General features: G+C 41.2%; 2 protein-coding genes across 2 annotated transcripts; one reads left to right on the forward strand and one right to left on the reverse strand.

Annotated features, from left to right (window-relative positions):
- Positions 1–11,093: 11,093 nt before the first annotated feature.
- On the forward strand, positions 11,094–11,786 carry CLDN2 (claudin 2). Its single transcript, XM_047081797.1, has one exon. It carries the CDS (start codon positions 11,094–11,096, stop codon positions 11,784–11,786), a length of 693 nt encoding a protein of 230 aa, XP_046937753.1.
- Positions 11,787–24,937: 13,151 nt separating this feature from the next.
- Positions 24,938–75,961, reverse strand: MORC4 (MORC family CW-type zinc finger 4). The gene is made up of 18 exons (XM_047082153.1): positions 75,806–75,961; positions 75,426–75,707; positions 74,344–74,485; positions 70,221–70,353; positions 64,556–64,773; positions 63,312–63,459; positions 60,688–60,820; positions 60,250–60,378; positions 58,034–58,153; positions 56,533–56,633; positions 46,741–46,839; positions 43,835–43,963; positions 41,609–41,677; positions 41,153–41,204; positions 39,611–39,786; positions 26,716–27,409; positions 26,136–26,419; positions 24,938–25,830 (listed from the first exon to the last, which is right to left on the reverse strand). Exons 1-18 carry the CDS (start codon positions 75,959–75,961, stop codon positions 25,677–25,679), a joined length of 3,219 nt encoding a protein of 1,072 aa, XP_046938109.1. The 3' UTR covers positions 24,938–25,676.
- Between the last annotated feature and the right edge of the window lie 68,218 nt (positions 75,962–144,179).

Genomic DNA, 144,179 nt, shown 5'->3' on the forward strand with positions numbered 1-144,179 from the left:
TGCTCAGTAGTAAACCATTGTACAGTTGTGCCACACTTTTTATCCACTCACTGGTTGAAGGACATTAGTTTTTTTCTTACATAATTTTAAGGGTGTAAAATCATCCTGAAACCACAGATTTTGAGAGATGATGGTAAGAAATGGTAATGGAGGTATCATTTTTACATGGGAAACCAGTACATGGATAAAAGAGCCATATAGTGGAAATAGAATTAAAAGGATTTACAGATCGGATGAGATGGGGGTGTGAAGGGTCAGAGAAAAAAAGGAGTGAAATCAAGTCTAACTCTGAGGTTGCTTGCTTAAACAACTGGCCTTCCCAAATGGAGAAGACTTGATGGAAGATTGGTTTTAGTTCAAAGGGAATCAAGGATATAATTTTGGAGGTGTTGAGTTTGAGATGATTTTCAGTTATCCAAATGGAGATGTCAGTATATAGGGGTCTGGATTTCAGAGGAAAATGACAATTTGGGAGTCATCTAAGTACATGAGAGATAAATGGGCCCTCCAAGAGTGGGAATGCAGAGTGAGAAGGGAGGAAGAAATAGGTCAGGCTCCTGAGAAATACTTCTATCTTGGGATCCAGCAGAGGAGGAGGACTCAATGAAGAAGTAGCCAGAGAGATAGGAGGAACATCATGAGGGAGTTGTATCGCAGAGGCCAAGAGAAGAAAGGGCAAAGTTATCTGGGAGCATTGAATGTCTCGTAGAGGTCAAGGAAGTTAAGGACTGAAAAGGGCCCATTAAATTTGGTGACTTTGGGGGGGGGAAGGTGTGGTCATTTGTGACCTTGATGTGAATCTCTTGGTTTGGTGGAATGATAGGGATGGAATGTCTCCAATTTTCTCTCTGCCTGAGGTTCTAACTTCTTCTCCCATAGACTTTTCATCCCTGCCCCTTTTGCCCCGAGAATCTCTCTCATTTCTCCTTCTAGGCTCCTCTTTCCATAGCACCATGTCCTCCCTCTTCCTCAAGACCTTGCTTTATATAGGACTCTCTTAGGTTTTGTTCCTCAAAGACCCCTCTCCTACCTCTTCTTCTTCCACTCTCCTAACCCACCTCTTCCCAGATCCTCACTTTCTTCCCTTTATTATCTCACTGCTTACTGCTTAAAGCAGATACTGCTTTTCTCAGACTGTTATTTTCCCCTCTGTTTTTTAGGTCCCTCTCCATCCGCCCCCCACCCAACCTATCTAAGCTCTCTGAATTTTAGCAGGGGTCTTAGCTGATTACTAAGGAGCTTCGCAGTCTCAACACTGAGGAGTCATAGTCTCTGGCATGAATCCACCAGGATGTGACAGTGCTGACCTGTAGGAAACACAGTGTTAAAACCTAGTCCTTGAATGATTGCCAATCTGGTAACCACATCCTGCCAACACGGCCTGCCCTCATCCGCCCTGGCACCTGCCACTGCGATTCTGCCTTTTCCTACCTTCAATTGCACAGAGTCACTATGAGCTGATAAGTTGCCCCTCTCCTACAAATTCTATCTTGCACGCAACTGACATTTTCTACTTGCCAGAATGCTTTCATATTCATGAGTCCAGCCTTGGAAAGTGAGCTGGGTGAAACCTGGAGAAAGAAGATGTGAAGACTTGCCCCAGGTCACACAGCCGGTTAGGGGATTAGCCTGCTATCCCTCCCACCCCCTCAGTCTTGCTTGCTTCATTCCCCCAACTCCATTTGGAGTTTTGGCTGCCCTTTTAGCCTGTTCCAGCCTGCCAAGGGGTAGCACCCTGGAGAGACCCTGCTCAGGAGCACTGCTGGCAGGGAGCGGGTAGTACCCCAGATGTACCTGCAATCCAGTTCCGGGCCACCTTGGGAAGGACGATGATTTCTGATTTGCTTCACTGAATTCACACTGGACAACAAATCTGTTTGCTTTGATATTACTTCAAAAATGGAGTACAGCATAATAATTAAGAGTCAAATGCCAGAGCTGGCTGGATTTGGTGCCCAGGCCTGCCTCAGCTCTGCAGTAGCTCAGTGAGACAACATGTATGAAAACCCTCAGCAGAAGGCCTGACACTTAGAAATTGTTCAATGAATAGTGACCACTAGCTTTATCATGTTTACATAGGAATCTTTGGGAGAGAGTCAGTGCAGTTTACTGAACAGACATCTAGGGACCTAGATTCCAGGTCTAATTATTACTGCTCAACTTGGGATGCTGGGTGATTCATTCATTCATTTCATCTCATTGGGCTTAGACTTTCTCATCTGCAAATAGTAATGGCTGCCCTGCTTTTGAAATATGTTGTATGAGCCTTTAAATCCTTCAGTAGCATGTGCAAAGATGTTAGGTTATAGTAAAAACCTGGAAATAACCAAAATGTCACTAGAGAATGGTTACATAAATTGTATTTCCATATAACAGAATAAGATGGGGCCATGATGAATGATGCAGGTCTGTTGTTTAACTGACATGGAAATAAGGCCAGGCCATATCATTACATTCATTAGAAATGATAGAAGGTTACAGAATTGTAGGGTATGACGTGATTCAACTTTGTATGAATGTTTCTATTCATCTCTTCTACAGTACATCAAAATGTTAAAGTGATTAACAGTATGTCCTTTGCCGGTGATATTATGAGGACCCCTATTTTCTTCTTTATACTTTATTTCTGAATTATTTGCAATAACATCTAGTATGTTTCTTATTTATTATTATTATTTTTGAGTGAGAGAGAGAGAGAGAGACAGTGTGAGAAGGGGAGGGTCAGAGAGAGAAGAAGACACAGAATCTGAAGCAGCCTCAAGGCTCTGAGCTGTCAGCACAGAGTCCGACACGGGGCTCGAACTCATAAACTGTGAGATCATGACCTGAGCTGAAGTCGGATGCTTAACTGACTGAGCCACCCAGGTGCTGCACATCTAGTATGTTTCCAATCAGAAAAACAAAGCAAAACAAAACATAAAAGCCTTTTTGTGAGTGTTTCATTTGGAGAGGAAACCCAATCACAGCACTTCACTCCACAGAACTTTTGAGATACTCAAATGGCATGGGGTTTGGTACTGCTGTGTATAGTACAAAGCGGAGGCCCATGGTAACTGCTTCAGTTCCACCTCGTGGGACACCACTCTTTTGAACGCACTAAAGCCTGAACCCACAGTCCATGTGTTTGTCTTTGCACACTGGGGTCAACCTCACGGATGGGGCAGGGCTAGGAGTTTGCTAGAGAATAAAGCTGGGTGGAAGAGTCCACAGGGCTGGACACAGAGCAGGGCTTCATGGGCACTAGCTCACCAGACCTGTGTTTATGACGCTTACTTCCTGCTGGGTCTCAGGGCCCATAGCCAGGGACACCTGATGGGCCTAGCAGAGCCCCCTCTTCTCCCCACCCCCAAAGCTGGAATGTTCCGAATTCCTCCTTAGGCCAAACCCCTCTCCCTGCAAGGCCTCTCCTGGGCTCCCAAGAGGTCACCACACAAAAGCCCAGCTGGAGTTTTTGACAGGAAAAACACAAAACTCACCAAACTTTTTTTTAAGCACCTCAATCTTCCACAGACTCCAGGGGTTTAATTCTAATCTGTAATAAGTCTCTGACCCAAAGCTGAGATTTGCAGATTGATTTTGCAAAGCTGTGGCTAACAATTAGAAATCCTTTATCACCTCAGCCTGGGGCCCCTTGCACCTTGCTCCCCTCCATCAGGACCCTTTCCTCCCTCTCCAGGATCATTACAGCTCCTTCGAGGCTCTGCAAAAGAACTGCTTTGTAAGTGTCTCAATTCTGATTTATTTGCTGCCTTTTAAATTCACCCATGGGCTCTTGCTACCTAGTTGCTACCATCTTGGACCATGGTATTGCCAGGCTGGGCCACCTTGGGTTTCCGAGGGAAGGGCACAGGAGGGATAAGTCAGGTGCACACCTGGGTTGGTAGTATTTCCTCAAAGTTTCCAGTGTTTGAAATTACAGGGCCAGAGGAAGCACTCTCCAAATCAGATACTAATTTCTGAATGGAGTGTTCAAGGGCACAAGGACTGAGATATCAATATGGGAGGAAAGGAGTTACAGCTTACCCTTGTGCCCAACCGTACAGGGCAGAGGAGGACTGGGAGGGGCACTGTCTCACATCCAGCTTCAGTGCCTTCTTCTGCCTGAAGCTTTGGGGAGTCAGCAGAAGGTGGATTTCTGAGTGAAGTCATAAAGTCTCCCCATTAATCTCTTAAATAACTCTCCCCCACTGGTCTGTAAAGTCTGTCAGAAACTCCTTTGGAGGAAATCCTGCCATTTGTAACAAAATGGATGGGCCATGAGAGCAGGATGCTAAATGAGATAAGTCAGAGACACCAAATACTGGATGAGCTCACCTATATGTGGAATCTGAAAAAACAAAACAAAACAAAACAAAACCCCGAGCTCATCGGTACAGAGAACAGACTGGTGGTTGTCAGAGGTGGGGTAGGCGAAATGGGTGAAGGGAGTCAAAAGGTGCAAACTTCCAGCTAGAAGATAGAGAAATCCTGGGGATGTAATGCACAGTGCGGTGACAGTAGCCAACAATACTGTATGGTATATTTGAAGGTTGCTAAGAGAGTGGATCCTAAAAGTTCTCATTGAAAGAAAATCAATTGGTAGCTATGTGTGGTGATGGATATTAACTAAACTTATTGTTGTGATCATTTTGCAATATATGCATATATTAAATCATTATGTTGTACACATGAAATCAACACAATACTATATGCCTGTTTGATCTCAATAAAAAAAGAAATTTCTTCTTTGGACTGAGGCATTATTCTCTCTTCCCCTTTGAAAATGGAAGTGGAAACAAAACACTAACTGCGTTCATAGCTAGAGAGATTGTAGATGATGTCGGTTTTCTAAGTCCTGCCTTTCTGTGTTTTCTAGCACTGCAGAGTGAGAGTGTTTTCCTTTGGTGGTCAGGACAAAAATGAACTTCTTTTTAAAGCAATTAGAAAATCTCTCAATCCAGTTGTAGTTCCCTGAGCTGTCATCCAAAACTGATGCAGAAGGAAAAGTGAACTGCTCCGAGGACACACTTTGCAGAAAGAAGGCTTCAGAATAATGGCTTTGCCTCTTACTAGAACCCTCAGCAGCTGGGGATGAGGTGCAGAGAGGAGAGCAAGGGTCTCAGATTCCTGAGAGGGGCTTTCAGATCAAGGGATGTAGAAAGGAGGCTGACTGGCAGAAGAGGGCTGTGGTGGCCTTCATCACCACCACCACCACCACCCCCAGGACACTACTTCAGCTTCTTCCTTGAGCCTGAGAACCCCACCTGTCTTATTTTGCTCAATCTTATGGGAGCCCAAAGAAGAGGTGCCATACACAAGGCTCTTGGGTCAAGGACTGTTGAAAGGCAGGGCAAATACCCAGGCAAGAAGGGGTTAATTCAGGAGCTGCTGTCAGTCTTGACCCTCCTAATCCTTTCCAGCAGTTCCAAACCCTCCCCTAAGCAAGATTAGGTAATGATCCTAAATGAAGCTTTCTTTCCCAGCCTTTGGGCCATGGAGTGTGTTGGCCTCATGCCCAGAAGACAAATTCACCTGGCAAGGCCTAGAGTTTTCTGTTTCTCCAAAGCAGCCAGGGCTTGACTTCGAGGAGGATTCCCTCAGAGAGAAGAGTTTCCTTTAAAGATGTCTGCTTCTAATAACAGCTGTTCAGTCTTCTATATTTGTCCAAGTGGTTTCCTGTCCCCATTACCTTAATTGAGACTCAAAACCTTGGAGATAAGCAAACTTGCGCCTGGAGAAGTTAGGGGACTTCTTCAACAGGTTCCAGGCAGAACTGAGACTAGAAGTTAGTCTTTTGATTCTCCGGTAAAGACTCTACCTCTAAATCATCGACTGCTCATCACATAAACACAGGTGATTGGCGCACTATCCAACCACCCGCTGTTTTGTCCATCCCTGCTTTCCTGACCCTGACTGAAAGCTGACCTCCTTTGGGCCATTTCTCCCAATTGAATAAGCCCCAACCACTGGTTCTTCCTCTTGCCCAGCCATGCCAAAACAGACTCTAGAGATTCCAAACCTCAGGGGTGGCATTTTTAAAAAAATCTGTCTCCCCCCCGCCAATATACTTCTACTTATGCTTACCAGGTCAGGACTGACTCTGGGGAGAAGCTCTCCTCTTGGGGACACTCCTGACTTTCATGGGAAATCAAAGCTTGTCTCCTCTGCCACCATCCCAGGAAGGCTAAAGCAGGAGAGCATCCCAGAACAGCAGAGGGCCTGCTCCCTAAAAACCTCAAGGTAGCTCACCAACACTCACTGAAAACCCGCATACAGCTAGGAGATACAAAGGAAAAGTATTTAAGCTAGCTTGGGTTGGAAGAGGGAGTGCAAGGAAGGTTTCAAAGAGAGGATGAGTACTGAAACATGACCAGAGATTAGCCAAGCAAATGTTGGATGGTGGAATAGCATACTTCAGGGCTTAGAAACAGAGAGAAAGGCAAATTCAGAGAAGTCACATGTTCAGGTATGGCTGGATTAGGTGCGTGTGTGTAAGCATAAAACATGAGGTTGGAGGTAACTGATGGGAAATGAGACTGAAAAAACCAGAAGCCAGAAAATGGAGAGCTTTCCTGGTTTCCTGTGCTAGAGAGTTTGAACTTAATCTTGAAAGCAATTAAGAGGCCCTGAAGTTTTAAAACATGGCAAAGGGGTGGAGTGGCACTTAGGATTAGATTTCCATTTTAGAAAGATCGTTGGCTACTGGATGGATAATTGATTGCAGAAGTGGAATTAGAGAAACCAGTTTGAGGTGCCTATGAGATTTCCAGATGGACAAGAGATAACAGCTGCATGGTTTGAACTAAAGTTTAGGTAGTGGAGATGGAGACAAGTGGATGCATTCAGAACATATTTTGAAGGTAAATCTTATAGGAGTTTATAACTGATTACATGTCAAGAAGAGGGGAGGAATCAAGGATGACTGGCTTGTGTTGCTGGACGAGGGATGCTCCTAGTGAGATAGGGAACACTGTGTGAGGAATAGTTTGAAGGTGGAGGGAGAAGAGAGCAGATGATTTTAGATTTGCAAATGTTGAGTTTGAGGTGCCATTAAAACATTCAGATGGGGTCAATCAAAATGCAGTTGATTATACAAATCTTGAGTTCAGGAGAGAGATCTGTGCCAGAGGTATGGATTCAGGAGTCACTGGCATAGAGACGGAATGATGAGACCACCCTTAGAGAATGTGAAGAATAAGAAAGAGAAGTCTAGAAGTCCAGATGAAACCCTGGAGGGAATAGTCAGATTTATACAGTGGGCACAAGAAAAAAAAAACTTATGAAGAAGACTTAGAAGAATCATTTTGAGGGACAAGGAAAACTGGGAGGGGTATTACAGAAGACAAGGGAGAGGACAGTTCTATGAAGGAGAGGGACAAAGTGAGATGACAGAAAGATGACTGCTGGGTCTGGGAACAATATGATTGTTGGTAACCTTAGTTTCAGCAGGGGGCTAATGGCAGAAGCCAGGCTGCAGAGGGTTGGGCATTTGGTGGGATGGGGAAGAAAAGAGACATCAACATTAAATGGCTTGTTTAGGAATCTTGATGGCAAGAAAATGATGAGGATAGGGTAAGAGATGCAGAGGGAGGAGGTCAGATAGGGAGCTCAAAGAAAGTGCTAAATATTTGAAGTAGTCACCAGGAGATGCTCACCAGGGAGAAGTAGAAGGACTTCCAGAGAACACTGAAAGCCCCACTGAGATGCAGTCATGATCAGGATAGGGTAGAGTTGTGCCAGCTTAGTAGTAACAATACCAATGCGTGGAAAGGACCTGTGCAGTTGGTAAGTGCCAGAGCTGAGATTCAAACTAGATTTCCCTCCCCATCCCATCAACTGTGTAGTGCCCCCTCCTCCACTCCACGCTGCTTTTCATCAACATTGACCTTGTCATACTCATCACTGATGAAGAGTATTGACTGTCATCTCTGCACCCAATGCTGCAGAGGCACAACAGACTTTAATATATGTTTAAAATATTCAATAATTAATAAGTATAATACATTTCCTCCCTCAGGTGGTTTAGAATTTGAAGAGACAAGATATTTGGCAAATTCATATACATAGAAAATGATGAAATTCTGTCTCTGTTTCTCTTTATCTGTCTCTCTCTCTCTCTCTCTGGCTCTCTTTCTCTATGTGTCTCTGTTTCTGTTTTTTTCTCTCTCTCCCTTTCTGGCTCTCTTCTGTGTTTCTCTCTCTGTCTCTCTGTCTCTCCATTTCCCTCCTTCCTCTGATTCCCTCTCTCAACATTTTTCCCAACAGCAGGCAGCTCTAGTCCCTTACACTGAAGTGTCATTGGCTCATTTAGAAAGTCCATATCTTATAGTCCCTCAAACCTCTTTATCACTTTCATCCACTCATTAAGAAGAGATTTGTTAACATCTGTTCTGAGTAATGTACTATGCAAGTCACCTGAGATATAGAGATGAATAAGATACAGTCCTTGCCCTCAAGTAGCTCACATAATAGTGGGGAAGAACACAGATTTAAGAAGGAAACTGAAATACAGTGTAATAACTACTATTTGTAGCTGTTTTCTCATCTATGCAATAGGATTATTAGTACCTACCACAAAAAGTTGTTGTGATGATTGAGTTAACTGTATAAAGTGCTTATAATGGTCACATCAGAAACACTATGTAAGTGTTGCTATCATTATTATTATTACTGTTACTACTACTACTACGTTGGAGGTAAGTAAACACAAAATGCTGCAAGAACATGGAGAAGTGGCACTTGTTCCAAGCTAGAGGAAGAGGTATATGAATTGAACCCTAAACAGAGAGAAGTCACTACACAGAGAGAGAAGAATGCCAGGCATCCTGCATAGAAGGAACAGCCTGCAGTCAGGTTTGGAAGCAAAAGACAACATGACATGATTGAGGAACTGAAAGTAATTTAGTTCAGCAAGAATATGAGGAGGGCAATGGCAAGAGATGAAACTTGAGAGGTCATAGAGTACAAACAAGTCTGGACTTTATCCTTTAGCCAATGGGGAGCCACTAGAATGCTTTATGTAGACACTTGATCAGATTAGACACTTGAAAGATCACCTTAGCAACGTGGAGAGTGAATTGTATGAGACAAGATTGGAAATAAGACAAGTTAGGAAGTCATTGCTATATTCTGGGGGAGAAAGGATGATGAAGCACTGATTTGAGCAAGCAGCAGTAGCGATAGGGAGAAGGGTACCATGGATTTGAGGTATTGCAAGAGGTAGAGTTAGTGACACATTGACCATGGAAGGTGATGAATAAGCATGAAAGGCATCAAGAATCACTCCCAAGATTTTAGTCTGGTGCAAGGGGATGAATAGATGTATCATTCAGTGATCACAGGGGACCCAGGGAAGAACTGTTTGGGGAAGAGTGTGATAGGAGAGGTGATGAGTTCTCTTTTGAACATGTGAAATTTGAGGTGTGTATAGCATTTCCAAGAGGACATTTAAATTTTTTTTAACATTTATTTATTTTTGAGACAAAGAGAGACAGAGCATGAATGGGGGAGGGTCAGAGAGAGAGGGAGACACAGAATCTGAAGCAGGCTCCAGGCTCCGAGCTGTCAGCACAGAGCCCGATGCGGGGCTTGAACTGACGGACTGCGAGATCATGACCTGAGCTGAAGTCGGACGCTTAACCGACTGAGCCACCCAGGCGCCCCCCAAGTGGACATTTAAATACGTGATTGCTCTGCCAGTCTTGAAGCCCAGGAGGAAGGTCTATGATGGAAATTCAGATTTGGAAGTGCCAATTGCTAGGTTGGAGATCAAGTCATGGGGTGGATTAAGTCCATTTAAGATGAAGTCATGGGACACTTGCTCAGGGATGGAGTGTTGATTGAGAAAGGAATGAACTTCTGAGGAATACTTGAATTTAAGAGATGATTAGGAAAAGAGAAATCTTGAAGAAGGTTAAAATGGAATAGCCAGATTAGGGGGGCTGAAAAGTGAGTGGGCTGGAAGGTCTTGTAGAGAATGGGGAAAAGGATGTGCCCTTGACCCTCAGGGTCTTGAACCTTGGCAAGAGTGTGGGGGCTTGCACCTTGAGCACTGAAAAATCCTAGACAGCTCTGAGATTCTAAAGGACTGGCTCAGATGCTTTCTTCCTTCAAAGCCCTCCATTGTAGAATAGTTCCCCTTTCCTCTGTTTATCCTAGTGCCCCTAGAAGATAGCCTAGGGAATTTTATGGCTCCCCTTAGGCCTTGGCACAACCTTTGCTAGAATCTTTCCACATTTTATGAGAGGCCAGACCTCGTAAGGGGATCTATTAAGAGAGCATGTAGGAAATGTCTGAGTGTGTTATGCATGCAGGAGGCCTTACTTAGGCTGGCTTGCAGAGGGAATTTGGGCAGGGTTGGGAGGACCTGAACTCTCAGAGTGTGGACAGAAGTGTTTTTTGCTTACCCCAACCTGCCCTGGAGTAGATTTTCCCCTTGGGAAGGATGACTCAGGGTTAGACCACTGCCCTCTAGGCCCCTGGATATCTAAGAGGCCTCTAATAACCTGAAGTCCAAAGCTATATCTTAGGACCTGTTCCTCCTGTTCCAGTCTCCTGGAATTTGGCCTCAGTCTGCAACTGAGGGGCCCTGTGGCACTGTTGCTGGGCAATGCATTAAACAGCGGCTTTGGATACAGAACTGTGCCAGCAAACAGCCTGACCTGGAGCTAACGCGTCCAGCACAACCGCCACTTCCACCACTACCTTCTCAGAAAAGAGTCACTCGTCTGGCTCTTGGCTTTGTCTGGCTGCCAACCTAAGGCATGTGCCTACGCAGGAGGTGATGACATTTTGGCTCCACTTTCAAAGTTTTTTTTTTTTTCTTTCTCATGTGTTATTTCTAAAGATAACAAAGGTCAAAAGGCATCCAGCATTTTCTGGTTTCTCATAAGCTTCTGGTCAATATTTAATCTGGTTTATGGATTTTTTTAGGTCTTCTAGATGCCTTCTTGAGCCTGCTTGTGGCCACCCACAGACACTTGTAAGGAGGAGAGAAATCAGCCTGGTAGAGACACTCTGAAATGAGGGATTAAAGGCCAAGATCCAAGGAGTGAGAACTGCAGCCAGAAGGCAAGGGAGCAGGTACTGAAGACGCTTCTGCTGAGAGGTCTGCCATGGCCTCTGTTGGTTTCCAGCTCGTAGGCTACATCCTGGGCCTCCTGGGGTTGCTGGGCACTCTGGTAGCCATGCTGCTCCCCAGCTGGCGAACCAGCTCCTACGTTGGCACCAGCATCGTGACAGCAGTCGGCTTCTCCAAGGGCCTCTGGATGGAGTGTGCCACACACAGCACAGGTATCACCCAGTGTGACATCTATAGCACGCTTCTAGGCTTGCCTGCTGACATCCAGGCTGCCCAGGCCATGATGGTAACATCCAGTGCAGTCTCTTCATTGGCCTGCATCGTCTCTGTGGTGGGCATGAGATGCACAATCTTCTGCCAGGACTCCAGAGTCAAAGACAGATTGGCGGTGGTGGGCGGAGTCTTTTTCATCCTTGGAGGCCTCCTGGGCTTCATCCCTGTTGCCTGGAATCTTCACGGGATCCTGCGGGACTTCTACTCCCCACTGGTACCTGACAGCATGAAATTTGAGATCGGAGAGGCTCTTTACCTGGGCATTATTTCCTCCCTGTTCTCCTTGGTAGCTGGAATCATCCTCTGCTTTTCCTGCCCACTCCAGGGAAATCGCTCCAACTACTATGATGCCTATCAGGCCCAGCCCCTCGCAACTCGGGGCTCTCCAAGACCTGGTCAACCACCCAAGGTCAAGAGTGAGTTTAACTCCTACAGCCTGACAGGGTATGTGTGAAGAACCAGGGGCCAGAGCTGGGGATAGGGGTGGCTGGGTCTGTGAAAAACAGTGGACAGCACCCCCCGCCCAAGGGCCATAAGTAAGGGACATTGCCACTGGACCATGTCAGAAGGTGCTGCTGAGGATAGACTGACTTTGGCCACTGGATCAGGCAAAGGCAAAAATGGGAACTGGTGTGACAGCATGCAGGTTGAATTGTCAAGATGCTTGCCAAGCCAGCCTTTCTGTTTTCTTCACCTTGCCCACCACCCACTCCCCACCTGGAGTCCTCAACCCTCAACTCCAAACTCCACCTTCTACCCTAGGCCATGCCACAGAAGCTCCCCTCTGCCCTTTGATTTACCTGGGAATCCATCCCCAAACCTACTAATTATATCCCACTGGCTAATCCTCTCTGTGATCAGAGACCCTCCCTGTGGCTCAGGTCGGCTGTTGGCTCTTAGCTCATTGCTGGGGGATGTGGGGGGAGGAAGAGTGGTGGCTTTTATGGGCATGGCTTTCACCAACTTTCCAAGCTTCTCTCCAAAGAAACTGGCCAGTGATGAGGTCTGGAGCCTCCATCCCACTGTTGTTATGACTCTGCAGTGTTCAGACTGGTTTGTGCATGAACTGAAATAAAACCATCCCATTGTACCGAGGGAACAAAGAATGACTGGGTGCAGGATGAGAGGGAGGGAAGGCAGCCAAAGACCAAAAAAATCACTGCCCAGGACATTTCCTGGAATTCTCTCCTGTGGTGGGTTGGGGATCTGGCTCCCCCACTAGAGGAAAGCACAAAGAAAGAAGATATGGTGGAAAGCTCAAGGCAGCATCAGACTCTGACTCCACTTGAGGAACTGCCCCAGAAGCTGCAGCCTCAGCTTTCACTGATGCCCCTGCCTCCCTCTGACCTGGCCTCCTGCTAAGAAACAAGGCTATAGGTCCTACACAGTGATCTCCTTAGGAAGGGGAAACTAGTTTTTCTGAAGATGGCTCTTGGCTGGGGGATGACAGCAGGGACTGAAGAAGAAACCACTCCTTGATGCTGCCCAAGAAAGAATAAGAACTTTGGTCTCAGAAGCTGGGTGGGGACATGTGGTGACTCCAGTGGGTGTTTCTATCGGGCCAGAGAGAGGCACCTTCCCTAATGGACAATCAGCTTGAAGTCTGCAATCAGTGCCCCGGGGTCTCCTCACAGAACAGTACAGAGCCTCTGAGTGACCACAGCATCAGGTGCCTGCCCCCCGCCCGCCACCCTTCAGGCTGGCCCCACCATCCTTCACCAGACATCTCAGAGTTGCTAGAAGGTGTCTGAGGGCTTCTGCGTGGAACAATAATGCTCAATGAGCTGTAGCCCTGATCTAAGCCATAGCTGAGCTGCCCCTTGGGATTTCAGTTGAGGCGGGACAGTAGAGGATGGTTCCCAGGCACGCAGTTTCAGCTCGGAGGTGTGAGAATGTTCCATTTCCCCTGGGGAGGGAGTGGGGGACAGGAGTCACAGCTAGACCAAAGGCATTTTCCCTCACCAGCCAAAGCATGCTCACCCAGCTTTTGACAAACTCCAGTCCACCTCCCCAAACCTCAGTGCCAGCAGAAGGGGCTCACTCGTCTCTAACATGCCTTTCACCTTTCTACCTTCTTGCCTGTGATTAAGCACTTCTCCGAAGCTGGAAGGCCCTCTCTACTTAGCCACATCTTCCTCATTTCTGGAGAACTTGCTCAGCACCACCTCCTACACTGAGTCTCCTCTGACCACTCCGTCCCTCTCCTACCCTCTCTCCTCCAACCCTCAACATATAAATATTGCTTCTTTGATGCTTATTATTCATATTTTTTGGACGGACAGTTATCTTTTCATATGTGTGTATCTGATTTCACAAATACATTGTAAACTCTTGGAGGGTAGGGGCCATATCTGAGACCTCTCTGTATCCTTCAGACTATCTGTAAAAGTGCTGGGCACATAGTAGGTGATCAATAAACACTGGTTGATTGAGTACTTTTGTTACTGTTTTATTAATTCAAAGGGGCCCAGACAGGGCAGATGTGACAGAGAGAACTGGGCCAAGGGGAGGAGGGATGGAAACTGGTTTTACTCTTGAGGTGCCTAGCTGGCTCAGTCAGTTAAGCATCTGACTCTTGATTTCGGCTCAGATCATGTTCTCACAGTTAGTGGGATCAAGCCCCACATCAGGCTCTTCGCTGTCAGTAGGGAGCCTGCTTGGGATTCTCTGTCTCCCTCTCTTTCTGCCCCTCCTTTGCTCATGCACTCTAAACAAACAAACAAACAAACATAGAAAAGAAAAGAAAAGAAAAGAAAAGAAAAGAAAAGAAAAGAAGAGAAAAGAAAAGAGACTGGCTTTTCTTCCCACTGGGTGGATAAAAAATTCTAGACCTTAATAGAGACATTAAGAAAGCAAGACAGGTGTGCCTTGGTGGCTCAGTCGGTTCTGCGTCCGACTTCGGCTCAGGTCATGGTCTCACAGTTTGTGAGTTCGAGCCCTGTGTCGGGCTCTGTGCTGATAGCCTGAAGCCTGCTTCGGATTCTGTGTCTCCTCTCTCTGCTCCTCACCTGCTCACACTCTGTCTCTCGAAAATAAACATTAAAAAAAATAAAGACACCCCCTAACCTTCCCAGAGAACCTTAACCTTTTTGTCTTGCCCAGGGCTCCTCCCTGTTCATAACTGTTTCATTGAAGTTATTTAGTAAATGACTATGTGTTTATTCCTTTCATCCTCTGAACCAGCATTGTGAAGAAGGCAAAACAGATCTGACAACCTCCATTCAGCAAATGGGGAAACAAAGGCCCACATGTAAAGAGATTTTCCCAGGGCCACATTGCTGGTGTTAGTGTCCTAGTCTCGAGACTCCCTAAATAGGACTCTGCTGATCCAATAATTGGAAGAGCCTGCCGGGGTCCCCAAGGTGCCAGAGGAAAACAACTTATGGCCAGCAAAGTCACACTGGGGACACATACATTCTCCTGGTCTCCTGTGAGGCGGATGTAGGAAAGCAGGACCAATTCACTGAGTGGGCCACCTGGAATTGCCCTTCCTGTCAAGCTGGCTGGCTGTCGTCTGGGGGGCAATGCCAAGCTTACCTTTGAGTAAGACACAACACCTCAGTTCTAATTTCCCTAACTCTGGAGGTGTAAGAGTTTGGGAGGCCAATGATTTGGCCTCATTGGGAGTTAACAAAGCCTAATTCATAAAGATGTTAACCATGGCAACAGTGACAATAATGGGGCCCTGCAAGATTCAGCTTACCCAGCTCCTGGACCTAGCAGGCCTTAGCACACAGGAGTCTGTTATAACCAGTACTACCTTGCACTCCTGAAGTAGGCCTTCTTTGGTGCAGTGGCTTGGACCCCAGCACCCAAACCCATTTATTTCTAAAAAATTTTTTTAACTGAAGTTTATTTATGTATTTTGAGAGAAACAGAGAGCATGAACAAAGGAGGGGGAGAGAGAGAGAGAGAGAGAGAGAGAGAGAGAGAGAGAGAGAGAGAATCCTAAGCAGGCTCTGCACTGAGCACGGAGCCCGATGCGGGGCTCTACCCCATGAACTGTAAGAACATAACCTGAGCGGAAACCAAGAGTCAGACCCTTAACTGACTGTGTCACCCAGGTGCATCCCCCCCACCCCAAGCCCATTTGGAGGGAATGGAGGCAGGCAGGAATAGTGTGGAGAGAAAGGGCTCTCTGAACAGAAGTTTAATAAGAGGTCATGTCTCTCATCTGGCACCAGGAACCCCAGAGTGCTTTAGTGGCCACTAGGGGCTGGAAGATGGGGTTGCTTTGCTGACTGTGTTGTGCTGAGTGGGCAGCAGTCTGGTATGGGCTCTGATGACCCACCACCTGGCAGCCAAAGCACTTTCAGATCCACATCATTGCATTCTCCGAATACCCGGAATAAAGCAGGTCTTTTACAGGAGACAAAATGGAGGCCCAGAGAGGTGAGTAAATTCTCTAAAGTCACCGAGTGTCAGAGTCTGACTATAAGCTTGGAAATTCTTCCCACAGCAACGTGGGTCTGGGATTCTGTCTTGGAAGGCTTAAGAGTGCCTTTTGCTCTTCAGATTCCTGCAGCCATCCTATCCCTGTCTGCTGCTGGGATATAAGGACCTTCGAGGGAAACAGGGCACAGAGCTTCCCTTCATCTTAGGATAAGGCTGCCCTGGGACATCCTCCTTCCTTTTCACCAGGGAAGATTCTACAGAGGAAGTTAGAATTTCATCCTCAACTAGAAAAATCAGGCAAACCCGATAAAGAGCAACTGTTCCCTTTGGCTGGTTGAACAAGAAAATCCTTGCTCTAAATAGTTTCCTGGAAATCTTCCTGTGTCTGAGTCCAAGTTGAACGGCTTTCAGCTCACCCCATTGCCTTCCATCATAAAGTAATTTAGATTAGCCACAACTGAGGGGATAGGGAAGGCCATTGTGTTTATGCCCCAAACTGATGGCTCTGACCCTTGCACAAGGAGAGATGTTTCTGCCCTCCCTCATTCCTCTGATAATAGTGTGACTCATGTTTTCTCCCCCTTGGGGCCCTAGTGACCTACTGCTATGGGATCATTAATGGGGGAGGGGGAGACTGAAACTGGCTTCTTGGGGGGGGGGAAAGCAAGTTCCAACTTTCTGAGAGACCTTCCTCCAGCTCTTCAAACATCCATTCAACCAGCTCTCTAGCCAGCCAGCCTGCCCATACCACCTGCACTCTTAATCTGTGTCAGACAATGTGCTGAGGTCTTTGAGTGCAACAAGGGTGAACAAGGTTAAGTCTGTGCCTTGCAGGAGTTGACAGATGATCTAGTGGAGATAAGACATGTACACCTGGGGCGCCTGGGTGGCTCAGTCGGTTAAGCATCTGATTCTTGGCTTCGGCTCAGGTCACAATCTCACAGTTCAGGAGTTCAAGTCCTGCATCGGGCTCTGCTCTGACGGTGTTCTCTCTCTTTCTCTCTCTCTTTCTCAAAAATAAATAAACTTAAAAAAAAATGAAAAAAAAATAGTGTTTAAAAAAAAAGACATGCACATTTAAGTGTGGTCAAGGCATGATACAGTCTGTCCTGTGAGAGGCGAGGGAAAAGTGCCATAAGATAGAGGTGTCAGGGGCTAGTTTAGAAAGGTTTGTAAGTCCCCTCAAATCCCAATCCATATGAAGTGGGGGGTCTGGCACCGCTTGAGCTTTCAGGGGAATGATGACCAAAAGAAACTGCTTCCTGTGGCTGAAGGACCATGGGAAATAGAGAAAAAGGGTGAAGAGTAATGCTAATGAGGAAACAGGGTTATACTGTGCAGCTAACCCAGAACCCCTCTGAGTTTGCCTCGCAGGGCTCCTAGGTGGCTGCAATGGAAAGAGTGACCATGGGGCTCGGCACCTTTGCTCTCATCTCCTTTCCTCCAGCAGGTAGCTGGAAATTGGTAGAGGCAGCAGAGGCAGTGTCCTGAGGCCTTTTGTCTCTGGACCAGAGGAGAAACACAGACTGACGTGGAAGGATGTAGGAGAGGGGAGAAAGGAGGGAGAGGGGCACAGCGCTAAAGGAAGGCAAATGAGGCCTTGAAGGGTCAACTGTTCCCTCCCACTCAGCCCCAGGCCCATGGACAGGAGATTTTTTTGTGTCTGTAGCTGCCCACTCTGGGACATAGAGGCCCCAGGCTAGGAAATGCATGTGCCCCTCCTGAAGCCTGGCCTTTGCCCAGCTTGGTCTCCCTGCCCAAGCAAGCGGCTCCTAGCTTTGATGTGAAATTCTGTTATCTCAACGGGAGAGAAAACCTCAAACAGGAAGTCCAGAGGGTTATCTCTCACTCTTGCCCTAAGTGGTGGCTCCTCCATGCTGCGATGTGATCACTGATAAAATATTAACAGGTTGTTATCGGGCACAGCAATACAGAAGCTGTAATCTCACCACCCCCTCTGCCTCACACAAGCTACCACTTTCCTGAATATTGCTGCTCAGGAATTCCCAGTTAACTCTTGCCTACAGGTCCCTGCTCTGGGCCTCATTTCTGCATGAGCCAGGTGGCAGTTGTCTTAGGTCTTAACAGAGCAGGAATTCACTCTACACGGGGAGATTATCAGGTTCTATTTCCCGTCATCCCTCAGGTCCCATTGCTCCAGAATGGTGCCCTTGCCACTTCACAAGTCACTTCCTTAGGAGGGCTCTGAAGAACTTTCTTTTTGCAAACATTACCTTGTGGAGATAACACAGAGAGAACACACCTGCTTGCAAAGAGACACGTATAATGTGATACAAAATAAGATGCCAAATGAGTATAAGCAGTGTGGCAGGCAACCCAGGGTTCAGTGGTGGCTTCTTTTCTCCAACACCACTTTTGGAAGTCTGTGACATTTGACAAAGTTCTATGCTGGTTGTTTGGGAGAAAGGCCAGTCACACCAAAATTACAAGCAGCCTCTTCATTTGCACTTATTTCGGGGATTTTACCCAATGGGACGCAATGAGGTGGATCAGCATTCTCCCACAAAGGCTATCTGCTCCCTTGATTTAAAGGCACTGAGTGTAGGGGCACCTGGGTGGCTTAGTCAGTTAAGCGTCCGACTTTGGCTCAGGTCATGATCTCACAGTTTGTGGGTTTGAGCCCCGCGCCCAGCTCTGTGCTGACAGCTCAGAGCCTGGTGCCTGCTTCAGATTCTGTGTCTCCCTCTCTCTCTGCCTCTCCACCGCTCATGCTTGCTCTCTCTCTCTCTCTCTCTCAAGAACAAATATTGAAAAAAATTTTAAAGGCACTGAGTGCTTTGATGAAAAAGCACATCTGTTTTTCTAGGAAGAGAAGCCCATTCAGTTCTAGATTAGCCCTTGACGTCACTATTTGCACTAGTTTCTCAGTTTAGCGCTTTTTTTTTTTTAATTTTTTTTTCTCAACGTGTTTATTTATTTTTGGGACAGAGAGAGACAGAGCATGAACGGGGGAGAGGCAGAGAGAGAGGGAGACACAGAATCGGAAACATGCTCCAGGCTCTGAGCCATCAGCCCAGAGCCTGACGCGGGGCTCGAACTCACAGACCGCGAGATCGTGACCTGGCTGAAGTCGGACGCTTAACCGACTGCGCCACCCAGGCGCCCCAGTTTAGCGCTTTTTAAAAAAGAGGCAGAATGAGATGAGTCCAATGGGTTTAAAAAAATGGAACTTGAGGGAGCAGGGGACTTCTCTGAGAAACACATGCACTCTTCAACTCAGTGACTCAATGGCCTCCAATGGAGACAGAGTGGAAATCAAGAAAAGGCAAATAAGATGAGGTGCCATCTTTTTCTCGACAATTCCAGAGGTACCTCGTGTGGTTAATTTTACTTCTCTGTATGTAATAATAAACCAGTATGTTCTCAAGTGTCACTTTCTCACTCCCCAAGAAACTTGTCCACCTCAGCACTGTCTGGGGTGGGGGTGGGGTGCAGAGTAGCCAGTGAGAACACTCACAGGCAGAGGCCAACAAGTCCAAGACCTCCTGGAGTGTAAGAATACGATCTTGATGGCTGTTTTGATATCAGGAAAGCTGCCAAGTGACAGCCCTGAGTGAAAAACCCAGTCAAGAGGAAATGAATTTCCACATTGTTTGGAGGGATATTCGTTACATAAGTGAACGATTTCCTGATCATGAGGGCAGTTAAATATTGTGTGGGATTGTGGAACTTTCTTCCTTGGAAATTCCTAGTAGCGTGGGCTAGCTTTAGCATTTTCTTATCAAAAGCAAGAAGATGAGATTAGTTGTTTTCAAGACCCAAAGTATGGTGTAGTGGGAAAAGAGCCTGGGCTTTGGAGTCAGACAAACCTGGGTTTGGTTTGGCCACTGCATGCTCTAGCTCTGTGGCCTTGGGAGAGACTCTTACAATACTTTACGCGTTAGTTTCTTCATATGTAAAATGGAAATGGTACCTGCCTCTTACTATGGTCACAGTATAATATATAGTAGGTCCTCAGCAAGTAATTAACTGTATTCTAAGCATATCGGTGACCCAAAGGGTAGTGTCAAAGTCACACCAAAATGTGTGTCTTTGGGGAGCAGGAACAGTTGACATCTGCAAAGGATATGCTTTCCCAGGTCAAAATTTCTCGATATTCCCCAAAAGTCTGAACACCTTGAAGACCTTGAATAGACTTCTGCTCAACAGATTCCATTAACAGAGGCCAGAGGAAAAGCAGACTTGAGAAGTTGGAGAAGAAAGGAGTGGTGATGGCTTTTAGACCTTCATCCAGATCTGTGAAAATCTGAGGTCAAGCAGAACCATGACCAATCAGGTTCTACTCCTAGAGAAAATCTTAGTCCAAGGGAACTGCAAACTTAATGTCCCCAACTCTGGGACAACTGGGGAGGTACAACAACCACTTTCCCCAATTCATAGCCTACAAAGGCTCCATTCTTAAGCAGATTTAGCATAGCCCCCCCAACCCCTTGCTGGTACTCCCAAGCCCTGGATGCATTCTGTTCCTTAGGCTCCAAGTTAAATAATTCAATATTTCTCAAACCCACTCGGGTGTTGCTTTATTCACACCTCTTCCCCCTACCTAGCCTTGTGACTTCACTTATACTCTTCCCTACAACCTGGAAAATTCCACACCTCTGCCTTTCCAATCTTTACAGGTTTCCATAGCCTTCTGGAATATCAGGTCTTTTGGCGACATCTTCCAGAGCCTCTGCCTAAAGTCATCTTACCTGCCTCTGAGGACTCAATGGTCAGATGTATGAAACGTGTTTGGCGCGCAGAAGGCACGCAAAACATTTGAACTATGCTTATCTACAAGTGGGTTGGGGGTTTCCGAGGATTCACATCAAAACTTTGGACTTGGGGATGGAGGCAAGTAACAAAACACATTTCTTCTGCAGATGCTACTTTACATGAGAAAAATGAATGCTATGTATGTCTCAATGACTAAAGCTTTCATATACCCAAGACTAAGTTAGTTCTCTCAAACTGTCTAGTTTATTATCCAACCATGTGCCCTGACTTTGGATTCAGAAAGTATGTTCTCTGAATTTTCTCTCTGCCTAAGAGAAGTCCTAAGTTAGGGATGTCCATGTCATCAAGACCAAGTTATTCTTTTGGGGAAATTACACTTGACTTAGCCTGAGCTCACCCCTAGGTTTCCTGAACATACCCTCATGCTTCACTCCTAACACAGTACTACAGAGAGAGGTTTTATTTTATTTTTTTTTTTAAGTTTAGAGACAGAGCAGAGAGAGAGGAGAGAGAATCTTAAGCTCTGTGCTGAGTGTAGAGCTTGAGCGGGGCTTGATTCCACGACCCTGGGATCATGACCTGAGCTGAAATCAAGAGTCAGATGCTTAACCGACTCATCCACCCAGGTGCCCCCCTGCTCCTCATCCCCCAGAAAGAGCTTTTGACTCATAGTACAGAACTCTGAAACATGTTCTATCTGGGGATTGCCTTTGGGAACTGAGCCTCTGCTTCGAAATGATTGCCCCAGATTATTTGCAATCACCGGACATAGACAAGCATATCTTTCTGCAGAATCTCTGACTTGGTCCCCTGCTAGGTGCCCATTTGTTCATCCAATAAGCAGGTACTGACTTCCTAACATGGGCCAGGAACTTATTTCGTTGAGGCTTGCTCTGTCTGACCTTTAAGGATAGCTCCTCTTTCTTCTCTTGAAAAGAAGCTATTGGTGCTCTTGGAAAAAGGGAACAGAAATGTTTTCTTATTCCCAAGATCTGGTCTCTATAGACTTCTCCTGATTGTATTCTGTAATCCTCCATATTTTAAAATTGCATGCTAGGGAGCTTCCTTTCAATAACATTCAGAGTCTGTGGGAAAGAACACCTGTATTCCCTTTCTCCTTTGGTAGCCCTTTCAATTATCCAAATGAAAACTCAACCAAAGAGAAAACAGTAGTTTGCTCTGGCTCACACCGACTGACCCCTGCAACCTGTTGCACTTACCATTTCAGTTTTGCGTCTGCAGGTTTTAAGGTTCAGGGCTGTGATCTACCTTGTTCATACCAATTTAGCCAACCCCTACAAATGAGGCACTGTTACAGGCTCTTGAGGTAGATGGAAATATCAAGTTCCCATGATTAACTCATTCATTAAGGATGAATTATTTACTGATTACCTACTATATACCAGGTACTATAATCAGCTCTTGGATAAAGTGATAGGCAAAAATGTGCAAGGCCCTTCCCCTCACAGAACTCATTAGGGAAAGAGGCAGACAGACATCATGTGTGTTGTGTTTACCACTGTGTATCACACGGCACATTGTAGGTAGCCAGTGAGTATTTGTTGAATGGGTGAGAGTCAACAGCCAAATATGTAACGGCACATTGTGAAAAGTGCCAGGAATTAAACAAAACAGGAAATAATGATAGAGTAGGGTAAAGAGAGGGGAAAAGAGGCTGCACAGAAGGCCTGAGAAAGTGGACACTTACACAGAGACCTGAAGGATGAGAAATGGGCAGCCATGCCCAAACTGGAGATGAGAGCATTTTAGAAGAGGGAACAGTATGGAGAAAGGCTTGGAGGGAAGTAAGAGCCTGACATTTTTCAGTGGGAAGACCAAAAGTGAGATCTGATGAAAAATAGCAGGAGACAAAGCAGATGAAGGAGGGGGTATGGGTTTTATTCTAAGTGCAATGGGAAGTCATAGAAGGGCTTTAAGCAGGGAGTTATATAATCTGATTTGTATTTTTTTTTAATCTGGCTGTTGTAATAAGACAATCGTGGAACAAGAGTGGAAGCAAGGACACCAGTTATGAGTTGCAATGATCTGTGGGAGATGATGGTTGTTTGGACTAATGTAGCTGTGGTAAAAAGTCAAAATACTTTGGCAATAGAAAGGACAGACTGACAGACTGAATGTAGGGGACTACAAAAGAGGAAAATTAAGGATGACTTCCAGGTTTCTACCTTATGTGACTGGGTTGGTGGAGGTGCCACCTTCTAAAACAAGGAAAACAGGGAGGGAACGGTCCCAGGGTGTGTGTGTCACTGTTTATTTTTAACACATTTTATTTGAAATGCCTGCGAGACATGTAAATGTGTCAGGTAGGTAGCTATATATTTGAATCTAGAGCTTTCTAATAGCAAGATAGGACAAGGAAGTTTGTGGTAAGGGCCTTAAAAACGACCCAAAGCCTACATGTTCAAAGAAAATGTTATGCCTGGCTGGGTTAATCAGAGGAATTGGGGGGGGGGGCAGGGAGTTGACATTTGAGCCAAAGGAAAGATGATGAGGGAGAACATTCCAGGCCAAGGGAATGGAAGAGCAAAGGTGGAGGAGAAATTCTCAAGGCAGGTTCAGACACTGAAAAACTAATTCAGCTTGGATGGAATGAGGGTTGTGTTTGGAATGTTAAAAAAGGACTCTAGAGCTCACAGTGACAGTGGAGAGGAATTTGTATTACAACTTGATTGGCAACGGGGAACACTAGCAAGTCTTTGAGCAGAGGCATAACCTGATGAGGTCATTAAAAGTAATTTCGTGATCGTGAATAGAGTGGATGGAAGGAGTGAGAACAGGAGGAAAGGGGGGGCAGTTAAGAACCTATTCCACTTTTTAAGGCACGAAATAATAAGAACTTAAGTGTTGATTGGGGAAACAAAAAGCTAAAAGGTAAATTACGAAAGACATTTGAAAGGGCAATTATGATTATGTTAACCTAACAGGACAGCCAGGAGGAGGCACCAACTTTTTTCTTCCAGATGTCTTGCCTCCACACTATATAAGCTCTGGTAAAGCTGTGTGACACTTTTTAATCTGTCCACAGTGGCACTGAACATTGGTTAAAGGGTCCTCGTGCTGGCCCAGTCTCACTGTAAATAGGTAACAAAGAGGTAGTTCTGGCATGGCAGTAAATGGACTCACACAGGTAACTGTCACCAGAAGAAGCAGTATGGGGTTGAGACCAGGAAATGGGCTGAGAGTAAGCACTAGTAGAGGAGTTAGAAGCTTTCCAACTTTTTTGTTTTAAAGCCCAATTGCCTGTACTCTTTCCTACCTTGCCCCCCACTCACCCAACACACACACACATGCATGCATGCATGCGTTCACTCTCGTACAGGCTGAAACTTCAATGCTCTGAATTTTTTCCCACACCACCTTCCAACCATATTGTCCGTATCTGTGCAAAGTCCCACCTTTTCACAGCTCCCGTCTGAAGAACCAGTATCACTGACAGGATAGCTGAATACATTCCCCCTTTCTCAGGAATATTTACATTTAGACAACGGGGACTTCAATATCACAGTCCATCTATCTGACACAGAGATTAACCACACGGCAGTCCACAGCTGTGGTGAGGGGAGCGCAAGGGGACCAGGGGTATCTTTCAGTTCTCATTCTGATGGTGAAGCCTGGCTCTGGCCTCCCCCCACTCCTGACAGTTTCACTACAGTAACTATGATGGGCTTCCTCTCCAAGGAGATAAAATAAACGTGGGAGAGTCTTCCAAAGTAACCCTGCAGAGGAAAACAGAACAAATATCCAAAACGTTTCTCTGCACAGACTAATCCTATTGCAATTGCTTGAGCCCACCTGCCCCACCCCCTTCTTTTAAAATTTCTCCTTTACTTTTTCTTTTTCACGGCTGGCATATTTTTATGTGTCCATTCTTCAACATTTTGTGAAGAGTACCTTGAACTCTTTGGAGAGTACATGCTATATAAATACAATAAAGTAATGAATAAACAAAATGTCTACTTTTACAAGAGTATAGGTTTTACTATTCTTGATAGTATGAGATCAACCCCTTACTCAGCACTAGACCAGGAGTAGGTAGATGGTGTATTCTGAGGAATATCAAATAGATCTCCCTGCTCTAAAATAGCTCCCTGCACTACCTGAAATCTCAGTTTGGTGGTATATATATATTTTTACATTTGTGCCCTGAAGATTTTTTTCAAGAACTCTTTATCAAAATGCAAATACCACGTGAGGGTGGGTAGATGGTCACGATTTGACCTTAGTTTCCTCTACATGAGCCCATCACTTCTGCCAAAAAAAAACATTTTTCACATTCTAGCATCTTCCATGCTTTTGTTCATGTTATTTTCCAGAGGTAATGCTAAATATAACATAAATTATAAATATAAAATTACCTTATATGTTAAACAGAGTCTCTCATCTGATATCTAAATCCAAACCTACTCATTCTTTTTTAAAACAATTTATTTTTTCCAATATAAGAGTAACAGGTTTATTATAGAAAATGTGAAAAAGGCAGGAAGAAAGCAGGAAGAAAAAATACCAACCATGGTCCTACCACCTAAAGAATGACCACTGTTAACAATGTGATCATGCTAGTGCTTTAAACAAATCTTAGTTTAGGTCCCATATCTGATGTGATGCCTTCCTTCAACTTCCTCCCCTCGCCCCCAGAATGCTTCTGTCATGTTTGTACCACTCCCTTGTACAAGTTAGTTGACCTGGTGTGTGTCCTGTGCTTCCAACTAGGTTGTTAGATCCTTGAAGGCTGAAACCATGAGTTATATTTCTTAATTTATCCCCAAACACCTACTGCGTTGGACCCAATATTTGCTGGCTGATTTCACCTAAATGAATACAAACCATTTAGGAAAGGATATAAAACAGGCCAAGTATCTACATCATGAAAATTATAGCTTTCAGGTCATCTGGCTTGGTGACTATTGCTTTTCTGTTCCTGGAAGTCCTGAAAGCCCATCAACTAGCCTCTTTCTCCACACCAAAACTGAGTAAGAAGCAGACTGAGTAAGAGCCAGGATTTACTCAAAGATCCTCTACATAAGGCATAAAGGTGAGAGAGAGAGAGAGAGAGAGAGAGAGAGGAGGAACAGAGAGAGAGAGAGAGAGAGAGAGAGAGAGAGGAGGGATAGAGAGGAGAGAAGAAGAGAAAAGAGAGGAGAATAAAGTAGAGTAGGGTAAAGGAGGGTGTATAGAGTAGTAAGTCTGGTGCTCAATCCAGTATGTGATTTGCCTCCAGCACCGTATACAGGATCCCATCCACTTGTTCTGAGTCAAACCCGATCTCACGAAGCTCCAAGTGAGGGAGGACAGAAGTAAGGAGATAGCTGACGTGGATACGCAGCCGCGTAAGCTTTGCCAAAGCCCTGTATGATGGAGTGAGGGGGCAGAAGAGATGACATGAAGTCATTAGCCAACAACAAAATGAAGCTCCTTACAAACGGGCCTACATTTCTCAACAATTAGGTTTTCATTAGCTAGACAGAAAGAAGAAAGCACAGTGCCACAAAGCACGGGGAGACTGACTGCAGCTCTCTAAGTAATTCCTTGATCCTTAGTGGCCTATGCATTAATTAAGGCTTCTGCCCTTATCTATGGCCAGTGACTGGGGTTCTTCAGGGATGCTTCCCATTAGCACTCACAAGCTGATAACTAAACCCTAGTAATTAACCTTTCTAGGTCATCTCCCTCTGGGGTCCGGTAGGAGACCTGAGCCTTCTGCAGCACTTCTAGGTGTGTCTCTGTCTCCTTCAGTTTCTCTTTGAGCTCCTGCTTTTCCTCCTTGGTTCTCTCCAGCTCAGCCTTCAGAATCTGGAATTCAGCTTGGCGATAGCCCATGTGTTTCTTGCTCCAGTACAAGCCTTCTGTCTCCTGGGTAGTATAGGTCACCAATTCATTTTGGACTTTCTTGAATTCAGAATGCCAGTGATTTCTCTCCTGTTCCAGCTCCTCCACCTGCAGTCCAAGAAACAGAAATTCAATGACCCCCACATGCTATGAGAGTGCCCTGGATTGCCCCTGATAAATTCACTCTGTGATTTCTCTATCCATATTCTACTTATGGGCCTTCTCAATCCCCAAATACGGGAGGGAAGCCCATTTGGGCCCATTCAATCTGAGACCCAGCACAGAATGACTCAATAGCTTCTTGTGTTTAAAGGCCTCAGGACACGAAACCATTAGAGCTCCAACTGTCTGGTCCCTTGGTTAAAATGAGGTCTTATATCCTAGTGGTAAGGGGGTGCCCTAACCTTTTGCTGGAACAAATTCCTTTCGGCCAAAACACGTTCCAGTTTTTCTGTGGTTCTTTTCAGTTCTTCCAGCTCTCTTTGGTTCTTCGTCTTTGGCGTACTGCGCTCTCCACTCTCCTCATAACCTCGTCCCTTCTCCCCAGTGGCTGCGGCAGGGGTGTTGACAGAGGCCACAGAGGAATAAGGCACTGGGCTCCAGGATTCAACCACTTTTCTTCTCTCAGCAAGCTCCTCTCTGTTAAAAGGGATCAGCTGAATGGGAGCTCCTGAATCTCTAACACCTTTTGCGACACCCACGACAGCTACAAAAGGTCCCTTGTTCACTTCCTCCTTGTTTATGTTTGTGCTGCCTCTGTTAGACTCTTCTGCTATCAATCTTGGCATCTGATCTTCTAATTCTTCAGGGAGCAGGGACACCTGGTGTTGGTCTTGGGCCCCTGAATACAGAACAGAGACTTCCCTACTCTGACTGGTACTCTTGCCTGCTTCTGGGTATTCTGGGGAAAGGTACGGTGGTGTGCTTCTCTCGGAACTGGATTTATCATGGCTGTTCTCCCCATCTGGGTAGGTGACAGCTGCCTCAACCCTCCTGTAAGGGCCAGGCATGGAATAATCTAGAGGAGGTGTTGTCCTCTCACTATGGAGCCTTCTTCGTTTCTCTGCCGGCTCCTCTCCCAGGATCCATTTGTACTTACTGCAAGAAGAAGAGGAAATTAAATTTTAAGCTGTCACAATACAAGCTAAATATATTCTTAATCCTGTGGAGCCTCTCTCCAAATTTCCTGCATTAAAACTGACTTGAGCTTTTATCCACAGAGCATTTCAAGTTAGGAATATAACTCAACCCCCAAACTCCAAACCCTTCAACTCATGCGACTTGCTGAGATAGCAATCGGTCTGAAGGGACAGCTGAAATCAAAAGGTAGGAGGGTGAGCATCTGGATATAACAAGACCAGATTGACCTTGGTGAGAATTCTGAAAATGGGATTGAAACCAGACTGACTTAGGAGGTCCCAAAATGCAAGGAAAGGCAGAAAAAACAAACAAAAAATACACATGCAAAATCCCTTAACACAAGAATGGAAAAAAGGTCATAAAAAGCCCCGCAGAGTATGTGGAGGAAAACCAAGCCAGCTCGTTAATTTTAAAGTGTCACAAAAACCTTCCAGTATCAAAGACTTAGACATATTTTTTTATATTGCAAGAGAACACCATACAGTTCCTTTGCCAGCCAACTGGATTGTGGTTATTGCCCATTATTCACTTGTAAAAGTTAATTAAAACACAGGGTGCTAGTCAGGAACAAACAAATTGAATCAGCCAATTCAAGTCATTTCCCTCTTAGGGCAAAAGAACTCCCCTCTGTCACAGCAAACAGGCACTCCCTCATTTCTTCAGGAAAGTGCAGGACAGTAATCTTGAGTCACCTTCCATTTCTGGCTGCTATGTGCACTGACTGTTGAAGGAATTAACAAAACAAACTTGCACCATGAAATCCGTAGGCAATTTAAAATCATGCAGTAGGATGGGGACCCCCCCACACCCAGTTTTTACCCATATCACTGTTCTATCTTCCCTGCAGAAAACCACAGAAGTTTCAAGGTAAAAAAATCAACTTTTGAATTTTCAATGAGAAAGAGTCAGGCACGTTATGCGCCACCTCACAGTATTTTGAGGCCACTAGGTTTTCTCTGCAATTTTTGGCAACATCCGTAAGACATCTCAAACATTAGCTTCTTATAGCACCATGAATGTTCTTCAAAACTAGCGTTCACTCAGAAAGAAAACTGGTCTGCATCTTAATAGATCTTGCTGTGTCAACCTTTGGGGGAAAGCCAAAGTATTTGTGGGCAATGTGAGAACACATGGATCCATCTATATAACATGCGCAAGGGCCACTGCAGACGGCCCATTTAGCTGCAGCGCTGAGGAAGATAGTAAAGCAGTCAGTTCAGGGGCACCTGGGTGGCTCAGTCAGTTAAGTGTCCTACTTTGGCTCAGGTCATGATCTCATGGTCCAAGAGTTCGAGCTGTGCATTGGGCTCTGTGCGGACAGCTCAAAGCCTGGAGCCTGTTTCAGATTCTGTGTCTCCCGCTCTCTCTCTCTGCCCCACCCCCACTCATGCTCTGTCTCTGAGAAATGAATAAACCTTAAAAATTTAAAAAAAAAAAAAAAAGCAGTCAGTTCGGAGGTCTTCATGAAGGAAGGTTATGGGATACTGGATAGCAACACCCAAAGTTTTATGAAAGGCAATGAAAGTCAAATGATCTGCCTTCTCTTCATTTTACCACCTCTAAGGGTTCTGTCCTTAATTCACTTCTCTTCTCTCTTTTCTTTGGTAACTTCATACAACCTCTTGGCTATAACCTCTGGTTAGTAACTCTAAAGTCATTTCCCCAGCCCTGATTTCTAGTACTGAATTTCTAATTCCCCATCACTCATTCCTTCCTGGTGGTCCCCCCTGTACCTCACGATGTATAAAACTGGCCTTTCCATTTTCATCTTTAAACCTGTTCCCTCCCCTATGTTTCTGGTATGTGTTATGACACCAGCAAACTCTCAGTAATTTCATATAGTTCTACTACTATCAATACTCAAGTTCAAGCTCACATTACCTCTCCTGAACTACTGCAGTGGCTTCCTCCAGTCTCCCCTTCTCTCATCTCCAGATTACCTGCTGCCAAGTTAATCTTCCTAAGGTGTTACTCTGATTATGTTATACCATTAATTGAAATTTTTATGTACTGCTCCCCACAACAGAAAAGTTCAAATGCCTTAGCTTGGTATGCTTTAGCTTAGTCCATTTGGAGTGGACTCCAAAACATAAGAAACAATTATTCAGCACTTACTCTGTGCCAGACAGTGTGACAGGTGCTTAATGTGTATGGTCTCATTTAATTTTTCCAATAACCCTGAAGTAGGTGGTGGTATTATCTGCATTTTTTGAAGAGGATGCGCAGACCTAGAGATGTTAACTTTCTCTAGTCAGTGACAGCACTGACTGCACTAACTGCAACTAGTCAGTGACAGAGCTAGGACATAATTTGGCCCTAGCTGCTCTCTCATTACCTCCCTTCAAGAACACCAGCCAAAAGAAATGTCCCATGATTTCTCATGCTGCTTCTTTTGATTGGAATGCCCTTCTCCTACCCAACACTGCAAGTCTGAGTCCAGCTCAAATGCTACTTCTGAATTCCCATAGCACCTTAGCGCTCTATTATAATGTATATCACTTTTTACAGCGTGCCTATGTGTCTCTTGTAAGTTCCCTACTAAAGTACCAAAGTAGAAACTCCTTAACCAAAGAGAGCTTAACTAACTATGCTAGATGGGAATGAAGGAACAAAACTTTGCATATAAGAGGAAATCAAAAAGAAATGAGAGAAAAATAGGTGGATATTACTTATTGGTTCTATAAGTACTTACTAGCTCTGTAAATTAAGGTCTGGTTCTTCCCTTTAGGGATTGATTCTTATTCTAGACCTGGAGTCACTCATTTTAGTAAAGATTAATATAGGGTTTGAATAGCAGGAATTCTTCTCCAACTGCATAGTTTCTTCTCATTTTCTTTCTTCTTTTTGTCATAGCCCTCAAAGGTCTGTCTGCAGAAGAACAAGCTGATATTTTGATAGGGACTGCATCGAATCTGTAGCTCAATTTGAGGAGTACTGACATCTTATCAACATTACATCTTCTGATCCATAAACACGAAATGTCTTTCCATTCATTTAGGCCTTCTTTAATCTCATTCAGCAATATTTTATGGTTTTCAGTTCCCAAGTCGTTCTTGCACTTCTGTTAAATTTATTCCTAAATACTTCATTTTTGAGGCTACTGTAAATAGAATCATTTTACTGTTTTCTTAATTTTTGGTGGCTATTTGAAGTATAATTAACATACAGTGTTATATTAGTTTAAGGTATACAATATAACGATTCAACAATTCTATACATTACTCAGGGCTTATCAAGAAAACCATACTCTTAATCACTTTAATCTATCTCATCCATTCCACACCACACATCCCCTGGCAACCACCAGTTTATTCTCTATATTTAAGAGTCTGTTTTTTCCTTTGTCTTTTTTTCTTTGTCTCTTTTTTGTTTGCTTATTTTGTTTCTTAAATTCCACATATGCGTGAAATTGTAGGATATTTATCTTTTCTTTGACTTACTTCACTTAGCATTATACCCTCTAGTGTTGCACATGGCAAGCTACTGTAAATAATGCTGCAGTAATCATAGGGCTGCATATTATTTATTCAAATTAGTGTTTTTATTTTCTTTGGGTAAATACCCATCAGTGGAATTACTGGATCATATGGTAATTCATTTTTAAAATTTTTGAGGAAACGCCATACTGTTTTCCATAGTGGTGCACCGATCTGCATTCTCACCAACAGTGCATGAAGGTTCCTTTTTCTCCACATCCTTGCCAACACTTATTATTTCTGCTCTTTTTGATTTTGACAGGTGTAGTGTGGTATCTCATTGTGGTTTTGATTTGCCTTTTCCTGATGATTAGTGATGTTGAGCATCATGTGTCTGTTGGCCATTTGTATGTCTTCTTTGGAAAAATGTCTATTCAGGTCCTTTGCCCATTTTTTAATCAAGTTATTTGTGGGTGTTTTTCGTGTTGTAGAAGTTCTTCACATATTTTGGATATTAGGCCCCTTAGAGGATAATTTGCAAACACCTTCTCCCATTTAGTAGGTTGCTTTGGCATTTTGTTAATGGTTTCCTTCACTATGCAAAAGCTTTTTATTTTGGTGTAGTCCCAATAGTTTAATTTTGCTTTTGTTTCCCTTGCCTGATGAGACATATTGAGAAAAATGTTTCTAGGGCCAATGTCAAAGCTTTCTTCTAGGAATTGTTTTTTTTTTCTTCAAAGACCTGACTTTTGTTTCCACTGATTTTTCTGTATTGTATTTCTACTCTCTATTTCATTTCCATTCTGATCTATGTTATTTCTTTCTTTCTGCTTGACGTGAGTTTCGCTGGCTCTTGTTTTTGTAGTTTCTTCAAGTGGAAGTTTAGGTTATTGACTTGAGGTCTTCCTACAATTTTAAAATGAGCATTTACAAATATAATTTTCTCTTGGAGTGCATTAGCTTCATTCCATAAGTTTTGATATACTTTATTTTCATTTTAATCTCAAGATATTTTCTAATTTCCCTTGTGAGCTCTCCTTTTACTCATCTGTTATTCTGAAGTGTTGTTTAATAGCCACATATTTGTGAATTTCCCAAATTTCCTTCTGTTGTTGATTTCTAATTTAATTCCAATGCGACTGAAGGACATCCTTTGTATGCTATCAATACTTTCAATTTGTCGAGCCTTTTTTTTTCATGGTCTAACACATAGTCTGACCTGGAGAATATTCCATGTGCACTTGAGAAGAATATGCATCGTGCTTTTTTGGGGGTGAACTGTTCTATATGTGTCCATCAGGTCCAGTTGGTTTATGGCATTCTTCAACTCCTCTACTTCCTTGTTGGATCTTCTACCCATTATGGAAGGTGGGGCATTGAAGTCTCCAACCATTATTGGTATTTATTTCTCCCTTCAATCCTGTCTGCTTTTCCTTCATGTATTTTGGGGGATCTGTTGTTAGGTCCATATTTAGGTATAATTATTCATCTTCTTAATGAACTTTATCATTATGAAGTGTCCCTTTACATCTAGTAACATTTTTTTTTTTTGGTTAAAGTCTATTTTGTCTTGGCGTGCCTGGGTGACTCAAGTCAGTTAAGTGCTGCACTCTTGATTTCAGCTCGGGTCATGATCTCCTGGTTTGTGAGATCAAGCCCCACAACAGGCTCTGTGCTGACAGTGCAGAGCCTGCTTGGTATTCTCTCTCCCTCTATCTCTGCCCCTCTCCTGCTCATGCTTGCTCCCTCTCTCTCACTTTCTCTCTCAAAATAAATAAATAAAAACTTTTTAAAAAGTCAGGTCTATTTTGTCTGATGGTAGCATAACCACTGAAGCTCTCTTCTGGTTGCTGTTTGCATGGTATATCTGTTTCCATCCTTTTATTTTCAACCTATTTGTATTTCCGAATCTAAAGTGTGTCTCCTATATATTTAGATATTTGAAAAATCTAATCTGATAATTTCTGTCTTTTGATTGGATAGTTTAAAGTTGTCATATTTAATATTATTGAAATGACAGAATTTACATCTGCTACTTAGCTTTCTGTTTTCTACATGTGTCATGCATTCTTTGTTCCTTTCTTCCTCTACTGTTTCTCTTTTTATGTTATGTGGATATTTTCTCATTTAACATTTACAAATCTAACAATATATTATTGTTTTATGTAATGTTATGTCTTTTGAGGAAGCTGAGAGAAGAAAGCAGAGCAATCACATATTGATAATGTTTATAGAGTTTGCTAAATCAACCTTATTTTTCCATTTAAAATTTTCTTCATTTCTTTTTTTTTTTTTAATTTTTTTTTTCAATGTGTATATATTTTTGGGACAGAGAGAGACAGAGCATGAACAGGGGAGGGGCAGAGAGAGAGGGAGACACAGTATCAGAAACAGGCTCCAGGCTCTGAGCCATCAGCCCAGAGCCCGACGTGGGGCTCGAACTCACAGACCGCGAGATCGTGACCTGGCTGAAGTCGGACGCTTAACCGACTGTGCCATCCAGGCGCCCCTCTTCATTTCTTAACTATGGTGTTATTTCCTTACTCCAATACCACTTTGCTCCCACTCACCTCCTCTGTGCTATTATTGGCAAACATTTTACATCTGTAGATGAGCCCAACAATAAGGTTATATATGTACATAAAATTATATACAAATATATATTGTTTTGTGAAATTATTCTTTAAGTAAAGATAGAAAGAGGAAAAATGCTATTCTATTGTCTTTTATAATTAATTAGATACCACTGCCAGTGCTCTTTTATTTTTTTATGTGAATTTGAATTACTATCGGGTATCACTTGCTTTCAGCCTAAAGAACTCCCTTGAGTATTTCTTGAAAGGCAGTTTTGTAGAAACAAATTTCATCTGCTTTTGTTTATGTGAGGATGTATCTATTTCACCTTCATTTTATAAAGATAGTTTTCCTGGATTTAAGATTCTGGCCTCACACTCTTTCTTCTTTTACTACCTTGAATATGTGATCCTACTGCCCTCTAGTTTCCACTGTTTTAATGAGAAGTCAGCTGTTAATCTTACTGGGATTCTCTTGTACATGATGAGTATTTTTCTCTTTCTGCTTTAGAGATTTTCTCTTTGCCCTTGGCTTTCAATATTTTCACTATGCTATGTCTGACTGTGAATCTCCTTGCATTTGTCCTATTTTGAATTTGCTAAGCTTCTTGGATGTGTAGATTAATGGTTTTCATCAAAGTGGGGAGGTTTTCAGCCGTTATTTCTTTGAATATTTTTTCTACCCTTTTTCTTCTTGTATCTCCTACTCTGCAGATGTTAGTGTACTTAATGGTGTCCCACATTTCTTTTGAGGTGCTGTTCATTTTTCTTCATTCTTTTTTCTCTCTGTTCTTCAGATGGCATAATCTATAATTGATATATCTTCAAGTCTGCTAATTATTTTATGCCAACTGATATATCTTCAAGTCTGCTAATTATCTTGTGCCAACTCTAATGCACTTTTGAGTCTTTTTAGTGAAATTTTCATGTTAGTTACTATACTTTTCACCTCCAGAATTTCCATTTGGTTCTTTTATATATGTATTTACATATAAAATATATAGATATAGGTACAGATATAGAAACAGATACAGATGTAGGTATAGATAACTTTCCCCTTTATTGATATTCTCTAGTTGATGAGACATGCTCTCCTTTTAGTTCTCTGAACATATTTACAATGGCTGCTTTGAAGTCTTTGCTAAATCAAACATCTGGATCTCTTTAAGGGCAGTTTCTATTATTTGCTTTTTTTCTTATGTACAGGTCACACTTTCCTGTTTCTTTGCATGTCTCATATATTTTTGTTGACAATTGGAAATTTTTTAAACTTTATTTATTTTGAGAGAGACAGACACAGCGCGAGCAGGGGAGGGGCAGAGATAGACAGGGAGAATCTCAAGCAGGCTCTACACTGCCAGCACAGAGCCCAATGCCAGAATTGAACTCATGAAACCACAAGATCATGACTTGAGTTGAAACCAAGAGTCCGACGCTTAACCCACTGAGCCACCCAGGCACCAGATATTTTTTTTTTAAGGTTTCTTATTTTTAAGAAATGGAAATTTCTATAGTCAATGTGGGGCTCAAACTTACAACCCTGAGGTCAATAGTCTCATGCTCCACCAACAAAGCCAGCCAGGAACCCCAACAATTGGATATTTTAGATAACACAGCATAACAACTCTAGATACTGATCCCATCTCCCAGAGTAGTTGATACTGTTGTTGTTTGCTTGGTTGTTTATTTAGTGACTTGGCTGAACTGACTCCATGAAATCTATTTCCTCTGCAGTATGCAGCCTCTGATGTTCCTGTTCAGATTTCTTCTTGGTTTTTACCTTTTACCTGACAACCTAAGAGTCACCCTTGGGTCAACATAGGCCCCTTTACTGGTCAAAGATTATGCTTAAGCCCTCTTATCCAGTTAGATTTTTAGCTTTTACTATTTCATGTATGGTACCATTGGCTTGGAGGCTGCTATCACAGTTCAAGGAATCTGTTTCTACCCCACATTCAGCCAGATAGTAGCAGCTTGGATTTTCCCTTTCTAATCACCTTTGAGAGGACACAACTTTGAGTATGCACACAGTCTTCCAGTCTACCAGGAAAAGTGTGATTTATTTTTAAGACTGGTTTCCTAGGAATTGCCCATGGGTCAGAAAAGCTTACTGTTCAGCCAGTGGTTATAGGTTGTGCTTAAGCCCTTAGTGCCAGTGAGAGCCCTGTCCTTTGTTGTTTGATCTGCGTGAGGCTTGAGGGCTGCTTTAAAGTCCACCTTATGTCCTAGTTTGATTGCTCTAGAGTAAATGCAGCCTTATGCTTATGCACAGCCTTCCTAATCCTAGGGCTATGATCCCAGAAGAGGTCTTCTTGACTTTTTTCTTGGTTTTCTCTGTTATCAAACTTCTGACTGCTCAGTCATCTTTCTTGTAACTTGTATCATGGAGCTATGAGTGTCCTCTTAATTAATGCTCACCAAGATTTCCATTTTTTTTTAAATTTTAGAGAAAGAAAGACAGCATGAGTAGGACAGGGAAGGGGAGGGGGACAGAAGGGGAGAGAGATAATCTTAAAACAGGCTCCACATTTAGGGCGGAGCCTGACATGCGGCTCAATCCCACCACCCTGGGATGATGACCTGAACAGTAATCAAGAGTTGGATGCTCAACCGACTTAGCCACCCAGGCGCCCCTCCATTATTTTTGACAATGCTTTTATGAATGGAGTTCTCCATGATCTGTTCCACATAAAGTCAGCTCCTTTGGGCAGAACTAAGGAGTTCTTCATCTTTAAGGCCTCTCCCTAAGCAGAGCCTCAGTGTCATTGTGCACAAGTGGCATAAAGAAAAGAAAATTTTCTTTATGAATGGGTGCTGGGTGATGTTTTTTGGCTTGCTTCTTCAGGCATGAACCTCTGCCCTATAAGCAAGCTGGGTGTAGAGCAATAGGAGTCCAGTATTGTCAACATACTATCTCTACATGCTACGTGAGTGCTTCCCCTGAGTGGGGACTGCATAGGAGAAGAGAGACCTATTCCTTTTGAGTCTGCCTGGAATAGAGCTTCTGCATGACAGAACTGGGGGAGATGAGAAATATCAGAGGCCTATTCCTCCCAGGTGAAACCATAGCTCTAGACTGGGAGCTAGGGAAAGAACTTCTGGATCATACCCACCTGCATTACAGCTCCCTGAGAAGTTTTTGTAAAATATAGCTCGGAAGGGGGTGAGTGAGAAGAACAAGCTAAATGTTGAAGACTGTTGCTGTTGTATCTGAGATTTCATAGATTTTCTTGATTGAATATTTCTGTATGCCTCTAGAACCATTTCTAGGAACTCCAAATGATTGTTTTTGCTGTTTAATAATATTTTCCAGTTAAATTGTTATTTGTTCATGAAAGAGTCCATCACACTCCTCATTTCTTTAGTCTGGAAGTTGCTCTCAAAGATCTTTTAAAATATTAATACTAGCTGCTGAATCAACCTTACTCATTTATAAAACTGTTCTTCTAGTTCTACCTGTATTTGTTGTTTCAAAATTTCCTTTAAACATATTAGAATGTCTTTCTTCCTCTCCTTCAGCTATCGCAGTGTCATTTGGATGGTATTTTTTGTTATCCTTTTAAAACATGAATTATAATTAGCCTTTGACATATAGTTTATTCAAAGGGTCTCTAAATAGCTAAATGAATTACAGCCGCTAATTTTCTCCTTTGTCTATATGCTAATGGATACTTTAGACCTTAAGTTTGTATCACACCTAATGAAAAGTAGCATATATTGGAGATCCTTACAAATATAACTTTACCATAAGTTCCTTCATTTTTCATTCCATTACTGCCTTAGAACATTGCCTTTCAGGGGCGCCTGGGTGGCTCAGTCAGTTGAGTGTCTGCCTCTTGATCTTGGCTCAGGTCATGGTCTCACAGCTCATGAGATTGGGCTCTGTGTTGATAGTGTGGAATCTGCTTGGGATTGTCTCTCTCTGTCCCTCCCTCTCTCTCTTTCTCTCTCAAAAATAGATAAATAAACCAAAAAAAGAACACCACCCTTCATTCAGCAAGCACTCAAATATATGCAGAATGAATAAAGAAAAAAGGACTATTTCCTTTAACAAAAATATGCTAAACGATTATGCCTGCTTACATACTGGCTGAACCTATTCTTTACTGCAAGTCCTCCCATCCCCTTGCTGGTTTGTGAAAACTCACAAAGTTATTTCCAATGACACCTTTGGAGCCCTGTACTCCACTAGAACTTTAAAAAACTCTGTAGGATACTGTGGGCTTTATTTTATCTAGAGTTGGAGAGCTGTACTGCACGACCCAAGGAGCCTTATTAGCTTTAGGTTTTGATAATAACAGGGACCTTTGTAACTCCTGAATAAACCTATTATTTCAAACACTGTTTTACCAAGAAAACCCTGTAAACTTTACTAAACTCTTGTGTACCTTCATTTTTCCCTATAAAAAGGCAGACTCTTTGCAATCAATCTGAATCCCTTTATACATGTAGCTTAAAATGACAAAATCATCTTACTGACCTTACATAAAACATAACGTTAGCAGCATCAATTATCACGTATCTCTTTCCCTTGAAAGAATATTATTGTCAAATTAAAATTACACATGATTGAAGTACTTTACCTATCCTCTATAGCCAAAACCCAAATCTAGATATAGCCGCTCCATAAACAACTCATACGGAAATCCCATTAAAGGATGATGAAGTATGCCACCCAATGGATGTACTGCCGTACTGCACTCATAAAATACACACACACACACACACACATATATATATATATGTATATATATATATATATCAGCATTTGCAATCTCCTTCAGATTACCAGAAACCACTCTAGAGTAACAAAACAAACACTGAAGCAAAAGGAAAAGTTGTCACAGAAGGGAAAGAATAGCCTGCAAGGGCAATGAAACATTGATACGGCAGTGGCAATTTGGGTGCGTGACCATCTCAAGGAAATCAAAGTAGAGAGATAACAATGTACTTTGAAAACACACAACACTTTACTGTCTATCCCTCCCAATATACAATGGGAGTTGGAAAACAATGGATAGGAACAGAGTTGAATTAGACTCAAGGCCCTGAGACTGAATGGATCATATTTTGTGGCACAGTTCAATCTTAGAAATTGCTCCTTCAGTATCACTCAGATTTAACATTAGTTACTGAGTACCTATTATCTTCCAAGGCACTGTTCTAGATGATTTCATACAGATTCTCATTTAATTCCTTTAGCGTTGTGTTAGTTTTACTCCTAATAGCTTACTTCCTCTTGAGACTTTCTGCTCATGTTCGGGGGTGGGGGATGGAAGGGGGGTCACGCGATTCTTCCATTATCTATGGGGCTTAATTATGAAGAATCACAGAATAGGGGACCTGCACACATGCAGAGATGTCTATCTAGATGAGAAGCTGAAGAGACCCACCTAAGAAAACAACCCTTTATATAATCATCACATTACTGATGACTGCAGAAGTTTCTACTTTTAGAGAGCAACTCTGTTATCTGCCTTATGGTTTGGCCCTGCCAGAAGTGAGAAGCATAGTAGAGAGGAGAAGGCAAGTCATAATTAGGAGCCCTGAGTTCCAGTCTCATGGTAGTAGAGGGGCAGTTGTATCTTTCAGCACTTCAAACACTCCTGTTATTTAAGAAAAAGGAAAGGTATGCTTCTTCCTGTTATAAAGATGAACAAAATCGTACTGAGGAGGTGCTAGAAGATGGACATGGGAAGACCCTGACTAAACTCATACCAATACTGACAAAAAATTCTAATCGTTATTATTTATATGTGACAGACATGTTAGGCCTATGGGGCCCTACAGGACTAAATGTAAGGAGAGAAGTAATGCTTATCTAGGTACCACTCCCTTATATCTGGATTGCATATTATTCTTTTCAAAGAGTTTTTACACCTGTTATTTCACTCACATAGTTCCCAACATAATGTGAAGACATAATACATAAATGAGTATTTGTCAGATGACTAGCTCAAAAGAGACAGACAGAATTGACATAGGTGTAATGTCAAAAAAAATTGGAAGTACATGCAACACACAAGTCTATCAGCTCCAAATGGTATTTCTCCATCTGAGTTCCATGCTAGGCCTTAGGAGAAACATACACATAAACACGATAACCATACCTACTTTACAGGAAAGTGGACCTGAGGTTTACTATTGAAGAGAGACTATGTTTTACCCACCTGGAAAATTGAAAAATACTGGAATCCAGAGGCTTAAGCTGAAGAGAAGGTGTCCTGCTTTCTTCTCCAACAGATGGAGGCCGACTAGGACTATCAATTCCCTCATATCCAATTGTCTTATTGTTCAATTCATCCATATCTTGAATAGCAGGAATCCTCAGTGGATTAGTGAACACCTAGCAAAGAGAGAAATGATTCATAAAAATCCTAATTTCAAATGAAATACCAAAGGATGAGTCAATCCTTCTGATGCTTGGAGAAAACACTTGGCCAAATAAAAAGAAACTGGTTTCTTACACAAAACAAACAGCACACGGTAATGTACACTAGAACACTGAACCCAGTTCAGTTATAACCTTATCAGCTGGACAGACCTCCCCAACTCACTTATTAGCTCCTACAGTCATCCCACCCACAACATAAAACCCAGGCCCCCTAATCACCACCTAATTCTCTCCTGTGACCCAGTTTTAAGGCTGGGTTTTCACTCCTCTGAAATCTGTGATGCTGGCAGGGGTGGAGGGAATAAGCATTGCAGCGAGTGTCAGTGCTGGTTTTGGAGAAATGCATGCGAGAGACTAATGTATATCCACAATGCACACACACAGAGACATGCATCTAAGATCTTGTGGAAGAGCCAGCTTATGAAGACAGTACAGATGATGAAGGTGGAGGGATGTAATGGGAAGGCAAACTGAATGAGGACAGGGCTGTCCCAGGAAATCTCCCAATCTCCAGATCAGACTACTAAGCCAAGACATTAGGGTCTGAAACCTGTGTATTCATATACCCGGGTTTCGGTAGGATGTCAGAAGAAGAATAAATTGCCTCTATCCTCACCAGTCTGACCTACCCTGATTGAGTGAGTAGAAGGTGAATCTAACATGCGACTAGCAGATATCTCTGGGAAAGTGGGTCAAGAGGACAATCATGCAGAAAGGCAAGGTTGGGTGGGGAAGATACATGGGTGCTATGGTGGCTGTCAGGAAAGGAGTGTCCCTGAAAGGACGGCCAACCTTATTGCACCCTTCAGCGTCCGGAGCTGGGCAACCATGTCCGAGAGACAGTGCTCCTGAAAATTCAAAACAGCAGAGTCTTTATAAAGCCAGCCAGCCTGAAAGCGGGGAGAGGGCAGGGGCACAAAGAACCAACCCTTCTTCCCAAGAGGAAGGAGGAAGGAATCACCCCTGAATCCTGGAAGAAAGGAGATTGAGGAAAAAACAGACACTCAACAGGAGCAGCCTGTATGAGAATGGAATGCAACCCTGAATATTCTGTGACATTGAAAGTGATATTCACACTGTCCAGAATCAGTATGGAATCCCAATCTGGGAAATATATGATTTGGCTCTTCTATTTTTGGCGATCTGAACATCAGTAACGGGAGATCAAAGCAAAATCAAAAGATTCAACAGAAAAAAAGACCACCAGGAGAAATGTTTCATGATTTTTATGCAGCTTTCAAGATTGTTGCTTCCTTCCACCTATGTCCTCTGTTGGGGAAAATTTCATGTGAGAAAAAAAAAGACGATGGGCTCTCACCTGGTGGTTCTCACTGTCCACTGGCAGCTTCTTCTTCTCAAGAGCTTGATCTCTAGGAGAAGATAAAAGTGCTATTTAGTTCATTCATGAAATTTCTCCGTCTGAAATGGATTACCAATTGCAGATTTAGGTTATATATAATGTTCCTACCAATTTAAAAATAGTGTGGGCCTCACTGAATAACTGAGGGTGCCTTCCTAAACTCTGCTACTTAAGAGAGAGTTCAAATGTCCCATCAAACAAGAGACAGGGAGGGGAAGGTGAGAGACTAAAGACAATCACTAATTAGACACTCAGGTGATGATCAGCAGGAATAAAGAACTGGTAGAATAGAGAAGTGAGAGGGAAATAGTTAAAAATCAAAAAAGAAAAAAAAATCTCTCTTCTCAAAGGTCCCCTGTCCTATTAGAGTCAGGCTCCTCTACCTTATGATCTAGAACCTTAAGTATACTCAACTGTTTCTTGGCTTTGTTCAAGTACAGGTCTTCATCGCTGAGTTCTTGCTCCTCTGGAACAGAGCATCTCCTGCAGTACAGAGAAGAAATCATCTTTTGGAAACAAAATGTGCTTTTCAGTTTTACCCTTTACTTTCCTTACAACTATGACAAGACAGGTCATTGAGATTAACAACCCTCTAACCTCACAGAGTTCAGATTCCACCCACATCACAAAACCTGTATGCAGGTTAACATGTAGCAATTCTTATTTCAAGGCATCATCTAATTCTTTTGGTGCATATATCACCTTTCTCCCATGACATTCAAAGTATATGACAGCTACAAAGTTCCTATTATGGTGGACAGCAAGAAGCATAATCTTTATTTTTACACAGTGAGTTTCAAGAGAGACCTGTTTGAGGTTCCATACAGAGATTATTGTTAACAGTAGAACCTGGGTCTTTTGCCTCTTGTTTACTAAGAAAGTAATTCCCAAAGTGCAGTTCAGAAGCACAAGAATCCCTAAACTAGGTGATGATGCCTGAAGAAAATCAAAGGCTATGAGAGAGAGAAACAATAAGGGATTAGGAGCTTACACTGCAAAAACCACACAACAGATTAGCAAAGAGGAGAGAAAGGAGGATTCTATAAATTGAAAGACATCTGTTATATGTAAAGCACAAGGAAGAGAATTTTAGGAGTTAACACTAAAAGGAGTACTAGAAAGTGTATTCAAAGATCAAAAGCAGTCCTAGGAACAAATAAGCAAAAATTAGTAATAGTTGGAAACCCTCTATTAAAACTATTTTATTTTAAAGTTTATTTATTTATCTTGAGAGAGAGAGAGAATTCCAAAAAGGTTCCACACTATCAACACATAGCCCGATGTGGGGTTTGATCCCATGAACCATGAAATCATGACCTGAGCTGAAATCAAGAGTCAGACACTTAACCAACTGAATCACTCAGGCGCCCATTACACCCATTTTATAAGGAGGCAGTGTCCTGGAAGGGTATGTCTCCCAGATTGAGTAGAAACTGACAGAAGATACAGGATTAAAAAATGAGACTCCTAAGCACTCAGTCCCATATTCCAATCACACAATCCAAGTTATTCTCCAGGAAGAGGTGCTTAGGCACATCTGGAGACTATGGGGGAATGCTTACTCATTACAGACCTAGACCTCACTTACTGAATTTCCTCCATTTTAAACATTTTTTTTCTAAAAAGCATACCCTGTTTTAGTGCCTTTTTTTCTACTGCTATTGTGCAGAAAAAATATTAAGAAAATCACAGCTAACTGAAGCAAACAGGATAATTATTTTGAGTCTCTGTGATTACTGAGTCAAATAAATATTTGTTAAATTGAAATAAATGCTCGTGGGTATGCCAGGCACTATCTAGATGTTAGATGCTGCAAGGGACATGCAAACAAATGGCGTTAAATGTACAATATGTACTATAATAGATTCAGGCATAGGAAGCATATGAGTGAAATCATCAACTAAACGTGAAATGTAAAGCCCTTGTTCTTGAATAGTTTACAATCTTTTGAAGAGCCAAAGCATATACATATGAAAAGCATCTAAAAAAAATACAAAACAGTATGCAAACAAATGTCAAGAATTAAATACCATGGGAAGCTAGCATAAAATCACTGTAAACTATTGTCAACAGAAGTATCACACAAAATACTTAAGCTTCCCAGATGGATATGATTTGGATAGGCAGATGGAATGCAGAACGTCACTGTAAGCAAGCAGAATAACACTATCAAGTCATGGGAGAGGGAATAAGCATGGCATGTGTTGGAAATACTGAAGCCAGAAGCCTGGCTAAAGCATATGATCTGGGTTAAAAATAAGGTTGGATAGATAGGGTGGGATCAGTTAACAAGAGGCTTGGATGCCAGGCTGAAGAGTATGGACTTGAGATAAAAAGTGTTTTAGTGGGCAAAGTGAGTGAAAGGGAGTGGGAGTCCAGTTATGGAATGAGTAAGTCACGGGAAAAAGAGGTAGAGCATGGGCAATACAGTCAGTGGTAATGTAATAGTGCCATACGGTGACAGATGGTAGCCACACTTGTGAGTACAGTATAACATACAGAGTTACTGAGTCACTATGCTCATGCCATACATGAGCAACCAATGTAACATTATATGTCAACCGTACTCAAAAGAGCTTTTTATAAGTGTTTTAGAACAGAGAGACAAATCAGGCATTTTCTCTGGCATAATAACCTTACCTGTACTTTGGATGGGAATTATAGTAACAGAACCATCTTGCAGGTAATGTAGATGGATCAACCTTGCCAGGAAGCTTCCTCCATTTAAGACACTCATCACACTGTACCCATGTCTGGTCGGGAATCTTCCTGAATGAAGGAAAACAGAAGTATGACTGTGTATATCCTAGCTCTGTGCTCTTATGTTAGAAAGGCACACCCTAAAAGGGAAAGAATAAAATTTTATATATGAATTGTGTTAGAACTGTAATGTTATGGTCTAAGTGTTTAAAACACACATCTTGAACTTCACAAAGAAAATAATAATAGAATTATACCAAACATGGATAAGAAAAATAGTAACAAGTCTTAACATGGTAAGCTACCATTATTTATGGAACTAAATAATATTTTCCAGTATCTCTTGTTCTAAGCAAACAAGAGGATCATTTTAACTCTAAAAATTAACAAGGAAGAATATATATTACAATATTACCAAGAAATAAAACCCATAGAATCATTGTATTTGCTTCTATCCAACTGTGTAACAAGTTTAAAATGCATTTGTGGGGGTCACGGAAGCATCATCATCAAAAAGTCTTCCCCATTTCCCCGCAGACTCCCTAGTCCTCTCTTTTTGTCCATTTAAAAGTCTTTGTTTACACTTCAACCAAAATTTTATTAGGTTGGTATCCTCAACATTAATCTTAAAAACTCCTATAAAAGTGATTAAATCTCGTAACTAGAAAGGGTGGCTTCAGTCTAACAACTGAGTGAAATTAAGGCAAAATCCTTCTAGAGGTCTATGCTTAAGATACAAAGCCACTCAAATCCCTGCCAGGAAGCATAACCCAGTCACCTACACCTTAGAGCAAATGTGTTTCTCTATGAAAGGAGGTGGTCCATATAGAACAGAAGTAGTCAGCAACTAAGGTGTGAAAAGCAGACTGGAGGGAGAAGGCTGGAGAAAAGAAACAGAAAGAGGGCACGGGGTACCAAGGGTCAGTCTGAGAAACATGTAATTTAGCTTAGAGCATGATGTGCGTATGTCACATTTATACTGCTCTTACCAGTAGCCATTTTCAATAGAGTGATAAGAGTTCTTTTATGTCTTAGTTTGTATCTTTTTCTTTAGTTTTTATTTTGTTTAAATAATGCTTTTTTTCTTTATAAGTAATATAAGCTCATTACAGAAAAACTGGAAAACACAGGAAAATATAAAAAAGAAAATAAAAGGCATGCATATTTCTACCACTCAAACACAGTGTCCTCTTCTTGTTTAAAAGTCTGCTTTAACATGGAAAATTCGTGTTTTTGGATATATGGCTTCCTTATCTCCTAGCTCCAGGCTGCTCTAGCCTTGAAATGTCCAAGCTCTAAGCTCAGGCCTGACCTCTGGTGTCTATTTATTTCCATACAGCTACTGCTTAATTTAGAGCCAGAGACAGCAAAGGGCAGTTTCAGCAGCAGTGGGAGGGAAGAGGAAAGGTTGTGTTGGCTTTGGTTTGGCATGCGGATGCACAGAAGAGTTGCATGCAGAAGCATGCCAATGTGACTGCCTTGGAGAGAAGCATTAGAGACAGCAAATCCTTGCCTTAGGCTATATTAAACTATGGAGGATCCTTCCAACCAGGCAGATAGGAGAGGCATTTAGCTGTGATTGCAATAAATAGGTAGTTGAAGGGGCTGTACCATCCATACTCCCCTACTGCATCCTTCCAGAAGAGCATCATGGCTAAGCACTTGGGCTTGGGGGTCTGACTGCCTATATTTGAACTTCTTATCTACCACTTTCTACTTGTTTCATCTTGAGCAAGTTACTTAAGCTCTCAGTATATCAGTGTCAGTAAAAAGGTAATAATACCATCTGTCTATCCCACAGGGTTGTTGTTAACGATTCAATAAATCTAAATACATGTAAAAAACTTAGACCAGTTGACTGGCATGTAAGTACTCAATAAAGAATAATAATTATTACAATTCTGCCTCCAGAAAGGTTGAATAACATATACACACACTCTCTAGCAATATATGAACATCTGTTTAATGGCATTTATCACTGTTTATTTGAAAGGCAAAAAAATGGCATCTTGTCCTAGCTGGCATTTCTTTGAAAACCACAGAGGTTATACATGAGCAGAGATCTTTAGAGTGATATTCACACAACAGTCAGTCATGTTGCACCGAAACAAAATTTTGTATCATACATTTGCCTGATAACTTCCATTAAAAAAAAAGTGCATGGATGTCAACCCCAAAATCTTTTAACACTCTAATCCTTGTCATGATAGGGGTGTAACTGATTATATATGTGTTGGTATGTATTCTGTCCTCTGTTTTACCCTTTCCTGGTTACTGAGGCATGTCATCCTGATCCACACTTCTGTATGTAATTTGCAATCCTAGACTCAATAAATTCTACTTTTTTCCTGATATGCTGGGTTCTCTACTTTTACCCTCAAATGCCTTGGTACAGGTCCAATAGTGTTCACTAAGAATAAAGAGAAGGGAAGTTTGCTAACATTTCTGAACACCTACTATATGCCAGGCACTATGCTACAAATGTTATGCTCATTTCATATTCTTACAGAGGTGAAGTAACTTACTTACCCAAGCTCACCCAAACTATTAAGCAGATCCAGAGTTTCAACCCAGGAGTGTCTCATTTAAATGGTCATCATCTTCCACTATATCACACTGCCTGTAGGATAAACTGACAGTACTAAACTCTGCATATTTATGACCCAAGCCACACAAGTGTTAAACCAGAATGAAGAGGTCTACAGAATGATGAAATCAGTACCTGTTATTTCCTATTTTTAGTTAATTAAACTTCCTATGTGAAAGCACCATCTTACCCTTGTTCCTTCCATTTGCTCTATGGACATTAACCCCTGACATTTCTATATTCTACATTTACTACTCACGGTATTGGCCTGGCTATGGCTGAGGTCTCAAAATTCTCTTGGGAGGTCTTTTCCTTCCAATAAGCATTGAGCTTCTGGGCAAGGGCATTTATTGTCAACCTGAAAGAAGAAGGAAGAAGAAGCATATCAATGCTGAGGATCTGTTGAACAATTTTATGATCTCTGAGATGCTCCCATTTAATAGAGGCCACCAATGTAGAATATTCAGCCTAAGTTTGAACATCTACACTTTCAGGAACCAGGATGGGAATCTACTGCCTTTGCAAATTACATGTCAAAATGACGAAGTCATACTGTTGACTAGTCGCTTTGGTTGAAAAGGTAAAATGGTCACAAGTCCTAAGAAATACTGTGTTCTTCAAATTTTCAGGTCTTTTAGAATCACGAAGTGGGAGAGATGACATTCTAGACAATGACAGAAGACTAAATTGCAGAGCTAGGACAGAACCAAATACTGGTAAGATTAAGGGGGAGCTGCTCAGACTGTCAGATGACTACAGGTAAACAATTCAGGACCAAACTGAAAGTCAGGGATCAAATGCTGTACCCTATGTATTAGAAATCAATCAAATACTAACATAAAAATGTCTACGCAGTTCTTCATTCAAATGTTGATCACAGAAGTTACAGCACCAATGGACAACAAAGTCCCCTACAACCTTCCACTACATATCCGTTAGTGGAGGCTGGACCCCAGCTCTGGCTCTTGCTCAGTCTCCTTTATTTCTCCTTCCAAATGAACAACAGTAAACGTAGGGTCAAACAATGTAAGGTGTAGAAGACAAAACCTGAATTTTACTTTTTTTTAAACTTCACTTTTAAAAACTGTCAATTCGAGTGACCAATTCCTATTTAATTCTAGAACCTAGGATTACAATTTTTTAAATAAAAAAATTTAATGTTTATTTATTTTTGAGAGAGAGAGAGAGAGAGAGAGAGCGAGCACTCACAAGCAGGGGAGGGGCAGAGAGAGGAGACACAGAATCCAAAGCAGGATCCAGGCTCTGAGCTGTCAGCATAGAGCCCGATGCAGAGCTTGAACCCATGAACCAAGAGATCACGACCTGAGCCAAAGTTGGATGCTTAACCGACTGAGCCACCCAGGCACCCCTTGAACCTAGGATCACAAAATAATGTTGAGTTGTACACACCTGGTATACTACAAATTTATGATTTAAAAAAAAAAATCTTTGGACTTCTTGGATCATTGCCCAAGGGTTTTGTAGGCCTCATCTCTCCTTAAAAGGAATTCTTCCTTACCTCCACCTTACTAATATTAAATTAGATTCTGACTACACAGAAAAGAATAAAGTCATTATATGTGAGCCCTTCCACAAACACTCTACTCCAACCTACTAACGTTCATATTTTTATGATTATATCTTTCCTTCAAGTCACAGATGAAGAATGGTTTCTTGTCTTCTCTTTAAATTCTATTTTAAAAATATTTTTAAAATTTTTAAAGTTTATTTATTATTGAGAGACAGAGAGAAAGAGAGCATGAGCAAGGGAAGGGCAGAGAGAGGGGGAGACACAAACTCTGAAGGAAGCTCCAGGCTCTCAGCTGTCAGCACAGAGCCCGACATGGGGCTCAAACTCGCAAACTGCGAGATCATGACCTGAGCCGAAGTCAGATGCTTAACAGACTGAGCCACCCAGGGGCCTCCTATTTTAAAACTATTTTTAAAAGAAGTAGATTAGATGGGATTCTGGAGAAGGCTTGAGTGGTAAATTGACACATTTCAGCTCTTAGAAAGGCAGCAACTACCCATCTCTCATCCACGCACAGCCCCCATGGCAGGCAGCTGTGCACATACTTTAAGAGCAGCTTGTAGGGGCCAGTGTGGGCAAAATAAGCCTGCCTCCAAATACAAGCTATCTGTACTCTGACTGCTGTTTGCTGCTACTGATCACAGGATCATATCATCCCATGGTAGCCACAAAGAAAACAGCTAGAGAATATACGCAAAAAGAAATTAGGAATAGATCTTTCACTATAAAAAATCAACTGAACACAAAAGAAGACAGTAATAGAGGAAATGAGGGACAAAAAAAATCTTAGAAGCCATACAGAAAACGGAGCAAAATGACAGAAGTCCCTCCTTATCAGTAAGTGCTTTAAATGTAAACGGTTTAAACTCTCCAGTCAAAAAACAGATTGGTGTAATGGGTAAAAACAAACAAAACAAAACAAAACCACATGATTTAAATATATACTGCCTACAGGAAATGAACTTTAGATAAAAAAAAGACACAAATAGGGGGCACCTGGGTGGCTCAGTCAGTTAAGTGTCAGACTTCAGCTCAAGTCATGATCTCATGGTTTGTGGGTTTGAGCCCTGCATTGGGCTCTATGTTGACAGTGCGGAGCTTACTTGGGATTCTCTCTCCCTCCTGCACTCTCTTTCTCTCTCTCAAAATAAATAAATAAAAACTTGAAAAAAAGACACAAATAGTTTGAAAGTGAAAGGATAGGAAAGGCTATTGGTAAATAGTAACTAAAAGAGATAAATGGTGTCTATACTAATATCAGACCAAATAAACTATGAATCACAAAAGCTAGAATGTGGAAGCAGCCCAAGTGTCTGTTGATGGACCAATGGATAAGCGAGATGTACTGTGCATGTGTATATGTGTGTGTGTGTGTGTGTGTGTGTGTGTGTGTGATTATTATTCTGCCTTAAAGAAGGAAGGAAATTTTGACACAGGCTACAACATGGATGAAGCCCAAAGACATTATGCTAAGTGAAAATAAGCCAGTCACAAAAAGACAAATTACTATACGATTTCACTTACATGAGGTACTTCAAGTAGTCAAAATCGTAGAGACAGAAAGTAGAATGGTGGCTGCCAAGGGCTGGGGAAGTGGGAATGGGGAATTATGGTTTAATAGGTATAGAATTTCAGTTCTTCAAGATGAAAAGAGTTCTGGGGATGAATGGTGGCGATGGTTGCATAACAGTATGAATATATTTAATGCCACTTAACTATACACTTAAAAATGGCTAGGATGGTAAATTTTATTTTACCACAATAAAAAGAAAATTGGGAAAAAAGGGAAGTAGATTGTGTGGTTCCCAGGGGTTGGAGAAGGGGAAGTGTGGAGTGGCTGCTAGTGGACAAGTGGTTGCTTTTTGGGGTGGTGGAAAAGTTTTGGAGTTAGGTAAAGGTGATGGTTGAACGATTTGTGAATATACTAAAACCCTCTGTAGTGTACACTTAAAAACAGTGACATTAATGGTATGTGCATTGTATCTTCACTAAAAAGAAAACTAAAGCTCTGTTCTCATGTATTCAGGTAAAATTTACACAGAGTGAAATGCATCTTTTTAAGTGTGTTGTTCTATCAGTTTTAACAAAGGTATACAGTCATGTAACCACCACCTTAACCAAGATACTGTTATTATGGATTCTCAAATTCCAGTTCTTCTCAAAAAACCCTGGCTTGACTTCACTGTTCTATTAATCTCCTTCCATTTCCCCAATCCTGGTGTATGTAACTAGACACTATCTCCTCTTCATTCTCTTGTCTTAACCCCCTATAGGCTACTTTCTACCATCATCACTCCATGAAACTATTCCTTTTCCCAACGTCATTAATTCTATCAATGACCCTGCCAATATCCCAGTGTACTACATTTCAGACTTTGCAGTGATCTTTGATTCTTCCCTCTCCTTTATATGCCTTATCTGTCACCAAAATCTTTTGAACTTTTCTTCACAGTGTCTGTTGTACCCTTCCTTTTTCACAGCTATTCTTATTTCAGATGTTCACCTCACACCTAGGTTACTCCAATAGCCTTTAAAGTTTATTTATTTTGAAAGAGAGCACATGCATGTGTGCACATAGGCATGTGTGAGCAGGAGAGGGGTAGACAGAGAGGGAGAGAGAATCGCAAGCAGACTCCTTGTTGTCAGCGCAGAGCCTGACACGGGGCTCAATCTCACGAACTGTGAGATCATGACTTGAACCGAAATCAAGAGTCAGACACATTGGGGCGCCTGGGTGGCGCAGTCGGTTAAGCGTCCGACTTCAGCCAGGTCACGATCTCGCGGTCCGTGAGTTCGAGCCCCGCGTCAGGCTCTGGGCTGATGGCTCGGAGCCCGGAGCCTGTTTCTGATTCTGTGTCTCCCTCTCTCTCTGCCCCTCCCCCGTTCATGCTGTGTCTCTCTCTGTCCCAAAAATAAATAAACGTTGAAAAAAAAAAATTTAAGAGTCAGACACTCAACCGCCAGGTATCACTCAACTGCCAGGTGTCCCTCCAATAAAGAGCCTTTAATACTTCCTGTACCCTGTTTCCAGATTTGTCAGCTGACCTGATTCATGTAAAGGATCTTATAAACCACAAAGCAGTACACAGTTATAACAAACTATATTCTTTAGAATTGTTTCAAGTCACTCCCCTATTCAAGAATACACAATGAAGTGTCACCATCTGAGGCGTCAACTACTCTATCCAACATCCCTCTAAGACAGAAGTTCTCAAACTTTCTTGGTTCATGGCACCCTGAAGTCCCAAGTTTTTCATGGCACCTTTGGGTCAAAAGTGGTATATACCAGTTCTAGTTATTAAACAGTTAGGTCCAAACAATTTAGTTGGTATTTATGTTCTAAAATGTAGCATTTATGTGAGAAATCAATGCATATGAATTGAAAATAAATTATTTCATTCTTAAAATAGTCACAATTACTTACTAATGGGAAGTGTGTGCATGCCTGTTGGGTACTGAACCCCTACTCGAACTTTGGAATGAAAGTGGACACAGTTTCCCTCACTTCTTATTCAACACTGACTTTCATGTATTACTTTTTATCACAGCAACCACCAAAAACCCAGATTCACAAAGATATGGTGCACTCAAAAGGAATGCAACAGATTTTGGTACCTGGAAATGGGGTACTGCTGTGACAAATACCCATAAATGTGGAAGCAGCTTTAGAGTTGAGCAGTGGGCAGAGGCTGAACGAATTTAAGGAGAATGACACAAACTGCCGAGATTGTAATCTAGGTTCTAGATTGAACAGACTGTGGGTAGAAATACAGATACTAAACAGCTCTGTGGTGAGGGCTCAGATGGAAGTGAGGAGCGTGATAGAGAAAACACAAATGTCCTCAGAGACTATCTGAATCACTGTGAACAGATGGCTAGGAGAATTAGGGATGTTAATGGTGCTGCTGGTGAAGGCTCAGAAGGAAATGAAGAACATGCTGATGGAAAATGTGAGGGAAGGTGGTCCTTGTTACACAATGGCAGCAAGCTTAGCAGAATTGGGTCCTACAGTTCTGTGGAAAAGCAGAACTTGTAAATGATGTAACTAAACATTCAGCTGAGGAGATTTCCAAGTAAAGTGGTGAAAGCGTGGCTGGGTGTCTTCCTGCTGCTGACATAAAATGTGGGAGGAAACACACAGATCAGGAAAGAACTATTTGTCAAAAAGGAACCAGGGCTTAAATGATTTTGGACATCCTCAGCCTATGCAGATTGCAAAAGATGCTAAAATGAAGACATTCACTGTCAGGAAAGCATGCATGCTCTGGAGAAAAAGTCAAGGCTGTAGCTACAAAACCTTTTGCTAACATCTCAGATCAAAAGGTCAGAGCATTCGGTCACACAAAAAGCTCTTTCAAAAGATTAAACATGTGACTCAGATCACCACAGCCATCTCAGCAGAAGCCAAGAATAGAAATAGGATTATCTAGGAAAGACCTGTCAAGAGCTTCTTGTCTGACCGAATGAATATCCATGACATACATGTGGAGACCCACAAGGTTCTTGAGAATGGGGTGCTAGCACAAAAACTGCCAGACTGGACTGAAGGGATGGAGAGAGTATGAAATTGAAAGAAGGCTGGTGGACCTCCAAAACTCTAAGGCCAGGAAACAGGCTGATACAACTCAGATGCAAATACATGCTACCTTTCCTGAGAAAGGTAAGATGACTCTGAGGGTGCAGCCATGAGCCCACAGGGCAGGGCCTTCAGTTTATAGGAGGAAGCCACAAGCCCCAGAAGATTCTTCCCAGGTCTTGAAATTTAATGGAATTCGTTGGACTGGATTTTGAAATTGCTTGAGACCTGTGACTCCATTTTCCTTCAATTTTCTTTTCCGTCTGAAGTGGAATATCTATAACTGGTATCCTATGCTTGTCTTGCCATTATATCTTGAGAGCAAAATACAAAAAAAGGGACACAACTGCAGATGGAGTGGAATTTTATGCCAGGATGCATCAGACCCACACCTGATTCAGATGATGAGATTTGGGGATTCTGAGCTGCTGATGGTTAGATGAGAGTTTAGATTTAAAGTTGTTGTAATAGTTGAGAGTTTGGGGGATGTTGGGATGGGATAAATGTATTTTGCATGTGAGATGTAAGTGGATCTCCGAAGGCCAGGAGGCAGGCTGTGGTAGGCGGAATAATGGTCCTCGGTCCTCTCCAAAGAGGTCATGTCCTGATGACTGATCCCTGAAACCTGTGACTATATCAGGATTCCATGGCAAGGGGGAATTAAGGTTGCAGGTGGAATTAAGGTTACTTACCAGCTGACCTTAAGAGAGGGAGATTATCCTGAATTATCCAATTGTAATCACAAGGGTCCTTTAAAGTAGAAGAGTGAGGGCAGAAGAGGCAGAATCGGAGTTGATGCGGCAATGACAGAAGCAAGGTCACTGGAGGCATGTGATGCGAGAAGGACTCAACCCACCACTGATGCTTCTGAAGATGGAGGAAGAGGGCCACGGGCCAAGGAATGCCAGCAGCCTGTAGAAGTTGCAAATGGCAAGGAAGTGGATCCTCCCTGGAGCCCCCAGAAAGGAGTGTGGCCCTACTAATACCTTAATTTTAGCCTAGTGAGAGATCTGTGCTGGGCTTCTAACCTACAGAACTCGAAGAGAACAATTTAGTGTTGTCTTCAGCCACTAAGTTCGCAGTAATTTGTTCCAACAGTAGTAGAAAACTATTTCTATTATTTATAGGCAGAAGTCAAGCATCACTGTATTTCCCTCAAAAATCTAAAATATCTTGTGGCTCCCCCATGAGTTCATTATGTGCAGCTGGGCACATAGTTTGGGAACTGTGGCTCCAGGACAGGGATTGGCAAACTACAGCCTGGGGGCTAAATTCAGGCCACTGCCTGCTTTTGTGTGTGTGTGTGTGTGTGTATATTAATTACTGGACACAGACACAGACATGCTCGTTCCTCTACTTATTGACTGGCTACTTTCATACTACAGTAGAACTGAGTAGTTGTGACAGAGACCATATGGCCCACAAAACCTAAAACATTTCCTTTCCGGCCCTTCACAGGATAAGTCTGTCAACTCCTGCTCTAGGATATGGCCCTACTCTATCCGTTTGACTCTATTTCCCTTCACTCTAGTTATATCTCTTATCCCCATGGCCTATATTGTCACCATTCTGAGCTCTCACTGCTTTATATCATGCTATAATTACGTCCTGGAATTCCCTTCCCACTGTTTCTAAATCCCATATTCTGTAAGACAAATCTCAAGCCCTATCTGTCTTATCAGGGCATTTTCCCTATACCATATCACTTGGTTTTGATTGATCACACATTTTATTGCTCTCCAAATTGTTTCACATCTGTGACAATTCATTATTACAAACAGACCGTAAGCTCCTCAAAGACAGCAACCATGTCTTGAATTTCTCTGGAAAATTCCATAAAGCCCAGCCATGGTGCCATGCACCAGTGAGGTGCTCAGTGGGTATGTGTTCATTATATTTCTTCAGCTGAAACTCACTCTAAAAATGTTGTAAGTTTGAGCCCTGATAGGTGCAGCTGAAATCTGATATCCACAACTATTAAGAGTGATATTGCAGATGATTTATTTGTAGACATTCCAGCAGTATGATGGCTGGTATCTCTTTTAGCATTTGCAGTTTTGATTATCTACAATACTCGTAGGATGGGTTTCTGATAGCAAACAGCTTTCTCTAATCCTCTTCTCAAAGTCCCCTATTTTTTTTTAACTAAACACCTTTTCATGTTATATAAAATGGTGTAAAAAAGGAAAATGATGCCAGAACTGGGATAAGAGTAGTGCAAATTTATTATCCTCAAAAGACTCTGTATGTAGGACAGTACATATAGTTTCCTGTTTTTAATAAAATGTGTAGCAGATATGAAGCCACTTAAGGCAGAAATCCTAGATGTTTAACTAAATAAACCTACTGTCTGTGGAATCTCTCTATTTGAATCCCCTGCAATCACCTCAAACACATCATGCTGAAAGATCACAAGCCAAGGTCTAATACCTCTAAAATTTAAAAAGGAGATGGGGAGGCAGTGACAAAGATGATATAAGAAAGACATTAAATAGTTTTTAATATCTAATATTTGAATTTCACAAATCTTAACTACCTGGCTCATCACCAGAAATTCACTGTTCCTTTCACTCAAAAAAACAACCAAATAAACAAAAAACAAAAGCAGAACAACTTGGCTCACAGACAGTGTCAAACTGATGTCACTTCTAAGCTTTCACTCTTAGGAGTCAAGTCTTAGTCAAAGATCTCCATTATAAAAGGAGGATCTCACATTTATAAAAGGCCATTTTCCTTAAATTGGGGGCAGGTAGTTACCATACCCACTGAGCAGCCCTAGTGATCAAGAACCAATTTCCCTGAAATTAAATTGGGGCTGCCATCCAAACAGCTGTCTCTTTTTGAAGCACTAAACCTAAAATTCCCATGGTTGCTGATAAATTAAAGTGTAACACTTAACTAATTCTATTACATTTTTTGTGTACAAACGGAAAAAGATTTGGGGAAATACTTTTCCCCCACTCTAAAATCTGCTACTGAGGCTTCAAGGAAAATGGCACCAAATGTCCTGATGTCTTCTTCCTCCATACTCCCAGGACACCCCTTGCCCTTTCATGACTTTGCATATACTTCCCTCTGCTTAGAACGTCCCTGCCCTATTTGTCCACCTAGCAAACTCCAATTTCTCCTTCAGGTTTAAGCTCAGGTATAATCTGCTTTGTGAAGCCTTGCTTGACTCCTTTAGGCATATTTAAAGGCTCTTCCCATTTTGCATGCATCTCCCACTGAAGCAATTATTTTATAGGTATTTATGTTTCTTATCTGCACATATCTCATCCCATTTGTTCATAGGCATCAAGGATTCTTACCTTTCATTCCTATGTTCTAGTATCTGGCACCTAGGAAATATCTCATACTTGGTGAAGGAAAGAACGATCCATCCCTCCTCAAAAGTTTTACAATAAACTATTAAATCCTGGCTTTATCAACTCCTTTTTTGTCTCCTAAAAATACACTTGCTGCTTCAGCCTCAATGTCAAATTCCTTTTCGATTCATTTTTAGTCTTACCTATGAAATCTAGATGCTTCCATGAAAACACACATGTCCTTCCTGCTGTTTTCCTCTCAATCTGTTCATTGGCTTCAAGAAAATCTTTTGGGGGCACCTGGGTGGCCCAGTTGCTTAGGCATCCAACTCTTGATTTCGGCTCAGGTCACGATCTCACGGTCATGAGATGGAGCCCTGCATGGGGCTCTGCACTGACAGGGTGGAGCCTGCTTGGTATTCTCTCTCTGCCCCTCCCCTGCACACTCTCTCTCACTCTCTCTCTCAAAATAAACAAACAAACAAACAAATATTTTATCTCTAATCTTGGGAAAGTGACTGGAAAGAATTCTCAAGTTAACTTATCTGCCTGGTTTTCAGAGATGATTTTAGAGGTTTTAGAGAATAGAATCATACCTGAATAAACTATCAGAAACACCTCAAGTCGGGAGTCACTCACCGGTACTCCTTGGTGTACTCAAAGTCTTGTTTGTTGTAGGAAGGTTTTAAGAAATTGCACTCAATGACTCCAATCACTCCCACACCTTCTCCATGAGTTGGCTTAGAAGAAAAATATTAATTTCAACATTTACATTATTGTTGACTGTATGAGGCATTTCCTTTTGATTTTAAACAGCAATAGAAAGAGTACATAACATTCAAAGGCAAGGAAAGTACATCATCTAGAGAAATACTCAAAATGCACTTCAATAGACTGCAAAAAATTAAATCGAATTGGAACCTCTGATAAATTCTAAGGCAGAGATTTTCACATGATCCATAGATTCTCTGGAATTTTCCAGGGATTAATGGCCATCTCTGCTTCACCCACATTACTTCCATTTCCATCTGTTTTATATTATGGGATTGCCATAGGATTTCCTTTGAACAAAGAATGACAATGCTACAAAAATCAAGGCTATATACTATTGCTCTAGAGAATGGAAATGAAACTTCATCTGAAAAAATGATTTTAAGGAGGCTATGTAAATACCACACTCTAGTCATATAAATAATTTATACATTAGGTAGGCTACCAAACAATTACTAAAGGGAGTCAGACTTGCAATGATTATTAACTACAAGCTGATACAAGAGATTTTTGGATTTAAAAAGTCAAGGTGTAATTAGACTGGCATATAAATATGAGTTGTACATATAAAGATGATATAATAATAAAAAGCAGCTTAGCTATAAACTAGCTACCCTGGATCTTACAGAACTTTGTCCTACTGCAGAATACAAAGTGGCTTCTCATTCTTTGTGGTTTAATAATCCTATCTGTACAATAGAAACAAATGGGATACTTATGGATATTACTACTTTAAATTGCCATTAAAACATTAAAGACAATGGTAATATTTGTATAGTTCAGTTCATAAAGTATATTCACATGCTTTATCCCATTTATGTCTCTCAAGCCTTTAAGCTGTGGAGCAGGCAGAGCAGGTAAAATTATTTATTGTTGTTTCTATTTTACAGGGAAGGAAAATGAGCCTCAGAGAAATTAAACAACTTAGTGAAGCTTTTACAGCTATACAACTTTTAAGTGGAAAAGCCACAACTCAAATCCTGGTCCTCAAACACTAAATTTTATGCACCTTCTACTAGGCCTTGTTGTCTCCCCAAGAAAAAAGACAGAGCTACCTTAAAGCATTAATAAGCTGATACACATGCCAAAGTCACTGGTGTTCTAATTCTCTCTCTTCTCAACAGCTACCTAGAAAATGCATTCGGTAAAGTTCCTGGATTGATTAACATCTGTGAAGAATGAGAAGTAGAAGGGGCTTTTTAACACAAGACGGCTCACCAGCTCACCGGTAACAGAGTTCCGGGATCAGATTTAACAGCCATTGTAAGGTGGGAGTAAAAGCCTACAGTGAGTCTACGCCCTTTGCAAATTTTAAATCCTTGTTCTCCTTGTTTTAGACTTCTATGACAAAGAAACATTAACCACTTACCTTCACCTGGCATCCCACCTTCTCAAAAGACTTTATGAGGCGGTTGTTATGATACATCATTACTCCAAACTGGTTATCACTCTTGCAAGAGAACCCAAAAGTTATTTTCACCTGCTTATTCTGAGAGGAAAATCATTAAGGAGACAAACACCAGGGGATTTGGCAGACAACTTTTTGCACTGTGTTACAGCAAAAAAAAAAACCAAACAAACAAACAAACAAAATCAAATACCATTGGATGTAAATTGGTATAACTTTCCAGAGGACATTTAAAAAAAAATCTGTACCAACAGCTTTAAAAATACTCTTAATCTTTGACCAAGTCATTCTCTTTCCAGAAATTTATCCTAGAGAGACAGGAAAGCCCATAAAGGTTATGAGATTTATCAACTAGTTATGACAGAAAAACATAAATAATTTAAATGTTTGACACTAAGGAAATAACTAAATAAATGTTGGTATAGTCACATGGTCTATTATGCACCTCTGAAAATTATGTCCTTGAAAAATATTTGGTAACATTAGGAAATGTTAGAATATAATAATAAGCATTATCTAAAAATACGTATATATAAATATATGCATACAAAAGAGTGTAAGAAAATACACCAAAATACCATCAGTGGTTTAAAAATTCATAAATAATCACAAAACATGTCTTAACCCTTGCTAGTTGCTCAGTTGGCTGCTAGGTAAGATAAGAGTTGTAGCTAGTACAACACAAATCCACACAATCATAGCTGATGCTTGAACAACACATGTTTGAAACTGCACCGGTCCACTTACGCATGGATTTTTTTCAATAAATATATTGGAAATATTTTTGGAGGTTTGTGATGATTTTTAAAAACTCAGACAAAAATGAGCTGTGTAGCTCAGAAGTACCAAGACACAAAAAAGAAAAAGTTAGGTACTACTGTAAGAATGCAATATATAGTATCATACAAAATATGTAAACTGTGTATGTTATCGGTAAGGCCTCCCATCAACAGAAGGCTACTGGTGATTAGGTTTTGGGGGAGTCAAAAGTTATACTCAGACTTTCAACTGTGAAGGGGGTAAGTGTCCCTAACCCTCACACTGTTTAAGAGTCAACTGTATAAGCAATAAAGTAAGTCCTGCTAATCACACAAAACACAATGAAAGCAAAAGCATGAAGAACAAAATCACTTTTAAAGGTAAAGGGCAGGGGCGCCTGGGTGGCGCAGTCGGTTAAGCGTCCGACTTCAGCCAGGTCACGATCTCGCGGTCCGTGAGTTCGAGCCCCGCGTCGGGCTCTGGGCTGATGGCTCAGAGCCTGGAGCCTGTTTCCGATTCTGTGTCTCCCTCTCTCTCTGCCCCTCCCCCGTTCATGCTCTGTCTCTCTCTGTCCCAAAAATAAATAAACGTTGAAAAAAAAATTAAAAAGAAAAAAAAAAAAAGGTAAAGGGCAACGAATAGTCCTGTTGTAACATATTTCATGGGAAGAAGTGAACAAGCTTGGATAGATGAAATAAAGTGGACTAAATAGGACACATAAAAAATGAACAATGATGTGTTTTTAGCAATTCTATTCGATTTAAAAAACGAAGATAAGAGAGTGAGAAAGACAAAGGGGAGACAGAGAAACTGAAATTTTCCTAAAAACAAACACTGAGAAATCTTCATGTCAAAATGAGTTAACTTAAAATTTACTTTTGTTACCAATTCAAAAAATGATCTCTAGGGGTGCCTGGGTGGCTCAGTTGGTTAAGTGTCCGACTTGGTTTTGGCTCAGGTCATGATCTCACAGTTCATGAGTTGGAGCCCCATGCAAGACTGCGTTCTGTCATCTCAGAGCCTGGAGCCTGCTTCCAATTCTGTGTCTCCCTTTTTCTCTCTGCCCCTCTCCCACTCCCACTCTGCCTCTCCCCCTCTCTCTCAAAAATAAATATGAAAAAAATTAAATAAGTATTTCTTATGAAAAAAGAGATTTCCAGAATCTCCAAAATCTCAGGATGCTATATGATTTTAATAATTCCCAGGTGGTCTCTGATAAAACTGGTACATAGATTGGCATTTAAGAAATACCTTCTAAAAATAAAAAAGATCACCTTCTTAAAGAATATACCATAAAAGGATTAGTATTATAACACACATTTTTTTAATTAGAAAAGGAAAGGCTTTTGTTCTTCTACGCCAACTTGGGAATCTAATCCTGAAATGAAGAGGTCAACTTCATGCAGCTGTAAGGATACTGTGAAGGTAGGTTTATACAAATCATATCCTACATTGGCAAGGCTCTTGGCAATCATCTGGGTAGTCACCTTCTTTTGACGCAGAAAAATTTTCATTCGTGGCTTCATATACAGAATACCACAAAATGCCTATGGAACAGTGAAGGGAAAATTATTATGACATTGCCAATTCTACTGACACCCTCATAAAACACTGCTAGTGACTGAGGTCTATTCTGGGTAAAGAGTTGGCTTAGTTTCTATACCTTGTTTATGTCAACCACCACACTAAAGTGCTATTGACTCTATTAGCTAAATTCAGTGGAGACAGGGATAAAGGAATCCTAGCACAGGGCTAAGAGATAGTCATCTTAACTAAAGTGAGGCCTTGTTCTATAATGTTTTCATGTTGCAAGAAATCTTACCTCTCATTGTTGAAGAAAAACCACCCTCACTCACCCGTAAAGAATACTCTGTTTCTGGCAGCTCACAGGTAACACCACCAGTCTCTTTTTCGTCTGTGCCAAAGTCTGATACCAGGATATCATACTGATCTGTATCAAAGTCCAACTCAGACTTTCCATCTTTATTTCTGGGTAAAAGAGACAAGTACCAATCTAACAAATACTGGCTCCAAAGGACAAAAATGCACTAGGAACCCAAGAGAAAAGAAACAATATGAGCCAAAACTCAGATACCTATTTCTTTCCCTGGCTACCAGTGCAAAGTAACTACAAATTACTTGGTTTGAAGATCACACAATTTTGAGACGTATTCCCAGTTTAAACAAATTCACTATATTTCATAGAAGTGGTGATGCCAAGTACAGAAGAAAAGAAAAAAAAAAGGGAAGGTGGGAAGGTCTGTGATCTGATAAATCAACTGGATGTCAGCTACCCTCACAGTGGGATCTTAAAATAGATCACAACTTTCTGGGTATTGCTGGGTAGGTCATTCAACGGCATCTTCCCCAACTGTGTTAATAGATGAATGAATCAAAACCCGCTTCTTCTAATTTCAGCAATAGTATAAGGAATAATGAAATACCAAGATTTCCCAGATCTAATCCTATTTCTTAGAGGGGGAAAAAGGTTGCTATAGCAACAGCATGTATCTGCTAGTCCTCTAGAATATCATTTATGGAATTATCACTTAAATATAACAGTATTCATATTCCTTTCATAAAGATCTTTCTTCTTCTCATAATCCTTTTTGGGCTACTTAACTTTGATCCATTCCAAGACCCTGGACTGTACCACTAATAACTGCCAGGGTAAAAAGGCAAGACCCATCTTTGTTCCTGGAAAAAACTAAAAACATATGATGGGTTATAGAGAAAACATCTTTATCAGAACAATAGTTCCCAAAGTTTGTTCAGTGGAACAGTCGTTCCCCCAAATACTCTTAAATAAGAAATAAAGTAGTAAGGGTTATATGACTGAATAAAATTGAGGAACAATTCCTGGTTCTCAGAGCCACCTCAGGCTCTAGTGATACCTCCCCCTCATACTTCAGGCTCCACAAGCTCAGAGCCGATGTGATGAAACTGTAGCTCCTTCTTCAGGGCTGTATCAGAGCCATTATGGTATGTACTAAAGCCCACCTCACTGTAATAGTATATTCTGGATTTTCCAAGGATATTCCTGATCCTTTCTACCTCACCCCACTATAACACATACTCTGAGGAAGTTCCCTGTCCTCCCTGCCTCTCACCATTCATGGAAAAGAGGTCTGGGGGCGCCTGGGTGGCTCAGTCGGTTAAGTGTCCCACTTCGGCTCAGGTCATGATCTCATAGTTTGTGAGTTCATGCCCCACGTCGGGCTCTGTGCTGGATGGCTCAGAGCCTGGAGCCTGCTTCAGATTCTGTCTCTCCCTCTTTCTCTACCTCTCCCCCACTCACCCCCTGTCTCTCTCTCCAAAATAAACATTAGAAAACTTAAAAAAAAAAAAAAAAGGAAGAGGTCTGGAGAAACTTTTTTTTTTAATTGGGAAATACCACATACTATATTGCTCTCTTAAACATTTTCAATGCAGACTGAAATAACATTAGCATATTAAAGCCTCTGAGAAGTCGATCAATAAAGCAACATGGTAAACTTTGTGTAAGCCAGTTTTCCCCACAGTTACTTGACCATAGAATCTTTTATTCACATAACACCTAATACCATATAACTGAGAAACAATGTACAAAGAAACAAGTCTCCTTAATATGTTTAAATCATTAAAACACCTCAGGAAAATGATCCTTTATTATATAAATATCACTAAAAGTTTTTCCAGTAGGATGCAGAAGATCTAAATTACCAATCTTTTTTCTTTTTAATTGAAAGCAGTCTATATAAACCATGATAGTTTTTATATAGTTTTACCCAGCTAAGAAATGAGGCAAAAGACTTGACCTAAGGAGAAAAATAAGAATGAATACATCTGATAGCCTGTTCTATTAGATACCAGTATCATATCCATTTTATGTAAAAGGCTTCTAGATTTTTGTGGACACTTAAATGTATTACTTGACATGACCAGATTAAACAGATGGTGACGTATCCTAGAGCATTTCTAGATGGTTTTATTAGCTCTGAACACATGACCTAAAGCTAAATTGACATTACAGGTCCAATTTACCTGCTTCAAAGATTTTCATACTTCTAATCCAGCTACTCTGAAAGCACAAATAAGAGGTCATCATTTTTAAAGATTATGTTGTGCTTTTCTAACTTTTCTTTCTCATACTTAATTTCAATTGTCAAATATGTAAAGTGACTATCATTATCCTATCTCAAAACAATGCCCATGAATATAAAATAATTATAGTGGATCCTCCAGATTTGGAATAATGCTGAACTGTCTTGATTATTTGTGGCAATAGCCTCAGGATATGCAGGTCTTCACTTTACCAAGCTCCACATTTTACCAGTAAAAACCACTATTACAAACGTCCAAGGAAGTAAATGCAAAATATGCAATGACATGCAAATATGTCAAAATTTATCTACTCTGCTTCTCTAAAGAAGACTTCTTAAAACGTGCTTCATCATACTACCTGTGCTTATTTGAATCTATCACCCTAGAAATACTATACCTGCGGATGTTCCAAATGAGAACACGAGTGCCTTTTTTGCCTGGGATGGCATCAAACTGGGACAGCAGGTCATTTTCACTGTTGAAAATGGAATAGTTCAAGATGGCTTCTAGGCTAGGCAAGGAATCCTCGGTGACAATCATTTTTTGTAAAACCAAATATAGTCAAAGAAAAATTAGTATCTTAAAAATATCTTTTTTTTGAATTGGGAAATACCACATACTCTATTAGCTCTGTCAAACATTTTCAATGCAGATTGAAATAACATTAGCGTATTAAAGCCTCTTTATAATAGAAATGTCATTAGAGGTTATCAATTCGGAAGATCTGCCTTTGGGGTTGCATGTTTAGACAAAACATGGACATACAGAGGGAAAGCATGAAAAGCACAGGCATTACTGCTACAGAAGGAAGGAAAGGGGGAACATGGAGAAAGGTTGTAGAGACAAACACCCAATCAGTTACCCCTGCAGACTGCACCTTCAAAGGTACAATGTAAACAAAGATTAAGAAACATGAAAGGCTGAATTTTTAGACTCTCTGGGAATAAGAAGTTCAAACTTTACTGCTATACTGCTTGGATCAAAACAACCTATTGTCTAATAAAAAGAAAAAAAACAGCTTATCTAGATGTAGGGAAATGAGCCATTCTGCAATCAGATAAGCTAATAGTTTCTAGGAGTATGATGCAAATATAACTACCCTTAGGGGAAACAGAGAAGGCCCTGGGAACTTTACCAAGAGAGTGGTGGGGTGGGGGTGAGAGATTATTTAAATCAAATCTCAAAACAATGGACATTTTAATACAATAAAAACATTTCTAACATTCTATCAACAGTACAATTATTTTAAAAGTACTTAATAGGGTGAAATTCCAGTTAAATTTAAGATACTTGAATATCTCTTTAAATATGAAAACTCTTGTGGGTGCCTGGGTGGCTCAGTCAGTTGAGCCTCCAAGCTTCCTACTCTCCTACTATTGATTTCAGCTTGGGTCATGATCTCATGGTTCCTCTGGCCAGGGTGACAGTGCAGAGCCTGCTTGGGATTCTCTCTCCGCCCCTCCCACACGCATGTGTGTATGGGTGCACACGCACGCTCTCTAAATAAATAAATAAATAACCATTAAAAAAAGAAATATGAAAACTTTTGATAGCTGGATTTGAGCTGAAGAAAAGAGGTTTCTATCATTAACGGTCAGATCAGACTCGTTTTTAACCGACATTCTCCATTTCCAGAAAGGATATTGTTTTGATTGAATGGAACAATTGGTACAATAACTGCCTGTGCCTGGACACATTCCAGATAGGTCTGTGATAGGAGTCCAACAGTGAGAGTACCCCCATTCTTGGTGAAGACAAGAGCGTCCTTTCCTAGTCGCATGGAGCCTGACTTGAAACCATTACCAAAGACCCCGATGGGACACTGGCTCTTCTTTATTACTTTATCTGTAAAGCCAAAGCTGTAATTACACAAGAAAACAGAAATCAGAAAAAAAAAAAAATTCAGAAAAGTAAAAAAACATCCTAAGATAGGTAACAGAATGGCTTGCAAATTCAAAATACTTAGAAAAGTTCACTCCTGCTTTCTTCCTTTTGGTACTTGTGGGCAAAACTATTAAGTGGAAAACCTAGGAAATTACTGTGAGGTAATAGCACTGATTCTCCTGTGTGGTTTGTGGGTACACAGACACCTCCACCACAGTGGAGTCACACTTTACAAATGTAAAGGTAACAGAGAGAACTGGAGAAGGCCATGGGCAGCTGCCTTTCTTGCCTAAACAAAGTGGTTCTGATTGCGAATAGTAAAGTTAGGGTAAGGTGGAAAGGGGGTTATCTCAGAGTACCCCCTAGAGAGGGTAACAAAAGTAACAGATGGTGGCACTGGTCAGAAGTACTAGACTAGGCATCCCCTAACCTGGTTATATCACCCGCTAGAGATCTGTAAGTCAGAGGTTACATATCTTAACAGTTTCAACTCTCCACCGAAAGGATAACTCTTCCAATTCTTACCCTCTGCTCCATCTGCTGGGACAGGTCATTGGAATGTGGCCAAGGGATAAAAATAGGTAGTTCTGCCGCTGAATATCAGCAAACAGCTGCAGTGTAAAGTCTCTCTTGTTTTATTAAGGGCCTTTCACTGAGTCACCTCAACAATCTCTGAAGCCAGATTCTTTCCCTTTCTTATATTCTCCACTCAAAATACATGACAAAGTAACAGAAACAAAAAATTATTGAAGACATGAAACCTAGAAAATGACTATTGGCTTCTTTATATGCCTTCTCTCACCACAAATAAAACTAATTTTAAGGATTGCTCCTCTCCAGATACAATGTTGTACGCTACCATTCATTCAGCAAATATTTACTGAGTACCTACTACTATGTGCTGGGCATTGTACTGAGCACTGGAGACACAACTGTTAATTAAAAAGAAAGACATGACTCTTGCCTTCATGGTTTGCATTGTAAGGAAGGATTTCATATATTACAGATTAGATGTTTCTCCAACATCAATGGACACTCTATCTGCCATGGGTGAGCAGGCTGGCCTTGGCTCTTACTCTTTTGAGCAGGGTTGAGGTACCTAGTTTCCACTTCCTGAAGGCTGTGGTTTGTGCTTACTCCTTAAGAAAGGGGACTACCTTTTAATTTTCTCTTTCAAAGTGTTAAACAATAATACCAACGCATCCTCCTAGCTTCATAAGAGGTTTGTATATCCTACAAATAAATCTAACCACAGAAAAAGGTAACTTCTAGGGCAGCAGTTCCTTTGAAGACACCAAAAGATTATTGAGTTTCTGTAGTCACGGGCCTTAGTATGCCAGGAAATAAAACGTATAGAAGCTGGTAAAATTCAGGCATTCCTAATCCTCTTGTCTAAGAATGGCCTAGAAAAGATGGCGTCATCAGGAGGATTAAATTACACATTGTCTGTGCAATGTATTTTAAGTTATAAAGTAGGGTTCAAACCTTAACTTCAACTCTAGAAGTCTTTCTAAGAACCGTCCCGTGCTATCCTCTACCTCAACTTCAGATCGAATGTCGTACCTAAAACTCAGGGCTCTGCATAAACAGTAATCTTACCTACCACATGGAGTGAATCTATATGGTTATCTGGACTTAAACCTCTAATGGACTTAACCTCTATCTGGACTTAAATATCTAATGCCACAAAAGCTTCAAATTGGTGTTAAGAGAAAGTGGTGAAAACAGAAACTATATTAATCCCCTTAATTTCCTAGCCATTCCTGCGTCTTCTGCCATCTATCATCTCTTTTTCCCTTTGTAAAGTATAAATCCTCCTCATGTTACTTAGTTTGGAGACCAAATGACTACATAAGGTGAGATGATAAGTAATAGCCCAAGGCCAGAACCAGACATGGAAAAGGATAAGAAAAATGAGAAACTCAGGATTTTGTTGTTGCTGTTGCTGTTTTGTTCCACTTAGCCCATCCTATGTGTTCCATTATTCTATTTATATTCCCATGTTAGGTATTCTATTTAACTGAAAATTGCAGAATGACTGCCAGATACCAATCAAATAACTACCGAGTAGAAAAGCCCTCACAACGAAGAACAGAACTGTAGGGCTGAATTTTGTATCATTTGGTGTAGCACACTGATTTTCCAGATATCTCTTGGCTTAGGTGGCTTCCTTAAGTAAGTCCTGTTCTACCCTTTCGTGTGAGAGACAGCAGTGTTTACACACCAAGGGGGCTTGGATACCAGCTTTTTGAGTGGAATCCAGGAAGACAGCAGCTTGCTCCCGAGTTCCTTAAAATGTCAAGACTCTACAATCTGAAGAGAGAAATTCCAATTGAGACTCTGACCAATGAAACAAACCTCAGCAAATCCGTGGACATACAAAGTCAGGCACTGCTGTTTCCTAGACATACTGGTGATGTAAAATAGGTAAGAGAAAAGAATGGAAGGCTGCTAATAAGCACATTATTATCCTTTGGCTGTTGTTTTAGAACAGACCTGCTAGGAAACGCACTTCTGAGCAGAGGTAGCAAATACCTTTAATCCATGGATCTGTGGCTGTTTTTAATCCTTGACCTTTGAAAGAGGTTTTCTACCTTGCTGAAAAAGGTAGCTGAACATACAGACTAGCTGGTTCACACTATCCCCAGAAGCTAAAGAGAATTCACTGTGGACTTTAAAGGAATTTAATGATAGGCTGTTCCTTCTTAATTTGATTTTCACTGGAATTCTGTATTTATGGGAGAAACTGTTGCTGCAGTTACAGAACTATTTTATTAGACTGGAAACAGGAAGGGTGGCATGAAGAATTGAAAAACGTGAATAGGATTATTAAAAATGTTATACAGGTCAAATAGAATTTCAGTGGGCTTAATCATTTTTGTAAAATTACCTCTATGATTATGCAAAAGTAATATGTCCCTAACCAAATCCAGAAAAATGAACATTCTTGAATAATTTCCAAAGCTACCTCTAAAGTTCAATTATTTATAATCAAATTGTGGTAAGTGGAATCCATGGCTAGGAGTTAGGATTGGACAATAAGAACTTTTAAATAAATGGGACCTCCCAGCTCATTCAAGTTTGTTTTAAGATATAATCACAAATAAAATCTGGTACATATACTATGCATTAATCCAGGACTCATTAAAATCCCCTAAAATTAATTTTTTAAGTATGAAGAACAATTGCCCAGTTCAGATTAGTGGGAAACATATTTGGTGTGATAATGCCAAAAATGCTATCGCTAAGTAAGTTTCTGCCTGTTTTGCTGTTTTGTTCCTTGGGGAGGGAACAGTATTATGAATGGATACTCATCCTTCATATTTCAACTCAAATGCCATGTCTTCAGGATAGCCTTTTTTAATTCCCTAGACTAGATCACTCCATTATATATTCTCATAGAAACTGTATTCTTCCTTCACAGCACTTACCACTAGGTGAGATAACCTATTTAGTTGTATCACTAGTCAATTCTTTTCTAGCGTTCTCACTAGACTGTCAGTCAGCCCCTTGAGAGCAAGGATCACGTCTAGAGTCTGGTTCACCACTTTATCTCCAGTGACTTTCACGTAGGTGCTCAGTAAAAATTGGTTGAATGAATCTGGAACAAAAATTGTTGCAATTACTTTGAAACCATCCTCTTCCCTTCTCTTGCCTTGTAACTATAAGCACCAACTTTCATAGATGTGGTTCCACAGACAAAATAGAAGGTGGTTAAGATTTGCTGGGTCCACTCTTTGACACCCATGTCACTAGGATAAAGTGTGGTGGGAAGGAGTTATTAAAAAAAATATGTGGGGGCACTTGGGTGGCTCAGTCGGTTAAGTGTCCAACTTTGGCTCAGGTCACAACCTCTCAGTTTGTGAGTTTGAGCCCCAGGTGGAGCTCTGTGCTGACAGAGCCTGGAGCCTGTTTCAGATTCTTTGTCTCCCTCTCTCTCTACCCCTCTCCCACTCACGTTCTGTCTCTCTTTCTCTCTCAAAAATAAACATTAATTTTTTTTTTAATTTTAAAAATGAAAAATTTAAAATAATTAAAAAAAAAGAAAAAAACGTGATTTTATGGGGCACCTGGGTGGCTTAGTCAGTTAAACATTTGACTGTTGGTTTTGGCTCAGGTCATGATCTCATGGTTCATGGGTTTGAGCCCTGCATCAGGCTGCACAGCTGGCAGTGCGGAGCCTGCTTGGGATTCTCTTTCTCTTCCTCTCTCTCTGCCCCTCCCCTGCTCACACTGTTTCTGTATCTCTCAAAACAAATAAATAAGCTTAAAAAAAGAAAATATGTGATTTTAGATAAAAAGCAAATACATACATAATTAGAAATGTTTTGGTTCCATCCCATCTAACACTGTATTTTTTCTTAATATAAAATATTAACTTTAGGAGATAAAAGTAATGCTAAAAATTAAAAGAGTGGGGCAACTCCACACCTTCACCAACATACTGGCCACATCTTTATCTCACTTCTAGCTTTCCTTGAATATTCTTCTAATTATAAGGGTCTGAGACACAAGGTACACAGACTGCTGAGTGGTAAAACATAACATATTAACTGGTTAGTGCCCAAATTTCATTTTTTTTCGACGGATCAAAGGGCTTTCCTATAAATAGGGTTACACAATTAGAATACCTTTAAAGAGAACTACAACCAAATGAACGTTTTCCATTTTTATAGTTCAGAACCCTTTCCCTCCTCCACAGAACCCCTCTTCCATTGTTACTTATGTTTCACACACTAGTTCAGGAAGCCACATGGAGAGTAATTAACCTCATCTGCTAAAAATGAAGAGAGAACGAAGGAGTTGAGGAAACACTCATCTTTCACTAAGTGATATGTGAAGATAAGTACAAACTCATTCTCAGCTACAAACCTTTTAAGGTAATTAAATGAATGGAGAGTGGCAACAGAAATCTCTATCACCAGCTTTAGCAGTCAGAAAAGGAAATTCCCTAATTTTGCAATTCTACTACAAAACCTCCTGAAGGTTATGTGTACCAATGCCTTCTAGTTATCTTTCATGGGGCTTGATTATACCCAGGCACATTCATGGTTCGAATCCGCAAATCATCCCAACTCTAATACTTCTGATCTAAGAGTGAGTTCAGGTTAAAATAAGTTGGAGGAGGTCTCAGACCAGTGAAGGCCTTTTAGGTCTTTATTATTTGCTGTTCTCTGCCTGAACTCTCCTCCTTTACCCCCTGCTCCTTGACCTTGTTAAACTCTACTATTCTCCATAAACTGTAAGTTCTGTGATGGCAAGAATAGTGTCTACTTCATCACCAGTGCCCTGGCACATAACATATGCTCAATAAATATTTGTTGAATGAATAAAGGGAAACTAAAATACTTTAAAAAATTATTAAGCCTCAAATAGAGTTCATAAACTCAAGACAAGAGAAAAAGAATGAAGACATGTTTACCTGAGCATTCGGTGTAGTTTATGAGGTGTCATCCCACATCCATCATCAGTAAAGGTCAAACAAGATTTGTTCTTGACCTCCTCGACATCTATAAAGACCGTCCTGGCACATACATCTGGATCTACAGCATTATCTGCAAAAGGTAGAAATCTGTGATATTAGATCCCTTTTTCTAGTACTTCGTCAAAATCTCTACGTCAGTGCCCCAAGACAAAGAAACTATCCTTTATTCCCCTCATGTGGATGTTCCCAAAGGTGGGCAGGGAGCTTTAATGGTAGTGTGCTTACTAAGTTACAGCGAACGAGAGACATGGCTGCAGATGGGGTTATGAAGCTGATTTCTAGATTTCATATAATGATTGAGCTACAATCTGCCTTTCTCCTTTAACATTTCTGGGTCTGTGGGAAAAACAACTCCTATATACAAAGCATTTTGCTCCATTTCATCTTACTACTTCTTTCTTATCTTTTAGCCACTTTACTGCTCATGAACACGTATAGTAAAGGGTGGCTATGGAGAACAGCTGAGTGTGCAATGTATACAAATAGATGCACACTCTACATAGTACAGTGCATTTGTGAATGTTTTATTTTCTACTTTTTGACATCACGTCCTCTGTTAAAGAATACAGATATTAACACCATCCCTGTTTACCACCTAAGGAGCACTAAAAGAGAAGTTCAAATTGAAACATTTAATTGCTGGGCTAGATTCCAGTGAGGGTAACAAGCCTGCTTACAGAAGAGTGATTCTGCTTAAGCACTCTGTAATAGTCTTAAAGGTGAAGCTGACCAACCCTCATCAAATAGAGAACACAGAAGTTAAGCAGAAAAAAAATTATATGGAAAGTTTTGCGATTCCTCCCCAGTTAGGTCTTCATAATGGGCTAATCATTTAAGACTCAGGAGACAGCAGATATAGCAATATTCTAACATATGTACCATGTCTAAAACCGCAGGGGGTATCAATGTCTAGAGACCACTTCTTTCTATTTTTAAATTTTGTAAAGTTTATTTATTTACTTAGACAGAGAGCACCCACGCACAGGGGGAGAGGAAGAGAGGGAGGAAGAGAGGGAGGGAGAGAGGGAGAGAGGGAGGGAGGGAGAGGGAGGGAAAGGGAAGGAGAGGGAGGGAGAGGGAGAGAGAGGGAGAGAGAGGGAGAGAGAGGGAGAGAGAGGGAGAGAGAGGGAGAGAGAGGGAGAGAGAGGGAGGGAGGGAGAGAGAGAGAGAGAGAGAGAGAGAGAGAGAGAGAGAGAATTCCAAGCAGGATCCACGCTGCCAGCGCAGAGCCTGATACGGGGCTTGAACTCATGAACCCTGAGATGATGACCTGAGCCAAAATCAAGCGTCAGACACTTAAATGACTGAGCCACCCAGGCGCCCCTAGAAACCACTTCTTTCTGCCACAGGCACCAGTTCACATAACTGGTGGTCACTGACACATGTACTGTAGAACTACTCTCATTAGGGCTCACTGGCCCGAGAGGGAGGGCAGTGTGTACAATCTGTTGGATGGGCTCCCTAAGCACTCCTGTCCCTACTAGCTCTTTAATCAAGACAGAGACTAACCCTTCCAGCCCCCTTCCCTCTCCCTGGCATCCTTACTGATACCACATGGCTAGGCTGAGAGAGCCAGGTGGGGTCCTGGCTGTATACCTGTCCCACTACCACCGTTCAAATCATGGCATTTCTCCACTGGGAACATATCTTATAAGCAAGAGAAATATTACTCATATTCAAAATATCAATTTTTATAATATAATTAACAGTTTAAGCTACACTTAGATGTGTGTCATGGCCATCAAATAAAACAAGATGCAGATTAATTTCAAGGGTCATAATGGTGTTGCCTGTGCCATTGATAAAAGTCATTAACTGTAACCAGCATAAGTCTTAACAGCTGTAAGCCATCACCATTAGCCCCAGAAGGGAGTTATGAGGTCTGATAGTCAATCTTTAAGGACTAGGTAGGGCCAAAGCCTTGTGTCATGTGGTAAATCAAGTGGGCCAACTTTTGGCAGAATTGGAAGTTTGATGTGCAATAGAGGCTTTATCATAAATACAGTCTTTTACTTTGTGTAAGAGGCAACAGTTTTTTCTTTAAATGACAAAAGGATTCAGCATTGTGAAGCTGCCCACATTGTTTCAAGAAACTACTTGGCAAGCAGGCCCTGAATTGTTCTGGGACTTATCAGTCACTCTTGCTGGCAGGAAGCCAGGATCACTGAGATGGATACCTTTACCTTGTCAACCAACTGGGCATCATTTCTATTTTGCAAACTTTGAACACAGGAGGAAGTTTTCCTAACACTTTATGAACATTCACAGTTCAAACACGTCACACGTATCAATTCCAAGTTTATATAACAGCACATTCAATGAATCAACACGGGCTTCTCACAAAATCACTTTGACTTCTTTGCTGTTTCCTGCGCATTTTGCCCAAACTTTATTAGATGCTTTTTTTTTTTTTACAGGGACATACCAAAGAGTTTTAACACAAGCACTTCGGGGATTACAAGGTAGCTGCCAGGAGCAGCTAGATATCTTATCTCCTTGGCTAGAGGCTTCTGGAGTCCGGGGAGGAAGGGGCACACACGAGGCCAGGGTCAGCTCCAGCAGCAGGGAACAAGACAACAGCAGGCAGCAGTTAGCACAGCTTACCCTTATTTTCAGTTTGAAGTGGCCTTTCCCTTGGTCTCAACAAATGACATTATAATAGTGAGCCTCAGCAAATGACCTTATAAGAATATGGCACCAATCTGGTGGCTGGTTTCAATCCAACCTCTTGCTGTCTCACCTTCCAAAAATTTATCAACACGTTGCACAGGATATCCCAGCCCACCCGGCCAACGCACAGGCAGGACAGTGAGAGAACCCCTGCTCCCCTCCCCCTGCCCACCACTCAGGCAAGAGAGGCAGTACCAGACCCTGGGATGTCTTAACTCCCAACATGGCCCAGACAAGCTTGCATGCTACCAGATCCCAAGGAGTCTTGTCTCTCCTAACCTGGCCCCATGCTACCCTGAGTGGGAGGGAAACCCTATCTCTACCTCTCCTTGCCCCCACTGAGGCAAGAGCATGAGAAACCAGATCCCAGGGAAATCTATCTTATCCTTTAACCTGGTCCACCCAACCCCTGGTCTTCTAAAAGAAAGCATTCTATCTAAATGAAGCCTGTATCTCATCAGAGCCTGGGAGGCAATGGGAAACTGTCCCATGATAATCTCTCTGGGACAGATAAGATGGAAAGTGGGAGGGGACTTTAGGGCTGCACTTCACAAGCCTCCCATCCTCTCCTGTTCCAGGAGGACAACCTATGTGGATTCTTGCAAAGTCGCCAGGGCCAAGCTGCTGCCCTACAGACATCCTGCATGTATCTTAAAGCATTCTTGTCTAAAATTAAGGTCATTACCTACCAACACAAGCCTATTCTTCCTCTGTTCCATATACACTAAAACCCTGGATTGCAAGTAACTTGTTCTGCAAGTGTTCACAAGACAAGCAAACATTTCTAATCAATTTTAACTTGATAAATGAGCGATGTCTTACAATACGAGTAGTTTGTGCAGCCAATCGTCACATGATCACAACCGAACCAATGGTTCTTGAAATTCACCTTGATATACGAGTGCTTTGGATTATAAGCATGTTCTGGGAATGAATTATGGTCGCAAACCAAGGTTTTACTGTGTGTGTGTGTGTGTGTGTGTATGTGTGTGTGTATACACACACACATACACATACACATATATAGCGCCAGCATCCAAAGGACCTCAAATGTGAAATTCAAAAATCCTGGTTTGTCTCTCACTCTCTTACCCCATGCATCTCTAAGCTCTCCCCCATCTTCCTATTTATGGTCCCACTGTCAGTTTCTTAGTTTACAGAGTGTATTCCCTCTCATCTGGATTATCACGTTAACCTCCTAACTAGTCTCTCAAGGCCATGACTCTCTTCTCCAATCCATCTTTCACCCGGCTGTAAGATTAACTTTCCTGCAGCACAGCTCTGCTCATGACTTTCCCCTGCTCAGAAAACTTCAGACTAAAAGGCCCAATACCTGGGCCTCCCAGTCACATCCTGGTCCTAGTCTGCCTTTTCTAACCTTATTATTTACTTGGTACTTGGAGCAAAAAGACCTGGGCTTGAGTCCTGGATCTGCCACTTACTAGATCTACAACCTTGGAAAAGTCCATTAAATTCTGAGCTTCTGTATCTTTATCTGCAGGATGAGGATAATAAGGATGGTAATGACAGTACTAATATTAATTATAATAAGGCCGTTGACTTCAGAGGGTAAAGTTACAAATGTATTTGTGAAGGCTCTTTATCAGCTCTCTAACGACAGTTTTGACTACTTGTAAACTCCCTGCTCTAATTAAACTCAACTACTCAATATTCTTCATGCTTTTGTTCACACAGTTGTTCCTTTTGCCTGGAATGCCCTTCCCTCCCCACATCCATATGCACATGTCCCGATCCTTCAAATCTCAGCTCAAATGTCACCACCTCTACAAAGCCTTTCCTAACCCTCCTCTTCCTGGTGAGCTGGAAGTCATCCCTCCTTCCTCTGAACTCCCACAGCATTTGAGGTGTGGATCTTTGCTGATGCACCCCTTTCTGTTTTGCTGTTATACAAAGCATAAACCTCCTGGACATGTTTTATCTCCCTCTACTAGAAAAGGGAGTCTGTGCTGTGCTCATTTTTGTACCTACCACAGTGGCCTTGCCCACAGTGTGTGCTCAATAAATATTCACCGGATGAATGATTCACTAGAAAATTAATACATAAGTGGAGAAGAAAACCCTATTGAAGGAACACCTAAAATGAAAGCTTTGGGCTACCAGTTAACATTTTGCTCTCCTCTTTTTCCTATTAGTAATATTACCACAAAGAGTTGTGATTTGGTGTTTAAAATCTGGGTTTTAAAATCTGGGTTAAAGCAATTGCTTTAAGTAGGGGCTGGGGTTCATCTAGCAAGCTTTGAAACCACTTTCAAGATTTTGTACCGTGCTACCTTGTCCCATAAACGTCTCTCCCTTCTTTCAATTTCTGAAATATTTACAATGTGCTCTGTGTGCTGCATTTGGTCCGGGAATGCCTTTCTTCTTTGCTTTCCACACAGTATTTAGCACACTACTGCAAAAGCTGATGTACTTGGCTTCAAGGGATCAACTGAAAACGCTTTAAAAGCAAACATCGGTGGAGCGAGAGGTTAAGTGCTCAGTATTCATTCCAGCGGTGTGAGGGCGCTCGTGGACCACGGACCCAGCCCTCCGCAGTCGCAGGGAGCCAAATGCACTCGTGTCATCTCTTAAGGGATGTCCCATCATTCCCAGATTCCCTGGTCCCAAAAGTTGAAGAACTCCGTCTTCCAGACCTTTCCTCAGGACCCTACCGGGTCCTCCGCAATGCCCCTCTGCTAACTTGGCGCCCTCCGTCGGTCGCCAGTGCCTGCGGAGCCCAGCTGCCTCAGGGCCCTGTATTTTTATGCATCACGTTTTGATTATTAACTAAGCTATCCTAAAGTGCCCGGAACATCACGAACCAGAAAGAAAACGCACAAGGGAGTCCTAACTCTTCCGGGCACACCTTGTTTCCTGAGCTTTATTCGCTGGACCTCGCCCCCCACCCCCACGCCTGGCGAGAGAGCCGTCCCCCTCCGCCTGCGGGGTCGGGGCCGGTCCCGACGCCCCCACCCCAGCCCCGGCCCGCCCCGCGCGGCTCCGCACATTCCTCTCGCGACCACGGCACCACGTTGGCACCGCTGCCTCGGGCTATCGCGGCCAGGCCCGCCCTCGCCACTCACCTAGCAGCTCCGCGATGGCACTGAAGGGTCGCGTGTGGCTGCTGGAGTTGCTCTGTAGGTAGCGGGGGCTCATCTGGGGGCGAGAGAAGGTCCCGTCCCGCGTGAGGCCTCGGCCCGCCGGGCCCTCCCCGCGCGCCCCCCGCAGCCCCTCGGGCCCCCGACCTACCGTGCTCAGGCGGATCCCAAAGGCCTGCGGGCTGCCGCCCGGCCGGGCCAGCGCGCTGCCCGGCGCGCCAGGGCCCGCGGGGGCCCCTCGGTACAGGAGCATTTTTTTGGCCGCCACGATACTCGCTTGCTGCCGCCGGACTCCTCGCCCGGCAGTCCCGGACTGGCCCTCACTCACTCCCCCTCGCAGCTGGCGGCGGCCGTCTGGGGCTGGCCCTCCCTCGCTCCCACCCGCAGCTGGCGGGGGCGGGGCGCGCTCCAGCCACCTGTCCCGGGCGGGAGGGGTGAGGCCGGCGGAGCAGAGCGGCGGCCCCGCCCTGTCAGCACCTCTCCTGACCGACCGACTGCCCGCCGGGGCGGCCTCAGGGCCGTACAGAAATATGGCGACCTCCTGACAGCCGCTCCTTGATCCCCGCCCCTAATTAATTCTTGGCGTTTGCCATAGGCCAGGCCGCCGAGCGGGAAAGCGCGGGGAGGGGGGCGCGGGGAGGGGGGCGCGGGGGGGGGGTGCGCGGGGAGGGGCGGGAATGAGGCAAGGGAAGAGAGAGGATGTAGGGATTTCTGGAACAGAGTCACAGTTAGGCTGCATGACTAACGGACAGGATAAGACAAGTCTTTCAAGTTCTAAAGACTGCAGTTTTGCTATCTGGGAAGATAGCAGGCTCGCCTGATGGGAAAGCATTCTGACTCCTCTGGCTCCAGTGCCTCCAGAAGCACCCAGAAATTTCTGGAACGCAATTGGCAAATCATCTTCAAAGCTTTTCAAGTGTGTGTGTGTGGGGGGGGGCGGCTGTTTATAAAAGAAAAAAAAAATGGGATGCAGTTAAATGCTCCAAAATACGGTATTGGTTAATTTATGGAGTGCCCATGAAATGGAATACTATGCAGATCTTAAAGGCCATGTTTGTAGGTGAATATTTATAGATGTGCAAAATATTCATGAAGGAATTAAAGAAACAAGAAGTTACAACATATTGTGTAATGTGATATCTTTTTATTGGAAAAACAAGGATGTATATGCATATATATTCATACATACATAATACATATGCATGCATATACACACACAGTGAATAACACTTGAAATGATGTATTCCACGATATCTCCAGGTCTGAAACTCTAAATTTGTTTCTTATTTTTCTTATTTGTATTTTCTAATTTTTGTGCTACTACACATACACTATTTGATTATAGAAAAAAATTTTAATATTTATTTTTGAGAGACAGAGCATGAACGGGAGAGGGCGTGTGACACAGAATCCAAAGCAGGCTCCAGGCTCTGAGCTGTCAGCACAGAGCCCTATGTAGATCTCAAACCCACAAACTGTGAGATCATGACCTGAGCTGAAGTTGGATGCTTAACTGCCTGAGCCACCCAGGAACCCCAAGATATTTTTAATTAAAAAAAACTATAACATTCCCTGGTATGGATGAACTATAATTTATTTGACCATTCCTCTATGAAAACTGGTTGTTTTCAATTTTTTTTTGACTACACAAAAAATGCTGCCTCAGACATCCTCATGTATGGATCATTAATTTCTGGTACTGTAATTTCTACAGGATATTGCTGTCTAATAGCATGTGCGTGGTTGACTTTAATAAATACTGTTAGGTAGAGGCAATTTGCCCTCCCAGCAAGTCAGCTATTTTGCTGTGCTCATAGCACTACATATCAGATCCTGCTCTTTTAACTCCTTCCAATCTTTTGAATAAAAAATAGTATCTCTTTATTGTTTTAATTTGCATTTCCCCAACTACAGGTGATGCTGAATCTCTTCTCAAATATTTATTGTACATTTGAATCTCCTTTTATATAAATGCCTGTTTCTATCCATTGAGCATCATTTTCCTCCCACTGGGTTCTTTGCATTCATCCTTTTTTTTTTTTGGTATCTTAAAAATTGTGTTTCAAATACACAAAAGTACAGAGAATGATATAACAAATCCCCATATACTTATTATCCAGATTCAAAAATTATCAACACTTTGCCATACCTGCTTTATATATTCTTTTTTTTCATTTCTGTAATCATTTTAGAGCAAATTTGATATCATTTTACCCTATATACTTCAGTGTCCTCTAAAAATATGGACACTTTTCTAAGAAAACAAACTGCGATGCCACTTTCACACTAAACAAAATTCATTAACAATTATCTAATGTCCTCTAGTGCCAGTCCATATCCTGATTTCCTCAATTATCTCAAAAATATGCCTTTTTCTAGATCCAAACAAGATGTACACATTGCACACGGGATTTGTCTCAAACCTACCTTAAACAGTCTCCCCTCTTCTACTTCACGCTATTGACTTGCTGAAGAAACAAAGTCACTTTTACTGTTGAATGCCGTACATTCTTCTCAGGTGTCTGTTTGCTCCCTCATGTTGTCACTTAGCTTGATCCTCTTGTTAGAAGAAGTGGAACTTAGCTATAAATCATGAGTTGGTTCTAAAGGCTTGGTTCTAAAGCCTTCATTAGATTCCAGGACAAAGATTTTTCTGAAAAAAGGAATGCTTGTAGATGGTCCTGTATACTTCCTGTTACATCACATCAGGAGGTACATACTATCCAAGACTTAGTGGTATTCAGTTTGATCAGTAGGCTCAGGTGGAGGCAGCCTGAATGCTCCACCATAAAGTTCCCCATCAGCCTTTTCCTTTATGGTTTCATCCATCAATGTTCATCATCTAAAACAAAATTGTATTGGGGCTGCAAAACAATGATTGTCTAATCCCAGAATTTCTTGTATTAACTGGATCCTTCTGTATAGAGCTTACCTTCATCAACCATGGCTCTTTGGTTACTCTGAAATACAATTCGTATAGGAAGGACAGGATAAGTGCTCAATTCTTTACTTTTAATTGATAATTTTTAGGGTCAAGAGATGGTGCCTGTGGCAGCTACTGTGATATGCCAGCCCATCTTCCATTTATTTTTTGTTTTAATTTTTTTAATGTCTATTTATTTTTGAGAGGCAGAGAGACAGAGCATGAGTGGGGGAGGGGCAGAGAGAGAGGGAGACACAGAATCTGAAGCAGGCTTCAGGCTCTGAGCTATCAGCACAGAGCCGGATGTGGGGCTCCAGCTCACAAGTTGTGAGATCATGACCTGAGCTGAAGTTGGACGCTCAACCGACTGAGATACCCAGGTGCCCCGCCCATTTCAATAAAGGACTTTTGGGCCCAGCTGCTCAGAGCACTGTAGGCAAGCTGCCTTCAGCTCTTACCCCCTTCAGGGATTGCCCCAGGTACAGAGAATGGCTTCCCTTAGGATCACAAAGTTTTCTGAGGCAGCCTACAGTGTCTCACCAAAGAAGAGGTATAAAGGCTTGACCATCTCAGCCCAACTCGGGACAATTCTGAAGGATCATTCTAACTCCAGATCTCTCTGTGGGGTCGGCTGAGGCTGTTGTTGGGCCTGTAGTGCAGGTCTATCTCCCCTCTGCCATTGCCAGCTTCCTTCCATTGACACTAATCCAAAAGACACCTCTTAGTAAGCATTCTGCATGCTATGTTCTATCTTGGAGTTTGCTTCCTGGGGAACTCAAGTGATGATCCTTGAAACTAAGACTTATCCAAGAAATTGGCACTTAGATGGGATTGGGGAGCTAGGTCATTCACTGCCCAGTTGGAAATTAGGACAACATTACAGGTAGCCCCCTGCCACAAGGTGGCAGTCCTATTATTGTTAAGATCTTCACTAGGTGGTGAACCGGAATGGTATACTGGTAGAAGGTAACATAGGATCTGGTATGAAATATCAAGTGTTTGAGAAATATGGGGAAATAGTAGCCCTAAGACCAATAGAACTCAGTAGTTACTGAGAGCCAAAGAAGATTAAACTTCCAATGGATACAGGTTTGCTATGCCCAAATCAGAATGCTTCCTGGGAAAGAATAGGGCACTGACACATGGTTTGTGGATATCTAGATTGATGCCACCAAAACCTTGAATCTCCAGATTTCCCTACAGAATTGGGCCAACTTCCCTACTGGTAATCTCCTCACCTCCCACTTGGAGATGTTGCAGAATCTCTCCACAAAACGATGTGTACACTCCCTTTCCCTCCTGGCCGCTAGGCCTATAACAAAGAGTTAAGGCACAGCATGAACATGCTAAACCTGATAAGGGAGGAAAGTGTCTATGCCCCCAGGAAGCTGTAAAGTCTAGCCAGCATGGATTGGCAGGAGCTGGAAGAGTTTGCATGGAATTGGATTCTGAGGGTGCTTGATCAAGGGAGCTAGACTCTAACGTTGGATAAAAGTGAGTTTATCAATCTGGGAACACTCTCCTGGAATATAGGATTTAACACCCTGGCATTGGCCACAAGAAATGGTGCAAACTCACTACTGGGATGGCTCCTAGAATACAGAAAAAGTGATGATCCATGCTATGTGAGCTTGAAATGCCAGCATTGCTGTGGCAATAGTGGAAGAAGGAATGAAAAGATTCAGAACTGAGCATACTGGAGTGGATATACTAAACAAGACTGGAAAACTAAACAGAAAGGCACAGGATACACCATTTACTGAAGAAAAGGAATGAGCTGGTGAGAGGGGCACTAGCACCACTAAGAAATTCAGTGGTGGATGATAGTCTCAGTGGCTCAGTCGGTTAAGCTTTGGACTCTTGCTTTCAGCTCAGGCCATCATTTCATGGTAGTGAGATTGAGCCCTGTGTCCAGCTCTATGCTGGGCATGGAGCCTGCTTAATATTCTTTCTCTCTCTGCCCCTTTGCCCCTCCCCTGATCTCTCTCTCTCTTTCTCAAAAAAAAAAAAAAAAAGAAAAGAAAAAGAAAAAAATTCAGTGGTGGCTCTCTTCCGCAGGTTAGGCCTGACAATAGAGTGGTAGCAGTTACTACAGACCTAGGATCACTATAGCAGTGGGGATTGTAAAGCTCCGAAACAATAGAAAGCCTATGGCTGAGGGTAACTATCAGAAGTCAGGTGGGTACAATTAAAAAAAATGAGTAGCAAGGTTGGAGGAGGAGCCAGAGAGCCTGAAGTGCAGTTATGAAAATAGAATATAGCATCTCTGGGGGAAGAATACATGCAGAGACAATAAATGTCCATTCTAATCAGAACCCTTATATCTGGAAGGAGCATTCCTAATTTTCCTTGCAGAGTGATCCACTGCCATGTCTTCCTTGCAGCAACATATGGTATTTTAAAAGCCCTGTTTGGCCCTCACTTTTATTTGACTCAAGATTTGGAACTTCCAACAATGTCCATTTACTGCTTTCTTCTAAGGTATGTGGTCTATGTCTCTCGTTTGCTTTGGGCACTGGGGATGCTGCACTAAGTATTGGTGTGCTTACTACTTGGGGGATTTGGTGTTTAAACAAAAGCTTTACTCCTCCCAAGGTTTTGGCCCCCTGATTGGCATCTGGGGTCAGAGACTGCCTCTCAGCCCCTCTCCCGCTCCCCAAGATACAGGGACGATCCTGAGGGGCCAAGGGAGCTGCTGGAAGTTTAGGGTTTGGCCTCCTCCGGGCCTTGCTGCCATTGCACAGCAATAAACAAAAGCAGCAAATGAATCCATACAAATCCCATCACCGTGGCTCCACGGAGCAGTAAAAAGGCCATAACACAAGGTTCCACATACTTCACCACCAAACAGGCCTGCAGCAGCAGCTGGTATCTTGCAAGGGAAGATTCCAGTGACCAGATCCTGTCAGTGGGCAGAGTATGGGTGGCAGTTGTGAAACCCTGGGTCTTGCTTCAAAACAAAGATCAGGGAAGTGCTTGAGCGGGGTGTGGTGGGGCCCTCTGAAAATCCCCAGCCTGCCTGTCTCCGTCTTGGGGCAGAGCTTTAGACGCCAAGGCCAGCCTCACCCTGATCCAGGGCCTTGGGTCTAAAGCCCTGAGCCATCTTTTTGATCTGAGCCATCTTTTTGATCTTTTTTATTTGTGCCTAGTCCAGGCCGGGTTCTCCCAGCCGTTGTTCCAGGCAAAGGAAGGAGCCCTGGGAGAACAGAGAGGCACCTTGCATTTGCTCCTGGCTGATTCGCCTGGAACAAGTAGCTCCATTTGTGTGACACACACATGTACTTGTTACCACGCATGGCGCTCCTGGGGAAGGAGGCGTTTCTCCTAGCATCTTTTGACTCAGTCTCTAAGGTCACTTGTCCCAACTTCCCGGATGGATGTGCAGAGAGGGAGCCTAAGAGGAATCAGTATGGGAGGTCAGCAAGATGGAGTGAAGGGTCGAGAGTCAGAAGGCACGGGCTCCTGTCCTGACTCTACTGAATTGGCCTGTGACCTTGGGGAAGTGTCACCTAGGGAAACAGTGTGACACAGAGCTTTGCGGGCAGGAGGTTTCTTGGGGAGCATTCTCAGGATCAACACCTACAGGGAATGAAGAAAACAGGACTGACAGAGGAGGAGGCGGAACTGCAATGTGGCCACACCAAAGGCCTCAGCTGATCCCACAGGGAGCTCTGGAGCCAGCGTGGCTCCTCAGACATGTCCTAAACTGTGGTAAACGGGTTGGCGCTTCATGCTCCTGCACTGACCAGTGACCTGGGATGGGTATGTGACTTTGGGCATGGCGGGTCTTCTCAGACAAGGGCCACTGCTGGCGAGGCCTTCAGCTGTGCACTGATGACCACCGACACTCCCTACAGCTGGGGAAATGGGACTTTGACACTAAAGGGTCGGGGTGGAGCTGGGAAGTGCTCCCACGGCTTCCCATCAGCCAGTCAGGGAGTCATTTCCCCTCTCCGGGGCCCCACTTTTCTCATCTGTCAGATGTGTGCTGAGGATGAGTTCTAGGACCCCTTCCAGCTCCAGGGCTCTCTGATTCCACCAGCTCACCCCTCTGCTCTTACCACCACCTCCCACTCTCTTAAGCTACACCCTGTTTAATGTCCCAACCCTTCTTAAATGTTTGTAGGGATTCCTCATCCACTATGGCAAAGTACAAATTCCTTAGGTGACGTCAAGACCCTCTGCGATCTAGCCCCAACCGGTTCCCTCTGTCTCCTTTCTCATTACTCCATGGGGAGCATTTTGTTTCTATCATGTTTTTCCAGAAAACACTCTCCCCTCCTTTTCTCAGTTCTTTCTGTAAAGGATGTGTCCTTTATGCATTCATGAGCAAAGCGACTGCAAGGGCTGTGCAGCCAGAGCTGGGACCCAGGTCCAATTCTTATCAGTTGTGAGACCTTAGGCCACTTAAGCTCTCTGAGGCTCAGTTTCCTTATCTAAAACAATGGAATGTCTTTTTTTTTATTGGTATCTTTTCATATGGTTGTGGCAAGAAGCAAATGACGTAACGTATGTACAGGGCTTAGTGCAAAGCTTAACAGAGCTCATAAATGTTAGTTCTCTTCCCTCTCTCCCTTGTTGAAATAGCTGAACCTAAACAACATCACCCAATGATTGGTTTCAAAAATATTTAGGATGTACAAATGCTGTATATAATTTGGTATTTTTCTCACTAATTCTTAACTCAAGAAAAATCAAGTCACTTCGAATTTTTAGTTTGATGCCCAAATAAATCCCAAGGCCTGTTCAGGCTGCTCCTTGGTCTGCATCTCTCTCAGGGGCCAAGGCCCCTCTGCCTCAGGCACAAGAACACAGGAAGCCTTTTTATTTCCTTGACCAAGAGGTGTCAGTCAAAGTCACCTGGGAACTTGTTGGAAATGCACATTCTCAGCCACCACCATCCCAGACCTACTGATCAGAATCCCTGCGGTTGTTGCCCAGCAATCTGGGTTTTAGCAAGCACTCCCCTCTCCCAGTGACTCTGATGCATGTTCAGTTGGGGAGTCACCCTGCGCTACAGCAAAGGGCTCATAATGGGCCACGTGTTCTAGGGTTTATTGGTGCCTCAGTTCCCTCCACCACACACAGGAAGAGGGAGGCATGACAGCAGAGGTTAGATGACTCCAATAGAGACTAGACCTTTGACAGGATGTTCTGCATATAACTTAATGCTCTTTAGTCACTGTAGGTGTCCCAGGCGTGGGTTGCTGAGCTCTGCCCAAGGCCTGACTGCATTGACCCAGAACCTCCTCCAGGTTACATGGTGCAGTCCCTGCCTCTGGACAAGTCCTCCCAGGACCAGAGATTCCTGACCTTCAAGCCTACTCAGCACAGCACCTACAGCAGTGGTTCTCAAAGTGTGGTCTCCATTACTACTGAGCTCAGAGAAATAGAAAAGATTCTAAGGAATACTATGAACAATTGTATGCCAGTAAATTAGATAACTTAGATGAAATGGACAAATTTGTAGAAAAACACAAACTACTGCAACTGATTCAAGAAGGAAGAAATAATCTGAATAGTGAAGAGATTTAAGAGATTGCATTAGTCATTCAAACCACCCCCCCCCCAAAAAAAAAGGAAAGCCTAGTAAAAGATGGTTTCACTGGTGAATTCCATTCCATAGTTACTGGAGAGTTAACACTAATTCTTCACAAACTCTTCCAAAAATAGAAGAGGAGAGAGCACCACCCAGCTCCATCTATGAGGCCAGCATTACCCTGATACCAAAATCAGACAGATAACACCAGAAAGCTACAGACCAATATCTATTATGAATATGGACGCAGAAATATGTAAGAAAATACTAGCAAAGTGAATCCAGTGAAATGTAAAAAGAATTAGATACTATGACCAAGTGGGATTTACCCTAGGAACGTAAGATTACTTTAATATCTGATAATCAATCAATGTAATAGACCATATCAATACAAATAAAAAAACACAAACCAAATGATCATTTCAATGGACAAAGCAAAAGCATTGGAAAAAATCCAACATCTTTTCATGATAAAAACACTCAACAAACTAGGAAGAGAGAATCTTCTTCAACCCAGTTAAGAGCATCTAAAAATCACCCACAGCTAACACCATGTTTAGTGGTAAAAGACTGATGTTTTCCCCCTAAGGTCAGGAACAAGACAAGGATGTCCACTCTTATTATGACTATTCAACATTGTACTGGAGGTTCTGGCCAAGGTAATTAGGCAAGAAACAGAGACAAAATACATTCAGATTGGAAAGGAAGTGGTAAAAACGACCTCTATTTGTAGATGACATGATCTTATAGACAGAAAACTCTAAAGAATACACACACACACACACACACACACACACCACTATTATAATTAATAAATGAATCCAGAAAAGTCGCAAGATACAAGGTCAATATATACAAATCAATTTCTGAACACTTACACAAAAAATCTGAAAATGAAATTAAGAAAATTCATTTGCAATAACATTAAAACATAAGATGCTTAGGAATAAATTTAAATAAATTTAATAAAAGAAGTGCAAAACTTATTCTCTGAACATTATAAGACATTGTTGAAAGATATATGAAAAGCTCTAAATCAATCAATCAATCAATCAATAAAATAACAAGTGTTGGTGAGGATGTGGAGAAAAAGGAACCTTTGCACACTGTTGGTGGGAATGCAAACTGGTGCAGCCACTGTGGAAAACAATATGGAGCGTCCTCAAAAAGTTAAACAATAGAAGTACTATATGATCCAATAATTCTACTATGGTATTTATCCATAGAAAGGGAAAACACTAATTTGAGAAGATACATGTGCCCCTATGTTTAGTGCGGCATTTTTTACAGAAGCTAAGATATGGAAGCAACATAGCACCCATTGATAGATGAATGGATAAGAAAGATGTGGTATATACACAATGGAGGGTTACTCAGCCATAAAAAGGATGCCATTTACAACAACATGGTTGGACCCAGAGAGTACTATGCTAAGTGAAATAAGTCAAACTGAGAAAGACAAATACCGTATGATTTCACTGTTACGTGGAATTTAAAAAGACAGATGAATAAACAAAACAAAAAGCAGAATGATACCTATAAATACAGAAAACAAACTGATAGCTGCCAGGGGGTGGGTGGTTGGAGGAGTTAGGCAAAATAGGTGGAAGCCAGTGGGAGGCACAGGCTTCTAGTTATTGGATATATAAGTCACGAGAATAAAAGGTACAGCACGGGGGTGCCCGGGTGGCTCAGTCAGTTGAGCATCCGGACTTCAACTGAGGTCATGATCCCACGGCTTGTGGGTTTGAGCCCCACGTCAGGCTCTGTGCTGACAGCTCGGAGCCTGGAGCCTGCTTCGGATTCTGTGTCTCCCTCTCTCTCTGCCCCTCCCCCACTTGCACTGTCTCTCTCTTTCTCTGTCTCAAAAATAAACATTAAAAAAAGTACAGCACAGAGAATATAGTCAATGATATTGTAATAGTGTTGTATGGTGACAGATGGTAGCTACACTTGGGGTGAGCACAGCATAACGTATAGAGAAGTTGAATCCCTATGCTGTATACCTGAAACAAATTTAACATTGTGAGTCAACTACACTCAAGTGAAAAAAAAGCTTATAAAGCTTGAAATAAACAGCAAAACATCCCGTGATCATGGATTGGAATGTTAAGATGGCAAGGCTCCCCAAATTGATCCACAGATTCAAGATAACCCCTGTCAGAATCCCAGCTGACTTTGTAGAAATTGGCAAGTTGATTTTAAAATTCACATGGAATCACAAGGGATCCAGAATGGCTGAAACCATTTTGAAAAGGAAAACAAAATAGGAGGACTCCCACTTCCTGATGTCCAAGTGGTCATCAGACCAACAACATCAGTGACACAGGGAGCATGTTAGAAACACAAATTCTTAGGCCCACACCAGACCTACAAATTCTCAGGACAGGTGATTCGATACAGGCTCAAGTTTGAGACTCACCACTGGCATAGACTGCAAACTAGGTTAACTCTATAAGACGAAATTAATTTGTTTTTTCAACCTCCCCCTTCTCTGGATACCTCTTTCTTTTGTACTACACAGAAGACAAACAGAAAGATAAAACCATATTGATGAAGAGAACATTATGAAGCCCTATTTCCTAATTAGAAGGAACCTTTCCACTTTGCTCTTTGAATCTCTTTTCTGACCAGTCAACTGAATGGGACCTGCGGCGGGTCTAACTTGATTTGCACTTGCTACTTGTTTCTCCAGTGGCTACTGGTAAAAGCTTTGGTAAACAAAACAGAGCATTTGGAATACAACATGAACAAGCATTTTGAACAGAGATTTGGTTTCATTACAGCCACTGGCATGGTGTGTTCTACAGCTCCGATCTCAGTTCCAGTTGTGAAGACTCAGGGAAGGCAAACAGATTTCAGAAAATAAATAAAGAAAATAAAGGGCAGGGGGAGGAGGAGGATATACTCCCCACGTGGCACATCAAGGCCAAAGAACTAAATTAGTCAGGAAGTTTTATAGCAAGGGGAAATAAGCTGTGGAGCCCTCACCAGGGAAGGAGGGGGCTGGAGAACAGCAGGGCTGGCTGGGGGCCTGGACAGGAGAGACCAGGGACCAGAGGGAGCTCTGTGGGAGAATCCCAGAGGGCGAATCAGGGCCAGGGGCTCAGGCCTAAGGGTCAGTGGTAGGGACTACCAAAGGAGTTCCCTCTGCAGCCAGGGTGATGGTTCCATAACAGACTGAGACAGGAGTCAGCACTCGCCCTGCGTACCTGCCAGTGTGAGAGAGATGACAGGAACAAAGTGTGAAGTGAGCCCCCAGGCCTCCCCTGCCCCCCACCGTGCCTTCATACAACTCAGTCCCTCTCCCCAGTTAGCGGGACAAGACTGCTTTCCTCCTGCTCATGCCAGGTGTAAGGCCTTCCACAGAAAGCCACTCTCCCTTCTGGGCCTTGTTGGCTTTCTCCTTCTTTCTCTTCCTGGGGTCTAACCAGGAGCCTGAGCAGACCTGCCCTGGGACTGGCGCCCTGGTCAGCACAGAGCATGTGTGCTCAGTGACTTCAGGAAGGTTTTCCCTTCCTGATGTGGGCCGCCCGCCTCCTGGCTCCTACCTGGCAAGAATCCCAGAGAATCTCAGGGGAAAGGAGAGGGAAGCCTCAGCTACCAGGAGAAGTGGGATGGGGGAAACCCCTGGGGGAGGGGGGTGCACTCCAGATGAGGCAGGAGTGTGCTGTTAGCTCACCCAAAGCTTACTCTCCCTGGGAGTGCTCTTGATGCTGGCTGGCCACAGTGCCAGTCTTCAGCTGTGAGTCAAGGAGATGCGTTCCCTGGGTATGCGGGGCTCAGAAGAAGGCGCCTGTGTAACTTATGCACAAAGGACTGGCTGAATAGCTTGTTAGCTCACCCAGGTGGGGCTGGCCCCAGGTGGGGGTGTGTTTTGGGGATGGTAGGTACTTAAATGGTATGATACATGGGTTATATGCATTTGTCAAGTCATCAAGTGGTGCACTTAAGATTTGTGCATTTCATTATAAGAAAATGTTATCTAAAATTAGAACTGTAAACAAACATCGATATACATGCTCAAATATTTCAAGGAAAGTGTTCTGATGTCTGCAACTTACTTTGAAATGCATATAAAAAAATTACATAGGTTGTGGGGCACCTGGGTGGCTCAGTTGGTTGAGCGTCCAATTTTGGCTCAAGTCATTATCTTGTGATTTGTGAGTTTGAGCCCCACATTGGGCTCTGTGCTGACAGCTCAGAGCCTGGATCCTGCTTTGGATTCTGTGTGTGTGTGTCTCTCTCTCTGCGCCTCCCCTGCTCACACACTCTCTCTCTCTTTCAAAAATAAATAAACATTAAAAAATTAAAAAAACATAAAAATTAGGGGCGCCTGGTTAGCTCAGTCGGTTGAACATCCTACTTCAGCTCAGGTCATGATCTCACGGTTTGTGGGTTCGAGCCCCGTGTCAGGCTCTGTGGTGACAGCTCGGAGCCTGGAGCCTGCTTTTGATTCTGTGTCTCCCTCTCTCTCTGCCCCTCCCCTGCTCATGCTCTCTCAAAAGCAAATAAATGTAAAAAAATAAAAATGAGATAGGTTGATAGATGGTTGAAAAATATAGATAAATAGGGGATAAAGCAAATATAAAATGTAAAATGTAGAATCTAGTTGGTGTCTACATGGGTGTTAACTGTATAGTAGTTCCAACTTTTTGGAAGTTTAAAATTCTTCCATAATGGAAAATTGGGGAAAATACTATTGCATTTAACAGGTAAGCATGGAAATCAGTACCATTTGTAAAGATCTAAGCATGCAAGGGTGTTAGGCCCTGTCACGTTTATATTTAATTCACTAATGTAACCCCTGGGGAAAAAATGGACAGATCTTAGAAAATGACAGACCATTCTAAACTCAACTCACATCCTAACTTCTGCCACTGTGCTAGGTGTGATATATTTGCATGTAAACATGGCTTCATGTACATGGTATGTTGCTGTTGATTTGGTGAATGTCTTCTTTTCTATACTATTCAGAAAAGAGGATCTGAAAAGGTTCAAATTCATATGGAACAAACAACAACGTACATGTGTAATTTTGTGATAGTTCTGTGTTCACTCTCTTGCCCTCTGCCGTAATATAGTCTGAAGAGATCTGGATACACTACAGAACATCACATTGATCCATTACATGAAAGAAAGTGCACTAATCAGCCTGGAGGAGCAAAAAGTGGCTTGCCTAATGGTCATGGTGATAGAGAATCACTCACAACATGGGAGATGAACCCTATGAAGCTTCAGGGGCTTGGCCAATCAATTTCCTTAGTGTCCATTGGTTATGGGCACATGAGTAATCCTACCTGAGGTAAAGAACACGTTATTGCACCTTGCGCCTCTCATCATAAGGAAGGAAAGAACAACATCTGGCAGGCCTCTTTTGGCTATGGAGGCAGTATATTGATCACTTGGGAATACTGCTCTGACCCATATACTAGATTATGGGAAGACTGACAGCTTCGAGTGGAACTCGCAGAAGGAGGAACTCTGCAACAGGTCTACACTACAGTGCAAGTGACACTGCTGCTTGGGCCATATGACCAGAGTACCCTATAGTATTAAAGGTAATAGTGGTGGGAAAAGATGCTATGTGGAGTTCACAGCTAATCCCGTGGGATAATCACAATGTAGACCCCAGGAGTTTCAGAACAGAGCCATGACATCTTCAGAGAATTCTATGCCTTTGAAAAAAACTCCCAGCACACTACTAGGCACTGGAAGAAATGGAACAAGCTGGTCATAGGACACCAAGTGAGTATGTGGTCACAGCTGCTCATCACGAGCTGGGCTCTGTTAGACCCACCAAATCCTAAGGTCAGCTGGGCCTAAGAGCAAGCTCTCATAAGGAAGTGATAAATCCAGCACAAGTAGGACCAGAGGACGCAAGTAGCTATATGAGTGGGTGGCCCAGACCTCCATGGCATCCACCATTAGTTCACTGGCATCTCTTCCTGTGATCACATTTATGATGTATGGAGGCATCCCTTATGACCAGCTGACAACAGAGGGAAAAGCCTGAACTTGGGTCATGGATGGATTACCATGGCGCATAGGTATAAGCTGAAACTGAGTGATAGCCACGCTACAGCCAGACTCATGACAGCCTTGGAAGAAAAGTGATGAGGGGTAACTCTGAAGAATTGAGACTGTCTTTGAGCCTGCATCACAGCTCTACTTCTCCCTCTGCCCACTCATGCTTCCTTCCTCTCCCTTCCACAGCTGTTGATCCAAAGGTTACTTCTTTTTTTTAAGTCTTAATTTCTTTTTTTTAATTTTGAGACAGAGTGAGCAGGAGAGGGGTAGAGGGAGAAAGAGAGAGAGAGAGAGAGAGAGAGAGGAGAGAGAGAGGAGAGAGAGAGAGAGAGAGAGAGAGAGAGAGAGAATCCCAAGCAGGCTCCATGCTCAGCACACAACCCAACATGGGCTTGATCGCATGACTCTAGCATTATGACTTGAGGTGAAACCAAGAGTCAGATGCTCAACCAACTGAATCACCCACGTGCCTCCAAAGGTTACTTCTTAATTAACATCCTGCTTACCAACATCATCTCAGAGTCTGCTTCCTACCACAACAGTGCCCTTTAAAAAAAATCTTTTGGGGCACCTGTGTGTCAGTTAAGCATCTGACTTGGGCTCAGATCATGATCTCACAGTTCATGGGTTTGAGCTCTACATCGGGCTCTGTGCTGACAGCTCAGAGCCTGGAGCCTGCTTCCAATTCTGTGTCTCCCTCACTCTATGCCCCTTCCCCACTCATGCTCTGTCTTTCTCTCTCAAAAATAAATAAACATTAAAAAAATTTTTAAAAATCTACTCCCTCTCTAAAAAAAAAATCTACTCCCTGTTACATGCATTGCAGATTTTTTTCCTAATCTTTTATCATTTAACTTTGCCTACATTGTTTTTTGCAAAACAAATAATTCGATTTTTTTTGTAATCAAATCTGTTAATCTTTCCTTACATTTACCAAAAGGTAGTGACTTCAATATATAGGCATTAACCCGAAAGGATAACCGTGTTGTATTGTATTGTTGTATTGCTAGGAGATAAAAACAAGTTGTAGAATAATATAGACAGCATTTATCACACTCTTCTGATTATAGAACTCACTAAACTAATTTGCATAGGGTGGGGCCCAGGAATCTGTATTTTTATTATTTATTTATTTTTAAAACACATTTAAAAAATATTTATTTTTGAGAGAGAGACAGACCAAGTGTGAGTGGGGGAGGGGCAGAGAGAGAGGGAGACACAGAATCCGAAGCAGGCTCCAGGCTCTGAGCGGTCAGCACAGAGCCTGACACTGGGCACAAACTCACGAATCCATGAGATCATGACCTGAGCAGAAGTAGGATGCTTAACCAATTGGGCCACCCAGGCACCCCAGGAATCTGTATTTTTAAAACAAATACTCAAGGCAATTCTATGATCAGACTCCTTTGCATGTAAAGTAACACTCCAGTTTTGTAAAGAAAATGAAGGGAGAAGGAGCTATCTATTGGGGTGTGTATGTGGGTATGTGTGCATACGCAGTATAGAGCATAGAGAAAAGTGTGTAAGGATACACACCAGATTAATATTGATTTTTCCAAGTGGATGGAATCAGAAAAAATTAGAATATGTCTTTATATACTTTTGTTATTCTTATTACAATGGGCATGAATTACTTATGACATTTTAAGAAATCTAGTACATTTTTAAGGCCATTTTCAAATTGCCTTTTGTCCTTTTAAGAGAATACAATAGAGGAAAAAGAAGCATTCAGAAGAGTCATCTTAATTCTTGGCTAAGCCTTCCCTGCAAGCTCCACCAAAGTATCAGGAATTTCCCCTCTGTTACAGCAGCTAAACCTGGCCAATGGTGGATGAGGTTTATACCTATGTGACCATGAAATGGTTAATAGTTTCTATGTTGTTAAAATTTTGGTTCACACCAAAAATAGTTTATACAGGTTGTGTAACAGCTGCTGTTGCAATTATGTCTAATGGAAGGTTTTGATTCACACCAAAAACACTTACATGTGTTTTGATTGGCTAAAACTTCTGGTTTCCTAGGAACTAACTACACAAGCCTCCCCTGGGGACTCTGAAATCATCCTTCTTACTTTTGTCTGGTTCACTGCCTTGGAAACATTCAAAACAGATTGCTGGTCTGCTTCTAGGCACTGAGCGTTTGAGACTTGCTTGTCCCTTTTATTTAGAAAAAAATGTTTTTCTGATTATACAAGTGATTACATGCTCACTGTAGAAAATTTCAAAAAGAAAAGAAGAAAATTCACTCATAACTCTGCAATTCAGAGGCAAACACTGCTAACCTTTTAGCATAATACCTTCCAATTTTGTTTCCATGTACTTTTTACATAGGTGAGCTCATCCTAGACATACAATTTTATCTACTGCTTTTTATCATGTAATGTGATAAAATAAGCAATTTCCAACCATGCTTTTATAAGATTTCATTTGTATGGATGCACTCTATTTCCCTTTTATTCAACAGCTGTTTCTATTGCTTTGTTATTTTAAGTAACACTGAAGCTTGTATCTTTAACAATAAAATCTGTTTGAATTTGAAATCATAGCCCATTTGTAATGCTGATGATGGGAGAGCCTGACAGTTGTACTCCATTAAGGTGCTTACAACTTTTCACCTGATAATCATCACCGTGAATTGCAGGATCTCTTAAGCTCATGAACTAGAGGCAGCTCTCCCAAAAATAGGAGACAAGGAAATAAATGAAATCATAGTTCCAGTGACAGAAAGGACAAATGTGTTATCTTAAAGCACAAATCTCCCGAAATTCCCAAACAGCAGCAACAATGGCATCCTCTATATCCAGCCCAAACTCCTATGTATCTATGTCTGAGCTGTGCTTTGTTCTTATCTGAAGTGTTCAAAGAACTTTTCCATTCTGTTTTTTTCTGGCAGAACGCTTCTAAAGGGAGAAGGGCCAAAAGACACCTTGTCCAGTTGAGCTGTGTGTTGCTAGCTGAGCTAATGCCATAAAAGAGATTTCACTAAAGCTGGAATCATTTTTAAAAAATTATGCTGGCAATTTAATTAGGGCTAAAGACCCAGGAGGCTTGGAAGGACATATATTTTCTCATTCTAATTTCACACCCCTTCAAACGTTTCTCAAAAATAAGACTGTAGTTGCTTTAAAATGCTCCAGGAAAAAAAAGTATGGTTGTATGAAGAAAATAGATGAAACAGGATTAGTAAAGTGTTGATAATTGTTGAAACTAGATGATGGGTATGGGTTATATGATTCTTCTACTTTTAGGTATGTTTGCAAATTTCCATGAGAGAGGGAGAGAGAGAGAGAGAGAGAAACACTAAAAGGCATCCAATAATCAAAAGTAAAACCAAACACTGTAAGAGGTCCATGCAAAAGGTAACATTTGATCTTATTTAGGCTAGAATATTCTAGTGAGCCTGTAGCTTACTTTCTAAAATAGCTAGCAGCTACATAAACAGTTTTAAGGGGCACATTTGATTATGTAGTTTCTCACCTATAATAATTTAGCTATTTGTGACAAATAGTAATCCTATCAGTAGCTATATGATTGATGAAGTGATATTGCATTGGCTTAGAAAATGTACTTCAATTAATTAATACTGCCTTTCATACCTTGCAGAAGGAAAAGTTAGATGAATGAGATGGACTACAAGTTTTCAGAGACCAACCAGCCTTGCTATGATTTACTGCACACACAAAGCAAATAGATGTTCCAGCAGCATGGACAAAGCATGCACGGCCTTTGAGTTGTTTGTCACACGTGGCATCCTTTTAATGGTGGCTCCCACAGCACAACCAGTCATTCCACGCAGTTTGTCCAAGTCTCTAGTCCAACATCCGGCATGTGATATTATGATATACCTCTCTATTGGTCTTTCTTCCTCTCTAGAATGCCAGCTACTTCAAAGTCAAGACTGTGTCTCAATCAGTGTTTGTTTTCATTGTGCCTGGTACAGTCTCTTGAAATGTAGGGAGCATTAATGTATGATAAATGAACAAAGGAATAAATAGACAAAATTACTGGAACCAGATTATGTGGACAGAGGGTTAAGATCTGGCTTATATTTATTGGTTTTTACAGTCTTCAGAAAGTTCCTTAACCTAGGTGAGTCTCAGTTGCAAAATGGAATGACAATGCCAAACTTTCCTAACTTCACAGTGTTATTTATTGCAAGACTTAAGATCAATTTAAAGTGGTGCATATGAAAGGATTTAGGAAACCAAAAGGAGGGAGGGCCACCTGTGTTGTGTTAAGGAGGGAGATCATACAGCATGGTGTTTATGGCTCCTATCACTGGGTTACTGTGAGATTAAAATGAGGTGATATATGTAAACTGCTTGGCAAAGTACCTGGGACAAATAACCTTTCCAGAAATGGAAACAGCGAAGATTATTCTCTTGCATGTGAAAAGGTTCATGCAGCTGAGAGGGTGGTGGGAATATAAGGGAGCTGACAAAATGGACCAGATGTCCTTTAAAATGACCACTTGACCTTTTGGATGCTATGGAAAGCAATTCAGAATCCTCCATCCTGTTTAAGTAATAACAGACCCACATACAGTCTCTATGGCTGGCTGGTGCCCTCACTGGGCCTGAGAATGGCTCCCTCACATATGCATGTATACGTAAGTGTGTGTATATGTTTATCTGTGTATCTGTGCATACATGTGTATGTTTGTAAGAATGTATGTGTGCTGGGCCTAAGAATTGCCCCAAATAAAGGGCACGTGTCTCTATTTTTATGTATTTGTTATATGTCTATATGTATATATATTTGTTGTATCTATATGTATATGTGTATACACATGCTATGCATGTGTGCTAATATTTGTGTATATGTGTATATGGTGTGTATTTGTATCTGTCAACGTGTATGTATGTATATGTATGTGTACCTTGACCAGGGTTGTTCACCTTGGCCAACCTGAATGGAAGGGTGAGCAGAAGCTGCAGGCCCTGCCAGATCCCAGGCTGGATTAGACCATAGCCTTGTCAGCAGGGCTGTGAGGTTGGTAGGAAGGTATCAGTTTGGAGGCTATGTGAGCATTCTCAGCATGGCAGGTGGGCCTAGCTCTGGCAGTGCTGAATGTGAGGGAAAGCACAAGGAACAGAAGGCGCCTGGGTGGCTCAGTCGGTTAAGCATCCAACGTTGACTCAGGTCATGATCTCACAGTTTGTGAGTTTGAGCCCCACATGGGGCTCTGTGCTGACAGCCTGCTTCCAGTTCTGTGTCTCCCTCTCTCTCTGCCCCTCCCTGGCTCACACTCTGTCTCTCTCTCAAAAATAAATAAACATTAAAAAAATTTTTAAAAAGGACAAGCAACAGGACATTTGGAGGTCAGGAGCTGCAATAGAAGTTTCAGGCTGGTGAGGGCCTCGTGTGCAGGAATAGGTCTTTCCCTGGGGCCTTCAACTGATGAACTTGGGTAGAAGGGGAGAAACAGTATAATGCCAAGGGTCCACAGGGGTCAAAAGCTACATCTGCAGCACTCCCCAATTTCCACAGAGCTCCCTCATAGAATAGCACCTTGGGGACTGGAACCTAACGCTGATGAAACTGCATCTGACACTTGGAAGGCTCGAATCAAATTTCACTTCAGTGGGATGCTGTGCAGAGGTGCAAAGTCACCTTCTCTGGGAAACAAAGTCAGCCTGAGGAAAATTATAGCCCTGAGAACTACACATTTGGACAGCCCAATTGGCCTTTCCCCTAAATTCATATACAGATAATTTCACTGTGTTCCTTTTATTTCTGAGCCCTGAAAGCCCTATTTAAAAGCTGAAAACCTTATTGAACCTTCAAGTCAGAGATTTCTGCATGCCTTGTTTTAGATTGTACATGACACCCAAGACACAAAGTGGCAAAGAACTCAAGGAACAGTAAGTTACCTGAGCAATCTTACATTTGGATTTTTGTATTATGTAAATTTAGTTGGAAGGTAAGAAAAGTTGGTGGTGGTAAGAAGCCCTTTTAAAAAACAGATTTTGATGGGGTGCCTGGGTGGCTCATTTGGTTAAGCATCTGACTTCAGCTCAGGTCATGATCTCACGGTTTGTGAGTTTGAGCCCCTTGTCGGGCTCTGTGCTGACAGCTCAGAGCCTAGAGCCTGCTTTGGATTTTGTGTCTGCCTCTCTCTCTGTGCACCCCCCACCATGCTCTGTCTCTCTGTCTCTCTCTCTCAAAAATAAATAAAACATTAAAAATTTAAATAAAATAAATAAAAATTAAAAAAAGGTTTGGAAAAAAAGATTTTGGAAAAATGTCTGTAATCTCATGTCCCAGATAATGTGTATTGGAAAAAAGAGTAATTTACACTCAAGGCTAAAAAGTTCAGAGAAGGTAGGTTATAAGTGGCAGCCTTCCTTTGCCCCTCCACCAGAACCTCTTCCTGAAAATAACTACTCTTTATCAGTTTCTCATAGTTCTTCCCAGAAAAAAGTACTTATTTTACTCAACTTATTAGCATCATTTGACATATAGTTGCTCACTCCCTCCCCTCTAAAACATTTATTGGGGTGCCTGGGTGGCTTACTTGGTTAAGTGTCCAACTTCAGCTCAGGTCATGATCTCATGGTTCACAGGTTCAAGCACCAGGTCGGGCTCTGTGCTGATAGCTCGGAGCCTGGAGCCTGCTTCATGGATTCTGTCTCCCTCTCTCTCTGCCCCTCCCCTGTTCATACTCTGTCTGTCTCTCTCTAAAATAAATAAAACATTAAAAAAATAAAAAAAAAACACTTATTCACTTAGCTTTCATGCTCCCAAGCCCCTTTGGTTCTCTTCCTCTCTCCTGGGAGGCATCTTTCTCAGTTTCTTTTGTTGGTTCTTTCATCTTCCCCACACATCCTTGTTCAAAACAAACTGATGATATTCTGTTTCCTCATCACCTGGGGCTAGCAAGTGGAAATATAGTCATATCCAGCTCTAACAAAGATAGTTGGGTTCTGGGTCCAAAGGCTCGCAATCTATCTATGGTACATTGTTTCCAAAGATGACTATGACAGTCCCTCCAATCCTGCAGGCCCACTTGCAATGTGTCTTTTTAGTTCCTCCCATCAAGAAAAAGTCTATTTTCCTTGTCATTGAATCTAGACTGGCCCTGTGGCTGGCTTTGACAAAGGGAATGCAGCAGAAGTGATGTGGTACAATTTCTGAGACTAGGCTTGAAGAGACCTTAGTAGCTTCCATTTTTGCCCTTTGGAGAGCTACCCTACTGGAAAGAGAAGCTACATGGAACAGAACCGAGACACACCACCCAAGAATGAGGACCAAGATCCTAGACATGTGAGTGAGGCCATCTTGGCTCCTCCAGCCTCAGTTGATCTGCCTCAGTTGACACCATGTAGAATATAGGCAGCTTCCTGAGCCCTGCCTGAATTTCTGAGCTTCAGCATAGTGAGTAAATAAATGGTTATTTTGTCATTCATTTGGGGTTGTTATATAGCAATTGATAACAGACACAATAGTGCAAAGAATCCATATTCAACCAACTGAACATTACACTGATTCCTACTAACTATGGCCCACATGCACAAGTCTGCCCATTTTACCACAGTTAGCCAGATAAGCCCTGACAAAAGGAGGAATCATTACTTCCATTTGTGCTGACATCAGCTAAACAGAATGATTTTTCATTCAATCTCTGCTTTTGAAAGTAATCAAAGACAAGTTCTTAAAAATTAACGATTTCAAAAATACTTTTTGGTGAGTTCATTGTTTTCTGTTTAAACCAAGTTAGAGGTAAAAATAACACATTAACCTGGACTGGTGGTAATTAGCTGGACATATTACAGGTCCCAACTTATCTAACCCCCAAACAACTCATGTTAAATAATTAATGTTATTCCCATGTTATAGATGATAAAACAGACTTAGGTTAACTAAGTTGTGCGCAAGGTCACACACACAGCTGGAAAAAGTTAGAGGAGAGAATCATATTCAGGTTTTCTAACTCCAGATATTTTACACTCTTAACCAGCATACATAATCCTTCCCATTCATTAAGAAGGTGTCTCATCTTGGTCCTTAGCATATAAAGACTGTTATGATGAAAGGTGTGTCAGGGTAGAGGGAATGAAACGGTCGTAGTAGCCTCCCCTTGACTCCTCTCCACTGTTGTTTTCACTTCCTTCTCCCATCTCAGATGCCAGATGGAAAATTCCCTCTCACCTATACACACTCACAAGGCTTCTCTTTATTTGAGCTGACTCTGAGCCCACCCAATTTGAAAAGCCTTTTCCCCAGGAGCATTTGTCAAAAACAATCAGTGACAATTGTTCAACATAGCAGTTGCCTGAGGCAATGACAATAGTTGGCAAACAACAAACTGTCCAAAAACTTAAAAGCTGGAGAATTATATGTACAAGGGAGCTTTGAAGAGCATCAGCATATTCCTGGGAATCTAAAAAGTCACGCACATGTTTAGGGCTGTGTGTATGCCCAGAGAAGACCTGAGAAGGCTATAAGTTCTCACCTATGGCTGACCTTGAGGCTCTGTATAAGTAGGAAGTGAAACCTAAGACGTAGTTGTCAGTCGCCTGGCTGAGTATCAAAAGTGTGCCCCAACATGCACACAGCTCCATAGAAAAGACTGGGAAGTTTATTGGTTCCAAGTATTTAAGGAAATCATTCTCTAATCATTACCTGACCACTAATAATGAAGCAGAGACTTTAGTGTCCATGCATAATAAAGAAAACAGACTTCACAGAAATTAGTTCAGAAAAGTCACCAAACAACAAATACCATGGATGGAGGGATCTGATTTCTAGAGCTGTCACATTATATTATTTTAAATGTCCACTTTTCAACAAAAATATGAAGAATACAAAAAAAGAGTATAGTCTATACAAAGAGTAAAAAGCAGTAATTAGGAGCTATCCTTGAGGAAGCCCAGGCATTGGATTCAATAGATGAAGACTTTAAACTGTTTTAAATGTATCCAAGTAACTGAACTATGTCTAAACTAAAGGAAAGTATGAGAATGATGTTTTACCAAGTAGAGAATACCAAGAAAGAGAAATTATAAAAGGAGAACCCAATAGAAATTGAGTTGAAAATTATACTAAGTGAAATAAAATCAGGACGCTCAAAGTAGATTTGAGCATATAAAAGGAAGAATCAGTCAACTTAAAATAGATCAGTTAAAATTATCCTATGTGAGTATCAGAAAGAAAAAAAGAATAAATAAAAGTAAACAGAGCCTCAGAGAAATGTGGGAAACCATCAAGCCTACTGATATATAAATAATGGAGTTCCAAAAGAAGAAGAGAAAGACAAAAGGGCAGAAGATATATGTGAGAAAATGTAAAGAAATTCCTGAAGGTGACTCAAAAAAAAAAAAAAACCCAATAATATCTCAATCTACAGCTCAGCAAACTCCAAGTAGGATAAACTTGAAGAGATAAACACATCATAACCAAACTGTGAAAAGCTAAAGACAAAGGGAGAATATTGAAAGCAGCAAGAGAGAAAAGTGACTTACACATACAAGGGAACTTCAGTAAGATTAACAGCTGATTTCCCATCAAAAACCATGGAGGCAAAAGGAAGTGGGATGACATATTCAAAGCAATAATGAAAAAAGATCATCATCGGTGAAGAATTCTATCTTCAGCAAACCTGTCCTTCAAAAATGAAGTTAAGACATTCCAAGATAAACAAAAACTGACAGAAGTGTTTGCTAGCAGATCTGCCCTACAAAAACACTAGAGGCTAAAATGTAATGAATAAGTACTTCAGGCTAAAATGAAAGGATGCTAGACAGTAACTTGAATCAACAGGAAATAAAGGCATAGGTAATGGTAACTGCATAGGTAAATATAAAAGGTAGTATAAATTTTTCTTGTAAACTTCTTTTCTCCTATCTAATTTAAAAGATATCTGCATAAACTACTAATTATAAATTGTTGATTTATAATTTATGTTGATGAGAATACAATGTATAAAGGTGTAATTTATATCACAATAATAGTACAAAGGAGAGGGAGAGAGAATGGAGTTGTATAGGAGCAAAGTTTTAGTAAATTATGAAAATTAAATTGGTATTAGTCCCAACAAGAATGTTATAATGTAAGATGTTAATTTTAATTCCCAGGGCAAAGGACTCTAGGAAGAAAATGAAAAGATAATGTACAGAATGGGAAAAATTTTTGCAAACTTTATATCCAGAATATATAAATATGCAGCTCAACAAAAACATGATAAATAATCTAATTTTAAAATGACCAAGGAAAATGAATATACATTTCTCCAAAGAAGATAAACAAATGGCCAATAAACACATGAAAGGATGCTCATATTTTTATGACTATTTTTCATCCCTAATTATTACTAGGTAAATATAAATCAAAATTACAGTGAGAGGGACACTTGGGTGGCTCAGTCAGTTAAGCATCTGACTCTTGATTTCAGCTCATGTCATGATCTCACGATTTGTGAGATTGAGCCCCCCATTGGGCTCTGTGCTGAAGTGTGGAGTCTGCTTGGGATTCTCTCTGTTCATCTCTCTCTGCACCTCCCCTGCTCTTTCTCTCTTTTCTCTCTCTGAAAATAAATAAATATTTTTTTAAAAAAATCACATCACAGTGAGATACCACTTCACCCCCACCAGGATGGCTACAATGGCAAAGACAATAACAAGTGTTGATAAAGATGTGGAGAAATTGGAGCTCTCATATACTACTGGCCAGAATGTAAAATGGTGGAGCCACTGTGTAAAAATGGTTTTGCAGTTTCTCAAAAGGTTAAATATAGAGTTGTCATATAACTCATCAATTCCAATTCTAGGTATGCATGTGTAAGATAAATAAAAATATTTCATAGAAAACTTGTACATAAATGTTCATGATGGCATTATCCATAATAGGCAAAAGTGGAAACAACCCAAATGTGCATCTACTATTGAATGAATAGTCAAAATACATTATCTTCATATAGTGGAATCTTGTTCAGCTATTAAAAAAGAATGAAGTTCTGGGGCATCTGGGTGGCTCAGTCAGTTAAGCAGCTGACTTCGGCCCAGGTCATGATCCTGTGCTTCAAGGGTCGAGCCCCGCGTCAGGCTCTGTGCTAACAGCTCAGAGCCTGGAGCCTGCTTCTGATTCTGGGTCTCCCTCTCTCTCTGCCCCTCTCCTGCTTGCATTCTGTCTCTCTGTCTCCCAAAAATAAATAAATACTAAAAAAAATTTAAAAAGGAATGAAGTTCTGATATATGCAATAACAAACCTGGAAAATAACATGCTAAGTGCAAGAAACCAAAAACAAAAGACCACATATTTTATGATTCCATCTATATGAAACATCCATAATAGGCAAATCTATAGAGACAGAAAGCAAATTAGTGATTGGTCAGAGCTGAGGTGTGGAGAAAGGAATGGGGAGGGGAATGCTAATTGGTATGGGATTTCTTTTGGGGGTAAAGAAAATGTTCTAAAATTGTGGTGATGGTGTGTTAATTATATCTCAATAAAAAATAGAATAATAATTACACAGGCAGAATTCTCAATATGAGCAGGATTTCCTAGAATGCCATAAGTGAAGTCAGGGCCTTAGAGACCACAGTCTTCTTACAACTGTCTATGCCAGTATAATGCCAGTTCTGCCACTACCACCTCCACCACCCCAGGAGTAGAAAGAGATTCTGGTGAGGACAGGGCTGATACTTTTCAAAATGTATATCTACTACTCATTATGATGAAAGAGTGAGGAACAGAGTCCCACTAAGGTAGGGGGGAAGTAGCCCCTGTCATAGAATCATAGTCAGTTCTCTGTTAATCCTAGAGCTGTAGGTTCTTTTGGTTTTGCTGGACCAGCCCAACAATTTGGCAGGTAAAGTATACATAGTCGCCTAACTTTACCAGTGGGCTGAGACCCAGGAGACAATAACTTGCCAGAGTTACCTGTATGCTGCGGAGTGGAGAGTGCCAGGGTTCAGTTGAGTCCATGCTGAACTAGGATTTGGATCTTGGTTGTCTGCCAGCTTCTTGGGAAAAATAGATGTTTTCAAACAGTTCAGTTAAAAATGGCCCCTAGGCAAGGAGCCCTATGGGAAATGAGAGGAAGCTTTTAGACCAAATTGGATAAGAACAAAGGGAAGAAAAGCATCTCTTTTATTGTAGCAGGAAGAAGCCTAGATAGTTGGGAGACTGGAGTTACAGTCCAGCCATTTTAACTCAGGAATGCCACAGTACTTTTCTGGGCAAACTTCTTCATAGGTAAAGGAAGCAGGCTGAATGAATTAGATTGGTTTTTTTCTCCAGCATTTTCAGGGAACTTTATGGCATTGTTAGAGACAAAATATGTCAACAAAATCCATATGTTGAAGTCCTAACCCATAATGTGACTGTATTTGGAGACAGAGCCTATAAAGGGCTAATAAAGTTTGAATGAGGTAATAAGGGTAGGGCCTTAGTTCCAAGGACTTGTGTTCATGTAAGAAGAGGAAAAGACACCAAAGATCATTCTCTCTCTCTCTCTCTCATTCTGAGTGCACACAGAGGAAAGGCCACATGAAGACACAATGACAACATGGCCATCTACAAGCAAGCTAGGAAGAGAGGTCTCACCAGAAGCCAACCCTCACAGCACCTTGATCTTGGACTTCTAGCCTCCAGAACTGTGAAAAAATAAATTTCTGTTATTTAAGCCATCTAGTCTGAGGCATTTTGTTATGGCAGCCTGAGCTGACCATTACAAGTATAGTGGAGGTGCACCAGTTCATAACCTTTTATCTGACTTAACTTTTTAAGCATTTATTTTAAAAGCTTAATAAAAGTCATGGGGACACTTATATGTGTCATATGCCCAAAGGGTTAGAAACCACTGATTTTCATTAAATTCTGCTGCCAGGTTAGCTCATTTTTAGAAAGACCTTTGAATGAAGCTTCTGTTCCTTCAGCTTAAATAAGGAGTATAAGTCTATTTCAGGGTAGCTGTTTTATTTATTTTTTATTTATTTAAAGATTTTATTTTTGTGTAATCTCTATATCCAACATGGGGCTCAAACCCACAACCCTGAGATCAAGAGTTGCATGCTCTAGTGACTAAGCCAGTCAGGCGTCCCCAGGGTAAGCTGTTTTAAATGAGTGAGTTACTAAGCATAGATTTAAGGAGATGGGGTATAGACACTTCCTGTTAATGGAAAAAAATGTGAAGCAAGTTGCACACACCTTTTTAAACCACCACAATTTTATAACTATCTGTGTGAGTTCAATATTTTCTCAGTACTGTATAACCAAATACAATAATAAATTCAATCCTGAACCTGAAAAAAAAAAAGAACCATGGCAATAGAGCAATTTCACCAATGAGAATATTAATGAAATCAATCCAGCAATGTATTCAAAACCATTATATCATGACCCAGAAAGATTTACACAATAAATTTGAGATAATCAACACAAAAGAATCTACTTATGTTAACTGTGGTAATATCCAGAAGGTGAGAATATGTAATTTAATTTTCTTATTTTTGCCCTTTTATGTTTTCTAATATTACTGCAATGCAAATGTACTGCTTCCATAATAACAAAAGATTATAAAGTTTTTCAAAAGAGAATCTGAGAGAGATAATTTGCAAAACTTATATCATAGTGAAAGGGCAATATTCCAAATACATGAAGATTTTCAAAAAAATTTTTTTTTTCAACATTTATTTATTTTTGGGACAGAGAGAGACAGAGCATGAACGGGGGAGGGGCAGAGAGAGAGGGAGACACAGAATCGGAAACAGGCTCCAGGCTCTGAGCCATCAGCCCAGAGTCCGACGCGGGGCTCGAACTCACGGACCGCGAGATCGTGACCTGGCTGAAGTCGGACGCTTAACCGACTGCGCCACCCAGGCGCCCCTCAAAAAATTTTTAATGTTTATTCATTTCTGAGAGAGAGAGAGAGAGAGAGAGAGAGTGCACGTGCATGCGCAAGTGGGGGAGGGGCAGAGAGAGAGGGAGACACAGAATCTAAAGCAGCCTCCAGGCTCTAAGATGTCACCACAGAGCCCTACGCAGGGCTTGAACTCACAAACCACGAGATCATGACCTGAGCTGAAGTTGGAAGCTCAACCAACTGACCCACCCAGGCGCCTCTGAAGAATTGTTTTCATAGTGCACTAAAAGACCAAAACTTCTATAAAAATTGTTTCAAAAGGCATTCTAAAAAAGATGTTAAAATGCCACTTAAGCATATTAAAATGTTTTCAATTTAACTCATAAGAGAAATGCATTTTGTTTGTTTATTTATTTATTTATTTATTTATTTATACTTCAGTTTTTAAGAGCAGTTTTAGGTTTGCAGCAAAATTGAAAACACAGAGATTTTCCCATATATCCCTGCCCCCAGACATGCATAATCTTCCCCATTATCAACATCCAATATCAGAATAGTACATCTGTTAAAACTGATGAAAATACACTGACAAATCATAACCACCCAAAGTCAATAGTTTACATTACATTTCATTTCATTTCACTCTTGATGTCATATACTGCACATCCTCTTCAGTATTTAGTGTTGCCAGTGTTCCAAATTTTAGACATTCTAACAGCTGTGTAGTGTGTAGTGGTATCACATTGGTTTAATGTTCATTTTCCTAATGAGACATGATGTAGAGCATCTTTTCATATGCTTGTCATTTGTATATCTTCTTGGATGAGGTGTCTATTCAGGTCTTTGGCTCATTTTTTAACTGGGTTGTTTGTTTTCTTATTCTTAAGTTTCAAGAGTTCTTCATATATTTGTTTTTTTTTATTGTTTTCTTTAAAGTTTTTATCTTAATTCCAGTTATCTAACACACAATGTTATATTAGTTTTAGGTGTACAATATAGTGATTCAACAATTCCATACATCACCCGGTGCTCATCATGACAAGTACACTTCTTAATCTTCAACACCTATTTCTCCCATCCCCCACCCATTACACTCTGGTAACCATCAGTTTGTTCTCAATACTTAAGAGTCTATTTCTTGCTTTCTCTCTCTCTCTCTCTTTTCCTTTTTGCTCATCTGTTTTCTTTCTTAAATGCCACATATGAGTGAAATCATATGATAGTTCTAGTTCACTGATTGACTTATTTTGTTTAGTATGATATTCTAGCTCCATCCATGTTGTTGCAAATGTCAAGATTTCATTCTTTTAATGGCTGAATAATATTCCATTATGTATTTATGTATATACCACATCTTCTTTATATATTTATCAATGGACACTTGGGCTGTTTCCATATCTTGGCTATTATAAATAATGCTCTATAAACATAGGGGTGCATGTATCCCTTTGAATTAGTGTTCTTGTATTCTTTGGGTAAATACCCAGTAGTTCAATTGCTGGACTGTAGGGGGTAGTTCTATTTTTACCTTTTTGAGGAACTCCCATACTATTTTCCAGAGTGACTGCACCAGTTTGCATTCCCACCAACAGTGCAAGAGTGTTCCTTTTTCTCCACATCCTTGCCAACACCTGCTGTTCCTTGTGTTGTTCATTTTAGCCAGTTAGACAGGTGTGAGGTAGTATTTCATTGTAGTTTTGATTTGCATTTCCTTGATGGTATGTGATGATAAACATCTTTCATGTGTCTGTTGGCCATTTGTAAGTCTTTGGCAAAATATCTTTTCAGGTCTTCTGCCTATTTTTTAATTGAATTATTCATTTTTGGGGGCGAGTTGTGTAAACTCTTGATATATTTTGGATACTAACCTTTCATCAGATATGTCATTTGCAAATATCTTCTCCCATTCTGTAGGTTGCCTTTTAGTTTTGTTGATTGTTTCCTTTGCTGAGCAGAAGCTTTTTATTTTTTATTTTTTATTTTTATTTTTTTTTAAATTTTTTTTCAACGTTTATTTATTTTTGGGACAGAGAGAGACAGAGCATGAACGGGGGAGGGGCAGAGAGAGAGGGAGACACAGAATCGGAAACAGGCTCCAGGCTCTGAGCCATCAGCCCAGAGCCCGACGCGGGGCTCGAACTCACGGACCGCGAGATCGTGACCTGGCTGAAGTCGGACGCTTAACCGACTGCGCCACCCAGGCGCCCCAGAAGCTTTTTATTTTGATGAAGTCCCAGTAGTTTATTTTTGCTTTCATTTCCTTTGCCTCAGGTGATAGATCTAGAAAAAAGTTGCCACAGCCAACATCAATGAGATTACTTCTTGCATTCTCTTCCAGGATTTTTATGGTTTCAGGTCTCATATTAAGGTTTTTAATCCATTTTGAATTTATTTTTGTGTATGGTGTAATAAAATGGCCCAGTTATATTCTTTTCCATGTTGCTGTCTAGCTTTTCCAACACCATTTGTTGAAAAGACTGTCTTTTTCCCATTGGATATAATTTTTTGTTGAAAATTAATTGGCCATATGCTTATGCATTTATTTCTGGGTTTTCTATTCTGTTCTATTGATCCATGTGTCTATTTTTGTGTCATTACCGTTCTGTTTTCATTACTACAACTTTGTAATATAACTTGAAGTCTGGAATTGTGATCCCTCCAGCTTTGCTTTTCTTTTTCAAGATTGCTTCAGCTAATCGGGGTCTCTTGTGGTTCCATAGAAATTTTCCATACAAAATGTTTTTTCTAGTACTGTGAAAAATGCTCTTTGCTATTTTGATGGGATTGCATTAAATGTGTAGATTGCTTACAGTGGTATAGACTTTTTCTTTCAATCCATGAACATGAAATTTCTTTCCATTTCTTTGTATAATCTTTAATTTCTTTCATCAGTGTTTTGGTTTTCAGAGTACAGGTGGTTCACCTCTTTGGTTAGGTTTATTCCTAGATATCTCATTATTTTGGGTGCAATTGCAAAAGGGGTTGTTTTCTTAATTTCTCTTTCTGCTGCTTCATTATTGGTGTGTAGAAATGCAAGTTTTCTGTACATTGATTTTGTACCCTGCGACTTTACTGAATTCATTTATTAGTTCTAGCAGATTTTGGTGGAGCCTTTCAGATTTTCTATATAGAATATCATGTCATATGCAAATAGTGAACATTTTACTTCTTCCTTGCTTATTTGGATGCCTTTTTTTTTGTTGTCTATTGCTGTGGCTAGGACTTCCAGTGCTATGTTGAATAAAAGCGGTGAAAGTGACATCCTTATCTTGTTCTTGACCTCCGGGGAAAACCTCTCAGTTTTTCCCCATTGAGGATATTAGCTGTGGTTTTTCATATGTGGCTTTTATTATGTTGAGGTATGTTACCTTTTGTAAACCTACTTTATGCATGGTTTTTATCATGAATGGATACTGTACCTTGTCAAATGCTTTTTCTGTGTCTATTGAAATGATCATTTGGTTCTTATCCTTTCTCATATTGATGTGATGTATCACATTGATTGATTGGCAAAAATGGGACCATCCTTACAATCCAGGAATACATCCCATTTGGTGGTGGTGAATGATTTTTTTACTGTATTGATGAATTCAGTTTGCTAGTATTTTATTGAGGATTTTTGCATCTATGTTCATCAGGGATATTGGCCTGTAGTTCTTTTTCAGTAGAGTCTTTACCTGGTTTGGTACTAGGGTAATGCTGGCCTCATAGAGTGAATTTGGAAGTTTTCCTTCATTTTCTATTTTTTTAAATAGTTTGAGAAGAATAGGTTTTAACTCTTCTCTAAATGTTTGGTAGAATTCACCTGTGAAACCATCTGGTTCTGGACTTTTCTTTTTTGGGAGTTTTTTTTTTTATTACTGATTCAGTTTCTTTACTAGTTATCAATGTGTTCAAATTTCCTATTTCTTCCTGTTTCAGTTTTGGTAGTTTATATGTTTCTAGGAATTTACCCATTTCTTCTAGGTGGTCGAGTTTGTTGGCATATACTTTTTCATAATATTCTCGTATAATTATTTGTATTTCTGTGGTATTGGTTGTTACCTCTCCTCTCTCATTTGTGATATTATTGAGTCCTTTCTCCTTTTTTCTTGATAAGTCTTGTTAGAGGTCTATCAATTTTATTGATTTTTTTTAAAGAACCAACTCCTGGTTTCATTGATCTGTACTATTGTTTTGATTACTTTCTATATCATTTATTTCTGCTCTAATCTTTATTATTTCCTTTTTTTTATTTCCTTCTAACTTTATTATTTCTGCTGGCTTTAGGTTTTGTTTGTTGTCATTTTTCTAGCCCCCTTAGATGTAAGGTTAGGTTTTTTACTTGAAATTTTTCTTGCTTGAGTTAGGCCTGTATTGTTATAAACTTCTGTCTTAGAACTGCTTTTGCTGCCTTCCAAGGTTTTAGATTGTTGTGTTTTCATTTTCATTTGTTTCCATATACTTTTTAATTTCTTTTTTTATTTCCTGGTTGACTCATTCATTATTTAGTAGCATGTTATTTAACCTCCATGTATTTGTGGTCTTTCCAGAGTTTTTCTTGTGGTTGACTTCTAGTTTCATAGCATTGTGGTCAGAAAAGATGCATGGTATGACTTCGATCTTCTCGAATTTGTTCAGACTTGTTTTGTGGGCTAATATGTGATCTATTCTGGATAATGTTCCATGTGCACTGGACAAAAAATGTGTATTCTGCTGTTTTAATATGGACTGTTCTGAATGTATCTGTTAAATCCATCTGTTCCAGTGTGCCCTTCAAAGCCAATATTTCCTTGTTGATTTTATGTTTAGATGATCTCTTCATAGATATAAGTGAGGTGTTAAAGTCCCCTACTATTATTGTATTATTATTGATTAGTTCCTTTATGTTTGTTATTAATTTTTTTACATATTGGGTGCTCCCATGCTGGGTGCCTAAATATTTACAATTGTTATATCTTCTTGTTGGATTGGCCCCTTTATTTTTATACAGCGTCCTTCTTTTTCTCTTATTACAGTATCTTAAAGTCCATTTTGTCCAATATAAGTACTGCTACTCCAGCTTTCTTTTGATATCCATCTGCATGATAGATGTTTCTCCATACCCTCACTTTCCATCTGCAGTTGTCTTTTAGGTCTAAAATGAATTTCCTGTAAACAGTATATATATGGGTCTTATTTTTAAGTCTATCCTGTCACCCTAGGTCTTTTGTTTGGAACATTTACTCCACTTACATTCAAAGTAACTATTGATAGATATGTATTTATTGTCGTGTTAAAATTTGTTTTGTGGTTGTTTCTGAACATTTTTCTCTAATCCTTTCTTGTGTTCTCTTTCATATTTTGCTGATTTTCTTTAGTGTATATTTGGATTTCTTCACATATTTATTAGTGGCTTTTGATATATGGTTATCATTAGGTTTGTATATAACCTCTTCTGCATATATAGCAGTCTATATTAAGTTGATGGTCATTTAATTTTAACCCATTCTTTTCTCTTGTTCTCCCCACAGTTGTGACTTTATGAAGAAGAGGTACTGGAGTGCCCTGAAGTACTTTGTCCTCTGTTCACTAGAACCCAGCACTTCAGGAGAATAGACTTTGTGTGTTGCTTATGTCCTGCTATTGTGTCCGAGTTACTTTTCCTTTCGGTGCAGTCATCTTCACTGACTCTCTGCCTGTTGTGGGGTGTGCTTGCTTTCTGTGGTGTTAGTGAGACTCAGGCAGGCTAGCTCTGAGAGGACATGCATGCTGGGGAACTTGGGAGCTGGGCAACAATGTTACAAAATTTGTGCTCGGTCCCCCAAATGCTGTGGCAGCTGGGGGCTGTGCACCAGGGAAGCTGGGGCATGAGACTGAGTGTGGTGTAGCCTGGCATGCAATGGTGGCTGGGGGTGTGCAGCTGGGCACAGCATGGCAGCAGTTGTACACCTGGTGGCTTTAACAAAATTTTCTCAGAGCCCAGGGCCAAGGCTACCAGGCTGTGAGTGGGTGAGTCCTTAGAACTCAGGCATGTGGTTCACTGCTTGGAGGTTAGGTAGCAAGTGTCTGTGCAGTACTGTTTCCTACAGGTGACCCTGTGTCTATGCTGGGGGGCAGTGAGGGAGGAAAACGGTGCCTTCCAGCTCCCTCATTTTTGGAGAAGTCCCCCAACACACTCCTAAATCAGTATAAACAGATCTATCTCCTGTTTGCCCCCAGAGTAGTGTAAACTGCCATTTTTATGTTGCCTCTCCCCACAAGCTGCTGTCTCTAAGGGTGCAACCCAGCTGTCATTCATCCTTCCAGCTCAACTGGTGCTCAGTCAACTGACTTTTAGAACTCCAGGCTCCCAGTCCCATTGGTTTTACAAACTCACAGAAGTCAGCCCCTCTGGTTTTTAAAGCCAAACGTTATGGGGTCAGTATTCCCTGTGTGAGCGCTCTGGTGCAAGGGCCCATTTCTCTTCCCTGTCTATGCGTGCAGCTCTCTCCCTCATGCAGGCAGCCTACCTCCACTTTACTGACCTTCGTAACTTTTCAGATGCAGCTTCTTCTCTATACCTAGTTTTGGAGTTTGTTCTCCCAGTCTTCACTCTCCAGTTTATTGACTTGGATGTGGATAATGTCTAGTCGTAAATGTGGGGCATGGTAAGCTCAGTGTCCTCCTACTCTGCTATCCTCCCTGAAGTCCCCTGTTCATGTGTTTTGGATAACAGTCTTTTAGTAGACACATTTTTTGCAAATATTTTCTCTCAGTCTGTTGCTTGTTTTCTCATTCTCTTGATATTCTCTGTCATTGAGCAGAAGTTTTTAAAATGTTTTTTGACGTTTATTTATTATTGAGAGACAGAGAGACAGAGCATCAGCAGGGGAGGGGCAGAGAGAGGAGGAGACACAGAATCTGAAGCAGGCTCCAGGCTCTGAGCTGTCAGCACAGAGCCCGACGCGGGGCTCGAACTCACAGACCGTGAGATCATGACCTGAGCTGAAGTCGGACGCTCAACCGACTGAGCCACCCAGGCGCCTCCAGAAGTTTTTAATTTTAATGCAGTCTAGCTTATTTTTTTACATAGATCATGCCTTTGGTGTTGTATCTGAAATATCATCTCCATATCCAAAAGTAATCCAGGTTTTCTCCTATGTTATCTTCCTTGAGATTTATATTTTTATGTTTTACATTTAAGTCCATGATTCATTTTGTGTTAATTTTTGTGAAGGACGTAAAATCTGTGTCTAGATTCATTTTTTTGCATGTTGATTTCCAGTTGTCTTAGCACCTTTTGTTGGAAAGACTATCTTTGTTCCATTATTATCTTGGCTGCTTTGTCAAAGATTAATTGACTTTATTTATGTGGGTCTATTTCTGGGCTCTCTATTTTGTTCTAGTGAGCTATTTGTTCTTTCATCAATACCATACTATCTTGATTACTATACCTTATATACTAATTCTTGAAGTCAGGTAGTATCAGTCCTACAATTTTGTTCTTCTCTTCAATAATTTGTTGGCTATTCTGGTCTTTTGCCTCTAGATATAAATTTTATTTTTTTTTCTAAGAAATTTTATTTTATTTTATTTTTTAATATATGAAATTTATTGCCAAATTGGTTTCCATACAACACCCAGTGCTCATCCCAAAAGGTGCCCTCCTCAATACCCATCACCCACCCTCCCCTCCCTCCCACACCCATCAACCCTCAGTTTGTTCTCAGTTTTTAACAGTCTCCTATGCTTTGGCTCTCTCCCACTCTAACCTCTTTTTTTTTTTTCCTTCCCCTCCCCCATGGGTTTCTGTTAAGTTTCTCAGGATCCACATAAGAGTGAAACCATATGGTATCTGTCTTTCTCTGTATGGCTTATTTCACTTAGCATCACACTCTCCATTTCCATCCATGTTGCTACAAAAGGCCATATTTCATTTTTTCTCATTGCCACGTAGTATTCCATTGTGTATATAAACCACAATTTCTTGATCCATTCATCAGTTGATGGACATTTAGGCTCTTTCCATCATTTGGCTATTGTTGAGAGTGCTGCTATAAACATTGGGGTACAAGTGCCCCTATGCATCAGTACTCCTGTATCCCTTGGATAAATTCCTAGCAGTGCTATTGCGGGGTCATAGGGTAGGTCTATTTTTAATTTTCTGAGGAACCTCCACACTGCTTTCCAGACCGGCTGCACCAATTTGCATTCCCACCAACAGTGCAAGAGGGTTCCCGTTTCTCCACATCCTCTCCAGCATCTATAGTCTCCTGATTTGTTCATTTTGGCCACTCTGACTGGCGTGAGGTGACATCTGAGTGTGGTTTTGATTTGTATTTCCCTGATAAGGAGCGACGTTGAACATCTTTTCATGTGCCTGTTGGCCATCTGGATGTCTTCTTTAGAGAAGTGTCTATTCATGTTTTCTGCCCATTTCTTCACTGGGTTATTTGTTTTCCGGGTGTGGAGTTTGGTGAGCTCTTTATAGATTTTGGATACTAGCCCTTTGTCCAATATGTCATTTGCAAATATGTTTTCCCATTCCGTTGGTTGCCTTTTAGTTTTGTTGGTTGTTTCCTTTGCTGTGCAGAAGCTTTTTATCTTCATAAGGTCCCAGTAATTCACTTTTGCTTTTAATTCCCTTGCCTTTGGGGATGTGTCCAGTAAGAGATTGCTATGGCTGGGGTCAGAGAGGTCTTTTCCTGCTTTCTCCTCTAAGGTTTTGATGGTTTCCTGTCTCACATTCAGGTCCTTTATCCATTTTGAGTTTATTTTTGGGAATGGTGTGAGAAAGTGGTCTAGTTTCAACCTTCTGCATGTTGCTGTCCAGTTCTCCCAGCACCATTTGTTAAAGAGACTGTCTTTTTTCCATTGGATGTTCTTTCCTGCTTTGTCAAAGATGAGTTGGCCATACGTTTGTGGGTCTAGTTCTGGGGTTTCTATTCTATTCCATTGGTCTATGTGTCTGTTTTTGTGCCAATACCATGCCGTCTTGATGATGACAGCTTTGTAGTAGAGGCTAAAGTCTGGGATTGTGATGCCTCCTGCTTTGGTCTTCTTCTTCAAAATTACTTTGGCTATTCGGGGCCTTTTGTGGTTCCATATGAATTTTAGGATTGCTTGTTCTAGCTTCAAGAAGAATGCTGGTGCAATTTTGATTGGGATTGCATTGAATGTGTAGATAGCTTTGGGTAGTATTGACGTTTTGACAATATTTATTCTTCCAATCCATGAGCAGGGAATGTCTTTCCATTTCTTGAAATCTTCTTCAATTACCTTCATAAGTTTTCTATAGTTTTCAGCATACAGATCTTTTACATCTTTGGTTAGATTTATTCCTAGGTATTTTATGCTTCTTGGTGCAATTGTGAATGGGATCAGTTTCTTTATTTGTCTTTCTGTTGCTTCATTGTTAGTGTATAAGAATGCAACTGATTTCTGTACATTGATTTTGTATCCTGCAACTTTGCTGAATTCATGTATCAGTTCTAGCAGACTTTTGGTGGAGTCTATTGGATTTTCCATGTATAATATGTCATCTGCAAAAAGTGAAAGCTTGACGTCATCTTTGCCAATTTTGATGCCTTGGATTTCCTTTTGTTGTCTGATTGCTGATGCTAGAACTTCCAGCACTATGTTAAACAACAGCGGTGAGAGTGGGCATCCCTGTCGTGTTCCTGATCTCAGGGAAAAAGCTCTCAGTTTTTCCCCGTTGAGGATGATGCTAGCTGTGGGCTTTTCATAAATGGCTTTTATGATCTTTAAGTATGTTCCTTCTACCCCGAATTTCTCAAGGGTTTTTATTAAGAAAGGGTGCTGGATTTTGTCAAAGGCCTTTTCTGCATCGATTGACAGGATCATATGGTTCTTCTCTTTTTTTTTGTTAATGTGATGTATCACGTTGATTGATTTGCGAATGTTGAACTAGCCCTGCATCCCAGGGATGAATCCCACTTGGTCATGGTGAATCATTCTTCTTATATGCCGTTGAATTCGATTTGCTAGTATCTTATTGAGAATTTTTGTATCCATATTCATCAGGGATATTGGCCTGTAGTTCTCTTTTCTTACTGGGTCTCTGTCTGGTTTAGGAATCAAAGTAATACTGGCTTCATAGAATGAGTCTGGAAGTTTTCCTTCCCCTTCTATTTCTTGGAATAGCTTGAGAAGGATAGGTATTATCTCTGCTTTAAACGTCTGGTAGAACTCCCCTGGGAAGCCATCTGGTCCTGGACTCTTATTTGTTGGGAGATTTTTTTTTCAACGTTTTTTTATTTATTTATTTTTTTTGGGACAGAGAGAGACAGACAGAGCACGAACGGGGGAGGGGCAGAGAGAGAGGGAGACACAGAATCGGAAACAGGCTCCAGGCTCTGAGCCATCAGCCCAGAGCCTGACGCGGGGCTCGAACTCACGGACCGTGAGATCGTGACCTGGCTGAAGTCAGACGCTTAACTGACTGCGCCACCCAGGCGCCCCGGGAGATTTTTGATAACTGATTCAATTTCTTCGCTGGCTATGGGTCTGTTCAAGCTTTCTATTTCCTCCTGATTGAGTTTTGGAAGAGTGTGGGTGTTTAGGAATTTGTCCATTTCTTCCAGGTTGTCCAATTTGTTGGCATATAATTTTTCATAGTATTCTCTGATAATTGTTTGTATCTCTGAGGGATTGGTTGTAATAATTCCATTTTCATTCATAATTTTATCTATTTGGTCATCTCCCTTTTCTTTTTGAGAAGCCTGGCTAGAGGTTTGTCAATTTTGTTTATTTTTTCAAAAAACCAACTCTTGGTTTCGTTGATCTGCTCTACAGTTTTTTTAGATTCTATATTGTTTATTTCTGCTCTGATCTTTATTATTTCTCTTCTTCTGCTGGGTTTAGGCTGCCTTTGCTGTTCTGCTTCTATTTCCTTTAGGTGTGCTGTTAGATTTTGTATCTAGGATGTTTCTTGTTTCTTGAGATAGGCCTGGATTGCAATGTATTTTCCTCTCAGGACTGCCTTCCCTGCATCCCAAAGCGTTTGGATTGTTGTATTTTCATTTTTGTTTGTCTCCATATATTTTTTAATTTCTTCTCTAATTGCCTGGCTGACCCACTCATTCGTTAGTAGGGTGTTCTTTAACCTCCATGCTTTTGGAGGTTTTCCAGACTTTTTCCTGCGGTTGATTTCAAGCTTCATAGCATTGTGGTCTGAAAGTATGCATGGTATAATTTCAATTCTTGTAAACTTATGAAGGGCTGTTTTGTGACCCAGTATATGATCTATCTTGGAGAATGTTCCATGTGCACTCGAGAAGAAAGTATATTCTGTTGCTTTGGGATGCAGAGTTCTAAATATATCTGTCAAGTCCATCTGATCCAATGTGTCATTCAGGGCCCTTGTTTCTTTATTGACCATGTGTCTAGATGATCTATCCATTTCTGTAAGTGGGGTGTTAAAGTCCCCTGCAATTACCACATTCTTATCAATAAGGTTGCTTATGTTTATGAGTAATTGTTTTATATATTTGGGGGCTCCGGTATTCGGCGCATAGACATTTATAATTGTTAGCTCAGACGAGGGGAAGATGGCGGCGTAGGAGGACGCTGGGCTCACCGCGCGTCCTGCTGATCACTTAGATTCCACCTACACCTGCCTAAATAACCCAGAAAACCGCCAGAGGATTAGCAGAACGGAGTCGCCAGACCCAAGCGCAGACGAGAGGCCCATGGAAGAGGGTGTGAAGGGCAGCGAGGCGGTGCGTGCTCCACTGCCTGGTGGGAGGGAGCTGGGGCGGAGGGGCGGCTCGCCGGCCAAGCAGAGTCCCTGAGTCTGGCTTGCAAAAGCGGAGGGGCCTGACAGACTGTGTTCCGACAGCAAGCGCGACTTAGCATCTGGGAGGTCATAAGTTAACAGCTCTGCTCAGAAAGCAGGAAGGCTGGAGGACAAAGGGAGGGAGAGCTGCGGAGCCCCCGGACGACAGAACTCAGTTTGGTGGGGAACAAAGGCGCTCGCCAGCGCCATCTCCCCCGCCCATCCCGCAGCCAAAATCCCAAAGGGAACAGGTTCCTGCCAGGGAACTTGCTCGCTCCGCGCAAACACCCAATGCTGTGCTTCTGTGGAGCCAAACCTCTGGCAGCGGATCTGACTCCCTCCCGCTGCCACAGGGCCCCTCCTGAAGTGGATCACCTAAGGAGAAGCGAGCTATGCCTGCCCCTCCTGCCCCCGTGCACCTTGCCTACCCACCCCAGCTAATACGCCAGATCCCCAGCATCACAAGCCTGGCAGTGTGCAAGTAGCCCAGACGGGTCACGCCACCCCACAGTGAATCCCGCCCCTAGGAGAGGGGAAGAGAAGGCACACACCAGTCTGACTGTGGCCCCAGCGGTGGGCTGGGGGCAGACATCAGGACTGACTGCGGCCCCGCCCACCAACTCCAGTTATACACCACAGCACAGGGGAAGTGCCCTGCAGGCCCTCACCACACCAGGGACTATCCAAAATGACCAAGCGGAAGAATTCCCCTCAGAAGAATCTCCAGGAAATAACAACAGCTAATGAACTGATCAAAAAGGATTTAAATAATATAACAGAAAGTGAATTTAGAATAATAGTCATAAAATTAATCGCTGGGCTTGAAAACAGTATAGAGGACAGCAGAGAATCTCTTGCTACAGAGATCAAGGGACTAAGGAACAGTCACGAGGAGCTGAAAAACGCTTTCAATGAAATGCAAAACAAAATGGAAACCACCACGGCTCGGATTGAAGAGGCAGAGGAGAGAATAGGTGAACTAGAAGATAAAGTTATGGAAAAAGAGGAAGCTGAGAGAAAGAGAGATAAAAAAATCCAGGAGTATGAGGGGAAAATTAGAGAACTAAGTGATACACTAAAAAGAAATAATATACGCATAATTGGTATCCCAGAGGAGGAAGAGAGAGGGAAAGGTGCTGAAAGGGTTCTTGAAGAAATTATAGCTGAGAGCTTCCCTGAACTGGGGAAGGAAAAAGGCATTGAAATCCAAGAGGCACAGAGAACTCCCTTCAGACATAACTTGAATCGATCTTCTGCATGACATATCATAGTGAAACTGGCAAAATACAAGGATAAAGAGAAAATTCTGAAAGCAGCAAGGGGTAAACGTGCCCTCACATATAAAGGGAGACCTATAAGACTCGTGACTGATCTCTCTTTTGAAACTTGGCAGGCCAGAAAAAATTGGCACGAGATCTTCAGTGTGCTAGACAGAAAAAATATGCAGCCGAGAATCCTTTATCCAGCAAGTCTGTCATTTAGAATAGAAGGAGAGATAAAGGTCTTCCCAAACAAACAAAAACTGAAGGAATTTGTCACCACTAAACCAGCCCTACAAGAGATCCTAAGGGGGACCCTGTGAGACAAAGTACCAGAGACATCACTACAAGCATAAAACATACAGACATCACACTGACTCTAAACCCGTATCTTTCTATAATAACACTGAATGTAAATGGATTAAATGCGCCAACCAAAAGACATAGGGTATCAGAATGGATAAAAAAAACAAGACCCATCTATTTGCTGTCTACAAGAGACTCATTTTAGACCTGAGGACACCTTTAGATTGAGAGTGAGGGGATGGAGAACTATTTACCATGCTACTGGAAGCCAAAAGAAAGCTGGAGTAACCATACTTATATCAGACAAACTGGACTTTAAATTAAAGGCTGTAACAAGAGATGAAGAAGGACATTATATAATAGTTACAGGGTCTATCCATCAGGAAGAGCTAACAATTATAAATGTCTATGCGCCGAATACCGGAGCCCCCAAATATATAAAACAATTACTCATAAACATAAGCAACCTTATTGATAAGAATGTGGTAATTGCAGGGGACTTTAACACCCCACTTACAGAAATGGATAGATCATCTAGACACATGGTCAATAAAGAAACAAGGGCCCTGAATGACACATTGGATCAGATGGACTTGACAGATATATTTAGAACTCTGCATCCCAAAGCAACAGAATATACTTTCTTCTCGAGTGCACATGGAACATTCTCCAAGATAGATCATATACTGGGTCACAAAACAGCCCTTCATAAGTTTACAAGAATTGAAATTATACCATGCATACTTTCAGACCACAATGCTATGAAGCTTGAAATCAACCACAGGAAAAAGTCTGGAAAACCTCCAAAAACATGGAGGTTAAAGAACACCCTACTAACGAATGAGTGGGTCAACCAGGCAATTAGAGAAGAAATCAAAAAATATATGGAAACAAACGAAAATGAAAATACAACAATCCAAACGCTTTGGGATGCAGGGAAGGCAGTCCTGAGAGGAAAATACATTGCAATCCAGGCCTATCTCAAGAAACAAGAAAAATCCCAAATATAATTGTTAGCTCTTCCTGATGGATAGACCCTGTAACTATTATATAATGCCCTTCTTCATCTCTTGTTACAGCCTTTAATTTAAAGTCTAGTTTGTCTAAGTATGATTACTCCAGCTTTCTTTTGGCTTCCAGTAGCATGATAAATAGTTCTCCATTCCCTCACTCTCAATCTAAAGGTGTCCTCAGGTCTAAAATGAGTCTCTTGTAGACAGCAAATAGATGGGTCTTGTTTTTTTATCCATTCTGATACCCTATGTCTTTTGGTTGGCGCATTTAATCCATTTACATTCAGTGTTATTATAGAAAGATACGGGTTTAGAGTCAGTGTGATGTCTGTATGTTTTATGCTTGTAGTGATGACTCTGGTACTTTGTCTCACAGGGTCCCCCTTAGGATCTCTTGTAGGGCTGGTTTAGTGGTGACAAATTCCTTCAGTTTTTGTTTGTTTGGGAAGACCTTTATCTCTCCTTCTATTCTAAATGACAGACTTGCTGGATAAAGGATTCTCGGCTGCATATTTTTCCTGTTTAGCACACTGAAGATCTCGTGCCAATTTTTTCTGGCCTGCCAAGTTTCAAAAGAGAGATCAGTCACGAGTCTTATAGGTCTCCCTTTATATGTGAGGGCACGTTTACCCCTTGCTGCTTTCAGAATTTTCTCTTTATCCTTGTATTTTGCCAGTTTCACTATGATATGTCATGCAGAAGATCGATTCAAGTTATGTCTGAAGGGAGTTCTCTGTGCCTCTTGGATTTCAATGCCTTTTTCCTTCCCCAGTTCAGGGAAGTTCTCAGCTATAATTTCTTCAAGTACCCCTTCAGCACCTTTCCCTCTCTCTTCCTCCTCTGGGGTACCAATTATGCATATATTATTTCTTTTTAGTGTATCACTTAGTTCTCTAATTTTCCCCTCATACTCCTGGATATTTTTATCTCTCTTTCTCTCAGCTTCCTCTTTTTCCATAACTTTATCTTCTAGTTCACCTATTCTCTCCTCTGCCTCTTCAATCCGAGCTGTCGTCGTTTCCATTGTGTTTTGCATTTCGTTTAAAGCGCTTTTCAGCTCCTCGTGACTGTTCCTTAGTCCCTTGATCTCTGTAGCAAGAGATTCTCTGCTGTCCTCTATACTGTTTTCAAGCCCAGCGATTAATTTTATGACTATTGTCCTAAATTCACTTTCTGTTATATTATTTAAATCCTTTTTGATCAGTTCATTAGCTGTTGTTATTTCCTGGAGATTCTTCTGAGGGGAATTCTTCCGCTTGGTCATTTTGGATAGTCCCTGGAGTGGTGAGGGCCTGCAGGGCACTTCCCCTGTGCTGTGGTGTATAACTGGAGTTGGTGGGCGGGGCCGCAGTCAGTCCTGATGTCTGCCCCCAGCCCACCGCTGGGGCCACAGTCAGACTGGTGTGTGCCTTCTCTTCCCCTCTCCTAGGGGCGGGATTCACTGTGGGGTGGCGTGACCCGTCTGGGCTACTTGCACACTGCCAGGCTTGTGATGCTGGGGATCTGGCGTATTAGCTGGGGTGGGTAGGCAAGGTGCACGGGGGCAGGAGGGGCAGGCATAGCTCGCTTCTCCTTAGGTGATCCACTTCAGGAGGGGCCCTGTGGCAGCGGGAGGGAGTCAGATCCGCTGCCAGAGGTTTGGCTCCACAGAAGCACAGCATTGGGTGTTTGCGCGGAGCGAGCAAGTTCCCTGGCAGGAACCTGTTCCCTTTGGGATTTTGGCTGCGGGATGGGCGGGGGAGATGGCGCTGGCGAGCGCCTTTGTTCCCCACCAAACTGAGTTCTGTCGTCCGGGGGCTCCGCAGCTCTCCCTCCCTTTGTCCTCCAGCCTTCCTGCTTTCTGAGCAGAGCTGTTAACTTATGACCTCCCAGATGCTAAGTCGCACTTGCTGTCGGAACACAGTCCATCAGGCCCCTCCGCTTTTGCAAGCCAGACTCGGGGGCTCTGCTTGGCCGGCAAGCCGCCCCTCTGCCCCGGCTCCCTCCCGCCAGTCCGTGGAGCGCGCACCGCCTCGCCGTCCTTCCTACCCTCTGCCGTGGGCCTCTCCTCTGTGCTTGGCTCCGGAGACTCCGTTCTGCTAATCCTCTGGCGGTTTTCTGGGTTATTTAGGCAGGTGTAGGTGGAATCTAAGTGATCAGCAGGACGCGCGGTGAGCCCAGCGTCCTCCTACGCTGCCATCTTCCTTCTCTCCTCGCCAAAATAATTTCGAACTGAGCTTTGGAACATTTCAGGCCTGGCATGGAATGCAGTTTTTACACAAGTGTCTTGTGGTTCAGAAATCCGATTTCACAGCTTATCTTCCATTAGATGAAAGTGTTTACGGTGTGTCTGGAGCTGGAGTAAGTTCCTGCGGGTGCCCAAGAGCAGGGGCCTCCTCTCTCCTCTCATTAATTTGCTGATGCCTAACTGCACTGACGCAGCGGTGAGATACCGGGGAGAGAGCTAGATATAAATTTTAGAATCAGCTTGTCACTAACCACAAAATAACATGCAGAGATTTCGATTGGAATTGCATTGAATTTCTAGATCAAGTTGGGAAAAACAACTTGATCAAAACAACTTGGGAAAACTGGAAAAGCAACTAACATTTTGACAATGTTGAGTCTTACAATCCATAATCATGGAATATCGTTACATTTATTTTTTTCTTCTTTGGTTGTGTTCATCAGAGTTTTGTAGTTTTTCTCATATAGACCATGTACATCTTTTATCAGATTTATACCTAAGTATTTCTTTTGGAGAGGTGCTAACGTAAATGGTATTGTGTTTTTAAATATTTATTTTATTTTTGAGAGAGAGAGAGAGAGAGAGAGAGAGCATGAGTGGGGGAGGGGCAGTGAGAGGGAGGACAGAGGATCTGAAGCAGGATCATTCCTGACAGAAGACAGGCTGATGAGGGGCTCAAACTCACAAACTGTGAGATCATGACCTGAGCTGAAGTCAGATGCTTGACCGACTGAGCCACCCAGGCACCCCACAGGGTTGTGTTGTTTTTTTTTAACTTCAAATTCTGCTCATTCAGTGCTGGTATATGGGAAAGTGTTTGACTTTGTATATTAATTTGTATTCTGCAACTTTGCCATAATCATTTATTAGTTTCAAGAATTTTTAAAAAATCAATTCTTTCTTGTTATTATTGATTCTTTGGGATTTTCTACATAGATAATCATGCCATCTGCGAAAAAAAGAGTTTTATTTCATCCTTCCCAATCTGTTTACTTTTTCTTTCCTTTTCTTGTCTTATTGCACTAGCTAGAACTCCCAGTACAATGTTGAAAGAAGTGGTAATATGGGACATTATTGCTTTATATCTGCTCTTAGTGGGAAGGCCTCAAGTTTCTCACCATTAGTATGATATTTGTTGTAGGCCTTTTGTAGGTATTCTTTATTAAGTTGAAGAAGTTCCCTGTATTCTTAGTTTACTAAGAGTTTTTATCATGAATGGGTGATGAATGTTGTCAAATGCTTTTCCTGCATCTACTGATATGACCATATGACTTTCTTGGTTAGCCTGTTGATGTGATGGATTACATTAATTGATTTTGAACCAGCCTTGCATACTTGGATAACCCCCATTTGGTTGTGGTGTATAATTTTTTCCTTATATTGTTGGATATAATTTACTAATGTTTTGTGAAGTATTTTTGCATCTGTGTACATGGAAGATATTGGTCTATAGTTTTATTTTTTTTGTAATGTCTCTGCAAAGTTTTCACATTAGGGTAATGCTGGCCTCATAAAATGAGTTACATTTTCCCATGCTTCTATTTCCTTTGCTTCTATCCTTTGAAGGAGGTTGTAGAGAATGGGTATAATTTCTTCCTTAAATATTTGGTAGAATTTACCAGTGAACCATCTGGGCCTGGTGCTTTCTGCTTTGGAAACTTATTAATAATTGATTCAATTTCTTTAGAAGATATAGGCCTATTCAGATCATCTATTCTTTCTTGTGTGAGTTTTGGAAATTTGTGTCTTTCAAGGAATTGGCCCAGTTCATCTGGATTATCAAATTTTGGGCATACAGTTATTTGTAGTATTCCTTTATTATTCTTATCAAATTTTGGGCATACAGTTATTTGTAGTAGTCCTTTATTATTCTTTTAATGTCTATGGGGTCTGTTGTGATGTACCTCGTTCATTACTGATATTAGTAATTTGTGCCCTCTCTCCTTTTTTCTTAGTTAGCTTTGTTAGAAGTTTATTGATTTTATTTATCTTTTCAAAGAACTACCTTTTAGTTTCATTGATTTTTAAAAATTTTTTGGTGTTTATTTATGTTAGAGAAAGAGAGAGAGAGAGAGAGAGAGAGAAAGCAGGTGGAAAGGCAGAGAGAGGAGACAATTCAAAACAGGCTCCAGGCTCTGAGCTGTGAGCACAGAGCCTGACGTGGGGCTTGAACTCATGGACCACGAAATCGTGATCTGAGCTGAAGGTGGAAGCTCAACCGACTGAGCCACCCAGGTGCCCCTCATTGATTTTCTTTATAGATTTCCTGTTTTCAATTTCATTGCTTTCTTCTCTAATTCTTATAATGTGTTGATGTTATAGGGAGGCAGGGCTCTCACTGAGTAAGAAGGGACATTCCAATAGCAAACAGGAAAGGCAAGAAAAAAGAACCCTGTGGGAATGTATTGGAATCAGAGGTGTCAGCATGTACTTTCATTTCTAAAATGCATATGTATTTTTCTAGACACATATGTGCACATATACATGTATACATATTTACATGTGTGTGTGTACATGTGTATGTGCATACATATATTCCTACCACTAACCACGGAAAGGATTTAGAGGCAAATACACCCCAGTTGCAATGAGCAGACCTAGCACCTTTGTCTCTAAAATTTTCCATTGCAGGGATCTTTAGAGAAATGGCTGATTTCAGGTTTGAGGCAGGGAATATATGAGATGAGTGTGGAATATCCTGTCATGTGTCATAAATTAAGAAATACAATTATTTTTTCCCCTCAACTATCTTAGAGTTGCATACATCTTGGCTCTTTACCCCAAATACAGTAAAACCTTGCATTGCGAGTAACTTGTTCTGTGAGTGTTCACAAGATGAGCAGATGAGCAAACATTTCTAATCAATTTTAACTTGATAAACAAGCAATGTCTGGCAATACAAGTAGTATGTTTTGCCAAACATCACATGATCACAACTGAGCCAATGGTTCTTGAAATTTGCTTTGATAGGCAAGTGTTTTGGATTACAAGAACATTTTTGGAAGGAATTACACTCACAAACCAAGGTTTTACTGTACTTCCACGTGTATTTCTCAAGTATAGGAATATTATTTGACATAATCAGAGTATAGTTATCAACTATAATAAATGTAACACTGCTTCAATATCTAATTGACCATCTGAATTCCAATTTTGTAAAGTATATGCATACTTTCCCTCCCATACAGAACAGGTCTAGGATCAGTTATTGTATTTGGTTTTCATGTCTCTATTCATCTTTAACTTGGACCATTCCCATAGTATTTGTGTGTGTGTGTGTGTGTGTTTGTGTGTGTGTGTGTGTGAGACTCAATTTTAAAAAGAATTATCTCTCTCTTCTCACTTTTTAAAATAGAACATTCCTTATTTGGGATTTGTCTAATATTTTCTCATGATTAGGTTCAGCTTATATATACTTTACCACAATACTGCATAAATGAATATTACACAAGTTCAGAGTATCACATCCAAAGGAATATAATGTCCATCTGCCATTCATTGGTGATGTTAATTGGGATCATCTGATCTAAGTGTTGCCTTATTTCCACACTATTTAGTTACTATTTTCCCCTTGCTACCTATAAACATCCTGTAGAAAAACACTTTAAGACCATGCAAATGTCCTGCTTCTCTTGAAAAGGTCCCCTCAGATTTAGCATTCCTTGATGATTCTTGCATGATCAGGCTTTACAATGGTACACACAATATATCTATAAATATTTTTATATGTAAATCTGTATCCATATTATGTTAAATGTGGGTTATTATTGTTGTTTCCAGCTCTAATCCATTGCTGCATAGGTCATTCTAGGATCCTCCCCCTTGCCATACTGTAAATGTCCACTCCGACAGTGAGAAATCTGACTCCCACCATTTGCCATCTATTTACTTAATTGTTCAATTCCCAATACGTGTGTATCAGTTTCAGAATTGCTAACCCATATCCAATGAGAAATAACTTATTTTCTAGAGTACAGTACATTTTGTCTTCAGTCTTAAAGATTCCATTAAGTTCCAAAGTTAAAAATTTTTTAATGTTTATTTTTGAGAGGGAGGGGGAAGGGGCAGAGAAAGAGACACACACACACACACACACACAGAATCCGAAGCAGGCTCCAGGCTCTGAGGCGTCAACACAAAGCCTGATGTGGGGCTCGAACCCACAAACCATGAGATCATGATCTGAGCTAAAGTCAGATACTTAACCAACTGAGCCACCCAGCTGCCCCAGAGTTCTAAAGTTATTTAGGTCATCACCTTTTTCCCTAATCCCCCACAGAGAGGTCGTTTCATACATTTGTAAGGCAGTTAGATTTTTTTGTCACAGTTTACATTCTTTCTTGGGATTTCCTGACCTCTTCAATGATTTTTTAAATTGACATGCATTCAAGTTCACTTTTCACTGTAAAGTTCTATAGGTTTTGACAAACACATAATGTCATTATCCACCATTACGATGTCATACAGAATAAATTCACCATCCTAAAAGTCCCTTGTACTCCACCTATTTATTTCTCCCCCACCCTTCATGAACCCCAGGTAACCACTGATCCTTTTATTATCTCTATAGTTTTTCCTTTTCCAGAGTGTCATATAATTGGAATCATACAGTATGTAGGTTTTACAGCTGGCTTTTTTTTTTCACTCAGAAATATGGACTATATGGACTGGCGGGAGGGAGTCGGGGCAGTGGAGGGGCAGCCCGCCTGGCAAGGCAGAGCCCCTGAGTCTGGCTTGCAAAAGCGGAGGGGCTGGACTGCGTGAGTTCTGACAGCCAGCGGGACTTAACATCTGGAATGTTAAAAGTCAACAGCTCTGCTTGGAGAGCGGGAGGGCAAGAGGATACTGGGAGGGAGAGATGTTGAGCTCCGGAAGACAGAGCTCAGCTCAGCGGGGAACAAAGGTGCTGGCCAGCGCGATCTCCCTCTCCCATCCCCCAGCCAAAATCCCAAAGATAACCAGTTCCCATCACCGAATTTGCGTGCACCCCGCAAACACCCAAAGCTGTGTTTCTGTGGATCCATCCCTCCGATGGATCTGCCTCCCTCCTGCTGCTGCAGGGCCCCTCCCACAGGGGACTGCCCATGGCAAAGCCAGCTGAGCCACCCCTCCCACCCCAGTGCACCTTGCGGATCCACCCCAGCTAATACACAAGATCCCATCAAAGCAGCACTACAAGCCTGGCAGTGTGCAAGCAGCCCAGACAGAGGCCACACCACTCCACAGTGAGTCCTGCCTCTGGGAGAGGGGAAAATAAGGTACAGACCAGTCTGACTGTGGCCCCAGTGGTGGGCTGGGAACAGACTTCGGGTCTGACTGTGGCCCCGCCCACCAACACAAGTTACTCCAGACAGCACAGGGGAAGTGCCCTGCAGTTCTGTGCCACTCCAGGGACTATCCAACATGATGAAACAGAAGAATTCTCCTCAAAAGAAACTCCAGGAAGTAGCAACAGCTAACGAATTGATCAAAACCGATTTAAGCAATATAACGGACCATGAATTTAGAATAATAGTCATAAAATTAATTGCTGGACTTGAAAAAAGTATAGAGGACAGCAGAGAATCTATTACTACAGAGATCAAGGGACTAAGAAATAGTCATGAGGAGCTAAAAAAATGCTATAAATGAGGTGCAAAATAAAATGGAGGTGACCGCAGCTCAGATTGAAGAGGCAGAGGAGAGAATAGGTGAATTAGAAGATAAAATTATGGAAAAAGAGGAAGCTGAGAAAAAGAGAGATTAAAAAATCCAGGAGTATGAGGGGAGAATTGGAGAACTAAGTGATGCAATCAACCACAACAATATCTGTACAATAGGGACTCTGGAAGAGGAAGAGAGAGAGAAAGGGGCTGAAGGGGTACTTGAACAAATCATACCTGAGAACTTCCCTGATCTGGGGAAGGAAACAGGCATTGAAATCCAAGAGGCACAGAGAACTCCCTTCAGATGTAACTTGAATCAATCTTCTACACGACATATCATAGTGAAACTGGCAAAATACAAGGATAAAGAGAAAATTCTGAAAGCAGCTAGGGATAAACACGCTCTAACATATAAAGCGAGACTGATAAGACCAATGACGGATCTATCTACTAAAACTTGGCAGTCCAGAAAGGAATGGCAGGAAATCTTCAATGTGATGAACAGAAAAAATATGCAGCTGAGAATCCTTTATTCAGCAAGTCTGTTATTCAGAATAGGAGAGATAAAGGTCTTTCCAAACAAACAAAACCTGAAGGAATTCATCACCACTAAACCAGCCCTACAAGAGATCCTAAGGGGGACTCTGTGAGTGAAATGTTGTGAGAACCACAAAGTACCAGAGACATCACTACAAGCATGAAACCTACAGACATCACAATGACTCTAAACCCATATCTTTCTATAATAACACTGAAATGGTGAGGCCCATGGCAAGTGGATAGAATTTTAAATCCCATTTACTAGCTTGTTATTTCCCAGAGTATGATTGCCTTTGGAGAAAGGGTTTCTAAGGGGTAATTGGACTCTCTAAGGTGTATGATCAGATGAACACTCAACACTTGCAATGTGGAGCATGTTGTCTCAGTAAGGATCATTTGATTAGAACTGAAGAACCAAGACCCAATCAAGCTAGTTGTGGAAAGAAAGTGGTGGCTATAAGGATACTTGTAGAGTAAGGATTCAAACCCCATCCTTTTCAAGTTAAGCCTGGAGTACAAGTCTAGAAATTCTGCTCTTAAGTTCCCTCTAACTCTCTCAGACTCAAGTCTGATCTTCAGTCAAGCATCCACTTTGTCTAAACCTATGTCTCTTTCTTAAGAGTCTGTCTTCTTGGGGCGCCTGGGTGGCGCAGTCGGTTAAGTGTCCAACTTCAGCCAGGTCACGATCTCGCGGTCCGGGAGTTGGAGCCCCGTGTCAGGCTCTGGGCTGATGGCTCAGAGCCTGGAGCCTGTTTCCGATTCTGTGTCTCCCTCTCTCTCTGCCCCTCCCCCGTTCATGCTCTGTCTCTCTCTGTCCCAAAAATAAATAAGCGTTGAAAAAAAAATTAAAAAAAAAAAGAGTCTGTCTTCCATCTGACCCCCACACACACACCTTTGCGAACCTCTGTCTTGGCTTACCTCTGTTCACAAAAGGAACTGACCTTGATGTAAGAATTGGCTCTGCTCCAAAGGCCAAAGCAACTGTACCACACCTCTGAAGGGATTACAGCCAGGTTCCCAGAGAAACTGTCTCTATTCAGTGTCTGAACGCCAACAAAAACTGGCAATTCAGTCTAAGACTTTCCTAAGAACCTAATGGAGTTGGTTAGCAGACAGGCATCCATAGAAATGTTTTAGAGAAGAAGTTGGGAACATGTGCTTTTTGTTCTAATTGTGGATCTTCTTGGCCTCTTTTAGATCCAATCTAAAAGTATAATATTAATAATAGTTATACTTTCTATATGTACTAATAGGCAAAGCACATTTCCCAGGGTCTGGCACATAAAAATTTCTTAGAACTATGGGTTATCACTTATACTCATGCACAAAAATGGCTACAAAACAAGGACATCTTTCAGATCAAGATTGCCAACTTCCTCTTTATCCTCCCCACTTTATATCCAGTACCTGGAATCTACTTAGAATTTAGTCATGCACATGCATCTATTGTAGGTCATTTCCCATCATTATTATTGTCTTGGTCTTGTGGTTTTATGGAATTGAGGCTGTTAGCTGTTCCTCAACAGAGTATGAAGCTGAGTGGTCTTCCCATACCTCTTAGGAGACAGTCCAAGGTCTTTACAACTCCTAAATTGACCTTCACCCCAATGAAAACAGCCTTTTATTGCTGTTTGATGGCTGCTTATTTATATAAGCTGTTTATGGCTTATATGTGACCCAAACCAGCTATCCTATCTGTGGGGCCCCCTCTTCCACATGCCAGTATCTTAGTCACTTTTACAGACAATAATCCTAATTGCTACAACTTTACTAGGAATTCTGAAGCTGATCAAATCATAAAGCTACAGTCAGTAGGGGCATAGGGTAGTTGTGGATCTCATCAAGCTTGTTTTTGTGTGTTTGTGTGTGAGCAGTTTTTTAACTGAGATACAAATAACACAAAATTTATCATTTTAATGTATAAAAGTTTTTAGTATGTTTACAATGTTGTAAACATGACCAATATTTAATTCCAGAACATTTTCATCATTCCAAGAGGAAACTTATTACCTGTTAGCAGTCACTCTCAATTCCTCCCCCCTTCATTCCCTAGAAACCACTAATCTACTTTTGATCCTTATAGATTTACCTATTCTGGACATTTTATATACATTGAATCATATAATATGTGGCCTGGGTTCTTTCATTTAGCATAGTAATTTTAGGGTTAAACCAAATTGTAGCATGCATTCATTCCTTTTTATGGCTGAATAATATTTCATTGTACAAATACAACACATTTTGCTTATCCACTTATCAGTTGATGGACATTTGGATTGTTTCCATTTTTAAGCTATGAATAATAATGTTTATAACTCCTTATGAATGCAGTCCATTTTGCTCCCTGTGATATGGGAAGGTGGGCTGATATTTTCAAGGCTATCCTGATCTGGAAAATGAGGGATAGGGCTAGAGAAAGTTAAAATGCCACAAAACTTGCCGTTCTTACTGAGAATAAGCTGTTTTTCTTGAATAAGTGCTCCCCATGTTGTTGAAATCTTTGTTAAGTTTTGAGGTTACCTAAAAAGTTGATTCTGACAGTTTTGCTGGTTTTATAATTGTTTTTATGGAGGGGAAAATTCTGGAGTTTCATTTTTTGCTAATATCCCACATCAAGTGTTAAATAAAAATAGTTTACATCTACCTGAAGAAGATTTGGTAACTGGATAAGTCAAAGATCAAGTTCTTTTGTCCCCAAGATGCAAATGCCCCAGGTTTCATAGTCTTTTCTACTGTTGGGATTGGTAGTAAGTTCCGCTTCAACTCATGCTGGAAATCCAATTGGTACAAGCCTACAGAGAACAGCCTTTATGCAGTTGGCATAAAGCACTAGGAAAGGGATAACAAATATGACCAGCTTGAGAAGCTCCAAAGCTCAACTTTGAGAAGGGAAGAGGAGGTCCAGCAACTTTCTTCAGGACACAGACTACTGTTGGGACCTGGCTGACTTTGAGTCTCTTAGGAAACTGCTGAGTCATAAAATTGGCTCCATTAATAAGTGAATTTCAAGCAAATAACTGAAGACATGTCATCAAGTCAGACATGCAAAGCCACATAACAAATACATAAGGATAATGAGGCATACACTTTGAACCCACACTCATATCAATTGTCTCCACAGAATTTATCTGGAATAAGCACTTGACTGAGAGTTTATAAAACTAAAAATGTAGAGGGGATTTCTGTGGAATATAGTGAGCCAAATTTAAGGATTAGAGCCCTAAAGTTCTTGGCTCTTCTGCAGGTTCTTTGAAAGGGAATTAAGCAACTAAAAACTATAGGAAAAACCAGAAAGCTGTCCAAGTGTATTGCATGATTTTGGGCAACTGATGCACTAGACATGGGGTTGACATTGGATCTTCAGAGACTAGAATATAACCCAGCAAACCACTTGACCTATCACTGGTCAGTATTTAGGTAGTCATCACAATGTAATGTTGGTTTTTGGTTTTTAAACTTCAGAATCAACCCACAGACAAAGCACATAAGACTTAATCTGGTTATAAAACAGAATCCATAATCCAGACAGGATAGGAACCTCTCCTATATACTCCCACAGATACTCAAATGTTACGCACAGTACTCAGATGGACACCAGGAGTAGATGCACAGTTCCCTGTCTTACTGAAATCCTCGAGAAAGCTGTACAAGGGTCAGATGCAGCTGGACACATTGAGTCTGTGCTACAAGAGAGGAAACCAAGCCCCTGTGGCTCTCCCTTTTTACAGCGCAACGAAGAGAGCAGCTTTGCCAGAAGAACAAAAAGAGCCCAAGTTGTGACACCAAATGATCTGAACGTAGGTGTCAATTTTCCTGGGAGTTGCTGGTAATGACAACTTCTTAGTATCTAGAGGTCGTGAAGTTGAGGTCATGTGCAGCTCCTATCATGGAAGGGCGAGGGATCCCATATAGCTCTTCACCAGGCTATCCCAAGAAGATACCTGCTGTCATTCATTAAAATTGGGTATTTACTTTGTCCTTCCTACTAGTCTGAGTGACTTTTGAAGCCAGGGACCCTGTTTTATTGATCATTATGTCTCTTGCACCAAGTCAGGTTTTGCAAACTTTGGTTTCTTTGAATGAATCAATGAATAAATGACATGCCATCTGACATTACACTTGGAAAGAGTTGTCCCACTACCTTATTTAATAGGCCTCTCCTATTCACATGTATGTTACTGTCTGAGCCTTTAAAAGAATATCCTGGTGATTGGAAAACTTCCTTGAGAGCCAAGTGAGAAAATCTCAAAGTTGGCAGAACTGCTTGGTATTATCAAGATGGAGAATCATGTTCCCTTGACTCCTTACTTTGTGTATGTACATATGAATGCATGCATCCATCATTCTCCACTGGCTTCAGTCATAATCACAGAGAAGGGGAAAACACTTATATTAGAACTTGAATTGAAGTCTTTCTAACTCCAAACATAGTCTCAGAAGACATAAAGATAATATAAAACATTGGCCCATGTAATGCAACAGTATCTCCCTTATGAATAAATTTAAGACTTTTTAAAAACATCTCTAAACTTTTTTGGAACATGCTGCTGTCTTTCTAGATTTTTGTTGGATAAATTATAAAGCCATAGCAACAGAGAAACTATTTACTTTAGTACAGAACAGAGTTCTGAATTGTCCCTCCCTTATCACCATGAATGCTATAGCCAGGTCTATTTTCTCCTTCCTTCTGGGGAGAACAGAACAGCACCCCCTCCTTAAATAATGTAGGAAAGGAGTCCTTTCATCTGTGCAATGCTTTGACTCTGATACAGTCTTCTGATCGCGATAGAAACCTAAGAGTCCCCCAAGGAGCTAACAGATAATTCAAGGGATACTTATGGTAAAGAAGGAAGCATAGATCAACAGTAATACTTGCAGTCTAATCAATTGAAGTGACGAGTATCATGAAATTGCTCACCAGAAGAAGTAATTACATGAATGTTTGGGCCCAACTAAAAGAAATGTCCCATTTGCAAATTGGCTAGTGGGGACCTACCCTATTTCATTGAAATTCAGGGATTAAAAAAGACACGATTGGTTTTGTTCTCACCTGAGAAAAATTAATTATATATATTTTCAATTGCGTTTAGTGTGGAGAAACACTAATTTAAAAGTAATGAAAAAATTCAATTGAATTTTTTAAAATATTATTTCTTCATGAATTCAGTTGCTTTGGAACTTAAAGCTCAATGAAATGAACTTCATTGCTTTGACGTCTCTGATAAAAATGTTCACTAGTCAGGTAGACTTCCCATTGTAAATGGACTGATTTCTACAATGTGTATCTTAACACACGCCTACCAAAAAATAAAACCCTACCAAAATTATACTTGGTAAATATTTTATTTGGGAAACATGTGCTACTCATTGCAAATATGTGGATAAGATCAAATTTCCAAATAATGAATACCTTATAAATAAATTATTCTAATCAGACAGTGATATCTCAAAGTACCTCTTGGTCTATGATTCATTAAAAATTTAATATGTCATCTAGAGACACATGCAGAAAATACCAAAATAAACCATGACTAGTACTTGAGGGCATATCTGGCTTGACACATATATGTACATCTACCATTAAACTGGAGTTATAGAATGTTATATGAGCCAGGAATCTATCTCTTACTCTCAGATATTTGTAAGAGGAAGTGACCAGGAGTAACTTACATAATGAAAATGTTAGGGGTCAGTCATACTTGATCTAGGTCTTTGTGAAGAATATTCTTCAGGAAGACACACATAATATTTAAGCACCACAGGGACTATTCTCTTTCAGTACAAAAGTTAGTTTACATTAATCTCTTTCAAACTAAACCCTGGTTGGAAAAGGCTGAACATTCTACAGAGAGAGACCACCAATTTTTCAGTTTTACTACTAAGAAAAGGTAATGAACCATTCTTTTTCTTTACCTTGGCTTTACACAAATTTTGGGGGCTTTCCTTCTATGGTTTACCTATAAGTAGCCAGAGAAACTAGGGTATCTGGCCTGTCATAGGTACATGTATATTTTTTTTAAATAATTGGAACTTCAATAGAGTAAAGTCACTTTTTCTAATCACCAGAAAATCTAGAACATTAAAATGAAATAAGTATTCTCTTTTCTAAATTATGAGAAATGCAGCTTATGGTATTAGTTCAATGTTTACCCTGCCATCTATGCACAATGGTTATTTAAAAATAGAAAGCACAGCTAAGCAGATAGTTAAGTGACCAGATCTTATCTGGGTCTTGAAAAGTTGGTTTCCTTAATAAGCCTTGTTCTTCTTGGGAATAAGTTGTCACTTAAATCTCTTCTATACTGCACTTTATAGGGTGTATAATTTCACACACAATCAGTCATAGTGTGTACTTTATCAGCAGTTTTTCAGAGCTGTTTTTACTTTTTCCTACAGAGGGGAGAATGGAGCCCAATAATACATACTATTTATAAGGTACCTTTTTCCTTCCCCAATGGACACTGCTTTTTTCTGATTTTGTAATCTCCCTTTTTCTATTTCACTATATTACTCTGTAACTGTCCTCTGATATTTCTACATTCCACTTTACAACAACCTTGGACCTAGAGTTTTCCCCCTTGAGCTTCTCTTAGCTACTTTAAAGCACACAGTGAACTACTGTCATCAAATGGTCTTGGTTTTTTTTTCTAACTTCTCTGCTGTGTGTTTAATGCTAGTTTGTTTGTATCATTAATCTTGTAATTAAACCCCTCCTTCATTGAATTTATACCCTCTGTTCCTCCTTGAGCACCACATTCTTTCTGAGCCTTTGAAAGTAATTCTCCTGATCTGTAAGTCTTGTATCATTCCTAAATTTCTTTGATCTTCAAAAATGGCTTTCAGGTCCACCAGCTGGGAGGTGGAAATATACTATGACATCTTCCAGGACATCTTCAAGCCTCGGCCCTTAAGGGAAAAGGGCCACTTCCAAGCTGTAGGTTCAGTTATTTCAATAATAACAGGGTTATAATACTTGTTAAACATGGTGGGAATAATAATACCACCCATGTGTGACAGGATCCCCATGGCAGCCCTTGATCTTATGGTCTACCAGTGAAAATCCTAAATAAATGCAAGCCCACACAGGAATGACAAAATTGTATTTCTGATAGGAAAGTTTTCTTTCTCTCTCTTCTCTTTCTCTCCTATTCTTGGGAGCTTGAGACAGGTAGCACATTAGCATACCAGAAAACTGTCAGCATTATCAACTGAAGGTCTAATTGCTTCACAGACCTCTAAGGATCTAAAGTACCTACATAAAGTCATCACAGATGAAAAACTCAAGAGTGGAAAGGGAGGGGGTAAAGAGCAAGACTTAATGAGATCTCTTGAAAGTAGAGGAGATGGGGGTAAATGTGGGAATCCCAAATGTCCATTAGAAGAAAATTTTGGATTGGTGACGATTTGATGGGGAAAAATAAAGAAAGGTTGGTCTCATCCCCTTGACTCTGTGAAGCTGTGATTGGATAGCAATAAAATCTGATTTCTAGTAATGATCTTTCTAACACCTTTCTCAAATGCTGTTTCATAAAAAGGGGCTATAGATTCTTTACCAAAGACATTGGGGGAACCAGGGAAATACTTTATATCATGCATCTTTATGAAACTTCATAAAGATAGTTGTGAAACACCCTTTTCATTGAAGAATTCTTCTCATTTGTTAGTAATCCTTACTGCTCCTTCTTCATGGAATTTATTTCTCAAAATTACACCAATTTTCCATAGATATCTAACTCCTATGTTCGCATTGGCACCTACTTAGCTTAAAAAAAGCCTGGCAGTCAGTCAAAAAGCAACAATCTACTCTTAGAAGTCATGTCCCATGAGAATCTGTCCCTAACCCAACTGGCTTTTCAAAGTACTTTATTCAGGAAAGACTACTCCCATATACCTTATATACTATTTTATTGAAATGTTACTATAGTGCTAGGCCTTTTATACACTCGTAATATTCACATGTACAGACTTAGCACAGAATGTCAAAAGGCTTTCCAAAATTGTTACACTGATTTACATTTTTACCAGCAATATATGAGAGCTTCTCTTGCCCCATATCCTCATTATTTGCTGTCGTCACTCTTTAATATCTGACGTTCTGCTGGCTATGTAGTGATATATCATTGTGAGTTTTTTATTTAAATTTCTGTGATGGCTAATGATGTTGCACACTTTTTGATATGTTTATTCATCATTTATATCTTCTTTTATTAAGTGCCTATTCAAGTCTTTTGCCCATTTTTCTATAGGGTTTTCTCTCTTTCTTACTGATTTGTAATAGTTCTTTTTAAAATTTTTTTGAATTTTTATTTATTTTTGAGAGAGAGAGAGAGTGGGGAGGAGGGGCAGAGAGATGGAAAGACACAGAATCTGAAGCAGGCTCCAGGCTCTGAGCTGTCAGCACAGAGCCCAATGCGGGGCTTGAACTCACAGACCGTGAGATCATGATCTGAGCAGAAGTCCGATGCTTAACTGACTGAGCCACCCAGGTACCCCTGTAGTAGTGTTTTTTTAACATATTTTGTATATGAGTCCTTTGTCAGTTTTATATTGTGCAAACATCTCTTATTCTTTAGCTTCCCTTTTCACTCTCTTCATGGTATAATTTGATGGTCAAAAGTTCTAAATTTTACTAATTTGGATGTAAATTTTAAAAAAATTAAGTTAAAAATTAAAAAAGTTGTAAATTGTAATGTATTCCAATTTATTAATCTTTGAATTTAATGGTTAGTGTTATTTTTGTGTTCCATTTAAAAAATATTTGATATTCCAAAGTCATGAATATATTGTGTTATTTTCCAAAAGCTTTATTGTTTTAACTTTCACATTTGGATCTTTCCATTTAGATCAACCTTGAAATTATTTTCATGTAAGTGTGTGGTTGAGGTTTAGGCTCATTTTTCCTTTTATGGCTATTCCATTGACTCAGATGATTAAAAGAATGTCTTTTCAGGGTGCCTGGGTGGCTCAGTTGGTTAAGCCTCTGACTCTCGATTTCAGCTCAGGTCATGAGCTCATGGTTGTGAGATTGAGCCCCACATTGGGTTTGCATTGGTCATGGAGCCTGCTTAAGATCTCTGTCCTTCTCCCTCTGCCCCTCCCCCACTCTCATTCTTTCTCAATAAAAAATAATAAATAAATAAAAGAATTCCTTTTCCCAATGCTCTGCAGCTCTCACCTTTTTCATAAATCAAATGTCCATATATATGTGGGCTTCTGGACTTATTTTTGGACTGTATTCTGTGTGATTGCTCTATTTGTCTACCCTTTTGAAAAGACCAAACTATATTTATGTCATTTTATGAGCCTTGATACCTGATATTGTTAATCCTCCAAATTTGTTCTTCTTTAGAATTGTCTTGGCTGTTCTTCACTCTGTACTGCTTTATAAATTTTAGAGTCAGTCTGTCAATTTTCACAAAAAAAAGAATATGCAGAGATTTGGATTGGTTTAATTACATCTATTTATAACTCAATTTGCAGAGAACTGACATATTTACACTATTGAGTCCTCCTGTCCATGAACTTAGCAAATCCCTCCATTTGTTTACATCTGCTTCAAGTTTTTTCTTTTTTCTTTTTTTTTTTGATGGGGGGGCAGAGGGAGAGGTAGAGAAAGAATCTTAAGCAATACATGGGGCTTGATCTCACAACCATGAGATCATGACCTGAGCCAAAATGAAGAGTCAGACGCTTAACCGACTGAGCCACTCAGGCACCCCTCAACTTTTTTCAATAACATTTTGTTTCCTGTGTAAAGGTCTTGTTAGATTAATTCATAGGTACTTCATGTTGCTTGTTGATAGTATATTAAAATAAAATTGATATTCCCATATTGACTTTTTATCCAGTGAATTTTCAAAATTCACTTATTAATTATAACATTTATCCATAGATTCTTTTGTGTTTCTACATACACATTCATGCAATCAATACATTTTTATAAATATGTGTGTATGTGTATATGTATTAACATGAATATCTACTGGGAAACTGTAACAAAGGAATGCCTCATATGTGACTACAAACGAATCTATCAGCTGTGGTTTCCACTCAACATCTACGCTGTTCTTTCCTCCCTTTCTGGATCAGCAGTTGTCTGTATCTGCTATCATAAAAGTACTCAGAAAAGCATCACCACTGACACTACATATAATCTCAAGTAGACTGTCTCTAGATTCTAAAATGCTTATGCTTGGGATATCAGACCTGGGTCCCACAAAAAGTCAAAGGAAAGGGCCTCTCTACTTTGTGTTATACTGTGTTGCCTGAGTTCTAAAGCCAACTTGCTTGTGCCAAGAGTTTCAGAGCCTTTCTTAAATGCCCCATCTCTCACCATTCTCTAATCACAAAAGGTCATTCAGTCCACAGGACTGGGGACACATCCTGTATCATCATCTTTATTCTCTATTTTCATCTTTTTAAGTTCCTCTCTCCAGAATAAAATAAAAAACCTCTCCTAGTTTATGAATAGATGCAAATAGATATTGGTATGTGAAGGGTGGAGGGTGGACAGGGACCTCACTGCATTAGCTTCAGACAAGGTAAATCTCCCATTATAATTTAACAATAGTAAAATCTTTATAGTCTCTTGATTTAGTTGATCTTTTCTTAGAATGGTGTATGTTTTTGGTGAAACTGTGGGTACAAATACACAGAAATTAGGATAATGCAACTGTAAATAAACTAAAGAGACAGAGAATTTTTAGCATAATATCTCATAGGAGTTATGTTCAAATGCCAGACCAATGAAGGTGGCTTTCCTTCATCCCATCCTCCATCGACATGGATTTAAAGACCTTTACATCTTTAATGAAAGAACTAGATGGAACAAATGACAACCCACTAGATAAAACAAAATGTGGGAGCTCAGAAGAGGAAAACAGAGAGGTTTAATGACAGAAGAAGCCTGTGGAGGAGTGACGAAACAGATAATGACTCCAAAGAGGGAAGATTTTCCCTAAGAGAAAAGTGACTACATTGGTAGCTCCAACAATCAAGACAAAGATTCAACACACCTATAGTGGAGCAAGCAGAATGAGCTACATAGTGTGGGAAAGCTACTTCCTGTTCTCCCATAAAGGAAATGCTCTCCTGAACATTCTTATGGGTTTGGGGCATGTGGCTGATTGGCTGAGAGTAAAATTTGTCATTTTGGGAATACATTTTATTGTGCTCCGTTTGGGCATTCAGGGCACAGTAAGGAGGCTATAGTCTCAAACTCTTAGTGTATTTGGCTTTGAATGATTTTCAGGGAAGCTGCTGTGTTGGCGACATTTTTCATTAAATGCAGAAAGTAGAAATTTACTTTTGCCTCTGGTGCCCTTAGTCATCTTTAGCCCCAAACTAGATTCTACATACATAGTTCTTTCCTTCCTCAAATGGTTAATTCCACTATTAAAACTCTCACAACCATGATAACAGCGTTCTTGAGGAGGTTTAACCAGTCGTTTCCATTGCCCTTGCACAGGGTATAGTAATATACCATTAATCAGTTCTCATTTATGCTATTCTTCAAGCAAACTTCAAGATAACTTATATAGTTTCTCCTAGGAGGCCTTTAGTTTTTCCCTTAATCAGCCATTTTATCTTGCATTTTGTCCATTGTCCTTTATTCCAGGTCTTACTTCTAGTTGGAACATTGACAAGTTTCCATGACCATAGGGTTGATCCCCACCATAGACTTAGTCTCTGGAGGCAGCTTCAAGTTGTTGACTTTTTTACTTAGGAAAGTTTCCTATACTTTGGCAGCTACAGATAGCCATGAACCCTTCATTGGGGATAGTTTCAATAGCTTATTGGTATGTGTTATGAGAGACAACCTCAACGTCTTAATCTTGATCTCAGCTTTCTAGAGAATATTGCATTAAAACATAAGATTAAATTTTATTAGTACTACTTCTGATAGCACTGAGCTTTGTATTGGTAAGCAGTAAATCTGAAAAAGTGCACCATAAACATATTCTCTGTAAGAACCAATTTTAAAGTCAAGAGTTTTATTTTGCAAATAGGATATGGAGTCTCAACTTCAGACAGACTTATATGGCAATAACTATGTATAGCATATTTTCATAATTTTCTGGCTAAACCACAGTATTTATTTTAAAAGTATGTTAAATACAGGGTTTGATGAGGCCAATAAATATTAGGGCAGGAGTCTAAGCGGGTCATCAATCCCTGAAATACCTATGTATAGGCTTTTCCAACCAATGCCTCAAGGGGTACAAAGACCTGCCTACCTTCTGCCGATCATTAAACTTTTCCAGTTTTAATCTGACAACTCTAAGTTGGTTTGTGAATGGGTTTCACAAATATATAATGTCCAATGAAACCCAAGAATATCCTTAATTTCCTATAATTGTTGAACAGGGCCAGTTAATAAGAGTAAAACTCTTTTTAGAATTTGGGATCACCTTTAGTTGTGGCACGATATATTCTATATGATCCAGGACTGGTAGAATTGGCATTTGTCAATGGATACTTTCAGGCTTGCATCTTCCAAGTGGTCCCATACCAGAAACAGTACTCATTCATGTTTCTTCAAGTTCTTTGCTAATATGATTATGCCTTCTAAATAAACATCTCCAGGCAGTTCAAATGACCTATCATTTTTTCCCCATCAACTGCTGAAACGTAGCAGTCTCTCTCCCAAGATAATTTAGGGCATCCTTTCAGATTGGTAAAACCCCACAGGACAGATGAAAGCTTTCTTTTTGTTGTTCACTTCATCCATAGGGGTTTGATAATACTTGCACTTCCAGGCCAACAAACATTAACTCATTACAAACTCATTACTAATAAATACAACTAAATAAAGGTGCTATTATCCCCTCTTAGAGATGAGGAAACCGAGGTATTGAAAGATTAATTAACTAGGCCAAGTTCACAAACTAGTTAATGTTGGAACTGAGATTTGAACCCAGACCCAGAGTCTGCATTTAAACAATTGTTAATTTTAAAATATGTTCATTTATTTTGAGAAAGAGATGGGGGGGCATGCCTGGGTGGCTCAGTCAGTTAAGCATCTGACTCTTGATGTCAGCTCAGGTCATGATCTCACAGTTTGTGTGTTTGGGCCCCACATTGGGCTATGCGCTGGTGGCACAGAGCCTCCTTGAGATTCTGTCTCCCTCTCTCTCTGCCCCTCCCCCACTTGCTCTCTCTGTCTCTCTGTCTCTGAAAATAAATAAAATTAAATTTAAAAAATTAGAGAGAGAGAGTGAGAGAGAGAGAGAGAGAATGGGGGAGGGGCAGAGAGAGAGAGAGGTAAAGAGAGAATCCCAAGCAAGCTCCACACTCAGCAGAGAGCCTGGCACAGGGCTCAATTTCACAAATGGTGAGATCATGACCTGAGCTTAAATCAAGAGTCAGATGCTTTAACTGGCTGAGCCACCCAGGTGCCCCTAGAGTCTGCACTTTTATGTTTGAACCCATTCTTTACTCCTCTCCCTCCCCCCAAGTTTTAGGTGTATGGTGTCATAGTTTACATCCTTTTATTTTGTGAATCTCTTGAAAGACTTTTATAGATATACTTAATTTTACTGCTTTTGTGATTCCTACTTTTCATACTCCTATTTATGGTTTTTCCTTTTCACCCAAAGAGTCTCTTTAACATTTCTTGTAGGGCTGGTTTAGTGGTGATGAATTCCTTTAGCTTTTGTCTGGGAAACTCTTTATCTCTGCTTCTATTCTGAATGATAAGAGTATTTTTGGTTGCAGGTTTTTTTCTTTCAGCACTTTGAATATATCATGCCAATGTCTTGTGGCCTGCAAAGTTTCTGCTGAAAGCCTTATGGGGTTCCCCTTGTATGCAATTGTTTTCTTTTCTCTTGATGCTTTTAAAATTCTCTATCACTAGTTTTTGCCATTTTAGTTACTATGTTACTCTCTGTGCCTCCTGGATCTGAATTTCTGTTTTCTTCCCCAGATTTAAGAAGTTTTCAGCTACAATCTCTTCAGATTTTCTGCCCCCTTATCTCTCTTCTTCTGGGATCCTTATAATGTGAATGTTATTATACTTTATACTGTGAGCTCCCTTGGTCTATTTTCATTTTTGTTATTGTATTTTCCTATCTCCTGTTCAGCTTGATTACTTTCCATTACTCTGTCCTCCAGGTCACTGCTTTGCTCTTCTGCTTCCTCTGGTCTGCTATTTATTCCATGTACTGCAATTTTAATTCAGTTATTGAGTTCTTCATCTCCAATTGGTTCTTTTTTATGTTTACTATCTCTTTGTTGAGGGTCGCACTGAAGTCTCACTGTTTTCTCAAGTCCAGAGAGTATCATTATGACCATTACTTTAAATGTTGTATCAGTCATATTATTTATCTCCATTTTGCTTAGGTCTCTTGCTGTAGTTTTGTCCTATTCTTTCATTTGGAACATATTCTTCTGTCTCTTCATTTTGTATAATTATGTTTTAGGAAGGTTGACTACATATCCTGCTCTTTAAAGTAGTGGCCTTATGAAGAAGAGGTCTCATAGTACCCTGCAGTGCAATGTCCCCTGTTCGCCAGAACTTAGTGCTTTCAGGAGTGTCTCCTATGTGTGTTTCATGCACCCTACTGTTGTGGCTGAGCCACTTTTGCTTTCAGTCAGTCATCTGCAATGACTCTCTTTGTTGTGGGCAGGATTTGGTATCTCTGTTGTTAGGGCATCAGTCTGGGGCCACCTTGGGCTGGTTGAGTCAGACTATGCACTTGTCAGAGATGCAGTACAACTGAAATACAGACAACTTTCTCTGTGTTGTCCCCTGAGAAGCTTTCATTGGTGGATGGGACCTATAGTCAGACCCAATGTCTGCCCCCAGTCCACTGCTGGGGCCACAGTTGTACTGGTGTGTGCGTTATCGTCCCCCTTTTCTGGGGCAAGAGTCACTTTGGAGTGGTGCTGGCCCCTGCCAGGGTTGCTTGCTCACTGCCAGGCTTCTTGCACCACTTTGGATGGGATCCAGCCAAGGGTGTATTGGAGAAAGCAGGTCTGCAGGAGAAGCTGGAGGCAAGGTGTGTGGTGTGAGCAAGGTCTACATTGGTCCACTATGGGAAGGGATGTGCAGCTGCCTGGGAAACTTCTGCCAATGTGGGCCAAGTTGGAGGGGGCAGAGCCACAGAAATAGGCAGAGGTGGAGTGCACTGTTAGCAAGCTAGGTGGAGAGTGTTGAGTCGGGGGATGGAAATGTCACCCGCCAGCTCTTTTGTTCCTGGAGAAGTCTTCCAAAGATCCCTCCTCCTTCAAAACATGATCTGAGATCAGTAAATAAATCTCCGCCCCGTATACCCCAGGCATTTTTCAAACTGCTGCTTCTATGTTGTACCTTTGTGAGACTGTTTGTTGTGTTGTCTCTTTAAGGGTGGGGACATAGTTTTCTACCACCTTCCAGGCTGTCCTAGGGCCCAGCCTGATGATTTTTTAAAGTTTCAGGTGTTAAGCCCCACTAATTATAAGAACTCACAAAGCCAGAACCCTCTGGTTTTCAAAGCCGAATGTTATGAAGATATGTCTTCCTTGTGCAGGTCCTCCATGTCTGATGTGCCTGGTGTGGTGGTGTGTTCATTTCCCCTCTCTGTGCCTAACACATCCCTCCCTCCTGTGGACAGTCCCATGGGTACTTTTAGCTCCCAATTGTTTCTTTGCCCTTCCTACATTCTTTAATGTGGCCTCTTCTCTACATTTATCTGTGGAGAGCCTGTTCTGCCAGTCTTTTGGTCATTTTCTGGGTTATTTACACTGATGTTGGTGTATATTTAGTTGTATCTATGGGGCAAACTGAACTTAGGATCCTCCTATTCCACTATCTTCTTCCTCACTGCAGAGTATGCACTCTAAATATCTACTTTTCAATCTTTCTAAATAGCTTCTTATGTGAGAAAATTTCCTGTAACTTTATCTTATGTTTATCACCTTGAGCACAGCCCACATCCCATTCACAGAGGGAGAAAATTCTAGACTCAGAACTTCCTCCTCAACCTCACCATTCTCTCTTTAGATATTAATAGGTCCTCTTAATTAAAATTCTGGATTTAAAATTGTGGAAAGAGTAAAAATGTCAATTGACTGATGAATGGATAAAGATGTGATATATATATATATATATATATAGATATATATAGATATACACACACACACACACAATAGAATATTACTCAGCAATAAAAAAGAATGAAATCTTGCCATTTGCAATGGCATGGATGGAACAAAAAAATAGTATTATGTGAAGCAAAATAAGTCAGTCAGAGAAAGATAATCACCATGTGATTTCACTCATATGTAGAATTTAGGAAATAAAACAAATGATAATAGAGGAAAAAAGAGAGAGGCAAACCAAGAAACAGACTCTTAACTATAGAGGACAAACTGATGGTTACCAGAGGTGAGGTGGGGTGATAGGTTAAATAGGTGATGGGGATTAAGGAATGCATCTGTTGTGATGAGCACTAGGCTGGGTGTTGTATGGAAGTGTTGAATCATACACTAAATCATACACCTAAAACTAATATTACATTGTATGTTAACTGGAGTTTAAATAAAAATTAAAAACCAAAAAAATAAAAATAATAAATAAAATTCTAGATTTAATTTAGAAGACCAGGGAGTATTCACCTCCAGGATAGAAACATGGTGTGGGGCAATGGGATAATGCCAGAAGAAGGTTGTGAAAACCATCACTATACTCAAGCCAAAATGGGAAAAGGTAATCCGTCACCCATCAGTATAATAGCCAGTGGCATATAGGCTTTGTCAAGTCTACCACTACTGGCCATCTGGTTTATAAATTTGGTGTAATTGATAAAAGAGCCATTGATAATTTTGTGAAGGCAGTAGCTGAAATAGGAAAAATAAGTGTGGGTCCTGGATAACCCGAAGGCTAAAGCATGAAAGTGGTGGCACCACTAATATCCTTCTGTGGAAATTTGAGATAATAAAACCCTATGTGATCTTCATTGATATTTCAGAACAAAAATGTGTTTTTTTTAAATACACACACACACACACACACACACACACCCCTCCCTCAGCCTGATGGAACTGCCCAGTATGAAACAACTGGTTGTTAGTTTTAATAAAATGTATCTTACTAAGTCACTCTACAACCAAGAAATTGTTGAGGAG

This window comes from Lynx rufus, unplaced genomic scaffold, assembly GCF_022079265.1.
Source record: "Lynx rufus isolate CCGP_SWC_20201006 ecotype Redwood Valley unplaced genomic scaffold, mLynRuf1.p SCAF_19, whole genome shotgun sequence".
Lineage (NCBI taxonomy): Eukaryota > Metazoa > Chordata > Mammalia > Carnivora > Felidae > Lynx > Lynx rufus.

Excerpts from the sequence above, each read along its gene's own strand:
- CLDN2 (XM_047081797.1), top strand. The coding sequence starts at position 11,094 with ATGGCCTCTGTTGGTTTCCAGCTCGTAGGCTACATCCTGGGCCTCCTG.
- MORC4 (XM_047082153.1), bottom strand. The coding sequence starts at position 75,961 with ATGTGCGGAGCCGCGCGGGGCGGGCCGGGGCTGGGGTGGGGGCGTCGG. Across the intron at positions 64,774-70,220 it reads AAACTACACCGAATGCTCAG|CTTTGGCTTTACAGATAAAG; the intron begins GTAAACATGTCT and ends GTGTAATTACAG. Across the intron at positions 39,787-41,152 it reads TGGACAGTGAGAACCACCAG|GTGTTCACTAATCCACTGAG; the intron begins GTGAGAGCCCAT and ends TCTCTTTGCTAG.